The 124,748-nt window shown below is 48.8% G+C and overlaps 4 protein-coding genes and 1 long non-coding RNA gene across 13 annotated transcripts; 1 reads left to right on the top strand and 4 right to left on the bottom strand.

Moving 5' to 3' along the window:
- Nucleotides 1–6,071: 6,071 nt before the first annotated feature.
- On the bottom strand, nt 6,072–8,914 carry LSM10 (LSM10, U7 small nuclear RNA associated). 3 transcript variants are annotated; one of them, XM_010977522.3, is made up of 2 exons: nt 8,855–8,914; nt 6,072–6,820 (listed from the first exon to the last, which is right to left on the bottom strand). In XM_010977522.3, the coding sequence occupies exon 2, from the start codon at nt 6,795–6,797 to the stop codon at nt 6,426–6,428; it is 372 nt and encodes a 123-aa protein (XP_010975824.1). In that variant the 5' UTR covers nt 6,798–6,820; nt 8,855–8,914; the 3' UTR covers nt 6,072–6,425. The 3 variants fall into 3 exon arrangements, with proteins under 3 accessions (XP_010975824.1, XP_010975823.1, XP_010975822.1); XM_010977521.3 differs by lacking the exon at nt 8,855–8,914 and adding an exon at nt 8,396–8,804; XM_010977520.3 differs by lacking the exon at nt 8,855–8,914 and adding an exon at nt 8,270–8,798.
- An 8,171-nt stretch (nt 8,915–17,085) lies between these two features.
- OSCP1 (organic solute carrier partner 1) lies at nt 17,086–41,700 on the bottom strand. Of its 2 annotated transcripts, XM_010977518.3 has the most exons (10): nt 41,500–41,700; nt 32,371–32,525; nt 28,201–28,368; nt 27,473–27,553; nt 21,971–22,074; nt 21,401–21,529; nt 20,788–20,857; nt 19,071–19,210; nt 18,090–18,153; nt 17,086–17,842 (listed from the first exon to the last, which is right to left on the bottom strand). In XM_010977518.3, the coding sequence occupies exons 1-10, from the start codon at nt 41,609–41,611 to the stop codon at nt 17,726–17,728; spliced, it is 1,140 nt and encodes a 379-aa protein (XP_010975820.1). In that variant the 5' UTR covers nt 41,612–41,700; the 3' UTR covers nt 17,086–17,725. The 2 variants fall into 2 exon arrangements, with proteins under 2 accessions (XP_010975820.1, XP_031320646.1); XM_031464786.2 differs by lacking the exons at nt 17,086–17,842; nt 18,090–18,153; nt 19,071–19,210; ... (1 more) ...; nt 21,401–21,529; nt 21,971–22,074 and adding an exon at nt 25,942–26,178 and having other exon boundaries at nt 27,469–27,553; nt 41,500–41,693.
- Nucleotides 41,701–41,787: 87 nt separating this feature from the next.
- Nucleotides 41,788–118,976, top strand: LOC116156830 (uncharacterized). 4 transcript variants are annotated; one of them, XR_010383886.1, is made up of 6 exons: nt 41,788–41,890; nt 81,235–81,279; nt 81,567–81,626; nt 82,231–82,285; nt 113,298–113,410; nt 116,456–118,087. It is a non-coding gene; the product is annotated as an uncharacterized LOC116156830 (long non-coding RNA). The 4 variants fall into 4 exon arrangements; XR_010383885.1 differs by lacking the exons at nt 81,567–81,626; nt 82,231–82,285 and adding an exon at nt 118,094–118,976 and having other exon boundaries at nt 113,006–113,410; nt 116,456–116,702; XR_010383887.1 differs by lacking the exons at nt 81,567–81,626; nt 82,231–82,285; nt 116,456–118,087 and adding an exon at nt 118,094–118,976 and having other exon boundaries at nt 113,006–113,410.
- On the bottom strand, nt 47,349–53,186 carry MRPS15 (mitochondrial ribosomal protein S15). 3 transcript variants are annotated; one of them, XM_010977517.3, is made up of 8 exons: nt 52,853–53,186; nt 52,563–52,607; nt 51,528–51,603; nt 50,698–50,746; nt 50,128–50,212; nt 49,116–49,174; nt 47,710–47,901; nt 47,349–47,501 (listed from the first exon to the last, which is right to left on the bottom strand). In XM_010977517.3, exons 1-8 carry the CDS (start codon nt 53,088–53,090, stop codon nt 47,364–47,366), a joined length of 882 nt encoding a protein of 293 aa, XP_010975819.2. In that variant the 5' UTR covers nt 53,091–53,186; the 3' UTR covers nt 47,349–47,363. The 3 variants fall into 3 exon arrangements, with proteins under 3 accessions (XP_010975819.2, XP_010975818.2, XP_031320644.2); XM_010977516.3 differs by having other exon boundaries at nt 52,913–53,097; XM_031464784.2 differs by lacking the exon at nt 47,710–47,901 and having other exon boundaries at nt 52,853–53,100.
- On the bottom strand, nt 54,852–69,959 carry CSF3R (colony stimulating factor 3 receptor). The gene is made up of 17 exons (XM_010977515.3): nt 69,802–69,959; nt 68,449–68,503; nt 66,418–66,501; nt 63,016–63,312; nt 61,748–61,871; nt 61,417–61,604; nt 60,436–60,605; nt 60,173–60,326; nt 60,004–60,083; nt 59,410–59,623; nt 58,176–58,364; nt 57,695–57,796; nt 56,886–57,032; nt 56,653–56,793; nt 56,354–56,447; nt 56,027–56,105; nt 54,852–55,615 (listed from the first exon to the last, which is right to left on the bottom strand). Exons 3-17 carry the CDS (start codon nt 66,479–66,481, stop codon nt 55,136–55,138), a joined length of 2,523 nt encoding a protein of 840 aa, XP_010975817.2. The 5' UTR covers nt 66,482–66,501; nt 68,449–68,503; nt 69,802–69,959; the 3' UTR covers nt 54,852–55,135.
- Nucleotides 118,977–124,748: the final 5,772 nt, after the last annotated feature.

Raw genomic sequence — 124,748 nt, 5'->3', positions numbered from 1 at the left:
GCAGTGAGGCTGGACGGGAGGCACCGCCCCCGCCCTGACTCCACTGAACCTCGCGTGCCCTACACTCGCCCTCCCGGGTCTGGAGACGTCTCTAACAGTTGCAAGATTGGCCAGCTGTAGTATATTTATCAGAAAAGTGGTTCTTCCTTGACACCCATTTCTCGGTTTCTGGCGCTCTGTGTGGAGAAGGCTGCCGTGAGGCTCAATCAGAGACAGGAATTCCTGTCGCAGCCCTCACAATTCATTTCCCTCTGGGCCCCTCGCTTTTGTAGAAACTCCACTTCAATCTGAAGATCTCTGGAGTCTCGACCAGGGAGGTTCACAGTGAAGAGTTCTATTAACGATTCCAGTCACCTAACCTCAGCCCCTCCTGCTGCAGTTTCGGTCTCTTTCCTCCTCCTCCTCCTCCAGCAACCACGCCCTCCGTGAATCAGCTTCTTGCACCAGCAGATGAGCCCTTTAAAGGGATTGCATCAGGCTGGTGACTCACTGGGGCCCTCTGAGGGCCTGGCTTCCCTCCGCTGGCATGCAGAAGCAGCCAGAAGGGCTCCGTGGCAGCAGCATCAGCGACCATGGTCCCACTCTTTTGTCTCCGAGATGTGAGCCAGGGTACTTGATGCAGATGACTATCTAACTCCTGGGTGTCTTTCCAGCTGTCCCGTGTCATTGTGTATTCATCTGTGAGCACAAGTGTCCAAGCCTGTGTGCACTGCTGGGTTTTCCTAGGGTGTGTGGCCAGGTTCTTATATGTATGCGGGCATTTGTCATCCCTACACAGGCAGTGCCAGGACGTGAGAGTTGGTGTAAGTCTGGTTGCCTCCTCCTGTGTCCATCTCTTTCTGTCTCCCAATGCCTGGCACACACTGAGCTGATAGGGCTAACAACAGTAATGGAAACAGCTCCCACTATTATGTCACACACTGTGTTAAGCACGTGTGAGACATCAGTGTCAAGGAGTCTGTTTACAGATGGAGAAGCTAGAGCTTTTGAGAAGGGAAGTGACTTGTCCAAAAACACACAGCTAATAATGGCAGGGCTGGGATTTGAACCAAGTTTGGCAGATTCCAAAAAGGTTGGATTTGAGCCCTTGCTGTGTCCCTTATAAGCTGAGTGGCTATGCACAAGCTCCCTAACCTTCCCCATCTGTCAAAATAGGGTAATGCTTTGTGGGATCACTGGAAGGATTCAGTGAGTTTGGAAAAAGCTTCTCAAGGGACCTGGTAAAGAAGAGTGCCAGTTCTTGTCTCAGCTACCGAGCTTCAATGCAGTGGAGGACCAAATGTCAGGCACAAAGAAGCTGGGCCCAGCCCACCAGGCTCCTCTTTCTGACAAAGGGAAAAGCCTAGGGATTCCGGAAGCCCTGACTCTGACATGAATGAGTGTTGGGTTTTCCAGAGCTCTAATTATCAGCTAGATGAATCACCTGGAGCTGACACCATCATCCCCACCCCCAGGAGACTCTCAGCTGATTCAAAATATAGAATTTTAACAAAGAGGAGGAGGAGGAAAAGCAAAAGGGGAGGAGGAGAGGTAATGAATAGAAAGGAAAGGTGCCAGCCAAAGGAAATGAAAAACTGTTGCCAGGACACCAGCATGAGGAGACCACTATGCCACACACACACACACACTGACATACTCTCCTGCGGGCTCTCCAACTCTGGGCTCACTGGCAGACGGCGCTGCCACAACAAAGTGACGCCTGTCACAACAGCATGAGATGGCTTCTTGACGAGGTACAGGCAGATGTGCCTGTTACAGGAGATAAGACCTTCAACCCCAGGGAGTTTCCTCAGGCTTTTGAAACTCAGCAAACCCTTCCTACTGGCTGGCTTCTGGCTTCTCTTTGTGGCTAAGCCTTTAGGCCCAAGTTCTGAGTGCCAGGCTCACACCTGGTGGCTGGGTACCACCACTGAGGTGAGGAGAGGCACTGTCCTCAGTGTCAGGAGCGCTGGGAGGCAGAATAGTGTAGTGGAGTTGTGGCAGTCATGGAGTTTGAGGCATACAGACCTGAGTTCAAATGCCCGCCCTGCTGTTCACTGGCTCTTCAACCTTGAGCAAGTCACTTAACCTCTCTGGGCCTGTTTGCTCAACTGTAAAATGGGGCTACTAATACATACCTCCAGGGTCGTTGTAATGATGAAATGAGATGATTCTCTCATTCCATAAAGATTTATGAAGTGCCTGCTATGTGCAGAGTCTGAGCTGGATGCTGGAGATCCAGTGGGACCAAAAAGACCCCAGCTCTGCCTCCTGGAGCACGTAGAGCCCCTGACACAGGGCCTGGAATGCACTGAGGTTCAACAAGCGGTAGCTATTTATGATGACCATCTTGGCATCCTGCCATTACCTTAATCATGGGACCTGGGGAAAGCCCCTCCCCTTCCCCCTGGAAAATGGCCTCAGTTTACTCAACTGTCAAATGGCAGAGTTGAACTGGATCAGTGGTTCTCAATCTTCTCACCTTCAAGGTTTCTTTTAGTAATTTCTGTCCACATGAGCCTCACATCTGGTAGGATTTTGTCTCCTGTACAACCTGCATCGAATCATTTCCTTTTTATTGATTATAACCTTGTATTGGAGCCATTAGAGCTTGGATCAGGAAGAACAAGCCAGTGTGACCACCACGCTGTTGGTATAACTCCAGCCTGAAGCAGATACCAAGCCAGCTTGGTTAACCTTCACCACATACCATGTGCTGTTTCTCTGGGTCCTTCTGGAACACTGATAATTACTCAAGGGATGCCTGCTGCCCTCAGGGACCCTTTGGCTGGGGATGCCAGACCGGAACTCACTGAACCGGACATTCTCCTTCAGTCCCAACCAGCTGAGAGCTGGAGAGGCCACATCACTTGTGTGGCCTCCAGGGAGATCTGAACTTCAAGCCGCAGGCCCACTCAGCTCTCCTCAGAGCTCAGGTGGGCTCCTCCCCCAGATTAGAGAGACCTTTGTACTTTCCTCTCCAGGACCCTGAGGGGAGGGAGGGGGCGTGATGTACCACCTGAGCACTCAGGGTTCCTGGGGGCGGTCGGCAACTGGGACCCCACACTGGTGTGTGTGTGGGCGTGAACAGAGGCACAGCCATGAGTGGCACAAAACCCAAACTCCGATGGGATGGGGACATTGTGAAATACATTTTTCATCTTTTCCTTGGTGTCCCTTGGCCTTTCCCTCACACAGATAGTTAGGTTACTCTGCCTTCATTATGCCAGGAAACAAATGATACGACAGAATACAGAGTCCATTTTTAGCTTCTGAATTCCCAAAGCCTCGCCTTCAGGGAGGAATGGAAAGAGCATCTGATTTAGAGAGTACAGATACAGATTTAGAGAAGGGGGATCTGGGGACTGAGACTGGAGGGGTGTCCCTGTGAAGAGAGACGTGTCGCCGCAGCCTCCAAGCAGAGGGGATCAGCTGGCTCTCAGGGACGGAAAATTCCTTCTCCTGATGGAGCGCCAGCAAATAACAAAACCCTCTGAAGAAACAGCTGTGTGTTGCACTGGCACAAACAGGGCCTAACTAACTCAAGACCCTAAGAATTTCCTGGGCCTGACTGGCCTGGAAAAAGCAGAGTAAGAATCTGAACACTGATGGGGGCCGGGTTCCACTTGGAGGGGATCTCAAGAGGTCTGCTGGTGAGGGAGGAGCAACTCAGCAGCCACCCGAGTGGGCCAATGACAGAAGACCAGGACAAAACGAAGACATCTCAGTGGACGCCAGTGTGACTGGACCAGACACCACCAGATCACACTGCCCTTCCCATGCTTGGGGACCTTGAAAGAAGTGTCCTAGAATTCAACCAATTCTGAGGGAAGTGGTGGGGAACTTTGAATTGACTACAATTATGTTTCTGCCACTCTGGCTGAGTGAGGCAAAATGTGAATTCAGTTGAGTTAGAGAAAATTCAAGTTATATTTCTTACACACCAGAAATTGGAATGAGCCACACTCCTTACCCACAAGGCCTCATGTCATTGCCTCACCCCCTCCCATCTCTCCTGCCTCATCTGCTCCTCTCCCCCATCAATAGTCATAATGGTGCTGTTATTTCCCCCAAGCCCCAAGCTTTCCTGCCTCAGGACCTTTGCACCGGCAGTTTCTTCTGCCTTCCTTTGGCTCTTTAAATGGCAGGCTCTTTCTCAGTTTACTTTCACTTCTTCAGACCACATTTTCTGAAATAAAACTGCCTCTCTATTCTCTCAAAGTGCCCTGTTTATTTCCTTCACGACAACTACATTTTTACTTTTGTTCGTCTCCCCCTCTAAAATGTCGGCTCCCTAAGAGCAGGACCGCAGTCCCTCTAGATGTTCCCTCAGTAGCTAGCGCTGTGACTTCAATTACTTGTGGAATGACCTGTGGCAGTTATGGAATTCCTGGCTTGCCAAAGGCTGAGCTCCCTCAATCCCTACCCGGGACCCCGCCAACCTTTCCCAGTGATCCACGATCAGATGCCAAAATCCATAACCTTGGGGCTTGAGCACTTAGCTGTGCTCCACCCCAGGGGCTGAGCAGGAGTATGTCTCAGAGGGGCCTGCTTCCCTCCTTCCCACCTGTCCTCCCGGTGCTTTGTCTAGGAACCACGAGGGCCTGCCGGGGTCTGCACGATGCTCATGGAGCACGTCCAGAGTCTCTCATCTCAGCAGTCCACGCTAGCCCTACCACTGCCCTCCCTGGTCTGGGGGCTCTCTCTTGCTCTGCTGAGGATGTAGAAGCCCCTGGTACATTATGTAAAAGACTCACAGCTAGGTCTCTCTTCTATCCTTAGGCCAAACTTCCAAAATAAGCCCTCTTCAAGTCTGGAAGCATCTGCAGACATGTGGGAAGTCTGCAAGAGAGGCTGTGTGGGGACTTCCCTGGCCAGTTCATCACTTCAGACGGGTGACTCTCTCCCCACTGGCTGTGAGTACGGGGACATTTCCACAGTGAGGACCTCCCTTCTGTGCCTTCCCTCTGGTTTCTCTTACCAGCAGGCTTCTTACTGTGTCGCTCCCCTTAACTCTAGCTGTCAGAGGGGCCTGGGAACTCAGAAAAGTGGTTTTCTCCTGGCTCGGACCCACTGTTCTCTCCTGAAGGCAAAGGGCAGAGTCCAAGTGGCTTCTGGGACCTCTGGGCAATCAAATAAATACAATATGCAGAAGACTTATGGTGGGTGGGTAGGTGGGTGTAAATAATGCAGATTCTAGGGTTCCAGATTCTGTTTCAAATCTGGGGTGAGGGGCAGCCAGGAAGGCAGCTCTTCTAGACACATCCCTGTTGGCTTTGATGAGGTGGTCCAAGGAAAACACTCGGACAGACTGGGCTAGAACATGAATGCAATGACCTTGGGCTGCTGATGCCCAGATGAACACTCCTCTCCAATTTCCCTCAGGAAATGACTACCTCCTACACGAGATTACAAGCCCCTCTCAGGAAGGGGCCAAATTTTATTGGACAGTGTGTGCTCAGCAGGAGGCCTGGCGCACAGCAGCTGTTCTGTGGATTTTGCTTGATGAAGACAAACTCTCTGGTCCCACAGGACAGAGCCGCTTGTACTGAGGTGGTTGCTTGCCTTGGCAGGGCTGGTATGGCTGCAGAGCAGCTACAACAAAGACTTAGGTTCCAACCCTGAGAACCCCTTCTTCCCTGAGGACCCGACGACTCTCAGAAGCAGAGCCAGATTTCTTGCCGTTGGCTGAGCCCCCACATTTGAGGAGACGGCCTGGGATTACTCCATCTCTCCACCTCAGAAAGGAGCAAGGAGACTAACATCCTCTTCAACAGGAAATCTGAACAGAAAAGCCACTTTCCCCCCGACCAGACTGAAGGCCTCATCCACATTCTCAAACTTTGCTGCATATTAGTATCACTTGGGAAACTTAAGCGATTCCCACTGCCCAGGCAACACCTCATACCAATTAAATCTGTGAGAGTGGGACAGGTGATTCCAATGTGCAGGCAAACTTGGGACCCAGGACCCGGTAACACAGGACCAACAGGGAGCCCAGCACTTAGGGGAAAGCATGAGGCATGGGCTTGTTTACATCCCTGTTTCGTTTCGTGAGAAAACAAACATGATTGCAAGAGAAACAGGGATGCTCAAGGGTGGCTCAGGCCGAGCACATTTAATAATCCTCACTGGGAGAGGGCTGAAAACGATTTGACAGATTCCCTAAATCAATAGGTCAGAGATTCAGATAAATAATGATCAGAGGGGAGGATTGTCACCTACCCCAAGGCCACAGACAGTTAACTAGAATACTAGGCCCCAGGGTGAGTCCGGGAAGGGGGACTCCGTGAAAGGCAGCTGTGATGGGTGATGTCTATCAGACATCAGTTTCTGGGCTGGCCCTGCTCCCTTCCCAGGTTCTGGGCGGGGAGGGAGAGCAGGCTTTGGCTCAGTAGAACTCTGGAGGAACCTGAGTGGGCCTAGGGTGGGCTGAGGGGACAGGCTCACTTATAGTTTTTGGAAGGAAATTCCCGCCGGCCTTGACCCTTGCCGCCAAAGTTGCGCACCCGATGGATGAGCTGCAGTTGCTGCTCGATGGTCGCGGTGATGTTCACGTCGTCTGGGATGTGGACGTAACGGACATTCCGGCCTGTCACAAAGAGGTCATCCAGCTCGACCTGATGTCCCCAGCGGTCTGTGTAGGTGACCTGGGCCAGGCGGATGTTCATGAAAGCATCGACGTTGTCTATGCGTCCACGGGCCACGCTCTCATCTCGCAGGTCCACGGTGGTGACCTGGCCCTGGAGGCCCTGCAGCAGGATGATCAGGCTGTTCTCAGAGATGGTCCGCTCCTTTACTGAGTGGCTCACCGCCATTCTTTCACCCCACGGGCTGTTCGCTGTGGGAGAGGCAAACGCACAGAGCTGTAGCAGGCTAGAGGGTGTAGTTGCCAACTCACCTCCACCAGGTTTTAGCACAAGATCCCCAGCCTGGACTTACCCAAGTCTGTCCACCTCCCCAGTATTTGTGTCTATGGAGTACCCTTAGGTGTTCCATGTACACACCTCATAGAATCCTTATACCACCTTGCATGGCAAGGATTACTTAGACTCATTTTTTTATAAATGAGGAAAATATGGCCAGGAGAGAGGTTAAGTATCTTGCCCAAGGTCACACCCAAGGAGGTGCTGGGATTCAAATCCATGGCTTTCCGACTCCAAACCCCACACCAGTGATTCTGAACCCTCACTGTATGTTAGAATCACCTGTTGAGTTTTCACCTGGCCGCCACACCCCAGAGGTTCTGATTCATTTGGTCAGGGGTGGGGCCCAGGTATCCTAGTTTTCTAAAAGCTCCCCAGGTAATTCTAATGTGCATATGAGTTTGAGAACCACTGCTCTAAAATTTAGCACCATGGCTACTCAAAGTATGGTCTGTGGACTAGCAGTCCACCCAAGAACTTGTTAGAAATGCGGAATCTCCAGTCTTTCCCCAGACCTTCTGAAAGAATTGGCATTTTAACGTGACCCCTAGGTGAATCACCAGTTCTCAAACACTAGAGTGCATCAGAATCACCTGAAGGATGTGTTAACACAGATTGCTGGGCTCCACTCCCAGTTTCTAACTTAGTCAGTCTGAGGTGAGGCCCAAGAATGTGCATTTCTAACATGTTCTCCTTTAATACTGATGCTGCTGGTCTGGGGCCCACTGAGAACAACTGATCTACACGATGCTGCCGCCATATAAGTAGAAACTTAGATAACTGATTGAAAAAAAGAAATGGTAGCACGTACAGCATATAGGTTTTGAAGGCAGAGAAACCTAGGTTGGAATCCCCACTCCATTCACACTCTGTAAACCTAGGACAGTTACTTAATGTCTGTGAGTCTGTTTCACGTCTATTAAACCATGGGCTACCCGAGGCTAACAGACTCTCTTCACATTGAATGTATTTTCTTTTGCCTTTGACATGCCCTGCTACTGTATTAATGGAACTGTCTTATTTATGCCATTTTCAGACCCTGATTGGAAAGTGGTAGAACTTTTTCTTTCCTTAAGACCTCATTCAGAATCCCAACAGGGCTGTGCAGGGTGGCATTACGTGAGGCAAGCGACCCACAGAGGCTGGAGGCTGGGCCATTAGACTCTAACAACCCCACCCGAACTTGACCAGGAGTCTGTGCCCAAGCAAGGGTTTGGGGCAGCATAGCGACTTCAAAGCGGAGGCCGGGGCTCGAGGACGAGCGCGGCCACTTCCCTGGAGGGGTGACCTGGAGCAAGCCACTTGGCTTTTTCAGGCCTGTCAGCCCATCGCTGAGATGGGGAAGGTGACGACCCTTTACTCACAGAGCGTGGGAGTGAGTCTGAGAGAGGAACTACTCTCTGCAATCGGGAGGAAAACGCTTCCCTCTCTCCCGCCGCCTCCGGGGTTCCGGGCTCCCCTGCGCTCCACCCCCGGCTCTCCGCACCCACCGCGCCGGTTCCTTCCGCTGTACCGCTCCGCGTCGTCGACTAGGCTAGCGGGTGCCTAGCGGGGCTGACTCCCTCCCGCGGTGGGACTGAGAAGCCATGGCAACCGCGGGGCCGCTCGGTCCTCCCGGAGCATAGAGAGCGTGGCCGCGCGCAGGGTCCGCGCCACCGCGGAGCCCGGAACTACAATCCCCAGAGTGCCTCGCGGGCGCGCGGCTCGCGCTCCTGCAGCCCCCGGCCTACGTCATTGGATGCTCTCGTTCTTTGTAGTCATTGTTTCATTCCGCAAATCCTGTCGTCCCTCCTCCGCGCGGGGATTAGTTCCAGGCCCCCGGCGAATACCGAAACCCAAGGATGCTCAAGTCTCTTCTACAAAATGGCATCGTAGGGCAGGTTCCGCGTTCGCGGATAAGGGGGGCCGGCAGTATTCACTGAACCTTCACCGTGTGTCAGGCGCCTTACCTGGCTCCGGACATAGAACGATGACCAAGGAGACAAGCTGACCAACTGACGACCTGACCTTTAAAATCTACTTGGTGGGCGGGGCGGGGCGGGGAGGGTGAGTCATCTGTAAGAAAACAAACAAAATTATGATAACATTCCTTCGGAGAATTAAAACAGGGCGATGTTATAGTGACTGGATGGTCGGGGATGTCCCGAAAAGGTGACATTTGACATTTGAGCTGAGGTGAATGACTTGAAGCCAAGCTTGTGCAAACTAGGAGAGGATTGCTGCAATTAGAGGGAACAGTCTGTGTAAACTTGCTGGTGGAAATGAGCTGGACAATTTGGAAAAACGGAAAGGCCAGTAAGACTGGGGAGAGGTGTGACAAGAGGTGAGAGAGGAGGGCAAGAGCCAGTGTATTTAGGGTTTTGTGAACCAAGGTAAGGAATTTGGATTTCTTGTTGAGGAGTGCAGGCCCTGGGGGCTGTGCCTGGGTTTAAATCTGCTCCTCTTAACTGTATGTCTTTATATAAGTTAATATCCTCTCTGTGCCTTGGTTTCCTCATCTGTGACTAGATGTGCAATGATAGGCTATCAAAGGAGAGTGACACGATCTAATTTGTATTTTTAAAAAGCCACTCTGTATAGTCTTGGAAAAACTGCTTATCTTCTCTCAGCCTCAATTTCATTAGGAACACGCACACAACATAATGTCTAACTCAGAGAATTATTTTAAGTTTCGAGTGACCTTAATTAATGTGTGAAAGCACCCAGCACCCAGCAGCAGCTCAAAAAGAGTTAGGCTTGTTTCATTCCTTTATTCTCTCATTCATTCATCTTCATCTCCCCCAGGAACCTTCCCTTTTTACTAGTCATCACAGCTGGTCTCTTCTTATCTTGAAAGCAGAAGCCATCTTTCTCCTCCATGCAAGTTACTCTCGTTCTCCTACCTTCCACCATGGAACTCCTCAGAAGAGACCTCTGTGTCAGTGGTTCTCCAATTGTAGTCCCTTTTCCAACCTCACACTTGTGTGAGACTGGATTTTCTTCATGTACTTCAACCAAAATAACCTATCGCAATGGACTGAATGCAGAAGCAGACGTTGAGAATCCAGCTGTCTTCTATTATGGCAGACATTAAAGAGATTTGCAGAAATGTAAACATCACTCTTCTCACCAAAGTTTTTCTTTTGGAAAATAGAGTTATTTAAAAATAAATATATTATGTTAATAGGTCTGTTCTTGTTATTTTAAGAGCAAATACATATTAAAATTTCAAGTTCATCTATATGTGATTATCAAAAATATACATCCCATATAAACAAGCACTTTTGAGGGTTTTCAGTAACTTTTAAGAGTAGAAAAGAGTCCTGGGACTGAAAGTTTGAGAGCTGCTGCTCTATCCTGAGAGCTTTCACCTACGCAGGCATCTCATTGCAATCTGGTTTCTTCTCAAGACTGCTTTGAGTTTTACTCCCACTAACTTCTCTGGCAGGGGTTGCTAATCTCCTTTCTTAGTCCTCACTTCCTAGATCCTTCTCAGTGCTTGACTGCATTGACCATTCTCCTTCTCAGTGTTTTTTTTTCCCCCCACTGGGGCTTTGTATCACTTGGTTCCACCTATTTTCTGATTGTTTCTTCTCCATTGCTCTCTTTTTAAAATCCCATTTCATTCTGCTCCCTAAACATGTGTGTTTTTTCTGGGCCTGTATTCCTTGCCTCACCCTCTACATGGTCACCTCTTTGCTGTCTGCTACCACTTGCTGATGTCTCGGTCTCCAGCCCAGACTGCTCCACAGACCTCCATTTCCCAACTGTGTCGCTTATTCCCACATGTCTCACTGGTACTTGAAACTCAGCATGTCTAAAAGTTCATCAAGTCCTTCCCAAATGAATTGCTGCTCTGAATTTTTTTTTTAAACCTCTGTAGTTGCTACCACCGTTTTTCAGCTACCCAAGCTGGACCCCTTGAATCAACTTGACAACTTCTAAAAATTTCTTGATTCCCTCATGTCTGTCATAGTCACTGAGCGCTGCAAATTCTTTGGAGTTTCCCTCCCACTCTTCATTTGTCTTTTTATTCTGACTGTCACCATTCTAGATGAGACCCCCTTTTTCTCATTTAATTCAGTATAAAAGCCATCTTACTGGTCTTTGTGTCCCAGGATCCTTTGCGAAGAGATACAAAGTACAGTTATGATCTTATTTACCTGCTAAGAAAACTTTCAATTCACTAGCAGGATAAAGGTTCTGATGCTAACATTGATTTGATTCCAACCTACCTTCAGGCAGAATCTCCTTCAGGCTCTCTACCCAAACTTTGCAACCAGTGTTTCTTAAAATGTGGTGTGGGAACCAGTTGCCTTAACGTTAACTGAAATGCTTGTGAAACCCAACCCCACACCTACAGAATCAGAAGTGGAGCCCAGGCATGTGCACATCTAACAATGCACACAAATTGGAGAACCACTGTCCTCCTTTCTAGTCAGCCTCAGCCCCTCAGCAACCCCCAGACAAGCCCTGCACTCTTGTCTGTGCCTGTGCTAGCCTGCTCCATCTGCCTGGGCTCCTCTCTTGCTTATCTATAGATGTTAAGCCTAATCCCTCGTTCAAAGGCTGGCTCCACTGCTGTGTCTTTCTGAAGTCTTCACTGATTACCCTGATTGGGAGTGATGCCTACAGCATGTTGCTTGCTGTATGTTTGCTCATAGCATGCAGATTCGCCATAGTTATTTCTCGTAAATCTTAACCTCTCCTACTAGCCTCTTGGGTGTTGAGACAGGGAGAAGGCCTTCAGAGGCCAAAATGCTTCATACTGCAAACTGCAGTTGCATGAGGAACACTGGTTTATAAATGTGAGAAGGGGATGGGGATCTGAATGAAGATGATGGCAGTGGAATGGCAAAGAGATGAGTTTTTTTTAATACCTTTATTGTGGTATGATTCCTGTATAGTAAACTACACATATTTCAGATGTACAATTTGATGAATTTTGATATATGTATACACCAATGAAATCACCACCACAGTGAAGATAGCTAACATTTCCATTACTCCCCGAGAGGTGCAAATTTCAAATTCCCAATTTATCCCTTCTCACCCTCTTCACCCCCTGGGATGAGTGCTAAAGACCCTGAAAAGAGCTAATCAGACAACTCATGGACTGATTAAATCTGGAGTGTGGTTTGCAGGAGGAGGAATCAATGATTTAAATTTTTACACCAGGTATCCAGAGAGATGATGGGCTGTTGATAGGAATAAGAGGGTTGAGGGTGGGTCTGGGGGTCATGCCTGTGGAGGATCTCTCATTTTTTTCTGGCTACTTAGCCACTGAACTCCTTTCCCCCTGTTTGAGGAAATCTGACCTTCTATGACTTTCAGTGGGAGGTGAAGTTCTGCTTCCCACTACAGATGGTTTTAAGGCCAGATATTGTCTCTGATCCTTGTCAACTACGGCATGGGCTTGTGACCTAAACTCAGGCATTATCAGATTCTAAATCTGGAGCAAGTGACACAAACCAGCAGGAACCACTTAGGCTCCATCCTGGTTTCTGCATCATCCAGTGCCTCAATCCTGGGGTTGTTGCTGCTGGTCCTTCCCTATGCTGCCTACCTCTCCTTGGTTCTGGGCCATTTCCCCATGGTCCTTCAGTCTTCCTGACAACTGTGGGTTGCCTGAATTTCAATAGATTTCTATTCCACTTATGTGGCCAGAATTTTGTTTCCTTTTTTTTTTTTTTGTGCAACCCTAGACTAGTACCAGGCCCACTTGAATTGCGTTCATTTCAGGAGCCTTGAATTTCTCTGTTCCCTTTAGAGGAGCTCTGTTGTGGTTCTGTTTCCACGTATCAGAGGATCATGGAATCCTGAGTGTTAGGATGATTCCCAGGTCACCTGCTCCAACTTACCACCCAGGGTCCAAATCCCCTCTCCAGCAACCCTAGGATGCTCCCCGTAATCACTGCCTGAGACACCAGTGACCAGCAACTCACTTCTCTGCCAGGTGTTCTACTCTATTGTTAGGAAGTTTTAGGTAACTTCTACCCATCACTTCTGGCTCTTTTCTTTGGAGAACTGTCTTATTTTGTATTATATTTTATTTAAAAAGTTTCTTCATGCCTTTTGAAAGTGAATGTCCTTAAATCTGGAGAAAACTCCAATTCAGAAAGATACATGCACCCCGGTGTTCACAACAGCACTATTTACAATAGCCAAGACATGGAAGCAAAGTAAATGCCCATCAATAGATGAATGGATAAAGAAGATGTGGTATGTGCATATATATATATATATATGAGTATTACTCAGCCATAAGACAGAATGAAATAATGCCATTTACAACAACATGGATGGACCTAGAAATCATCATACTAAGTGAAATAAGTCAGAAAGACAAATATCATATGATATCACTTATCTGTGGAATCTTAAAAAAGACACAAGTGAACTTATTTACAAAACACATATAGACTCACAGACATAGAAAACAAACTTATGATTACCAAAAGGGAAAAGGGGGGAGGGAAAAATTAAGAGTTTGGGATGAACAGATATACACCGTTATGTATAAAATAGATAAACAAGGTTCTACTGTATAGCACAGGGAACTATATTCAATAGCTTGGAGTAACCTATAATGAAAAAGAATATATATATATATACACACAAGTGAATCACTATGCTGTACACTAGAAACTAACACAACATTGTAAATCAACTATATCTCAATTAAAAAAAAACCCAAAACAACAACAAAACCAACAAAGAAAGTGAATAAATGAAAATGACATCAGTGTTAGACACTAAGTGTGAGGTGATGAAATAGGGAAAGTGAGTCTGCAGCCCAAGTTAAGGTGGAGGGCAGAATACAGAGATTTGTGAATTAACAGTAATGACCTCTCTGAAAAAAAAGATGCAAAACAATTTGTGGAAGAATGCAAACTGAGCACTGCAGGGCTCATAAAACATTTGGTCAGCACTGGGGTGAGAGTAAGGGATAGGGTGAGTGTGAGAAACGGAGTGAGAGAGAAAGATGAGGTAAGAGTGAAGATGGGGCAGGGAGGGGGAAGCCTCCAGCAATGGCCCTGATATTCTGACAGACTTTTAAAAATGGCAACATCAACATCTATATCATATAGGGAGATCCTCAATCAGAAACCGCTGAGGGAGAGATGGGACGTGTGGTCAGAAATTAGTAGGACTGGAGCCCCCCAAGGCCAAAGGGTGGGAGAGTTTTAAGAAGAAAAGGGTGTTTAGCAGGACCAAGGAGAATGGGGCACAGAGAAGGCAGTTGGGTCCAGCAAAGTTGGGGGCTGGAGAAGGGACATTGTAGTGACAGGAGCTGCAGGGAACAGGAGGGAGGAGGGTGAGGTCTGGAAGCCTGGAGGGCTGCTAAGCGAGTGGAGGCAGCCCTGGAGGAGCAGAGGCCAGCCTCTGGGGGGGTGGGTCAGACAGCCTGAGCTGCTGTTGGGTGAACATCTGAGGTGTGGAAAGAGAGCCGTGTAGGGACTGAAGAGATAAATGATGTGCCAAGGGAGAGCGGAGAGACGGGGAGAGCACACGACACAGGCACTGTCTTCTCAATTGTAACTGAACTGAGAGGTCTTTGGGACATCCAGAGAGCCCGAGTCAAGCGTCCTTGGCCCTCACAGGAACTTCCCCTTGAATACCTGAAAAACGTCAGCCCTGACATTTCATAAGGAAGTTGGGGAGTTTTATAAAGAGAAAGGAGGGTGGAATGATCTGAGGCAAACATGGTCTAGGATTCAGGAATCCTGGGTCTGTCCCCAGTTCTCCTGGGACTGTGCTAGAAATGTGGCCTCAGTAGGCCTAATGCGATTGGGATTCCATGTGGTTTGGGGAACAAAAAGAGAAGGTAATACTATTTTTTGTCAGCAGAGGAACCACCAGCCAGAAACAAAAAGCATACAGAGTGTGTGTGTGTATGTGGGGTGGTGGTGGGGTTAAGGTAATCAAACACTCCAGCATAATTTCCATTGGCCCTTGGAAGGCATCTTGACATTCTCATTTGAAAAGGGGTGGGTTATGATCTGAGAATTTACTTCACCCGGAATCATGAAGCTGGGCAGGGAGATTCACTGTGAAGGGGGTTCCCTAGTCCAATCCTTGAAAACACTTCCTTTCACTTCCTCAACTGTCAGCTGTCCAAGAATTTAGTGGCTGAAGAGGAGTTTTCCAGGGCATCACTTAAAGGGAGGAAGGGTAGGTAAAGGTTGTATTAGTTTTCAGATTTTAATTTGGTTCTTTACAATTAGGTATTATGATATATATATTTTTTTTCTCTAAAATTTGTATTTCTCTCTGTGGTTTCCTGTGGCTTGAGTTGGTCTCCATGGATGTAAATCAGAGTGATAAGCCAGGTGGAAGAGGACGAGGGAATCTGACCCTGTCCAGACTCGGGGATCTCCAGGATCTGGTGCTGAGGCTCGAGTTTGGTTTTTACCTACCAGGATCTGGATCTGAGGGAAAAAAGTGAACTTATCCTTAAATATTATTACATACTTATGTGGATCACATGGGATGACTTTCCTCCTAGAACTAAGGGCTAAATACACCTGCCCCCTTTCTCCTTCCCCCTTCACTCTCAATTTTTATTACATCTTTCTTCTGGGAGCCATTAAAGCACTTTTGTTCAGAAGGCTTTTCTAGAGCTTTGCCTTGCCTGATCTACAGGGCCTTCCGACACTCATAGGAACAAGAGCAGAACAGCTTAAAGCTTAGTTCAGGAAGAGGTGAGTCACAGAATTGGTGCCAGAGAGCAGATATACCCCCGAAGCATGGAGTGGGGAGAAGCATGGGTAAAATTCCAATTCTAAGGTCTCACTTGGCAGGGACTAGAAATTTGTCAACTCAATAGCTTAGCTGGGAAAGCAGGCTTTGAGTCAATGGGCTAGTTCTTTTCCTTTCTTACAGATGAGAGAACCGAGGCTCGGTGAGGGTAACTGCCCGACGCCATGGTGAATTCAGGCAGGGATGGGGACCACAGCATGCCTTCCCTTGGAGCGCCCTGGCCACTGTTGTGTGACACTCTCAGACCCCGTGACCTGGTTTTAAATGAACAATGATGTGCTGTCAGTGCTCAGTCCACATTCCTGCCAGAGTAATCCCCATCTTCTTTTTCCTTTGCTCCCTCCCGACTCCCCTGATTTCTCTGGGTGCCCTGAACCACCATGCAAATAAACTTGTTTTTCTCAACATTTGTGCAAGTCTGGAGACATGAAACTCAAAGATTGCCTCATCACCGGGCTGCCTTACCAGAGATCTGTATCTTGTTTATTCACGGAGAGAACAGATACATTTGGAATCATCAGCATGGCTCTGGGACAGGTGGAGGTAGGAGGCTGCTTCTCAGCAGCGCATGGCCCACCTCCAAGGCCCCGGGTCACACTTGGGGCAGACAGTGAAATTTGGGTTTGTAGCAGTGTGGTGGCAGACAGGCTCAGGCTCAGGACAGAGCCTTCCCCTTCATCTGTCACCCAGTCAGGCCACCCCCAAGTGGTAGCCAGATTACTTAAAAGAGACAAAAACAGAAGGCACTTTGTAAGACTGGAAGAAGTGGCTTACAGCGCCATGTGTTTCTCTTCCCCAACGGACCTTTTGGGGGCTTTTGTGGGTCATTTTCATGGGTTAGAAGCAACTTAAATTTATTTGGTGATTTACCTTTCTGTATCCAAACCCTGTACCACGGGGAAGCTAAAGGACAGGTACCCTGGCCCTAACATTCCATAAATACATTTGCCTCAACTCTTGCCAAGGTGCAAGGGTCCAAGTGGTCCTGGTGGTTGGCTCAGTCTCAGGCAACGACCAGCTCAGCTCAGTTTCTCGCCTACCTCTGCTCTTCTGGATATTCCCTCCATCGGACTGAATGGACCTTGGCCTCTGAATGTCAGCTGGCCCCTCGCCTGCCGTTACTCAGTCCAGGATGAGCATGAGGCAAGAGCTGAGCCTCCTTCCTGAAACAATTAAGGTAGCCCTGGCCTGAGATGTTTCTCATGGATTCCAATTAGACTTGGCATCCTGCCAAGGGAAGTAACTCATCTGGTACGTGGAAGGGGCGGTGGCACACCACGCGTGCCTCCTGTGCATCCAACTTAAGGCTCTGCTTGGCCACTGATGGCGAAGCAGGAGAGGCAGATGTCCTGGCACGTCATGCTGGATGTTCTTACAAGGCAAGAACACTAAGTGGCGGAGGAAGACTCTGGGGGCAAGGAGCTCAAAAGCAAACTGATTCCTTGGTACACATTTCCATGTGGGATAAGCCCACACCACATATGGAGAGAGAAATGTGCAGAGAACTGCAGACACTCACATGCGCTGTGTGAGGCCTGTCATGGCCTTGCTTACTCTGCCTCTGAAGTTACAGTTCCCAGGGTGCCTGAGAGAGGAGGGCTGTCTACACTGGGCTCTGGCTGTTTGAGGCAACTACCTTTCCCACTTTTGTCAGACTCACAAGGCAGAACACATCCCAGAAAGCTCTGAAGTTTCATGACGATTCACGGGCAGCCGTGGTCCTCTCAGCAAAGCTGTAACTGAAAACGGCAACAGGAGTGCCCTCTGACTGACCCTGGGGCTTGAACTATGGCCCCGGATGCTTTGCACAACTGTCATAAAACCAGAAAGAAAGTGGGAACCGTCCAATTTAAAAGCTAGAATATATTTTGCTGAAAATCGGTGTATGTGTGTGCTTTCCAGAGAAGAGTGCTCCCGGAGGGGGACCCGCACAGTTCGTTCCTACCTAAACAGGAACAAGAGGTAAGGGCTTCACTCAGTAGAAAACTAGCAGCATCAGTTGGCTTCCTGGGGGCCCCCCCCAGGGTCCTCATCCAACATCCTCTGCATAGGGGGAGGGGCGTGCCCGCTCAGCACATCTACAGCTCATCCATCATGGCGAGCAAATCATCGCCCTTGCTGGTGATCCGCCTCGGCTGGTCCATGACCTCAAACTCCCCCATGATCTGAGCCAGCTCCTCGTTCCTCTGCTGGTCCTGTGAGAGAAACGAGACGTGGAAGGGAATGAGGAGGATGTGGTGTTGGCACTGCAGCCTCTTTGTGCAGCTGGTAGTTAAATTTCATCCCACCACTGTGATGAATTTCAGTCCCTCACCTGTTTGTCAGAATAGGGACTATAGTTAAGTGCTGATTAGATAGGAGAAGGGAGGGCCTTTGAAGTTCAAGATTACTACAAGAGGAGGAGGGGAATAAGATTTGCCTTGTGTAATCCCCTGCACACACCTGAGTAGCTTGGATGTTGATAACTTCATAGGATAACTCTTCTGGCCTGGTTAGTGCTGCTTGTCTGCACGAGATGATAGAGAAATGGATAAAGGTTAAGTTTTCTCCCTGCTAGCATGGCAAACTGGCCCTTGGTAATTTGGCAATCTATTTTTTCTGCCTCATCTTCTGCCCTTTCTCTTCAGCTTTCTATGCTATCCCCAACCAATGCACCCTACACTCCAGGAAGTCAAGTCCTTTTATGTCTGTGTGCCTTGGCACATACTGAACTCTGCCAAGAATGTTTTTCCCGTTCCTCTGCTTGGCAGACTCTAGGACCCAGCTTAGTTGCCAACTCCTTCAATCTGCTGGTGCAAAGTCAGTTGTTGTGTCCTCCATCATGGTTACGACATGGTGCCGGAATGACCCGCGCACACGTTCACGCTCCCAGGACACTGGGAGCACCTGAGGACAGGCTCCAGGTCTTACGCTCCTTCTCTGGATCCTGACACTTACCACAATACCTGCCAATTTGATGAGGGAAGGCAACCCCCACCCCAAATATTTGGTTGTGAGGAGGAGCATGTGAGATAATGAATGCAGAAGTGCTCTGTAAACTGTAAAGCACTTTCTAAACCTTGCGAATTACTATTGCTATTGGTTTTGGGCATACTGTCTAATCCTAAAGACATCCTGCTCCAACCTCCTTCTAATTTCTTAACAGTCTTTTCTTAATATGATTCTCTTGACTTCTCATTCTCTTGTTGAACTGTGCTTTGCTAAATAAAACATTAGAACTATTTTTTTGAATGAATCCAGAAGGTTCAGGCTATTTAATGCTGGTGGATTCTTCTTTAACTAGGTTATTGAATTTGCTGGTATTTCATTGTGATCTTCACCTCTGTGTTGAGAAGTGTCATTGGTTTATAATGGTCATTTTTGGGTTCTTATCACACTTAAGATTTTTATATATGTCTTTAAAGAAACAAGTTGTAAACATACTCCTCCTCTTCATCAGTGGTGAAGAGATTCAACCGGAATCCTGGCTCAGGGCCACTGGGTTTCTTAATCTCCATCCCTCCCATCAGCCTGGCCAAGAGATTCAGTTCTTCTTTAGCAAGAGGGTTGGGAGCAATGCTTTCCTGTAGAGACAGTTTCATGACTTTTAGCCACATGAAGGTGATTGGTTTCCAGATGAGACCCCAGAAACCCAGGGTGGTGTTACTAAACAAGGCAGAACAATAACTGGGAAGAACTGGGTCCAAATGAAGCATAGGAAACAGGCTTAACCAAAACAGAAATAATCCACGTCAGAACCAGAGGGACTCTAGCAAGGCGACACACCAGAGACAGTCACGCTTTCCGGAGGAGTGGAAGGCCCCAGGGACCCCGTTCTCCTCGCACTGCCTTCCTCCTTGAAGGAGAAGAATGTTTCTTTGTTCCTCTTCAGGCAGTCTAGTTCCCTCGGCATCTACAAGCAGCCTGGGTGAAGGATCCAGGTCCGAGGGCACTCATTCCGCAGGCACTCCCACACTGCCCTCAGGTGGTGACCCGAGTACACACCCCCGAATCCCTTCCCTCCTATGGCTCCCGCTCTCCTGGCCTGGCCCCACCGCAGCCTTCACCCCTCCTCCTGACCGGCTCTCTCAAGACCAGCCTTCTCCCGCTTCGCCTCTTCCGTCACTCTGCTGCCAGTTACCCAAAATGTGGTCCTCATCTCACTTCTCCCTTGCTTGAGACAAACCCCGCTGCCTCCTGCCTAAAGGACAGAATCCACATTGTTTCAGCCCCTTCTGAATCTGGCCCTGGTGTCCCTGTCCAGCCAAATCTCTGGCCGCTGCCTCTACTGCATTATGATCTAGCCACGTGGGAGAGACGCAGGCTCCCTGCTTCCCCTGAACACTGTGCCTCTGGGTGCCTCTGCTCGTACTCTGACCTTGGTTTGCATGCCTATTTCTCCTTCTCGGCTGTTTTGTATCTTCCCGACTCTGGACCCTGCTTGAACGTCACCTCCTCTGAAAAGCCTTCTTGATCCCTGTCCCCTGCTTGCACACTCTGGACAGGACATGTGTTCTGGGCACAGCACTTTGCTCAGGATGCCCAGAGAGTCTTTTTCTGCCATGTTATGGTTCTGTGTTCCTACCACTGTCTTTCCAGTGTATTACAAGCCCCTTCAGGATGGGACCACATCTAAGCCAGCTCTGTGTCCTGAGTACCCAGACCATAGAATTTTGCCGAGTAACTGAATATTCTGTCATTTGTCCTCCAGCTAGCTGGTAGCTAGTTCAGTGAAAATTTGTAAAACAGAATTTAGAGAACCCCAACCCCCATTTTGAAGTTAGCTTCCACATCATTACACAGGGAAGCACTGAAAAGGGATGTTTTAATGGTCAGAATACACCCAACTGCTGAACTCAGCAACCACGGGCCTAGGAGCACTGGTACAAATGCTATTTCACATGTCCTGGTGTGTGGTTCCTGCTTAATTACGGTGGTGGAACCAAGCCTAAAATTACCTAATTAGTCAGATCGCTGGAAGTCTCCATGAGAAACTATAATTAAAAACCTGTGTACTGGTGAGGTGGAACTGAGAAGACTACAAACAACGAGGGTAAAGTTGGCCAGCTTTGAAATCTAGAGTTCCCACTCTTCTCCGCGTCCAGACTCTTGTATCTTGAAATAAGCTCTAAGAAGATAAGTAAGGGAGGCAGAAGCTCACCTGTGTCTGTGAAGCTAAGTTCTTGGATGCTCCAGACATGTGGGTTTCCACGGGCCGGTTCACACTGTACCTGGTGTCAACAGAGAACCGTGATAACTTTGTCCAGCCCTTTGACCCTGACGTCCCTCTAACTTGTGAATATAGCGCAGAGCTTTTAGTTCGAGGTGTGACAAAGCATCCAGAAAGGTGCTGGGAATACAGAATACAACTAAGTGGGTGTCAACCACTCACGTTTCATTTCTTCCCAAAACAAAATACCTGGGAAGCTGTGTGGAAATGCCTCCTCTTGCAAAGTAATGTGTATTGCTGAAAGTAATGTGAATGGTACATGAAAGCCAAGCCCTCTGGGATCGCCATCGCAACCAAGGTTTTGGCGGGTTCTCTCACGTGGCTCTTTAAAATTATTTATCTTTTCAATCTGTTGAGTTTACTTTATGTTGGGAGATCTGAGGTGCCCTTTGGATACGTCAGGGCTCTGCATGCCATGTGTAACTAAGGGGGAATTCCTCCAACTGTCAGCAGGGATTTTTTTCATAGCAGAAGTCAAGCTGGTTTTTTAAATGAAGGGACTGCCCTTGGACTTGGATCCATTCGGGGAGGGAGATTTGCTTACATGTTAGTTCCCAGTTTCAGGACTCGGTCTCCATAGAGTTCAAAGGACCCTTCTTTGGGGGCCGCGACATAGTTCCCGCCATGCTTGAATTCTGCCTTCCTCACTTCTTCGCCTTTGCGGTTGAACATTCTACAATACAGAGCAGGACATGCTGCAGTGTTCTCCAAGCTTGGAATGTCCCGGATACTTCTTTATTTCCTGTACTATGGGACAAAAGGGAATTCATGCACTGCTTCAAGATTAAGATGCTGGTGGAGGTCATGACAGTAACATAGTAATAATGATATTTACGGAGTACATGTTATGTGCTGGGTAGCCCTTTAGAGCATTATTGTCTTATTCATCCTCACAGTAACGATTCGGTAGGTGAGGAAATGAATCCTGGAGAACTGGGTGGTTTGCTTCAAGTGTCTGCTCAGTGACAGACTGGATTAGAACCTGACCTCCTCACTGCTGTGCTTCGCTGAAGAAAGGGAGGGGCCTCAGAAGGGCTGCTTTCTATGGGGTGGCCCAGGTATTGGCTTCCCGAAACTCCAAACATTGGTCTGACAGTGACTGTTGAGAATTCACCTGATGAGTCCAGGAACTTCAGTTCCCCAGGGAACAGGCCCAGACACGGGCAATACAAAGCGGCCATTAGAATTCTGAACTCTGTCCTTTAGAAATATGGACACCTGGGAAAAAAATACACTTATTGTCATTTCTCTTGGCATATGTTCATAGACATCAGCATTCTGAAGATGGAGCGTGTGTAATGGCGTGGGAATGCTACCTAGTGACCTGATGACAGTGAGAGAAAAGTCACCAGAACTAGCCCCTGACAAGTTAGAGTGTTTTTACAAACAGAACTTCTTTGGAGCCACATAGCAAATCTTCCAGGTGAGTGATGCTATCCCTGCTTTTAAAGATGAGGAGGCTCAGGTTCACAGAGTGGAGTGACTTGCCCAAAGAGAACAATAAGAGACAGGACTAGACTCAAACCCCAGGATGACTCCAAATCTCACACCCACTTGCTTCCTTGCTAACCTTCCATACAGCTGTGAGGCTTCAGCTATAAGATCCTTATTACCCTCATTTTACAGATGAGGAATCAGCAGCTCAGAGGTTAAAACAGTTCCTCAAGGCCAGCCAGTTCATAAGCGGCAGAGCTGAGGATTCAGACCTTGTGTTTCTGACTCCAAGCTCTCAGTCACATGCTGGGCTGGTGGGAAGGGGCCGGACTGGCGGATCCAGTGGCATTAGAGTTGGAAGGTCTTCGCCGTGACTGAAAACCCCACATTCTGCCTACTTCTACTCCTTGCTTCATGTGTTGAGGTCTTGGTCAGATTAAATTCCATTAGGATTGTAGCAGTTAATCAGTTTGATTGGCTCTTAGCTTCCTCATCTGTAAAGTGAGATAAACTTGAAGGTCCCTTCAGACTCTAAAACTTGACAAGATTATATTTGTAACATCATCGGGAGGAAACATCTGGTGCACACAAGGCAGTGAAAATGCAAAGTGGTGAGGATTTGTATGCTGGCAGTTTGGCTGCTGATGTTAGACTGTCCGGGCTCACATCGCAGCTGGGCCCCTCCTGGGCTCTGGGTTTTTCGTTAAGTTGCACCACCTTTCTCTCTGGTAAACGGGGGATAACAGTACCTATTCAGTGGGTTAGTGGGACCCCTAAACCGGATAATGAACGGAAAGCACTTGTCACAGGGCCTGACACATGAGTGCTCAGTAAGTGATAGCTAACATTCTCTGTATTGCTGTCTGATTGGACACAGGAAACAGCATAAAACGGAAAAACAATGACACTATGAGGCAGGACATGCTGAACAGCATTTGCACGTTAGTCGGCTGAGGAGAATGACTGCAGGCAGACGGGGTGGGTAGGGGTGACTGTGGGTTTGGAGCTGGGCCTGGAGGGAGAAGGTGGGTGTGAAGACACTTCAGAAACAGAGACGGGCTGGCACAAGTCATCTTTTTTAGGGGGGATGTGTACACTGGTTTGGCTGGAGGGTTTGGCTTGATGATTTTTAAGGAATTTTTAACCTTGAGATTCTGTGACCAAGGGATATGAATACAAGCATGGAGAAAGGAAGTTTGGAGAGACAAGTGAGACTATGTATGTGTGGGACCCTCTGTTAGCTGATTCTAATAGAGCTGACTATCCGTAGATCTGAAATGTACAAATTTAATCCAAGTGTGGGTCTATGTTTGACCTGAGAATCTGCTTTTTGCTGGATGGGACTGTTGGGTCTGCCTGCTTGCCAAGCTCCTCTGCTGGCCCTTAGCTGTAGGTGTGACTCTCCCATGCCCTGTTCTCACTCCACCCTTTTTTTTCCTGAGGTGATCTCATCTACTCCCATGTGCCAGCATTCACTTCCACCCTGATGGCTCCCAGATCTGGAACTTCTACTTAGCCTTCTTCCCTGGGCATCAGACCCACCTATCCTGTTGCCTATTAAATGTGTCCACCTATAGGTTTCTCGGCTGCACCTCCAATTCACTCTGCTTGGAACAGGGCTTATTATTGTCCTCCCTAACCTGATCCCAGTGAATGACACCACCAGGTCACCAAGTTGGCAACCTGAGTTCCCCCACCCACCACCTTCCTAAGGCTACTTAGTCGCCAAGCCCTGCCCACCCAGAGATCACTTCTGTGTCTGGCCCCTCCTCTCTACCCTGTTCCCTAGCTCAGACCTCCATCACCTCTAGACTGGCCACTGCAGAGCCTCTGCACTGGTCTCCCTGCCTCTTCTCATCTGTTTTTGTTCCACCTTCATTCTGCTACTAAAGAGAATCTTCTAAACTCTTATCAGACTGTGTCCTTCTCCTGCTTCACTGGCTGCTGTCTGCCAGGTAACGTCCAGTTAGCCCTTTGCTCCTCTCTGTAGCCATGTTCCTCCTTGAACCTTATATTCTAGCCATACTCGATTGCTCGCAACCTTCTGGCTCCCTGTGCCACCAATTCTGCCAGGTGGTTACATGTGTTGTGCCTTTACTGAGATGGTGTCTTCTTAACCCCTCCCTTTTTTTCCCATGGTCCTGGTGAAAACCTATTTCTTCTAGAAGATATCAGATCCTCTACGAAGACTTCCCTGATTCTGTTAGGTGGAACTGACCACCCCCTGCTTTGTGTCCTCTCTCTTCACACTCTTCTGTGTCAGAACTGAACACCTGTTAAGGCCCTCAGTGCACCTTCCCTTCTCTGATGAGTTCCTGAGGGCAGGACCCAGGTTTCCCATGGAAAGAGGGAATGCAGGTCATGGAGCTGTGGGGCTGGAGTGCTGGATGAGACATCTCCTAAGCACCAGCACTCCCCAGGATGATGGTGGGATTCTAGTGGCTGGGAGGAGAATGAGCCGGGGATTTAAAAGCTCAGTGAATGTGGATGAGTGACTTGGCAGCCAGGTTCAGCAGTGAGGGATGAGTCCTGGGCTTTGGATGGTTTTGTGGTTGCCGGTCTGGCCTTCCAGGAGGAGGGCAGAAAAATCATGATCTAAAAATGAGGCGGAAGCTGACAGAATGCTGACTCTGCTTCTCACATCCTGCCTGTGGATGAGAGAGAAGGGCCAGCATCCATCCAGTGGCCAGAAGACTGATACTGTCTCTCTGCTGTATGCTGACGAACCCCACGTTTCTCTCTCCAGCTTGGCTCTCTCCTCTGAGCTCCAGGTTTAGATATTTACCTGCTGACTTGACTTTGCCACTTGGAGGTCTAATAGGCAAATTAAACCTAAATAGAATTAATTCCTTTTTCTACTCAAATATACTTCCCTTCAGTCCTTTCTCTACTCAGAAAATGGCACCAAGAACTTAGCAGTTGTTCTTAATTCTTCTTTCGCTCAATCCCCACATCCAGTCTCAGGCTATTTTGTGAAATCACAGAAAGCTCTGGACATTAGGATGAGGAGTCTTGTACTTGCTTTGGTTAAACAATGAGCAAGGAATTGTTAGGTCAGAGCTGTGTACTCTTGATTTAGTTAGCTGGTTTTGCTAACAAATCTCAAAACTATCAAGACTGTTTTGAACACAGAGAAAATCTGTAGAGGCAATCACAAATTGCAGCTGAGCAAAAATAACATTAGAGAGCAGATTTGGAAAACCAGCCAGATGTTACAGATCAGTGGCTGAATGTCAGGATATGTGATTCCTGTTTCTCTTGATGAACTTTCTATTGTTTCATTGCCTGCCCATTTAGCTGGTAAAGCTTAATATATTTTGCGGTTTAATATATTTGAATGATTTTGTTATAGATTTATTATTAGGAACGTCTTTTCATTATAATGAATTTTATCTTGTCAGAATTGAGAAATCAATATAGCTGTTTATATTACTACAATCCATAAAACAATGTCCAAATGTGCACAGTCTTGACAATAATATGATGCAGAGTTTTCAATATTTTATAGCAACGCAAAAGTTAATCTTATTTGTACTTTCATATTTTTAATTTTAATCTTAATTTATATTGATGTTATCATTGCTCCGTCCATAGCAAATGAAATTATTCATGAGGGTTCAAAATAAAATTGGCACCAGTATTGAAATCTATTTGTCTTTCTTTGTTCATGGAAGGGAACTAACAATCAGGTTCTAAGCATGCTCTATTTCTTCTTTTTAAAAAAATTTTATTTTATAACTATTTTATACACACACGTACAAAATTCAAAACGTTCAAAGGGTATGCAAGGGAATGTAAGTCTCTCTTGTACCCCTGTCATCCATGTAGCTCCCACTCCCAGTAGGCAACCACTGTGACAGGTTTCCTGCCCTTCCTTCCAGAAGCACTCTATTGTGTGTTACATACAGAGAGAGTATATGTGTGTGTCTATATATAGGACAAGCAAATACATGTGTATTACATGTGCTGCTTCACTTAATCTTCCTGACAAACTCTAAATTAGGTATTATTGTTTCCATTTTTCAGATGGCAAAATTAAGACTCTAGAGAAGTAATTTGCTCAAGGTCATGGAGCTGTGCTGGAGCTGGGATTCAAACACAAGGGTGCCTGATTCTGGAGCCTGGGCTCATTTTGCCATATCAACCATCCTTCCCATATCAGTGTGTTAAATTATGGAAGGGAACAAAGTCCTGTCTAAGACAGACAGGCCCCAAATTCAGAAGCTCAGAATGTGTTTTCCAAGTCAGGGTATAGAACTGTCTGGAGCAGGCATGAAAGGAGGAGGTGGGGTCATTTGGAAGGCAAGAGCCAACATGAAGCATGAAGGCCTGGGCAGGGCTAGTGGTGACAGGAATGGAAAGGAGGGCATGGAGATTGAAAAGGCCAACTCGGTTGGCCTTATTAGCAATTAGATGAATATCAGAGAAGGGAAATCAAAGGTGACACTTTGGTTCTGAGCTGAATGAATGAGGGAATGGCGGAGTCTTCAGAAGGAATCAGGAAGTTGAGCTGGACTTGATTCTGGAGACTAGTTGAGCTGTAGACACTCGGTTGTGGGCACTGGTAGAGTGTCTCAGCAAGCGGGGGCGATGTGGGGCTGGATGGCAGAGCTGGGGCAAGGGTGGGTAGAAGTTAGATGCAGGAGTCTTATGTGGAGGAGTTGGTAGTCAAAGTAGGGAGGAAAGAGCAGGGGGTGGGTAGAGGCAGAAGAGGGGAGAGTTGGAGACAGGAAGACGGGGAGGAAGGAGTGAAAGGCAGAGAGATGGGAGAGATGAGTGAAGGCCAGGATGGTACGATGCCATGAAAGCCCAGGAGAGGCGAGCTTTTCATGGAGCAGGAAGGCAGCGTCCTGACAGCTCAGATCCTGGAGAAGTCAAGATGATAAAGGCTCAAGAAAAGGTTTTAGAATTAAGATCAGGCTGCTGGCCTGGAGAAGCCAGGGAAGAAACCGTATTTTAAAGAAACACATAAGATAACTGGGAAGGAATGGTGTCATCACTGTCTCCCTTGGTCTATTTAAAAACAGCTGAGATTGGTCATCAGAAAGGTTATTGTCATGCAGCAAAACACTGAGGATGTTGCTAATTGGGCAGAATCCCAGCCCTGTCTGCCCTGAAGACTTGCACCCTATCTCCCTTGACAGCAGTGGCAGGGTTCTCCCGGGGCTGCCCACTCACTCACCCGAATGTGCAGGTCCTGGAAGAAGCTGAGGAGTGTCTGCCGGATCATCTGGAACTCCCCCGCAGAGAGTCCCCCGTACGTCTGCCAGAGGCAAGGCAGAAAGAAGCATTCCAATTTCAGAAGTGCCATGGGAAGTGCAGACAGGCAGGGGTAGGGGGTGCTCAGGGATGGGAGCCAGAAAGTAAGGAGAGGACTCAGCTGCTGGGGCAGGAGGGGCAGGAGGGCTGGCACTGCTCCCTCACCAGAGCCACCAACCTCACCACGGCACACTGAGCGGGGTGCACGTCACCTCTCCCAGTCCCCAAGATTTCACAGAACATCCACCACCAACTCCCTTTTGGAAAAGTTAGGAGAAAACAGCTATGCTCTTTATCATTGCTTTCCCAGTTATGAAGGCAACAGTGAGAGGGTGGAAGGTGGTAACATCTACTGTCTTACCAAAATGGACACCTGTAGATTTTTAGAATTTTCTGGGACAGTGGCAGGCTTTGTCATTCCTCACCCTGTTCTCTTTGTCTTGGACTCTGCCTGTTCTTTTTTTTGGGGTGGAGAGGAAATTAAGCTTATTTATTTATTGAATAGAGGTACTAAGGACTGAACCCAGGACTTTGTGCTAAGCATGTGCTCTACCCCTGATCTATACCCTCCCTGCTGACTCTGCCTGTTCTTAACAGAGGAGTGAGAACAGGTACTGGGGCTGAGAGGTGATAAACTGGTTACATGCTTACTTCAGTCAGCTGCCGGAAAGTCTCATCCACTTGATGCAGGATGGTTGGGGAGTCTTGGATGAATCCCTTGATGGCATCTAAATGATTGAAAGTGACCAGCAACACATCCCTGGGACGAGGACACAGCAGTACTTGATATTTGAAAGCCATCGTCATCAGGTCATAGAGCTGCCAACCCAGAGATGAACAAAAGAAAAAGGACCATAAAGGCAGAAATCAGAACCTCTCAACAATGACTCAGTCAGGCACTTACTAGAAACCAATTCTGGGCTTACCTTACAGCTCAGTGACCATATCTAGTTATCACGCAAACCAAGACACTTTTGAGAGTAAAAGGGGGTGACATTAACAATTAAGCCAGGACTACAGGAGTAAGCCAGGACATTTCTGAGCAAACCAGGATTTCCGGTCAGCTTATGTGTGTTGCTGATGCAACACGTATGAAACAACATGGGCAGCTGTGGGGCCCTGGAACTGGTGCTGGACTTGGAGAATGAAAACTCGAGTTCAAGCCCTCCGCTGCTGCTGACTTGATGGCCCAAGCCAAGTCTCTTCACCTCTCTGAGCCTGAGTTTTCTCATGTGTAAAAACTACTCCCTAATTTTCCAACGTTGCAGAATCACCGAGAGGAGTAAATGAGATGACATGTGTGAAAATGACAAGAATAAAGTTCTATGACTGCATGAGAACAATTTAAAATGATGAATAATACTTAATAAGATATCAACAAGTCCCACGTGTGTTATGACCACCTCTGATGGTCAGAGGTGGGAAACTGGTGAGGATCAAAGTGGTCAAGATAGGCTTTGTGGAAGAAGTGGGCCTGATGTGAACTCAGGCAGGTTCGAACAGGCTGAGGGAGGGGAAAGGCATTCTAGTTGAGGGGAATAGCATGTGCAAGAGTCCGGAGGCAGCCATGGATAATGCTCTTTTCCTGGGAGAAGGAGCACAGCAGCCTGACTACAGGGGATGGTTTGTGTTGGGGACGTTGGGAAATAAAGGTGGGTAATTATGGCAAGATTAGAATATTAAAGGTTTTAGAAAGGCAGACAGAATAATTTAGATTAGATGTGGTAGGAATTAGGGGCTACTGAAACTTCCTGAGCTGATGTGGTAAAAGTGGTAATTAAGCGAGATTAGTGGGTCTGGGGATGATGAGATGTGAGAGCAGGGGGGAGGAAGGTTAGCTGGTGCTGGGCTCCTAAGAGGTTTGCAATATCTCCTGATTGTATGAATGAAAGACATTCTGTTGGAGTGAGGCGGGAAGTCCCATAAAAAAACCGGCAGGGCCCCCAAGCAGGGCCACTACTCTCCTGCTGGCACCATCTGGTTCCCTGGCCCAGAGGCTCTATCTCACTTTTTGCCTCTGAAATGGCTTACCCCTAAAATTCTATTGGTTCCCTGAGCTCACTTCTGATTGGTTATTTCCTTCACTCCTGATTGGTTATTATTCTCACTTCTGATTGGTCCACTTCCCTAACTTCTGATTGGTCCATTTGTAGTACTTCATTTGCATGGAGCTCACTCCTGATTGGTTATTTCTCTCACTCCTGATTGGTCTAGTCCTACAAAGCTTGTTCCTGGTTGGCCAACTTCTGTTATACTTTATTTGCATAAGATGTTGCAAAGTGTAAAATTGGCAGCCTATAAAGGCCCGTATAAACCTACAGACGGGGTCCAGAGCTTGGAGTGTTAACTTTTCTGGGCCCGCAGGCCTAATAAACCTGAGTTCTCCAACTCTCTGAGTGCTGCGGGGATCCAGGTTGCTGTCACAACTGAGCTTTAACACTGAGCTATATAACACGGAGCTGTAATGCATTTTTCTGCAACAGGCGTAACCCAGACAGAAGGCCTGGAGTAAAGACAGTGGGAATGGACAAGGCCGGGGAAAGAAGAGTACGTGATACTCAGGAGGAAAGCTGTCAGTACACGGTGAGTGCCTGACTGGATCTGGGGGATGAAGATGAGGGCTGTTTAAAATGACCACAGCACTTTCAGCTTAGTGCCTGGGAGACACACATGATGCTACTGACTGAGACAGGGAAGTCTGGCAGGGGCGGTGGGGGGAGCCAGTTTGGGAGATGAGTTATGGACACGTCTGAGATAGGATTGGAAATTAAACTACAGCCATCTCAGTGCTGCGCCAAGCACATACATAAGCATTACCTCATTTGACCCCATTTAATTTTCACAAGAACTCTGTGAGATAGCTTATTACCCCAAGATTAAAAATGATGAAACTTGCCTAATTTCACATAGCTGGTAGTGAGTAACAGGATGAGATTTGAACTAAAGATGGTCAAATCCTGATACCCTTGCTAGAACCCTCTACACGATCCCATTTCTCCAACATGCAGCTAAACATTTCACTTTGAAAGTGGCATACAACAGGAGCAGCCTGGGGTGTGTGTCAGGGGTGTGGTCACAGGGGTATATAATCCAGAGCTATAGATTTGAGACTCTCCACCATCATTATCAAATATTAAGTTCCTGTTGCATACAGGACACTGTGCTAGGAATAAAGGATAAAAACAGGAATAAGATGAAGAAATGAAAGCTCAGGGTTATTCAGCAAATTGGGTCTCACAGCTACTGGGAGAGCTAAGACTTGAACCTAGGTTTTTTGACTCCAAGTTCTATTTTTGGGGTGTTGGTAATTAGGTTTATTTATTTTTAAAGGAGGTACTGGGGATTGAGTCCAGGACCTTGTGCATGCTAAGCATACACTGTACCACTGAACTAAACCCTTCCCCCGATTCCAAATTCTGTGTCCTTTCGCTCTGCAAACCTAAACCTTCTTAAAGGCAGAGGGAGAGGAACAAGCAGAGAAGAGAAGATAATGAACATTTATTCAACATCTACTATGTGCCAGGTCTAGGTGTGTCATTATATAGGTTTCTCACTTAATCCTCCTAGTAATGGATGAAGCAGCTATTATTATCCCCATTTTACAGAAGGGAAAATGGAGGCTCAAGGAGATTAAAGTCACTTTCTAAAGGTAAGTGGCAGGAGCAAGAGGGCATAGCTAAAGCCAGTCTGTCTAAGGTTTCCAGGTACTAGCAATAAGACAGTGTTGATTTTTGCACAACTAGCACCATCAGTCCTCATGATTTTTAAAAATTAACATAATGAAGGGAATTGAAAAGGAATTATTATTATTGTAATTATTTAAAAAAATTAACTCAAGTCCATATTTTACTTGGATCTTTTTAGTTTTCCCCTAATGTCCTATTTCTGTTCCAGGACCCCACATTTCATTTGGTTATCATATCTCTTTAGGCTCCTCCTGGCTGTGGCAGTTTCTCTGGAGTTCCTTGTTTCTGGCGGCCTTGACAGTTCTGACTACTGGTCAGGTATTATTTTGTAACATGACCTCTGAATGGTATTTGTCTGACGGTTTTTTTCCATGATTAGCCTGGGGTTGTGGGTGTTTGGGAGGACGATCATGGAGGTGGAGCGCTATCCTCATCACATCAAATCAGGGTACCACCACGTGGCTTATCACTGTTGATGTCATCCCCTGGTTGAGGTCATGTTTGTCATGTTCCTCCACTGTGAAGCTGGCTGTTTCCCTCCTCCTTTCCATACTGTCCTCTTTGGAAGGAAGTCACCAAGTGCAGCTCACATCCAAGGAGTGGGGAGTTATGCTCTCTCTCCTTGAGGGCAGAGACCTATATAAGTGTTTGGAATTCTTCTGAACAAGAGATTTATTAATTCTCTGCCACTGCTTATTGGAATTCTTACTTCTAAAATCAGAGTACCCTAAAAATTTGTTTCACAATGAAACAGATATGTTTACATTATAAGTAAAGTTGAGCAGTTTTGAAATTTGCTTTTGAAAAAATTCCTGGTTTGCAGAGCTGAGATTTGTTAAGAAGGAAGCAGAATTAAAGCTTTTAATTAGGGTTGGATGCTTGTATTGGGTTGAGGTGGTCATAAATACAGGCATGCAGACCAGCACTGTCTTTGGGCAGATGGAATGACATAAACAACAAAGGGGTCAGTGCGGATGACTTCTGAGGTCCTCCCAACTCGGAAGCTCAAGAACAACTCTTTGACAAGTGCCTGTTCTTTTGCCAGGCACCACTGCCTACATCACCTCATTTGATTCCAGTCTAGGCTCATCTACAAGAAATGCAGGCCAGAGGACAGAGGCAGCTGTCTGCTCACCTTATCCATGCTGGCCTGGTTCAGTCTCATAATGGAGGCATGAGCCAGGCGGTCGTAGACAGTCCTCAGGGCCTTCTTGCTGTAGAGCTCTTGGGGTTTGAACAATTCCTCCATAAACTTTCTATTGAACATGGTTGAGATGATGTCATTCAGAACTGGAGAGACAAGAGAGAATGCAGCTAAGTGAGGTATCAGAGGAAGCTTTATTCAGGAGATGGTCTCTATACGAATGGAATGGAGTATCTGGGCCTGTGTAGAGGGGGGATGTGGATATCGTTGGTAAGATCTGCTCCCCGGGGAGAAACCACACAGATGCCCCAGGAGAAAGCAGGGTCCAGAGTGTTTTATGAGACCATCTCAGGGCAAACATAAATGAGACAAAGTACAAGTGTGCTGTGCTTCAGGGGTTACAAACTTTCAAACACATTATCTCACTTGATGAGAGGGGAAATCTTTCTTCTTTCTCTAAAGAAAGAAGAGAAAGAAGAAATGCTGAGTAATTTCTCTAGGGTCTCTAAAGACAAAGAAAATAGAAAGAGAAAGGTCCTAAGGTGTGTGCAAACGAAGGATCTATAATTCTAGTTCTAGACAAAGAAGATAGAAGGAGAAGAAGAAAGTATCTTTTTTCTCTAAAAAAGATTCCTATAAGCATTTTAGATTAGAGTTTATTTTAAAATGAAAAACAGCATCACTATTGTTTTGTCTGTTTGTTTAGCAAGTCTATAACATTTTTACTTAAAAACAAATTTTATAAAAATGGGACCTATAATGGTAATTGACTTTTTTTTTTAGCAAAATGGTTTAAAAAATAGACAAGGCTACCCACTGGTTAGAGTTGAAAACATTTCTAATGTTTCTACAAGTGTACTTCAGATTAACACCATTTTAGGAAGCCTAAAAATTTACTTTCTGTATTTGATCTGTAATATTGATATTATACTGTAGTCATATGTCTTACACTGTTTTTCAGATGGAAAATTTACACGTGGTGAGAATAAAAGGTCCTAAGATGTGTGCAGACCAAAGGATTTATAATGCTAGTTCTTCATCCACTGATTCATTTAGATATTTTGTGCTACTCAAATAACGTTACTTGAGGGCTAGGAAAACCCTTTGGTACAAGGAACAACAACAGGTATGGTTGAACACAGATTATTCTTAATTAAGCTAGATATTTTCTGGCCTAATGGTGATCGTATATGGATGCTGAGACCATGCATTCGTAGTAATTAAAAACTGAAAGAAAATTGGTTACTTAAAATAATTATACAAAATCAACCGTTAAACATGACTGATTATTACTGGAAGATACAGACGCCTTTCTCTTGCCACATGAAGGACCCACCAGGTGACTGGCTGTGGCCTTGTATCTTAGCAAGTGAAGGCAAGGTCAAGATTTCAGGCACCCTCTCCACCTTTAAGTAACTGCTAAAAGTACCCTGAGGGCTCAGGCCAGTATTTTAAAGCATCTTGAAGAGCAGTTTTGGGGAGAAGCGAGGAGCTGAGGGCTAGTTGTATGTAAATCTTAAATGGAAGGGCTAGAGAGGAGGAATGGGGGAACGAAACACCCCCTCCCCACGCCCACCCTGACACAAAAGAACTGACTGTGACTCCTTCCAGAAGTGTTGAACTCACACTTGACTTCTAGATTTTACTGTGGACGCCATCCCGTTAGTAAGGGAGAACCAGACCCATCACCAACACGGGGTATCCCTCCCATCGGACAACTCACAACCCCAACCCACGGCAGCCTGCCTCCACGTGCACTAACCCCTCCCCAGCGGGGACAGCCTGGAGACAGACCAACTCTTCCCGCTTTGCCCCAAGCACAGCCTTTCGCCTTCGACCTAAACAAGTAAGGACCTGTAGTAAACTGGGCTTCCTCACATTTTTCTTACCACGGCCTATATAAAATGCAGAATTTGCAAGGAAATAGGTACAACTGGAAAGTCACATATAAGGCCTCAAATGAGAGACTTTGAAGAATTCTCCACAGATTTATGTAGGCCAGGGAGGAGTGCCAAAAAGGAAGAATTCAAGTTAAAGGACCACATCAGCTCTGATCAAGTGCACGCTTACATTCTCCCAGAGGCCGAGTCATTTCTCTAGGGTCTCTGAGCCTTTAGCAGGAGCTAGAAAAATAGCTGAGACCCAAGTAAATCAGTTCTAAAAGAAAGAAAATCCCAAGGCGATTGTTAGGCACTCTGGCATAGTAAAAAGCAAAGTGAAGCCTTTCCCCCTGGGAAGTGAATAAGCTATATAGCACCATAGCTCCTTCCACGAGAACTTCCAGAAAGTTCACAAGCTGGAAAGACAGCGCAGCAGGCCCTGTCCCTGTGGGCAGAGCAGTGAACACAAATGCCCCCAAGAGGAAGTGGCAGTCTTATGGCTGGGCTCTGGCACCCAGGGCTCCAACTCTCATTTAATTCTTTGGAAAGAGCGTGGGGACACGAATTAACATGCTTATTTCTCACAGCGTGCTTCACCTGGCACTTGGCTGATGCGGACCTACTATACACCAGACGCTGAGATAAACACCAGGCCCAAAGACAAAATTAATGTCCTCGCCCTAGAGTAGGCCCCCACGTCGCATTTAACTCAAACCTGAGAAATAGTTTTAACCAGACCTCTCGGTCGGTCTTGGTGTTAGTTTTTGGCACTCACATGACCTCTGCATAATTTCATGAGGCAGGAATGTACTAGTAGCCAGGTTTCATCAGGAGATGAAGGCCAGGTATTGGGGTGATTTTTCATAGGTGCATCGAAGGGTCAGTAACTGAGTTCTTAACACACCAGGCTTATAATCCGGGGTTCAGTGCGTGAAGTCAGTTTCCCCTCATTATTTTTGAATGCTTAAGATAAACTCCAGTGGTTTAATTGCATTTACAAAAAGCCTTCAAAATCTACACTTCTCGCTGGGAAATTCTGCCATGCATCAAGAGGTGAGTCAAAAATTGCTCAGGGGAAGTGCTGTGAAGTATTATTATAAAAGTGTATCAGGCACTTTGGGCTTTTCTTCAAGCCTGGCGTGATGAAATGATTCTCTTGATGAAAGGTATTGAATTTTTAGCAACTACCTCTGCCATAAATATTATTGTTTATGGGAACACACATTTACAACCAAGGGTAAAACAGAGAAGCTACGACTTCTAGATGGTTACCATGTTTTGAAGCCTTATTATGTTCTAGGCACTGGGCTTAGAACTTTCCACGCATTATCTCATTTAAACCCCAAGGCAACTCTGAATTATTATCCTATTCTATCAGGGAGGAAAACAGCCTTAGAGAGGCAGATGGTGACACTGAAATTAGGATGGGGTTGTTTGATGCTACTGCCTGTGCTCTTAAATGTTATATATATTATCTGCTCAGCATACTTGGTGTGGTGAGAGACATGCATAAACTACACCCGAATGTCAAATGATGGAAGGTACCTGTCACATTTAAAGTTGAGAAAGTCTGTAAGGTTTTATTCTGAGGAATTGGTAACTTTTTCAGGTTTGCTGCTAGTTGGGGGTGAAGGGGAAACTGAAGACCTAGCACGATAAGGCCACAGTGGGTGTGTATCATGCCTTCTGCCTGCCATCCTGGTGGCCATGCAGACATGGGCTTCCATTTAAACAAATTTATTATTATTTTTTAATGGAGGTACTGGGGATTGAACCCAGGACCTCATGCATGCTAAGCACGTGCTGTACCACTGAGCTATATACCCCAACCTCCTACCCTAAACAGGCTTCCATTTTTCTCAGTTGCTCAACAGACACCTCTGTGCTAAGGAAAACAGCTCTTCAGCTACACGATACAGTCACAGAATTGTTTTAAGGACTACTAAATAGGACAGCCTACCCAGAAATGTAGCTGCTGCCCCAGCTGTCCTTGCAAAGCTTGGAACTGATGAAAAGAGACCAATACCTCAGGTGCAATATGGTCTTTTGGCCAACGTTTGCTTGGGTTTCATCCTTATATACTGCACTTATATAAGTAAAAGATTCAAATGTATAACCAGTGTCTCTGCTAGAGAGAAACTCACGCCTGTTCTTTTATTTGGAAATACTTAGAGTGGTCCCACTTTAAGCCCCATTGATGAAGGACTGAGTGAACCTGTGGATGCAGACTGAATACATGCAGCTCAGAGATAGCATACCTCGTTTTCTGTCCACCTCTGTCCATTCATCTACATGAAGCATATAAAAAGAAAACACCAGTTCATGAAGTAAGAACATTATTTTCAACGAGGCTTTAAAAACACCAATTCCAATGATCTGGTTTATGAAACTTTATTTTTCACGTTTGCATTAGTGTTTAATGCAAATACTCTGCCTTCCATTTGAAACTTTTAAAAGGATGACGGATAAATAACAAGTTCCAAAAAAGCCCTAGGGAAGCTGTATCTTATAGAGGGTGGCCTAGGAGGAGAGGAAGCTCAGGTGAACTAGCTACCCTGTGGTTTACCTCACAAGGCTCAAGAAGTCATCCTCTCTAACGCTATGAGAATACACGTCATTGAAAATAAGGCTTTTAAAAACACTAACTTCCACAAGGAAGAATAATCCCAAGAACAGGTAGAGAAAGGATTTTCTTTCTTTACAACCTGATTTTTAAAATTAATGTAAGATTTCCCTTTTTAGAGTACAGATGGAACTATTAAAATTAGAAAACATGAAAACATGAATTAAAAGGAAAAAAGTCTTGTTTCTGATTTACTTTTTATTTAGAGAGGCATGACTTCCATGTAAAAAGAGGGAACTAATGATGGCACCACTGTAAAGAAAGCTCCTGAGGCCAAAGGTCATCAGGGAGATGCCAAGAGGAGACCAAATAAGGAAAGATGTACTTGGCCAGAGAAATCTGTGAGAACCAAGACCCTTTATGGGTTGAGACCTGGCTGTACCACTTACCAGCTATAAAACTTCAAACAACTTGTTTAACCTCAGTTTCCTTATCTGTAAAGTGGGGATCATAATTGCACCTACCTCGTAGGGTTGCTGTAGGGATGAAACAGACACATCAAGCACTTGGCTGGCTTCCCTCCTAGTTCTGCTTTCTCTACTGCACAATTTTGGACACCACCCATAAAGGATGCAAGATGATTTTTTTCCTTTCCTTAATTTTTTGGGGGAGAGATTTTAATCTAGAAAAACCACCCATAGATTAAACAGAGTTCTACACACATCCACATTTTGAAAACATTTTGTCATGAATGGTCCCTTCATGGAAATATTTGTACTTGATTGTTTCAGAGGTGAAGTTATAATCAAAGCATATATGAGTCTTCAATACTCAATACCAATAGCTCCTGAGACCGGTCTGAAAGCACAGTCCTAACTGGCTGCAAAGGGTTCCCAGTACAAGGTCAGACTCCTCTGGGAAAATTCACCATCTTTCTGCCGCAAGAGTCACAGGGTTTTGGAGAGAAAATACTGGGGAAGAAGCCCCAAGAGTCTGGCCTTAAAGCAGGTGCTGGCTTCTTTAGCATAATGTCCCCATCTTCTATCATTTTTGTGGCATTTATTTTACAGGTGGTCTTGTCTGTTAGGCTCATGGGAATTAGCAGAGGCTGAGATGCAACTCTCTTGAAGGTGTGTTTGGAACAGTAGGGGCTACCAGGGGCTCATCTACACTAAGGGACAGTGACTGCCTGCTTCTGACAAAAAGGAGCTGTTGAACCCATGGCCAGGGCTCCGAGGAGCTCCCGCAGCAGTGGCGCTAAGCTCCAGCAGAGGTCTCTGTCGTGCTGTGTGCTCCCAGCCCCCTTCCTCCTGAAGACGGGGGAAGGAAAAGGATGCCCTGTTTTTCTATTATTTCTCCAGATGACTTGTTTGTGACGATTCCACTTTAGTTATATTTTGAGTGGGAGGCAAGCCCAAGGCTATCCAGAGCTGCCTGTTCAATTGGAACTAGAAAAATAAAAATAGAACCTCACAGCCTTTGGTTGCTCAGTCCTACACTGGGATCTGGGCATCTTGGAAAAATAAGTCACTTAATGGCCCCATGCCTTAGGTTCCCCTTCTGTCAAATGAGGAATGTAAATAAAATGTAAGAGGGTCTTACTTATGAGTATCTTAAAGAGGACGGGAGTGAGGCAAAGGCAGCTTTTCTTATTTTGCTATTGCTTAAAACCTGGGACCACACTCAGTATGCAACACTCAAAAGTTGCCCCACAGAGAGAGGACTTCCTTTCTGTTGAATGCTGAACTAGGGGCTGCGCTGTGGGGAAAAAAACTGCAATATCTGCACTGGCCTTGTGGGAGTGGGACGGCCTCCAGGAGACCAATTAGCTGTGCAAGGTAGTGAAAACATCCAGCAGAAATATGATTTCCATTCAAAGCTGCAATGAGGACTAGTTTACTGCACCTGGTGCTTTACAGGCCTCTGTGCACAGGCTTTTGTCACAGAGGCTCCTGCTCCCGCAGCGACACCAGATCTAAATGGTGGAAGAGATGAGTGTTTCTCCGCGTTTGGAATCCCACACTCTCTGCTCTGGTTTCTCGCTCTGTTTTCTACAGGTCCCTGTCAACCAACTACTTTCTGCCATTTCTTTTATTTATTTTTCCTGCCATTTCTTTTTTAAAATCAGTGGGTATATTGGATTTTTCCCCCAAACCACTCCCTCTCCTCCCAACCTTCCATCCTTCATCCACACAAAGATTCTGATACAGTCCCCTTGGGTATGGCAGTAGAGTGCAGCAGTTAAGGATTTGGGTTAAGGATCTGAGACCTGGAGCCTGATGACATGATTTCAAATCCTTTACTCTTCCTCTTACCAGCTATGTAACCCTGGGAAAATTAGCCTTACTTTCCTTACTCTGAGCACCTGTAAAATGGGACAGCAGTATTAATACATGACAGGTTAGTTATGGGGATTAAGGTGTTCAGAGAAGTCCAAGGTACATAGTAAGTGTTTAATAAATGTTTGTTGTTGTATTAGGAAGATAGGTCCCCCAATTTTAAAATCAGTTAGCAGACAGACTGATCAAAAGCCCCACCTCCAGTGAAGGCGCAGAATGGCTACATCAGGCTCCACCCGACATCTCACATCTGACACTCACCCCGACTGTGACAGGAATGAGTGTGTGAATGTGAATTACTAACGATGTCTGAAACTCTCTAAAGCTGCATCTAGCAAACCCAGAAGGACAACAGTTCCTGAACCCAAAGGAAGTCAGTCCCCTAATATTCATAGGGTCTTGCACAGACCTTCTCTTGGAAGACCATGCCTGCTATTCACTGTGTTAAATGTGTTAAGTACATGATCTCATTCAATCCTTACAACTTCACTGTCAGGTATATATTATTATTCCCATTCTATGGGGAAAAATAACAGGCTTACAGAGGTTACACTGCAAGGTCATACAACTAGTTAAACGGCAAAGCTGGTATTGGGACCCATTTCCGTATGACTACAGAGAGCATGCTTTTAATTGCTAATATACACTGCCTCCAAGATGCAGACTACTAGCCCAAAAACTACCTGTCAGCTCACAGGTGCCATCAGCCCAAATGAAATCACATAACACAATGCCAAGAAAAACAGAACCTTCCTGAGGAAGAAATGGCAATGTCATGTAAAACAGCAGCTCAACAAACATTTACTGAGTACCAATTTATTCTGTAGGCATTATGCTAGGTGCTGGAATACAAAGATGAATAAGACAACACGTGGGGGAGACAGACACATATACAGACCATTTCAGTATAATGTGGCCAGCAATGAGGTGGAGAGGGGCACACATGGGATGCTATGGGAGTACGTGCAGGCCCTTTCCCCATGTGCAGAGGCTTCCTGAAGGAGATGATTCTTAAGCTGAATAATGCAGGTTGGAAGGTGAATGACTAGCACAGACACAGGAGGTTTGGGTAGAATGGGAATTACGAGCGTGGAAACACGAATGAACATGCTTTAAATGGAGACCTACAAGCAGTTTGGTATTATTAAGATACACAGTAGGAGGCAGGCAGTGGTAGAAGGTGGGACTGCAGAGGTGGACAGAGGTCAGATCAGGAAGGGCCCTGAAATGTCTTGCCAAGGACTTGGCAGCCATCCAGACAGCAGTGGAAAGCTGACCAAGGGTGTTAAGTAGCAAGCATTATGGACAGATTTGCATTTTGGAAAGCTCACCGGCAGCAGTCTACAGAATGAATGGAGAGGGTATGCCAAAGGGAGTTTTTTAAATCTCTTTATGCATGGACTTGGACTCAACTGCACAGATACAATAGTGACTATCTGAATATGTATGCTTAACATCTGAATACATATGTTTAACATCAATTGAGCATACAGAGACTGTTGGAGAGCATAAATGTTTTAATCTGCAATCATGTCAGGCACCTTTATACCAAATTTTCTTCCTTTACCTTGAAATATAATATTGCCTTCATATTTAATCCCAGGAAACTTGGTGAAAGCAGTTGTTGGTTGAGAAGTGGGGGAAAGAGGGAGAGAAAAAGGGTGGCAGAGAGTTCAGAGTGGCCATTTCTCTGGGGATTAGATGTGGTGTGTATAGGAGACAGATCTTGCATTTTAGAAACTCTCATAAAATTATTTCCACAATTGCATTCTCTTCCAACAATTGTTAAGGGAAAGACATAACTTTCTCATGTTTTCTTATTTATCAACGTTATTTCAGAACCCCATCTTTCTAGAAATAGCTTCTGAAATTAGCAAGACTGGCCTCCAGTTCATGAAGGGGAATACGGCACAGAGGAATGGAGACTCAGAAGGTTCACTCGGGGAAAGAGGATGCTTGGATTAGCAGTGTGTCGCCAAGTGGTGGGCTGCTGGGACTCCCACATTTGGGAGGGGCCGGTTGTCACGAGAGATTGGGAAATCATTTGAAGGGATGAGTTAATGGTGGGGGGAGGTCAGGTACCCTAACAATATCAAGTAGGGGTATTAAATCCCTCTGCGGTGAGACGATCTTTTAGGGACTTTGCTCCCGAGGGGCTCTGACTGGATAGGGCTGTGGGTGGTGAGAGAAGTCCCTGAATGCGAGAGCGCAGAGTGCATGGGTGTCGGTGAGTCTGTAAAGGGGACTACTATGGAGGTCTGGCTGCGGGGGCTGGGGCAGCGGTGAGGGGCCGGGCTGTGGGGCGTGGGGCTGGCTTTGCGCGCTGGGCGCCTCTCACCTTTGCGGGCCTTGTCTCCCGGGATGTTCTGGGCCCGCAGCCGCTGGTCCAGGATGTAGAGCATCTCCCCTCCCAAGTTCAAGAAGAGCAGCGGTAGCGTCCGCACCGACATGGTGCAGGAAGCGAGCGCAGCAGTTAAAGAGCCCCGAGGTTCCGTAGCCAGAGGCCTGGAGGCCCAGCAGCTGCGTCCCCGAAGCCTGGTTGCTAGGCAACGCGGCGGGTGGCAAAAGAGGCCAATCAGAAGGCTGCTTGTTGGAAGGCGCCCAGGGGCGGCCGCGATTGGGCGGGCCAGGAGACCTAGAGGGTGAGATTGGTTCGAGCCGGAGGCGGGAGCGCCAAGCGCCGTGGGCCCAGAGCGCCGATTTTGAGTTTCTTGAGCCCTTGTTGATGGGTGAGTACCCGGGAGGGTTGGCGGCCTCTCTCCGCTCACGCCGCCACCCTCACCGCGCCGGTCGCGTACCTTCGTGTCCTTGCATTGGGAAAACCCAAGCGAAACTCCTTTAGAGCAGACTCCGGGCAGACAGACCTCGGTTTGAATCATGACTCTGCAATTTTCTCGCTGTGTGACTTTGGGTAGGGCCCCCCACCCGAATCCTGTATTATTTTTAGTTTTTAAACAACTTAAGATAATTTGCATACTGTAAAATTCACTTGCTGTGACCATACAATTCAATAAATGTTAGTGAATTTATAGTTGTGCAACCATACCACATTACAATTTAAGAACATTTCCACTGCTCTCAAAAGATCCTTCCCTCAACCGTAGGCAACCACTGTTCAGCCTTCTATGCTTGCTCCGGATACATCATATAAAAGGAAGAGTACAACAAATATTTTTGAATTTGGCTTAAAAAGCGTAATGTTCTTGAGGTTAATTCATTTTGTAGTTATGTATCAGTACTTCATCATTTTATTGCTGAATAGTCTTCCATTTTATGGACACACCACATTTTTCCTTATCCATTTACCAGTTGTGGACATTTGGCTATTATGAATAATGCTCCTATGAACATCAACATACATGTCTTTGTATGGAAATATGCTTTCACTTTTCTCAGGTACCTTCCTAGGAGTGGAACTGCTGAGTTACATGCTATATTTATGTTTAACTTTATAAGAATCTGACAATTATTTTTCAAAGAGGCTGTAACATTTTGTATTCCTCAGCCATATATGAGCGTTCCAGTTTCTACATGCTCTTGCCAGCACTTGGTATGCCTGCCTTTTTGATTATAGCCATTCTATTGGATGTATAGTGGTATCTTTTGGGGGTTTTAATTTGTATCTCCTTAATGTTGAGTATCTTTATATATGCTTATTAGCCATTCATATATCTTCTTTGGTGAAATGTCTTTTCGAGTATTTGGGGGCAGGTGTTTTGAGCATGGGCTTCCTTCTACGGAAAATGGAAGGGACACCCTCCTCCCAGGGTTGCAGAGAGGAATCAACGAGATCACGCAAAATGCTATGAAAGCACTCAATAAAATGGTAACAGACTTTTAGGTGGGGCAAGAACCGGAAGTCCTCAAATCTTTTGCATATCCTCCATAAAAAATACTTGGAGTGAAGCCCCACGTGGTTTCATACCCTGTGAAGCAAACCAGGCCTGTTGGCGTCTGTGCGGCTCCAGGAGGATGCCAGCTGAGTGCTCTCCCAAAGCTCTGACCATGCTGTTAAGCAGGCCTGCTATCTGCATCTCTGCTTTGAGGGCAGTGACCACATGCTTCATACACACCTTGAGCTCCAGGATCACCTTCTCATCTGCTGTACCTTTTTACTTTGATGAGCAACCATTTCTGAAAATTTCAGTACTTCAAAGACCTACTCATCATCTCCCTCCTCCAGCCACTCAGACTTGAAATCTGAGTCTTGGCTTCCAACTCCCTCCCCCTGGGTCCTATTATCAGTCACTAATACTGCTTTTTCTACCAAAATCTTTCTCACACGTATCTCTTCATTTCTTTCTGCATGACTGTTTGTCCGTATTAACAGCTTTTTTGTCTCCTCTACCTGCCTTGCTGCTAGGCTAAATTTCAAGACACCACTTTCAATATGACACATCCTGTCAGTGTCTCCCTACTATTTGGTGGATCACAGGCGAAATGCCTTGGAGTGGCATTCAAGGCTGTCTGCTCTGGCTCTAACTACCTTTCTAGAGACACTTCCTGCACTCCCCAGTCCAGCTGAACTCAGCTCATCAGCGTGGCCCCTGTATGGAGCACCACCTCCTCTTCCTCATAACCACACCCAGCACTGGAAAGTCTTGCCTTATACCAAGCTCAGGTCCTTCCCACACCTTGAGCCCATTTTTGTTCCTTTCAGAGCCAAGTTTTAAAAAGCGTAGTCTAATTAAACTTACAAGCTTTTGCACAGCAAAGGAAACCACAAACAAAATGAAAAGACAACCTATGGACTGCGAGAAAATATTTGCAAACGATAAGACCGACAAGGGATTAATATCCAAAATATACAAACAGCTCATATAGCTTAATATTTTAAAAAACCCAATAAAAAAATCGGCAGAAGACCTAAATAGACATTTCTTCAAAGAAGACATACAGATGGCCAACAGGCACATGAAAAGATGCTCCACATTGCTAACTATTAGAGAAATGCAAATCAAAACTACAATGAGGTTATCACCTCACACCAGTGAGAATGGCCATCATTAAAAAGTATATAAATAATAAATGCTGGAGAGGGTGTGGAGAAAAGGGAGCCTTCCTACACTGTTGGTGGCAATGTAAATTGGTGCAGCTACTATGGAAAACAGTAAGGAGATTCTTTAAAAAACTAAAAATAGAGTTACCATATGATCCACCAATCCCACTTTTGGGCATATATCCAGGTAAAACTAACTCAAAAAGATACATGCACCCCAGTGTTCACAGCAGCACTATTTACAATAGCCAAGACATGGAACCAACTTAAATGTCCATCATTTGATTAATGGATAAAGAAGATGTGGTGTGTGTGTGTGTGTGTGTGTGTGTACATACACACACACACACACACACACACACACACACACACACACACACACAATGAAATACTACTCAGCCATAAAAAATGAAATAATGCCACGTGCAGGAACGTGGATGGACCTAGAAATTATATTAGATGAAGTAAGTCAGATAAAGACAAATATCATATAATATCTCATATGTGGAATCTAAAAAAAATGACACAAATGAACTTATTTAAAAACCAGAAATAGACTTATAGACATAGAAAACTATGGTTACCAAAGGGGAAAGGGGTGGGGTGGGAGGGATAAATTAGGAGTTTGGGATTAACATTTACACACTACTATGTATAAAATAAACAAGGACCTACTGTATAGCACAGGGAACTATATTAAATGTCTTGTAATAATCTATAATGGAAAAGAATCTGGAAAAGAATATATATGTATAATTGAATCACTTTGTTGTATACCTTTAACACAACATTGTAAATCAACTATACTTCAATAAAAAAAAAATTAAGAGTAGTGTACACTCACAACCTGAATTTCCATAACATCCTCATTCCCCACCTCACTGTAACTGGGTTCAGCTCTCTCCACTCCACTGAAACTGCTCCACAGAGACTTTTTGGTCTTTAACTGACATCTCAGCATTGGATACTACACAGTAGTTGAAAGCTGGCAGCCGAAGGCTTGAACTGATTTTGCCTGGTCTATGCACTGTCTTAAAAGGGAATAGAACTAGGATGGGAATGTTAACAAGCAGCTTGGTGTCATTATCCTACACCTGGCTGTCCTGCATTATATTACCTGCCTGGTTGCTAATGGCATGAGTTCACTATAGTGTAGATTCCTCCCAGAGCTGCTCAGACCACTTTTTGCCCTAGGCAGTGTGTTATAATGAACAGAACATGAGCTTTGGAGTCAAGACAGATGTGGATTTGAATCTTTGCCTGTCTCTAACCAGCTTTGTGAATTTGTACTAGTTGCCTAACCTCTCTGAGCCTCGGTTCTCTCATGGTAAAATGAGGATAATTAAGCCAATATGGGGGCAGGTTGGTAAGGTGGTTTTAAAGATGAGATGAGATAATGCACCTAAGGCAGCACTTAAAACAGTGCCTTTCCTGTAGGGCCTGTTTCATGACTGTGTGAATATGCGTTCCTCCTCTCTCCTCCCCACCTGTTGGCACCTCTTACCTGTTGGCACCTGGCCCTCCAGCAAAGTATCTCTAAATAGCTGTGTGCATTCTGACTCCTGCCCCCATAAAAGGCCTTCCCTCCTGTTCCAGGAGGTGGTGTCTGACCCTCATCTCACCTTTGATTCTGCAGGACCCCAGGCTCTCTGCTCCACCATGACCCCACCCTGACCTGACCCCTGACTCAGGCTATGCCTCAGAGATCATCCTTCCCATCTAGACATGGTCCTTTTTTCTGCCTTTACATTCCATTCCTGGGCAATTTCACTCCCTCCAGTGGCTTCAGTCACCTTAAACATTAACTCCCAAACCTGTCTCTAATTTCCATCTGCTCTTTGGACATCACTTTCCCACATCTTCCTTCTGACTTTCCTCAGTGGCTTCCCTTCTTACTCAGAATGAAATCTGAAGTCTCCCACAGTGCTATGGACTGAATATTTGTCCTTCCCACATTCAAAGGCTGAGGCCCTAACCCCCAAAGTGATGGCAGTTGGAGATGGAGTCTTTAGGAGATAAATGTGAGTTAGATTAGGTCATGAGGGTAGGACCCTCAGGATGGGATTAATGCCCTTACAAGAGGAAGAGCTCTCCCTCCCTCCCCATGAGGACATATTCAGGAGGCAGCTGTCTGCCAGCCAGGAGGATTCTCCACCAGAAACCAAGTCGGCCAGCACCTTGATCTTGGATTTCCTAGTCTCCAGAACTGTGAGAAAATTCATTTCTGTTGTTTAAGCCACTCAGTTTACGGTGTTTTTAAAATGGCAGCTTGAAGAGACTAATACACCCCCAAAGCTCCGTGTTATTTGGTGTCTACTTACCCCTTCAACCTTTTATTTTCCTACTTATTTCTCACTCAGTTTTGGACACACTGTCTTTGGGTTCTTCAAACATGCTAAGCATACTCAGGTTTCAAGGCCTTGGCACTCAACTTGGTGAGTGGTTGGGCTTTGTGAGAAAGAGGTTATCCATAACTCCCCGGAATTTATAAGCAATGTTTTGTATGTGTGCTGTGTCTAAGGGACAGGACTTGGAGCTTCTGTCAGATTCTCAATTTGAACACCAATACCTCTCTCCCCCAAACAATAATCGCTCTGCTCTCTCCCCCTCCCCCACAACGCAGCCGCCTATCTGAAACAGACTTGCTGCTAGCTATCACCCCTCCTTTAGTTTCAAAACCATACCTGTCTCCCCACTCCCCAGAGGACCGTGCATAGTCTCCTCAGCCAGCACGTGAGGCCTCTCATACCTCAGCTTCAGCCCACCTGTCCAACTCTACTGCTCTCTGAATATAGCACGCACCGGTCCACTCTGCCTTTGGACTTGCAGTTCCTCCTGCCCAGAATGCGCTCCCACCCCATTTCTGCCCGGTGAACTTCCACTCACCCTCCAGGGCCCTGTCTACAAGGCCGCTCCTACGCTGGCCTCCTCACCCGGCAGCCAGCCCACCACACTTCCTCTGTGCTGCTGTGCACTCAGGCTCGCCGCCACCGAATGTCACCTGGACTACAGGGAGCTGTTTACACGAGTGTGTCTGAGGTGTGTTAGGGAAGAACGTGCCCTGTGGTGTGTGAGGGCAGGGACTCTGCCTCACACCCCTGGGATCCCAGAGCTGCGTGGAAGAATGAATTCCTCCTCAGGAAAAGCGCCCCGCCTTCTCTACTGCTATTCTTCAAGGTAGCAAGACATAACTTTAACAACCTTTATTGGTTTTCTTTGGTTGCCTCTGGTCTGGCTTTGAAAGGGCTCTTTGGGCTCTTCTGGCCTTGTTCCCGGGCTGCTGCAGCTGCAGCTTTTAAGGCCCTTTTTTGCTTCTTTAGCTTCTGAACTTCCTGGAAAACCTGGGGATGAAGAGGGGCAGGAGAAGACTTGTAATGCTATGCAAAACCTCAGACTCGGAGCTGCTGGGATGGGGACTCCCCTAGATGGTCACCTAGCCTTTCTCCATGGGGTTGGTGGCCTGCGAGCCCCCACAAGGCCAGCTCCCTTCTGCTCCTTCCACCCGAGTCCTGGAATGGGATCAACCAAAGCAGCAATTCTGACTCGTACCCGAATGCACAGAGCCTTCTTGGTCGCCAAGCGGCGGTGGGCCCTTCGGTGGTGCAGAGGGGGAGGGGTGTACTCAAGCCCCAGCTCCCTGCATGTCTTCTCAAAGACAGCATAGTTGGTGTTTCTGAGGTTTTTGAGCATCTTTTTCCTCTGGTCAATGCTCATCTGCAGATAGCGCTTGTGGGCTTTGTCCTGTGTGAAGAGTCGGTCCTTAAATAAGTGGTGTGTCACTTCACAGTAACAGAGGAAGGTCATCTTATCACAGAGTTGAAACTTCCCAACAATCTCAGCAAGTATTATTGCAACTCTGAGGTAGGTATTGTTATTCATATTCTACAGATGAGAAAATAAAGGCTCAAAGATATTAACTGACTGACAAAAAGTCCCAGAACTATAGTAGGTCAGGACCTGGTGTGAGGTCAGGTCTTGAATCCGGGTCTGAGGGTCTGACCTCAGATCTCATGCTCCTTCCCCTGTACCACCCACACAGCCTCTCCGCAGCTCAGCAAACTGTCAGCTGGGGTGGAGAAGAGGGAAGGCCTAGGAAGACCCCTGCCAGGCACTGCTCCCTCAGTGGGGCTGGTGTTCCAAACTCCGAATGAACAAAACTGATCTCCAAGGAGCAGGCTTAACTGGTTCCAGGGGACAACGAGGTGCCAGGCATGGAGTCAGACCAGTCTGTGTTCACGACTATGTGTTAAAAATACCAGCAGTTGCCTAGTGACAGCAGCTCTGTGCCTGACATGGTGCTGAGATCTGGCAGAATGGTTAGGGATGTGGGTCCTGGAGCAAAACCCCCAAGTTTTAAGTCCTAGCATGTCCTTTCCTAGTGGTGAGCCTTGAGGGAGAACTTCATCACCCCATGCCCAGATTCTTCTTCTGTAAAATGGAATACAAAGATGAATCTAAGGGCTAAATGAGCTGATGCATGTGTTTAGCAGGAGGCCTAAATATATGTGTCATGTTGGCTGCCATTATGACTTCACACAGACCTTCAGCAGGGACTCTTATGACCCCCATTTGACAGACAGGAGAACTGAGGCTGGGACACGTAAAGTCACTTTCCCAAAGTCACATAGCTGGAGAGGTGGCAGTGGCAGAGCTGGGATTTGAACCCAGGGCACTCTGAAACCCATTCATGCATCCAGCAAACGTTTACTGAGCACCCACTATGTGCCACACACTGTGACCGAGCTCTAGAGCTTGTGATCCTGACCATCAGTGATGCTCAGCACTGCCCTGTATGGCTCCCGCTCCCCCCGGAGGCAGGAGGGAAGTGAGGGGCAGGTGCTCAGGTGCTGGAGCCACCTGGCTTCTCCATCTGCTTCTCTGGACCCAGACACTTCAGTGCTCAGACTCCTCCCCCCAGGTGCTGGTGTTTGCTGTGAGCCGGGCCCAAGTTTTACCTTCCGATGTTTCTGCATGTGGTCTTCATAACTGTGGATCTTGACAGTCAAGGCAACAACTGAAACCACAAACCACAGAGGATGAGAGCCGGGCACAGAGGAAGGAAGGGCCCAGACCTCAGTTATGTTTTAAGACCTCAACGAATAACAATCACCAAAGCTCTTGCACGGCTCTCTACCACCCACAACGCACTCTGAATTTCATGAGCTCAAAAGGCTTTGGATTACCTTTCCTTTAGAAAGCAAAGCCCAGGGAAGGGAAGTTCCCTAATCTTACGAAGGCCTCATCCCTAAACCTGAGCAAATAGCATTTTTAACGGTAAAACTTTAGTCTTCCTATTAAATTCAGGAATTAGCATGGGATGCATGCTATCATGGTTAATGATCCAACCCTGCCCCGGAGGTCCCAGCCACTGCAATAAGTAAGATTCCCAAACTGTCAAGGACTACTCCTTTCGCTCCCCTTCCAGCTGCCAACCTTATCTCTGTGTTTTCATAATGAGTTATCAGAAATATCAGCTCCCACTCATCTAAAGCCCCAGGATATCCTTCCTTCAGATGTCTTCTTATTTGACTCAGATAGGGGAAAGATAGGGGAAAAGGCAAAAGCAGAAGGTGGCCCCAAGGAGAGGCCATCACTACAGCAGGCCCCTTCAGTACACACGCTGGGTTCTGGGAACACCATAAGAAGTGTGGTGGGAATGCTGGCCCTGACCACATGTCCCTTCACTCCACCTTAGCTGCAGGGTAGAGAGAGACAGAAAGACAAGCTCTGGTTCCTGAGGAATCTTGCCTGAGAGCACACAGAGGGATGAGGCAGGACCCAGGCACTGACAACAGCATCACAGGACTCAGGACACAGAGTCCAGCTTTCATTGCCCTTGGTCCTTCCTGTCTCTCCCTTTATCAAGCTGCATCTAATAATTAGTGTATTTGTAGATGAGGGGCCTGGATCAAGTACCAGCTAGCAGACTCCCCCATCCCCCCACTCCCCAAGGGCCCCCTGACCAACTTCGAGCCTCCAGGGATCTGGTGTCCTCAGGATTTTCCGCCACTTTGTTCATCAACAGAGCTTTCTTGATTTTTAGCTTCTCCTTCTGTTGAAGATAGAGACAGAGAATCTGTGAAGTCTGCCACCCCCTAAGAATAAGCCCTCAGACCTCCAAGGCCAGGGCTGCAGTCACAGCAACTAGGCCATAAGGCTCAGGGCCTGACTTCACTCTGCTTATCAGGTATGGCCTCTGGGCCAACCACAGGGCTATCCACATCTAGGTGAGCCCAAGGCCAGTGCCACTGACAGGAGAAATGGCTTGTTGGATGAATGCCCCCAGACCTTGCCCATTCGTTTGGGCATTAGATCTTTATTGAGTACCTATTGTTTGTCAGGTGCTGAGGATACATGGGGGAAAAAGACTGTCCCTGCCCTGGAGATGCCCAGCCTGGGGGTATTGACTAGTGGACCCAGAATGACATTGGGATAAGTGCTGTTACTTGAGAAGCATGGATAGGAGGTGTTCCCAGAGTAGGAGGAGTCCCAGACTAGAGGACTGAGAGAGGCTGAGGTTTGGCAAAGGCTACTCACTTGGTTGGCCATTTCCAAAGATAAGAGTCTTTTCACAACATCATCAACCCTGTGGAGAAACCACAGCAACAAGGGATGAGTGTGGGAGGAGAGGGGGAAGGGGAAGCAATGCCATTTTAATTTCAATTTGAAAAGCAAGGATGATTGAAAAATTTCTTTTATAACATATGAGTCTCTGGATGGGGGCACCACTTTTCAGGGATTAAAAGTCCACATAGATCTGATTTGCTGGGCTGAGAACATGGAACAAGGTGATAACTACAGAAAACGGGCTGTCAGCTCGAGTGTTCCAGGCTCATCACAGGGAGGGCACGCAGACGATTTCCATTTTAGCTGGAATATGGTTCAGTCTGTCTCGAGGCACTTCAATTCTACAGTCACTGCTTCTTTCTCATGTCACACTGCACAGTGGGAGGGACTGGACAGGAGCTGAGCAAACGATCCTGGTTCTGGTGTCTTTCAGCACTGGATTCAAACTCTAGCTCTGCCCCTTAGGAGCTGTATGGCATTGGGCAGCTAGATAATCTATAAAATGGGGACACTATTTCTTCCCTCACAGGATCAAGAGAGGAGAGATTCCTATAAAGACCTGTAAGGCATGGTGCTTCCTAGTATCTCATGGTAGAGGGTCTTTACCCAGAGCACAAAGACAGCAAGCAGCTGAGCTCCATCTGCGCCTGCTGCCCACTCACCCTCACCATGCCTGGGCTTCCACAGTTCTCTGCCTCTTTCCATAATCAACTTCAGATTCAGCAGGCCTCTACCTCGAAGCCCTCTCCTTGCCAGTCTTCCCAGGGCCCCCTGCCTCATCAAGATTTCTTCCTGCTTACTTCTCAATTCCAGGGATGTCCTGGTAGTCCTTGAGCAGCATAGAAGGGGCCAGGTCATCTTCTTGGCTGGGCTGGACTGTCAAGTGTAAGGATGGAAAACACCCAGAGTCAACTCTCACTGCCCATCCTCCCAGACTTGGCTCTTCTCACCAACTCTTTCAGAGACATCCAGGGTCTCAAGCAAGGGAGAGGATATCTCTGGGCTCAGTTTCTCCTCTGCAAACCCTGTGGGCACCTGCCTTGGTATTTCATGCTGGGAGTAGATGGCCTTTCCCAAGACTCTGTACTGTGCCTTCACTTCTCACACACCTGTCTGGCTCTACAGTTACCAGATCTCCCACTAGGATGGGTCTCCTGTGGATGGACTGAGTTTGACTCCCTTTGAATCCCCCATAGTCTGGTCCGTGGCCCAGCACAGAATAGGCACTCAATAAATACTCACTGGCTGATTGCATGAATGGGATGAGGGGTTGTGGAGGAACCCCTAACTTTAGGACGCCTGAAATGTAAGCACCAAACAGAAAGCACAGGAAACCCTCAGCCTTGGTGTGTACCTCCCTGTCGTCCCTCGGAGGTGCAGGAGAGGCACAGGGGAGATCAACTTGTCCTTTCCGGTCAGACCCGGCTTTGCTGCTATGCGAATAATATTAAGATCTAGTAAAATAAATCTGAATAGCTGTGCAGACTGCCTAGGAATGGGAAACCAGGTTCTCCACCTAGAAAGGGCAGACACAAAGTGATATGTTCTAGCTAAACCTGGGTAGTGCCAGCCATATATTCCCTCTAGCTAGCTCATTTCCACTCACACCAGTCTAAAGGCTCCCCTCCCACCCTCCACCTGCCATTCCTCAGGCTTTAGGCCTACAGCTTTGTGACGGGTGGTCGGAAGGTGGGGTGTCTTCTTCGCAGGACCTCTGGCCCATCCCTCTGCGCACCTCACCTAGTGGCTCTAATTAGCCACCTCTGTCCCCTTGGCCACTCCAAGCCGTCCAGGCAATTTCTTTCCCGCCCCAAGTCCCACCCAAGACCTCCTACCTGGTTTCTGGGTGGCATATCCGCGGGCAGCCTGGAGGATGAGACCTATGCAGAAGAAAGAGTGCTGAGGCCCGTTTCCTCAAATAGTCCAGCCTCGATTCTGGTCTATGGCTCTCGCATTACCCTTTCTCCATGGTCTTGGAGCCTGTGCGCCGAACTGCCGCCCGATTTCTTCCGCACCCCGATGCCCCATGTCTCTCCCACCTCACTTATTTCTTCCCCACTCACCACGCCTCCTTTCTCCCGCTGCTACACTCCCCCCACCGCTTCGCCATTCTTGTCCCGCGTACCCTGTATCTTCGCCGAACTGCATTTTCCTACTCCCAATGCCGAGCTTCTCGTCTCCTCACCTCCAGGAGGTGAGGGAAGGCCCCGCGGGACGGAGGAAAGCCTGGCACACGTTCCGCCCGGCAGCCCGAGGACTGGCACCTGGGTCACTACTTGGGTCCGAATCGAACTAAGCGCCCTCCACGCCGCCCTCAGCATGGTGACTTTCGACCCGTGCGTGGCTCGCCCTAAGGCCGCCATCGCCTTCGCGGCAGGGACTCTGTTACATGGGCGCCGCCATGTTGGCTCAGGCTCGACCAATCGAGCGCAGTTGCGAGACCGGAGCAGATGAGGACCGAGATGATGGATTGGAAGGCAGGATGCCTTGATGAGGCGGAATTCGGAGTTGGATCAAGGGAGAGAGGTCTGTTGCGCGAGAGTGGGAGGTTTGGTCGTTGCCTGGCCTCCTTAGTGGTGTGTGGTCCTGTGTAAACTCTAAGATGCCACTTTTTCTTCAGCATGCATCCCACCCATAGTCCCACTCTGCTTTCCTGACCTCAGGCCCTAGTTATCTTGGAGGCTTTCGTGGGGCCTCTTGTGGTCTTCTTCCCCCAACCAAGTGTTTCCACCCCCTGTCTCCCCAGAATCCAGGCTGGGGCCCTGTAAGAACTAGGTTTCAACCTCTTTTTTGGCAGCCTTGCATCCTGGTGACTAAGGTCGCTGAGTTTGGACTGCCCTGGGCTGGAATCCTAACTCGGCCATTTACTGGCTGTGTGATTCTGTGGGCAAGTTGCTCACACTTCCTGAGCCGCAGTGTAGTTACTCATCCATGAAATGGGGGTGGTAATAACATTACCTATCTTTTAGGTTGTTAGAGGATTAACTGGGACAGCTGTGTGCAGAGCGCCCGGAATATAGTAAGCATTCAAGAAATAATAGCTGTGATATTTGTGAAAGGAGGGGCATAAGGACAAATGCATATTAAAAGTAGGAAAAGTAAATCTTAATTTTCCTTGGTGCAAAAAAGGGAAAGATCTTCTCCCTCTTGCTTTTCTTAGAGCATTTACTTTAGAATATATGTAACTGTGAATTCTTTCTCTGCCCTTTTGAGAGGTATGTAAATCTTTTTAAAAGCTAAATAAGCCTCTTGCCAGTTTTACAACTCAGGAATATCTTTCTCTAGGACCTGGGAACCCTCTGTTTGAAATGTAATCATTTAAAAAGATAGTGCCCCTGTCTCCCAGTTTCTGCAGGAGGGTAGGAAACTAACTTCAGCTGGTGTCCAGCTCCAAGTTGCAAACCTCCTTCCTCTTATAAAGCCATGAAAAATTTATTTTTCCTTTGGATAAATGCAATTAGCAAACCCAGGTGGCTACCCCATTTCCTAGCTATATTTAGGATGACCCCTTTGTGACCAATAGTGCTATCAAGTCCTCTTGCTTGAGGACTAGGTATTGTTTATCTTGAGAAAATGTGTGCAGTAAGTTGTGTAAAGCTTGGCTGTGTAAAAGGGTGTTTGCAAGCTCTTGAGTAGGTTGCCTGTGACTCGCATCACATTCTGGTTTAATTCTCATCCAATCATAAAACTGTTTCTTCCTCTTCTTCTCTTGTGGAGCGGTTTTCTAGACTGGTGGGAGATTTTGTTTTGAATTATACTTCTGCAACAGGGGTTATTCTTTTCCAAGGTCTGTTCCCAATGTCACATAGTTCTCTGACTCCCTTGGTAACCCTGGCCACTGTGGCCTAGTAGTCATTTTTCAAGTCACCACTAGGATGGCAGCTCTTTGAGGATGGATTGAGCCTAGTCATTTTTGAACCCCTGCTGCCAGCACAGCACCTAGATACTAGGTGAGGGCTGGTTGAATGAAGTAATTAAGGAAGGAAGAAACAAACAAACGATTCTGAGGAGTATCACTGCCCGCCCCCCCCCCCCCCCCGCCCCCGACTGCTAGGGCTTTGAAAAGAAAAAGAATAGAGATTCAGGCACACTTAAGAGTTTCTCAAAATCAAACCAAACCAAACCACACCATAAACCAGTTTAAGAGACTAAAATTATAGGAAACTAGTACAAAAGGCTAGTGGGCGGGGCTGGACAAAGCATTCGCTGGCCTTTAAAGTGGGAGACCCAGCCCACAGAGATTGAGGGGATGGGGGAGTGGTGCTGGGGGCCCGAGATAGGGGAGACTGGGAGCCTTTCTGCCTTTCCTGGGACTGGCTGGTTTTTCCGTGATGAGTGCACTGACCTTCTCCTCTGGATGACCCAGGCTTATCAAGAAGTAGGCCCAGGTGGGGAGTCCCAGGAAGCCTTAGAAGCCCCCGATCCCCTCCACCCCACTAACTTGGAGCCCTTGCAGGAGAGGGAAGTCAAGCAGTGGCCCAAAGATACAATCGTCCTCTGGGTTTGGAACTAGGGGCTCTGGGGTCCCCAGGGGGCTGGTCTGGAACCAGAGGTTCTCATAGGACTTGGGGCTGGGGGTGAGGCCCCCCAAGAGGGGCTGAGTGGAGTCACAGCGGAGGTAGTGCCCTGGCCCTGGGTCTGTGGGGCTGCCCAGCACCTGTACATAAAGGACTTGGTCACTGGTGCCAGACTGGGACTGGGGCTGGGTGGAAGGTACTCTTGGGTCCCCCTGGAGCACATAGGCCTGGACCAGAGTGGGGAGACTGCAGGTCCCTGAGCTGTCATTGGACTCCCAGGGCCCTGGCTTCTTCTCTTCCTCCTCCAGCACTGTGATCTTGGTGATGGGTGGCATGCCGGGGTCCCGTAGGCTGGGCAGCTGGAAGGTATCCTGCATATAAAGATGTGGGGTGAGGGTCCGGTTCATTTCAGATGCCTGCCCTAGCTACTGTCCCTTCCTGAGTTGGGGCAGTTGTGGGGCATTCTTGCTGCTCTTTGCTGGAACTCAAAGGGTTACTCAAAGGATGCAAAGCATCTCGTTTGTTCTGACATGCTAAGTACTGTTCAGACTTAGTCTGGTGAATCTCCCCAACGATTCTGGGTGGGATTAGTCCCATTTCACAGTGAGGTCATGAAGGCTTTGAAATGAGTAGAGCTGGGATTCAAACTCAGGTCTGCTTTGCTCCAAAGGGAGGTGAGGTGATGGGAAGACCTGAGTTCTCATCCTGAGAAGGGTATCCCTTCACTTTGAGCCTAGGCCAATACCCTCAGACCCATCTCCCTCTCCCTCCAGTGTTCTCACCTCTGCCATGATGGTAGGCACCCAGGAGCCTAGGCTGCTGTGGGCTGGATCTGGGACACTTGGCCAGAGGGCATTCTTCCTGTTGGAGAAGGGGGCAGGTGAAGGCTGGGTCAGGCATGCCCTCCTGTCTTTCCATCCTTTCTCCCACCTACTCCCAGCAGCTGAAGGGATGGCCCCTTGCAGTGAGGAGAAGATGAAGGGCCTGACTCCCAGACCTGGGCCCTGAGGCCTGGCAAGGCTGGGAGGAGCTCAGACTGGCTCACTCAGGCCTGCAGTTCCCTGCAGGCAGGAGTAGCTAGGTGTCAGGTCTCTCCAAAAAAAACTCACCTGGGTCTGCAGCAGAGCTGGGCAGCCCCACAGAGGCAGATGAACAAGACCAGGAGACCTAACAGGCCCAGGAGGATGTGCAGCTCGGACTCCTCTGGGGTGAGGGAGAAGTCAGAAGAGGTTAGAGTGCATGCAGGTAGGGCTGGGCCTCCTGCCTCAGACTGGGATCCAAGGGTAGAGCTGGGTTTCCTTCCTCAAACCAGGAGATCCAGGCAAGGCCTGTCTACTTTCAAATGAAGATCCTCTGGGTGAAGCACCCTCCCAACAGCCTTGTCTGGCCAGCCCCCTTCTCCTCTTACCTAGGGCCAATGTCATCAGGGTGAGGCTTGTACTGTTGATGGTCCACGCCTGGCTGGCAGCCATGAGGTAGACATGATACAGGCTGGCAGGCTCCAGGCCACGGAGGACAAAGCTATGGGAGGAGGCATTCAGGACAGTGGCTGGGAGTAGAGGAGAATGGTCAGCCTGGACCTGGATGCTGAGGATCCCCTCCGGGCCTTCTGGGGCTGTGGGTCACTGAGGATAGACTTACAGAAGGACTGGTCCTGAGCGTTGGTCCAGAAGATGGTGTAGTGGGTCAGGGGGCTCTTCCCCAGCTCAGGGGCCTCAGGCATCCACTCCAGCTGGGCCCAAGTCTTGCCAATGTGCCTGAGATGCAACTCTGGGCCATGGGAGGGGGCTGCCGGAAGAGAGAGGTACAGGGGCTGACAGGGAGCGGGGTGGGTGGAGCCCCAGGTGGACTTCTTGTGGCTCCCCAGACCCAAGAATTGGGGCATATTGCAGGGGTGGGCGATTTAAGAGAGCCTGGGGGACTCCTGTCCAAGCCTTATCTTCCCAGGAACTTACACTGAATCCCATCAACTGTGAGTAAGGGACTGAGCTGGGATTTGAACCTGCTTCTCTTTGGCTCCAAAGCCTCGCTACCTGATTTCTGCCAGGCCTGATTTTATTTCGTTTACTGTTTGATTTCTGCCAGGCCTGATTTTATTTCGTTTACTGTTTGATTTCTGCCACTCACTCTCTGCATATGCCAGGCCCTCTGTCTAATTTCTATCACATGGGATGCCTGATTGCTGTCAGGACAATTGATCAATTTTTGCCAGACTTGCTTCCTGAATTTCTGAGCTCACTGCCCAATTTCTATTACCCTACCACCTGATTTCTTTCCAGCTGCAGGGGGCCAGCATAAACCAGGGGTAATCTTAGGATTGGGAGAGACCCTCTTCTGGGTTAGAGGCAGGGGAGGAAGGGAGTGTTCCCTCACATTCCTGATTTTGGGGGCCTAGACAGGCCTTGAGAGACAGGAGGGGATTCTGAGAAGGGGCCTGGTGGCTGACGAACCCATCTCTTGGGAGTAGGCATAGATGTGCTGGGAGGGTCCCTTGGTGTCCTGGTACAGGGGGGTCACAGTGATCTCGTAGAGCTGAAAGGGCCTGATGTTCTCTGTAGAGAGAAAATGGGGTTGGCACCCTAGTTCAGGGCTAGCCTCTGATGAGGATCAGGGGCTAACCTCAGACCAGGGATAACCTGGGCCTCATACTGCAGGGTGAGCCATTTGGCAGGGGTAAGGGGCAAAAAGTGAAAGAGAGAGCTAGAAAGGTGGCAGAGTCAGGGCCGTAGAAAGAGAGGATCCAGTTAGACTGTAGGAAGATTTTCCTGATTCTGAGGATGTGAGATGAGGACAGTGTAGGATCAGGAAAAACTAGGGGATCTGCTTCTTTGGGGTGGATCAGCTCACCCCTTGCCTACTGTCAGTCGGGTAAAGTGCCTCCCCCTGACCCCCAGGCCCTGCCCACTTGCCCAGCCCCCAGGCCTGCCTCACCCTGCAGCAGGGTCCCTGCAATGCTTCCATTGTGCTCCATCCTCCAGGCCTTCTGGCTGCTGCTGGGGCTGGGCGGAGCGAGGCCCCACTCAATCACATAGCCCCGAGGCTGAGGGCTGGGGGGCTCCCAGCCCACCCAGATGCTGTGAGGGTCTCGGGCCACGGTATGGAGTCTTGCCAGGGGTGGGCCTGGAAAGAGTAAGAGATGAACGCATGAAAATGAAAATAATGCAGGCCTGGAAGCCAGAAGCCTGGGTTCAAGTCCGCCAGTGGCTACTTACAAGCTGGGTGATCTTGGGTAAGTCAACATCTGAGCCTCAATTTCCTTATCTGTAAGGTGGAAATGGTGATAAAAGTTTCTACCTCATAGGGTCGTGGTGCAGATTAAATGAGTTGGTGCATGGTGGGAGGGTATAGCTCCAGCAGTAGAGTGCATGCTTAGCATGCATGAGGTCCTGGGTTCAATCCCCGGTACCTCCTCTAAAAATAAATAAATAAACCTAATTACCTCCCCCCACCAAAGAAAAAAAAATTAAATGAGTGGTGTATGAAACAGGCCTGGCGTCGAGTAGTGCTTGGTCATGCTGAAAGCTACCACTGTGTGGGGCTTGGTATGTGTTAATTCACTGAGTCGGCTGGCAGTCCCACTGCATGGCACTACTACTGTCCCCCATTTATCAATGAGAAAACGGAGACACAGAGAGGTTAAGTGACTTGCCTAAGGTCACGTGGCTGGTAAGTGGGAATATTAGCTATTGTTACTGTTAGTCTCTTTGTGATCCATGATCAGGGGCGCCTGACTCCCTGAGAATGAGCCAATTAACTCAGGGACTGTGTTCTAGCTGGAAAAACTTAAGGGTTTCTCGCATTTCCTTGGCATAATGGACGTGTGTGTGTGTGTGTGTGTGTGTGTGTGTGTGTGTGTGTGTGTGTACAGGCACCACTACCAGCTTAACCTGGTTCTGGCTAATGATAATAATAATAGCTAACATATAGGGAGTTGTTACTTCGCACCAGGCACACATCTTCACTCATACAATCTTAATAGCGATGCTTTGAGGTAGGCACTGTATCATCCCCATTTGCTAGATGAGTAAACTGAGGCCAGAGAGGTTAAGTAACTTGCCCAGGGTCACAGTTAGCACATGACAGGACTAGATTTGAACACAGGCAGTCTAGCCTCTGAATTTACATGCTTAACCACCACAATCTTCTAGCTGCCTGCCCCCTTTACCTCTGCTTTCCAAGAAGACCACTGGGGTGGGACGAGAGGTCCCGGCTGTGTTATAGGCTTCAAGGACCACCTCCTGGGCTTCTGAAGGCAATTGGAAGGTGCAGTTTAGCTCTGTGGTGTTGCAGAGGGGTGGGTCTGCCCCAGTCTGGTCTGAGTGTCTCCAGGAGACCAGGTACCCTTGAATCTGCCCACTGTCTTTCTCCAGGGGCATTGGCTGTAGTGGGCAGAGGAGGAAAAGGTAAGGGGATGTACAGCCATGAGTCAGGGAGAACTTCTAGATGGAGTGGACATGTCCCAGGAACAGACCCCTGGGCTGGGAGCCAGCCCTCCTCCCTCCCTCCTTTCTCCCCTCTGTTCCCCTGGGCTGGGTCCTAGGAGGGAGGGAAGGGAGAAGCAAGTGGGTGTATGCAGCAGGCATGTAACTGAGTCCTGCATTGTAGTCTGTCCAGAAGGACACTCCCAGCTTCCTAGACACACGCAAAGTACGTACAAATCACATACAAATGCATCCAAGCCTCCCAGCCCTGTTGGAGTCCTGAGCCCCAGCTCGCAGGGTCTGTCAGGGGTGGAGGGATGGCGTTCAGAGGGCATCACCTTCCAGAACAGCTGCATGTCCACTGTCCTGGGGCCCAGCTGCCTCTGCCGCCACCATGTGTCCAGTCTGACAATAGGGGCTGTGGATGGTGTAAGAAGAGGGTCAGGGAGGGCCCTGGAGGCCAGACTGAGTCCTGATGGCTGCTCCCAATCCCTCACATCCTCTTACCCCGTTGTGTGGTGATCAGCTCCAGGCTGGGGCTCCAGTCACTCCAGTGGCCGGGCAGGCGCCAGCGGGTGCAGCGCATCTGCAGGGTGTAGGCTGTGGATGGGAGGAGCCCGCAGAGCTCATACCGGAGAGTCCTGGAGGGTAGGGCACCCACCTGGTGGGAGGTGGAGCGTGGCTCTGAGCCTGGATCCCTCTGCCCTTCAAGGCCAGCTCAACTTACCCTTCCCTCCACCCCAGGCTCCTGAGGATGCCCTCCACCTCACCAGGTCCCAGCTGGCTTCTCCAAGCTGTGGCTGGTGGCGCAGCTCACACTTCTGTTCAATGTGCAGGCTTGGCTTCCATGTCTCCCAGCGCAGCCTCAGGCAGCCTGGCTGGAGCGGGGGCACCTCGGGGCTGGGCTCCAGGGCCCACAGTGTGGGAGGCTCCAGTTTCACTGTGAGGAGAGGGGTTGTCAGGCACTGTCTCTGCTCCATCCCATTAGGGCTCTGCCCTAGCTCCCGCTTGTCTCCCTGTCTGTGGTTCCATTTTCCTCCCTGGGTCTCCATTCATGGGATCTCTGTGCCTTTCTCTCTCTGTGTCTCTTCTCTATGTCCTCATGTTTCTGATCTGTCTCTGTATATGTGTCTGTTTCTCTCTCCTTTTTGTACTCTTGCCCCAGGGCCTTTGCATTGGTTGTTCCCTCTGCCTGGAGCACTTACCCTCCAGATATCCAGTGGCTTGCTCCCTCATTTCCTTCAAAGATCTCTTCAAATGTCCTGTTCTCAGTGAGGCCTTCCCTGACCACCTTCCTGAAATAGCAACCACCCCCAACCCCGCACCCTCCCTCCCCACAGCTCTCCCTGTCCAGTCCCTGCTTAATTTCCTCACTGGGCTTATTATGTGACGTTCTATTGTATTTATCTTTCCCCCTGGAATATAACATTCTAGGGGCAAGAGTTTTGCTGTTCACTGCTGTGTCCCCAGCATCCAGGACAGTACCTAGCGCGTAGTGGGCACGTCAGGAAATTTGCTGAAAGAGCAAATGAGTGTGTCTCCTTGCCTCTGTGCGTTTCTTCTTGACCCTGTCTGTCTCCGTAGCTCTACCTGCAGCTGCATCCCACTTTGTTTTTCCCTCTTCTCTTCCTCTACTCTAGGTCTTCTGGCATCTGCTTGTCTGTCGCTGGGTCTGTGTTTTGCTCCCTGGGATTCTCTGGGTCTGCCCATTGTGGGGGCCCCTCCGCTCCCCCACTCACAGCGTCACCCACCAACATCCATGGGGACAAGGCACAGCTTCTGGGACATGCTGGTCCCCAGTGCATTCTTGGCCTCCACCCAGATGCCCAGATTCTGGTACAGCTGCAGGTGTTTGCGTGGGATGGAGCAGTGGCTCTGCCCGTCCTCTGGCACGCAGTCAGGGATGGAGTCCTCCTGGGTCTGGCAGTTACCCCGGCTCCTGCCAAAAGGCCAAGCTTGGGTGTCCAGTGGGGAAAGAAACTTTCTCCTATCTTTGCCTCTGGCTCCCCCACCCCCACAGTCCTACCCACACTCCGCCCCAGGACCCAAAGGAATGGAGCTGGAGTAGAGACCCCTACTTACTTGAAGCTCTTTAGGGTGAAGTTGGTGGGCAGGTGGGTGTCAGGTCCTGGCTCCCACTGGCAGATGAGGCTGTTGGTGGTGAGGTTCATGAGGCAGGACACGTTGTGGGGCGTGGCAGGAGGGTCTGTATAGGGTGGGGAGAGTGAGGGCTTCAGGTAGGACCCCATGGAAAGCTCCCACTAGGACAAGTTGGCCTTCTTTCCTTGCTCTGGGTCATTCTCTTTGGGGTCACCTTGTCCCCATGCAGGGTGACCCCGGAGGGGCAGCTCTGGGGGAAACCAAGCTACAGGCCCGAACCAGGACAAACATCACAAAGCCTCCAACCCTCTCAACTCTGCCCGCTTTGACAATGATGCTGTAGTATATCTGGGTTTTCATCCTGGTTCTATCATGCATTAGTTGTGTGATCTTGAAGTCACTTAACTGCTCTGTGCCTCAGTTTCCTCATCTGTAGAATGGAGGTCTTGGTAATAGCCCTACTCTTTGGGTTATTGTGAGGGTTGAATGACTTACTATGTATGCAGTGCTCAGAGCAGTGCCTGGCACATAGTAAATGCTCTGTGTTAGCTTTTACTATTATTGATTCTTTTTTTTTTCTTTGTTTCTCTTTTTTTTTTCTGTCTCTTTTTTCTTTTCTTTTTATTCATTTTATGTTACTATTATTGATTCTTAAACAAGAAACTTGGTCTTTCATTTTTGTGTGTGTGGAGGGGGGAGGGAGGTAATTAGGTTTATTTGTTTATTTTTCAGAGGAGGTACTGGGGATTAAACCCCTCATGCATGCTAAGCATGCACTCTAGCAATTGAGCTATACCCTCCCCCGGTCTTTCTTTGTTTTTAATTATGCATTGGCTTGGCACAAATCCATCCTCTTGATTTGAGCAAAAGGCTAAGACTGGGGTAGGGGAGAAGCTGGGTGCAAGTTCAGCTTGTAGAGAATGTTCTCCCTGGATATCCCCTCCTATGGTTGGGGAGTTGGGCTTACTCAGTAGCCAAACAGAATATTTCTGGTTTTGGAGTCACATTGCCTGATATCAGTCTTGGCTCCATCCTTATTAGTTTGTGACCTTTAGCATGTCACTTACCCTCCCTAGCCTCAGTTTCCTCACCTGCAAAATGGGGCTAAATAACACTACCCACTAGCAGGTAAGGTTATGTGATATCTTGCTTATAAAGTGCTTATTGAGCAAGAGTTCAAGAAAGAATAGCTCTTATTCTTATTGGCAGGAGGGAAGAGGCAGAGTGGGTGGATGGCTGCAGGAACTTACAGCCTGCCTGCAGCTTGGCCTGGTCCAGGATCTGCAGGCTGTTTCCCCAGCGCAGGCAGCAGGAGAGAAGGGCCTGAGAATAGTTGAGGTGGGGCAAGGAGATGGTGGACAGCTGGGTCCCATTCGGCAGGTGCTGCTGCCTCCCCCCAGGCTGAAGCTCTGCTTCCAGTTTCCATAGAATCTGTGGCTCGGGGCCCAGGTGGCTGCAGTTCTGGCTGATGACGCAGGAGGCCGTGATGGGATCCCCCAAGCGGACGATGGGGGCTGAGAGGCTGATGTGCCCGCACTCCTCCAGGCCTGGGTGGGAGAGGATGGGCTGTAAGTGACACCTCTGCCTGGTAGAGCTGGGCTCCTAGACTCAGTACTCCTAGACTCAGTGCCTTTACCTTCTTGCTTTACCCCAAGACATGGGGCTGGAACGGGGTGAGTGTGTCTGGGGACCGTGAGAGGCTTTCAGGGGTGATGGAGATAGATTGCGGGTAAATGTTTATCCACTGGCTATACAGAGAGAAACAGATCCTGGTGTGTAGCATGGGCTGCTTTCCCTGGTAAATATTCCCCACCATGGCTGATTTTCAGCTAACAGTGTGACATCACTGAATGTGAACTTGGGAAGAGATGTACGCAATCAGCTCTTACGAGCCATCTCCAGCACACCATCAGATAGACTAGTCCCCTCCACCTTACCCGGTGATGGCGAAACAATGGTTAGAATGATAAGAACCCCACAGTCACAGCAATCTTTTCAGAACTCAGATCTGATTGTCACCCTGTCCTGATCACGGCACTTCAACGGCACATTACTGCTCTGAAAGGCAGTACCGTGTGATGGATGAGAGTCTGGTTGTTGTAGAAGGGAGGGGCAAGACAGGGATGGGGGATTAAGAGGTACAAACTACTATGTATAAAATAAATTAGCTACGAGGATATATGGTACAACTCAGGGAATATAGCAAATATTTTATAATAACTGTAAGTGGAATATAACCTTTAAAAATTGTAAATCACTATGTTGTACCCTGAAACACATAATACTGTACATCAGCTACACCTCAATAAAAAATTATAATAACAGACAAAAAAAAAAAGAGCATGGATGTTGGAACTGCCTAGATTTAGAGCCTGGTTCTAGGGCTTATTAATTATGTGACTTTGGTATGTGACTGAGACTTTCTGAGTCTCAGTTTTCTTACCTGTAAAATGGGGATAAAAAAGCCCCTACCTTAGTGTTGCTGGAAGGAGTAGATGTGAGAACACAGTTAAGGCACTTAGAACAGTGCCTGGCATAAGTATTTGCTGGGATAAAGACCCAGATCCTTCTCACAGTCCTTGTGGCTTGGCCCCTGCCTAACCCTCCCGGTTCTAGCTCAGACCGTGCTCTCTCAGCTGCACTCTCTCTGGCCTTCTTCCTATTTCTTTTTCTTTTTTTTTAAATTGGCAGTACTGGGGATTGAACCCAGGACCTCGTGCATGTTAAACATGCACTCTACCACTGAGCTATAACCACCCACCCCTTCTTGCTATTTCTTAACAATGCCTCACTCCCTCCAACTGCTGGACCTTTGTCCCTGCTGTTCCTCCTGGAGGTGCCCCTTTTCCTCTCTCCTACCCTTCTTTCACCTGGTTAACATTTAGGTATCTTGTGGGGGAACCAGACCAGGTCCTGACCGACCAGACTGGGCCATGCCCTCTGAACTTTCCTGAAGTTCTTATTCTCCTTCATAACTATAGAGTCATGTGATTATGTGCTTGTCTGCCCTCCCTCCCCAGCTAGACCACAGGTTGTGTGAGGTCAGAGACCTCGGCTGTTTCACTCATGACTGTGTTCCCAGCACCTAGCACAGAGAGGCCCTTGGTGAATGTGTATGGGCTTAAGTATGAAGTAAGCACTGTACCTTGCCCCTATGCCTCCTCTCCTCTCACACATGTTTTTCAGCCCATTTTCCTGATGGAGCTGCTGAGGCCTTAAGAGAAGGAGCAATTTGCTCAGGGCCACAGAGCCAGTTCATAGGGCTCCTACGGCTTCATAGACTCAGGATTTCTGACTGGCATGAAACTTGCCAACTGTTTACTTCTAAACTCTACCTGATACTGAGCCCTCTACAGCAGGGCTAGGGCTGCCTATTTTTGTATGGCCTGCCAGCTAAGAACAATTTTTTATATTTGTAAAGAGTTAAAAGCAAACAAAACAAATAAGAACACGCAACAAATGGTAAGAATGTAGTTTGGTGCAGACATTATGGAAAACAGTATGAAGATTCCTTAAAAAACTAAAAATAGACTTACCATATGATCCAGCAATCCCACTCCTGAGCATATATCTGGAGAGAACTCTAATTTGAAAAGATATATGCACCCCAATGTTCATAGCAGCACTATTTACAATAGTCAAGACGTGGAAGCAACCTGAATGTCCATCAACAGGTGACTGGATAAAGAAGTTGTGTTATATATATACAATAGAATACTACTCAACCATAAAAAAATAAAATAATGCCATTTGCTGCAACATGGATGGACCTGGAGATCATCATTCTAAGTGAAAAGGCAGAAGGAGAAAGAAAAATACCACATGATATCATTTATATGTGGAACATAAAAAAAAAAAAGACACAAATGAACTTATTTACAAAACAGAAACAGACTCACAGACATAGAAAATAAACTTACAGTTACGGGGTGTGGGGAAGAGGGTGGGAAGGGATAAATTAGGAGTTCAAGATTTGCAGACACTAACTACTATATATAAAATAGATAAACAACAAGTTTATACTGTATAGCACAGAGAACTATATTCAATGTCTTATAGTAACCTATAATGAAAAAGAATATGAAAAGGAACATATGTATGTATATGTATGACTGAAACATTGTGCTGTACACAAGAAACTGACACATTGTAAACTGACTATATTTCAACTAAAAAAAAGAACATGCAACAGAGACTGTATGTGGCCTACACAGCTGAGCATTACTGTGAGATGAAGTTTGTCGACCCCTGCTGTGCAGCATCCCTGTCAATCCTGGCCTTGGCTTGCATATCCCTGGAGATGGGAGGCTCTCCACCTCTCAAGGTAGAGTTTCCATAATTGGAGAGCTCTACCTGAGATTCTTTATTTCAGGATTAAACCTGCCTCATTCTGACTTCCACCCTGATCCCTTTGCTATCCATGAAGGCTGCACAGGGCTCAGAGGTGTCTTCTGACACCCCAGCAGAGACTTTCAGACAAGACCTGAGTACTCCTGGCCTTCTCTGGGCTGGCCACCACATCTGTAGCCCTGTCGGTTCTTTTGGCATGCTCTGGGAATTCCAGGAGCACTGTGGCCGTGCAGGGAAGTAACTCCGTCCTTCACCCACAGTTTCTTTCCCTGTAATTCCCCCTCACCCCTGGACACACTCACTTCTGGGGAGCAGCAGGATGATCAGAGCAGCTTCTGCCAGGCTGCAGGTTCTCAGCCCCACCATAGTGCCAGCTTGGTGCTCACCTGGAGGCAGAGAGGACAGTTCTTGGGCTTTGGAATCAGAGTTGAGTTTAGTCCTTGCTTTCCCACACTGTGGCTTCAGCCAGGTTACTTGGCCTCTCTGAGCCTAGTTTCTTTGCAAAATAGAGGTAACAGCAGCCTATACTGCATAGGGTTTTGAGAAGAAGACGCAAAATTATGCAAGTCAAGGGCTTCACACAGTGCCTGGCACAGAGGAAACGACTCTATAAGTGATAGCCACTGATTGTTATATATGCCTTCTGGGAGAGAGGAGGGAAAGGAGCAGCAGGGAACAGCATTCTTCCCCCTTCCCTTCTGTCTTAGTTGGATTCCCCCCCATGAGGCAGAGCCTGAGATGAAGGCTTGCATGCAGGTAGTTTATTTTGGGATGATCCCAGAAACAGAGTGAGGGAGTGGGGAGAATGAAACCGGTAAGGAGAGAAAGCCAACACAAGGGTGTGTCATCAAGTCTGTCACTTATATGGACAACTGGGTCTCAGTCCTAGTAGTACCTTCCAAGGAGTCATGTGAACACACCTCAGAACTGTCCACCCAAGGGACAATTCATCCCTTGGCTGGCAGAGAGGATGGGAACATTTATCTACCAACTCCTGTACCTCATTGGTCAAGGGCCATTGCTTGGGGTGGTAACTCCCTGACACATCCCAGGTTGCACACACGTGCATAATAGGCAGGCTCTCCTGGGTGAGCCATGCTCAAAGGGTCAGAGACACTCCCTCGGGCAGAAAGGGACAACTCCACGGAGCAGCTGAGGCAAGGGGCTGTCAGGTTACAGCTGTGGGAAGCTGGCTTCTGCAGTGATGGCTGGACGGAAAGGTGGGCTGAGAGGATACCCCCAATTCCGGGCACAGACCTCTGGAGGCCTTCTAGGGCCAGGCATCCTGTGGTGAGGGTGACAGTGCCCAGCTGGAGGGAGCATTAGTTCTCGCTAATTAGTTCATTAGTCTCAGGAAGTATGCAAAGGTCTCTCTGCTGGGGTGGGCTTCCAGTCTAGTCCTCCACTCTGCTCCCACTGGGGTCTTGGGGCCAGACACCTGGTCTTCCAGCACTAACTGATGCTCTTGGTGACAGCTCAGTGGGGATCGCTGACCAGGCTGCATGTACATACATGAACTCGTGTGTGTAGGTGATGTCACAGCAGATCCCCTGTGCTCAGAAGGGATTAAACTTCTCTCCCTCCAAGACAGAAGTGTGAATAAGAACTGCCCGGATACCAAGGCTGTTCCTGCCTGCAGGGGTCTTACTTTAAGACCCTGGTCCATCAATATATGTTGCTGTATCAGGGTACCAGGTGAATGCTAGCCCATAAGTCACCTTTTGGCAAATCAGGAAAAAAGCACCCTTTCCTCTGGACAAATGCAGTCCCACACTAGGACCTGGCAACTACAGAAGAGGCTGGATTTCAGTCTCTACTTGCTCCTCAGCTGGGCAGCTTTGTGTAGTAAGAAATCTGCACAGCTGTTCAGAGCACCCCCGTCTACCACTCAGTGGTTGACAACCTTCCTACAGCATGCCAGTTTGATTATCCACCACACACACTCATTGGGGAAGATTTAGCCTCCTTGGCCCAGATTTTGGGGCTTTGATGCCCATCTTGATGCAGTTTTGATCATATCCCAGCCCTGCTGCCCTAACAGGGGTCAGCTTCTGGCCCAGCCTGTATCCAGCAAGGTTCTACTTCATCCCTCTCTGTTGGCTCCTGTCCAGAGTGGACAACTCAACCCCAAACCCTGAGAGGCCCAGGCATCCTCTCCCTGGGTTGTTGGTGGTTGGCACGTTTGGCCTCAATGCCTGGTCCCCAACGGCAGCCCTGGGCGCCCCCCCACCCCGGGTGAGTGGGATCTGGAACCTGGTGGAGCACCGTCTCACCCTCTAGGGGCGCAGCTCTGAGGCAGACCACCTGGTCTGAACCCTAGGTCTGCCACTTACCAGCTTGGTGACCTTGGGCAAGTTACTTCATCTTTCTGGGCCTCGATTTCTCCATCTGTGAAAGAGGGATAACAGCAGTGCCCACCTCTCAGGGGTGTGGTGAGGGTGAAATGAGATGGTCCATGATAGGAGCCCTTAGCCTGGAGCCTGTGCAGAGGAAGTGCTCACTAACCGAGTTATTTTCATGTGACAGAAGACGGGACACAGCCTCTTGGGATCAGCATGGTTTAGTGCCTCCCTTCCCCGCTTGCAGGCTGCGTGGCCACAGCCTCCTAGGACTGCCACTTTGCTTTGTCTGTGTCCCACTGCACAATTCAAACCCCTGTTTCTAGGTCCCCTTCTCCTTGGCCCCCAGTCTCCCCTTTTGCTCCAGCCATTGTGGCTTGTTCCCTGGACTCTTTCTGAGTCCCGGCATACAGCGCTGTCCCCTGGGGTCGTTGCAACGTACCCGCTCCCCCCCCCCCCCGCCTTTTTCTTTCCCCTCCTTTCCCTCCCATCACACTCAGCCTTCTCCCCTCCACCTTCTCCAGCTCACACCCTTCTCTCCCCTCTTCTTTCTACTCTCCTTCACGTGGAGATTCTTTCTATGTGAAGAGGGTTGAGGGGAGAAGCGGCTGGGAATGAACAAAGGGAGAGGACTTCCCAGATGTGGTTCAGAGAGAGAGACACAGGTGGAAAGAGTAAGAAAGTGAGAAACACAGACCAAAACGATGGAGAGAGACTCATGGAGATAAAGACTAAGGCAGGAGAGATGTCGATAGACTGAGGCAGAGCGAGAAAACAGCCCGAGAGACAAGGATGCTGATACACAGGCCGAGGCATGAGGAGGCCGAGAAGCAAAAGATATTCAAGTGACAAAGGGAACCGTGAGAGACAAAGAGTGAGGAACAGCGAGACTCCGAGACAGACAGAGGGGAGCTCAGAGCCAAGGCAAGCCAGAGAGGGGCTGAGGAGGAAAGAGAGACGGAGAGTGAGTGAGAGATGGAGACAAGGAGCGATTGAGACACAGGTTCTGAAGGACAGAGATGCGGAGAGGAATGATGATTATGCCCTTCCCTGAGTCCAGCCCTTTCTTTGAGTCCAGCTCAGTGTCCCCAAAGAGATGTTTATCTGTTTGTGACTTCCCCATGCATCCCCCACCCAAAAAAGTAGAAGCACCCTGGGAAAAGAGACTCCAGCGTCCAGGGCTCCTGGTTCCCAGGAACAAATCCCAAAGGCAGGAGCTCTGGCCCCAGGCGTAGGCCCCCGGCATGCACGCACTTGGCAGAACTGGGGCTGTGGGTGGTGCGGACCTGGGATTCCAGGGCCCCATCAAGCCCCAGGCCCAGCCCTCCCCGGGGCTCCCCTACTCACGCTGGAGCCTGTGGGTGGGCGCCCGTCCGGCCTCCCTGGTCTCTGCTCTCCTCTTCAGGGCAAGTTCCTGAAAACAGCCGCAGCCCAGCTTCTCTCCCCAGCCCTGTCGTTAATGGCTTGGCCTCTGACAGGCGCAGGGGCTGTGGATTGCAACACCTGACCAGCCTCCTTCCCTCCTTTGCATTGTCGACCAAAGCTGGCACAGGCAGCCCCTTCCTCCCAGGAAGGAGCCTGGGAGGGAAGCTGGTGAGGCCTGGGCAGCCTTCCTGCCTCGGGGGTCTTAAAGGGGCTGAGGGATGTGGCAACGTTGTCCCCCTCCTCTGCCTCCGGATTTCCTGACCTTGAAGGTTTGATGCTGGCAGGGCCCAGGCTCCAACCCGGTTGGGTGCTATTCCCATGCCCTGGGGGGAGCATCACTGGGAGGCAGACCCTGGCTTGAAGGCTTGCTCAGTCCTAAGCCTCTTTTCAGCACTAGCCTTGGGGTGCTTCCCGGTATTCAGAGGGCTACAGGGAATTCTGTAACATGGTACCTTCTTCCCCGCTGCCCTCTTCACTGCATGTTCCCCACCACGGCCCAAAGGCCAGGCAGAAAGAGAAATGGGGACTCTGGGAACAAGGCAGGGGGTCACCTGTGAGGCTTGGTTCTTCATAGGCTTACTAGAAATTGGCAACGTTCACTCACAGTGGTTCTGCTTAACTGAATGTTTTTTCATTGAGTGAAGTAGACTATATTTTATATCCTCCACTTTCTGTATCCACAATTCTCCTGTAATTGTTTACTAGTAATTTTCTGTACATTTTTCTGAAGAGGTTTCAGTCTGTTCATAGTTTATTGGAGTTATGACCCAATAAAGGTTAGGTACCAACAGACTGGCAGAGTGGTGTAGCTTACGATCCTTTTTAGGGAAAGTGGGCTCCTGAGTCTGTTGTCATGGGGCAGACCTGGGCTCCACTTCTGGTTCCAGTTTGGAATATACAACCGTCTGCAGTAACCTCCCTGAGGTATCCCAGAGGCCCCATGTGCTCAGCAAATCCCATTAACGCTTCTTTGAAAATATAAGCAGAATCCTGAGTAGACAGGGATTCATTGTAAAGTACAGCTTGGCCATACGTTGAATATATTCCTGATGAAAAATTGGAAATCTAAATATCACTTAAGCCAATACCAGCCAGCTCTAAGCCAGCCTTTCTCTTACCAGGATCATTGCGGTAGCCCCCTCCCTACTCCCCCACTGCTGTTCATCCTTGTCCCTCCACCTGTCTAGTGTTTCTTCAGTGGCCAATGTGGTACTGATCAAACGGAAGTCAGGTCATGTTATCCTCTGCCTCAAACCCTCAATGGCTCTCATCTCACTCAAAGTCCAAGCCCTTTCAGTGACCTACAAAGCCCTACTCCCTCCTTGGCCCCTCTCCTATTATTATTTTCCGCGTTGCTGCTTTGCTGTCCAGCTCCAGCCACTCTCCTTTCCTTGTTATTTCTTGGACTTGATAGGCTCCCTCCTGCCTCAGGTCCTTTGCACTTGCTGTTTCCTTTTCCTGGACTCTTTTCCCTCAAATAACTACATAGGTCACTCTTGCCCCTTTTTTAGGTCTTTGCTCAAATGTCACCTTTTCATTGAGGCCTTCTCTGACCACCCTTAAAAAAAATTTCAACTCCACCACCCTAGCCCTCTTTCCCCCATTATACTTTTCATCATCTGACACTGGCTGACCCTGCCCCAGCTCCCACTAGAACTAAAACTCCATTAGGGCAAAGGTTTTAGCCTGTTTCATTTAAAACTTTATCTAGTATCTTCAACACTGTCCATCACATAGTGAGCCCTCACTAAATATTTGTTGAATATTTAATGTGAATGATTGAATAGTTGAATCTTCCCCCTTCACGTCACCCAACTGTCCCCAGCTCCCATAGACCTCAGCTTGGTAAATTATACCACCATCCCCACTCCCCAAGTCACCCAATCCAGGAGTCATTCATCAGACCCTTTTCCCACACTTGCACATCCAATCAGTTCCTAATGGAGAATGGGCCTTTCGTTTATCATTCAGAAAACATGTTTTTCGAGCAGATGCTGGAGTACAAAGGTGAGAAAAAGCAGCCTTAGTTCCTGCCTAGAGGGAGCTCTCAGTCTTGTCAACAACTCTGAAATTCCCTGCCTTTGCCAGGTCTCTGCACCCCTCAGATGGAGGCACTGCAGACTTCCGCCTGGTCTGATCCCCTGTCACCTCCCGCTGGCCGAGTCCTGCCTCTGCCAGGGCTCAGACATCTCACCTGCCCTAAGCATCTCTCTGGCTGGGTCAGGCGCCCTCCCTCTTTGGTGATCCTGTGATGCTGTGGTAGTTGTTAGTTGTCTGTCTCCTCCATTAGACTGTGGACAACCTGAGGGCAGAAACCATGTTCTCATCTCTGCCTCCAGCCTCAGCATAGGGCACACAGGGAATTCTCAATGCATGTCTACTGGGCTGTGGAATCTTGGAGAAGCTGTTTACCCTCTCCAAGCCTCAGTTTCCTTATCTGCCACAGGGATAATAATTCCTCCCAGGGGTTTTGTGATGATTAAATGAGCTATGGGAGGTATGGAGCCTAGCACGATAACAAGCACATAGTAGGTGTTCATGAAAATTCCTTTATTTTTTTCCCCTCCTCATAGTTCAATATGTCAGAGCAAGATTTTACTGATCTCGTCTGTACTCCATTCTCCACCAAGGACCTGCACTAGGAAATGGAGCTGCAGCAGCTGCAATGAAAGTTAGATTTAAGGAAGAACTTTCCTCAGGGAAGAGGGATTAGCATATAGACAGATTAAGAGCAGAGGCTGAGGAGTTAGACTGCTTAGGTTCCCACTTACTAGCTATGTGACCCTGGGCAAGTTGTTTAACCTCTCTGAGCCTTGGTTTCATCATCTTTAAAATGGGGATAATATTAATATTTGCTTTGTGGGATTATTGGGAGAAATAATGTGGTTGAGGCTCATGGAATGGAGCTAGGCACACAGTAAATGCTCAATAAATGTTTACTCTGGTGAGCTGGAAAGCACAAGGCAGATGTGGAGTCATCCCCTCACTCACACGTAGCGTCTGCCTTGTGGGTACTTCCTCCTCCAGCCCTCCTGCCCTGCCCCCTCCTCCATCAGGTCTGTTGGCCTCTGTGGCCTGGAAACCCCAGTCAGGGAGCCCTGGGGAGGGGACCTCATTCTCAGCAGCCCTACTGAGGGTTGGATGGTTTCTGTTTCTGTTACTGCCTGTGATGTATGGGCTGCTGGGTGGGTCAAGGAGCAGCCTGTTCCTGAAGGACCCTGGGCAGAGACCAGGTGGGCCAGCTGGGGTGAGTGTCCGGAAGTGAAGGCTCAGCTACTCCACCAGCAGCCAGTTTGGCTGGAATACAGCAGTCGGCTGAGATTGTGCAAACAGGTCATTGTGCAAGCATGCCCCTGTGTGTGACCTCGATTGTGCAAACAGGTGTTTACTGGAGGCTGCCCGGCCTGGGCTGCCCGCTTACAAAAAGCGCCTGAACTGTTGACTCAGAAGGAACCAGAACCGGGACACTCATTCTTCCCTGAACACACCCTAAACTTTCCGCCTCCCAGCCTTTGCTCAGGCCGTGCTCTCTGCCTGGTGGGCCCTCTTCTGCCTCCATCTCTACTACGTGAAATTTTACCTGTTCTTCAAGGTTCAGAGAAAATGCCCCTAAATGTTTCTCCATAAACTTTCCCCTCATTTGCATACTCAAGGCATTTGATACACCTCGAAAGTCACAGGTCCTTTTTTTACCTTATGGTCCTTTCTAGACTGTGAGCTCCCTGAGGATAAGGACCTTTCCTTATTCTCCTCTGAAAAGGCAGGAAACTGAGGCCCAGAGAGGGAAAGTTATGTGCCCCAAGTCACACAGCTCACTTTCAGCAGAGCTGTGCTCTCAATCAGGTCTCTACACTTTCTGCCACACTCACCACCTCTCTTTTGACCCCCACCCACCTCTGACCCTGGATCTCTGCTTCAGGCCCCTGGTTGAGGTAGGACTCCAGCTAGAACTTGAGGGATGGGTGTGGTTTGTACAGAGGAGGGAAGGGTATTCTGGGCAGGGGAACAGCAAGAGCAAAGGCATGGAGGCTGGAATGGAAAGAGTATGCATGGAGGCTATTAAGGAGGCAGGAAGAGGCAGCACAGGCCTGGGATTAGTGGGGGACTGGGGCGGGGGCAGGGCTGCATTCCAGACCCAGAGATAACGTTGACTCTGCATGACCTTGGGCAGCATCTCTCAGACCCCCATCTCCCCACTGATAATACACAGATCCCCCAACTACACATGCCCCCGCCTGAGCTCCTCCAGCTTTTCTCTTGAAAACCTGGTACCTGGAACTCCTTCCCTACACTGGAGCCTCATCTCTCCATAGTCCCTTCCCAATCTCCTCTTCCCCTTCAAGGGCCTGAGATCCCAGCCATTTCATTTACCATCACTGTCCAATCAGGTGCTGCTTTTTCGTGGCTCCAGGACTTTCCCACACCCTTCCCTCTGCTTAGAAGGCCCATCCCCCTTATTTTTGTGTCTGAAGAAATCACTTTCATCCTTCAAAACCCAGCTGAAATGTCATCTCCTCTGTGAAGCCTCCCTGGATTCCCCAGGCTGGGTCAGGTACTGCTCATCCAGGCTCCCAGGTGCTCCATGAAGGCCAGGACTGGATCTGTGACCCCAGGATCCAGCAAGGGCCTGGCTTGGGGGAGGTGTCTATGATAGGGTGCTGAGCAATTTGGATGTTGGATCTGGGTCTTCAGGCCTGAAGGATTCCCAGTGGCCATCAGTTTATCTGTTAAGAGATCTGGAAAAATCTTTTTTACTGTAATGCACTCTTCTGCTTCCCTGATTCTCAGATTGGCTGGATTTTCTGCCTTTGATTAGTGCCCAAAATGAGAGATAAATCAATTAGGATGTAATCATTGCTGAATACTAGAGAGTGAAAAGCAGGGCCCCCACCTGAGAAGAGGCTGGGATGGCTGCCCAGATACTCTCTGGAGGCCCGCTTCTAAGGAAGGAAGCAGAATTCTAGCTTTGAGTGGGCAAAAGGGAAGATCCCCGCCTCCATCTCCTGCTTGCGGTCTGCTGGCCAGGAGGACCTTATCTCTGCTCTCCGGGCTTGGCCTGCCGTGGTGTGTCTGGGGAGCGGGTATGGTCCTAGTGGTGGTGGGGGATCAGAGGCTGAGGTGAGATAAAGCTCAGATGCTTATCTTGGCTTGGAGGAAATCTATCTCCTTGGCAACCCTGTGGCTGGAAGAGAGCCCCCAGGCCAGGCCAGCTTCTGCCCTGATCATGGGTTTCCTTCAGTGAGGTAACTGGATCCAGGCAGCTGCTTCATGTCCCCATGCACTGGGGTGGGCAGGCAGAAGGGAGAAGACAGGGGCATTTTTCCTGAAAGTCTTGTCAGGAAGAGTAGCCAGGAAAAGTCGTATAATCTGTTAAAGGCATGACAGAGGCGAAGCCAGGTCCATAAACTTCTGTGATGAGAACCTGGGGTCTGCATTCTTCTCCTGCTTCCTAGGGTGCTTGGCCTTGATCCTGAGAGGGAAGGGGGTCACCAGACCAAGCCAGTCTGTTCCCTTAGTCCTATGTCCTCTATGCTTCCAGTCTAGACCCAGGGGCCACGGGTGGGGGCTTTGGGCCACGGGTGGGGGCTTTTGCCCACAGGTGAGCCTTTGCGCTGGGGGCCCTCAGGGAGCAGTGATAATGGTTTTTGCAACCTCCTTGTGGGTGTAGCTTTTCTAATGAGTAGTCGAGGCTGCTGGGGAAAGGCCTGGCCTGTGACCTCTGTCACCTCTCTGACCTTCCAGGCTGTTGTCCTGTTTCCTGGAATGTTCAGTTTTTTCAATTCATTCACTTCACTTATTTATTCACCCACCTCCACACATGTCCCACCATCTCACTCTTCTTTCCATTCATCCTCTCACTCACCCATCCATCCATGCATCCATCTCTCCATCTACTTACTCAACTATCTGCCCTCTCATCCATCCATCCATGTATCTATCCATCACCCCCATCCACTCACTCATCCATCTGCCACCCACTTGCCCATCTGCTCACCCACTCATCAATCCAGCAAATATTTTCGAGCACCTACTGCCAACCCGGCCCTGCACTTGGGCCTGGGGATAGTGTGTGAGCCAAAAGCCAGGTTGTCATGGTCTTTGCCAAGTAAACCTTCCACACCCTCAGGCTTTTCACAGAACCTCTGCCTCCTATCCCTAAGGACAACACACTTCCTCCCTGCGGCCCTTGTGAATGGAGGCAGCTCTTTTCGCCAAACTCCAGGTATGATAGGAGCCAGGAGTATGGTTGGATTTTTCCTCTTGATCCCAGGGGTGTGTCCAGATGTGGATCTTGCCCTTGGAGCTGCGTCACCCTCTACCCTTCCCCATCACCCTGTTCTATACTCACTCAGCCGCATTCTGTTGACCTGGGTGCCTGCTTCAGAGTCTTCCCCTCAGCTGCCATCCTGCCCCATCTGGGGGTGCCTTATCAGCCTCATGGATGATGCACCCACACTCTGGTTCTTTCCGTTCCTTGACCAGTCGCCTCTAATGGCTTTTCCACTTTATCCACCAATACTATGGTCACATCATGGACCCCAGTGTCACCTGGAACTGCTCAACCTCTAAAACCTTACGCTCTAACACCCGTCTCTTTGACCACCATTCTCTGTCCATCTAGTTGTCACCCCCGAGCCCTCAGCTCTTGCTCCCTGAGCTCAGAGAGGCCTCCAGGCCCCAATTCCTCGATTTCCTTGTCTGTTAACCCCCTTCTCACCTTTCTTCCTTTCCTTCTCCCTCAGGAGCCCAGCGTTCACTCACTGATGACTCTGACCTGTACCTTCAGTACCTTTGCAGCCCTGTCCTCCCACCTCCCTGGCCACAAGAGCCTTCTAGGTCAGGCTGTCATTGGCTGTCTCCCCCTCCTCACCTCACCTCACCCTGTCCTGGCATGGGGTCTGTGAAAACCCTCATGGAAGATCAGACAAGTGCCTGGTCCTGACTTCTCCTGGGCCCTCAAACCACCCCTCAAACTCTGTTCTTGTCCTCTGTCCCCAAACTCTCCCTTCAGCTTTTGAGACACTCAAGGCCCCTTCTCAAAAGTTCCCCCCATCGATCAACTCTCAATTGGCCAGTAAAGAGTCTAATTTTGATTTTCTGACTCTCAAACATACCTATCCTGGCCTTTTCCAAGATGAAGAATCCCTCCCATGGTCCAGAACCAATTTCTCCCTCCACCCCTCTTCCAAGTTCCTCCCATTTCCCTAGCGATCTTCATCACCCTTTCCACCCCCAACGCCCCGCTTTTGTACTAATAATAACTACCACATATTCCTCTACTGAGTGCTTCCTGGGTGCTGTGCTCTGCTTTAAACACTTTGCATTTATTAACTTATTAACCTTTCTGGCTACTCTGTGGGATAGGGTCTGTTATCACCACCCCCACTCCAGAGACCAAAGACAGGAAAACTGAGAGAGCTGGCAAATGGCAGAGACAAGATCTGGTTCCAAGTCCTGGCAGCTTGACTCCAGGTTCTGTGCGCATGACCACTGTGTCTATACCGTGCTGCTTCTGGGCTTCCCTTGCTCCGTGGCTCTGCCAGCAGCATTGCACCATGATCCATTTTCTTCCATTCCTTCAGCAGAATTTCCTTTTTGGTACTACCCTCTCTTCTCCCATTCACAGCCAAATGATTGTAAAGGGTTGTCAGCATTTGCTATTTCCACTTCCTTACCTTCCACTTCAGTCTAGCTTCCTCCACCTCCCTCCATAGGAACGTCTCTCTCCAGATCACACACAGCCTTCTGATCACCAGATTCTTCCCAGTCCTCTCCTTCCTCTGGGCTGCTGGATTTGCCAGCATCAACCTCTCATCTTTTTTGACTTAATTTTTTTAAGTAAAATTTTTATTGAAGAATAACATTATACACCATTGTAAAATTGTAGTTGTAATTTTTAGCCTTATTATAAGTGTTTATAATTACATATATGTGTATTTAAGTTCTTAATTTTGAGATCATTTCAGGTTTGTAGAAAAGTTGCAGGAATAGTCCAGAAAACTTCTGTCTCACCTTTACCTGAATTCTTAACATTTTACCAAATTTGTTATCTATCTCTATCTATCTATCTATCTATCTATCTATCTATCTATCTATCTATCTACCTACCTACCTACCTACCTACCTACCTACCTACCTATCTATCTACCTACCTACCTACCTTTTATGGGCTCAGTTGTGTCTCCCCCAAAATTAAAATGTTGAGGTTCCAACTCCTAGAAGAAAGTGACTGTATTTGGAGGTAGTGTCTTTAAAGAGGTGACTAAGTTAATATGAAGCCATGAACGTAGGGGCCTGATCCAGTATGACTGGTGTCCTTACAAGAAGAGGAAGAGACACCAGGGATGCTCATGTACGGTGAAGACCATGTGAGGGCACTGGGAGAAGGTGGCTATCTGCAAGCCAAGCAGAGAGGGCTCAGAAGAAACCAACCCTGCTGATACCTTGATCTTAGACTTCTAGTGTCCAGTAAACTATTGCTTAAGCCACCCAATCTGTGGTGTTTTGATATATACATGCATAGATACACGAATTTTTTTCTGAACCGTTGGACAGTAAATTGCCCTTGTGACCCTCCATTACCCATAGTATTTCCTAAAAACAACGACATTATCTTGCATGATCACAGTCCAATGGTAAAATCAGGAAATTAATATTGTTACAATAGTATTATCTCATCTACAGCTCTTATTCAGATTTTTTCAATTGTCTCTAGATATATATTTTAAAATGTATAGTGTAATATTTGATCTGTAAGAATGCTTGAAAATTATGACAGATGATAAAATAATCATCTGCCAACCGATCACCCAACTTAAGATCTATAACAGAGGTCGGCAAACTGGCTGGCAGGCCAGCTCCGGTGCCCTGCCTGTTTTGGTAAATAAGGATTTATTGGAACCCAGTCACATCCATTCATTTACATGTTGTCTGTGGCTGCCCTGGAGGTACAACATCAGAATAGAGTTGTGACAGAGATTTTATGTTCCTCAAAGCCAGAATGCTTACCATCTGGCCCTTTACAAAAAAATTTACCAAACTCTGGTCTAGCACACAGCTGTCCAGTAGAACCTTCTGTGATGATGGAAATGTTCTATAAATCTTTGCCGTCCAGTTGAGTAGCCACCAGCCACATGTGGCTACTTAGCACTTGAAATTTGGCTAGCACGACTTGAAGAGCAGAATTTTAAATTTTATTTAATTTTAATTAATTTACATACAAATCAAAATAGCCACATGGGGTTCATGGTTACTATATTGGAAAGCAAAGATCTAGGACATCACCCATGTCTTCTCATCCACTTGTAAATCCCTTCCTAGTCTACCTCACTGTCTCCTCAGCCCCCAGAGGTAACCACTATCTTGAGTTTCGTATTTATTATTTCTTTTCTATTTAAAAATATAGTTATCACATAGATATGTTTCTTTAAAACAAATTTCGTTTTTTGGAGGGAAGATAATTAATTAGGTTTATTTATATATTTATTTATTTTTAATGGAGGTACTAGGGACTGAACCCAGGACCTCGTGCACGCTAATCATGCACTCAAGCACTGAGCTACACCCTTCCCCACATATGTATGTTTCTGTAAACAATGTATTGTTTGATTTGATCGTTTTTGAACTTTATCACAATGCTATCATACTGAATGCGGTCTTCTGCAACTTGTTTTTCTCTCTCAACATTGTATTTCTGCCATGTTGCTATGGGTGAGGGAAGCTTTTCCATTTTCGTCTCTGTAGAGTTCATTGTGTAGCCATACCAAAAATCAGCTTTATCCATTTCTTATTCATAGGTGTGGAGGTAGTTTCCATTTTTTTCCCTGCTAGGGATATTCTTGTACCTCTTTCCTGCTGCATAAGTCCATGAGTTTCTTTCCAATAAGAATTGCTGGACAAGTAGAATATGCAAATGTTCAAACTTAACAATTGGCACCATCTTATTTTCCCAGGTGCTTGTGCTAATTCCCACCAGCCGGGTGTAAATGTTCCCATTGACCAACCCTTGGTGGTGTCAGACTTCGGCATTTTTGCCGGCATGGTGTAAAACTGTAGCTCATGTTGTCGTAATTTGCTTTTTAATGATTACTAATGAGGTTGATTTTCTTTTCCCACATTGATCAGTCTTCCAAATTCCACTTCTGAGAAATGGCTGTTCATGTCTTTTGCTCATGTTTTCAGCTGGGCTGTCAGTTGTGTATGCCGCAAATAATTTATCCCTGTTGGTGGCTTGTCTTTATTTCCTTTGTGATGTTTTGATGGATGAAAGTTCTTAATTTTAATGTAACTGAATTTATGAATATTTTCTTTTTTGGATGATGCTTTTTACCTTGTTGAGGAAAACCTTTCCTGTTCTGAGGCCACATACTCTTGTATTTTCTTCTTTGAGTTTAAAAGTTTTACCTTTCAGATTTAAGGCATTAATCCTCTTAGTACTGGTATCATATATGGTTGGAGAAAAGGACCCAATTTCATTTTTTTTTCCTTTGTGGCTATCCAGTTACTCACATATTTAATAGCTCTTCCTTTCCCCAGTGATCTGCAGTGCTACTTCTATCTATGTCATGTATCACGTTTCTGTATGCTTTTGGTTTGAGGCCCTCCATTCTGTCCCATTGATCTATTTGACCATCCCTATGTCAATGCCATATCATTACAATTGCTTTAACTGTGATATTTGGTAAAGCACATTCCCTTGCCTTATTTTTCTTCGCCAGCAGTATCTATTCTTGGGGTTTTGCTCTTCTAAGGTATTTTATTTTTAACTTTTCCTATTTTTAATCGACGTATAGTCAGCTTACAATGTTGTGTCAAATTCTGGTGTACAGCATAATGTTTCAGTCATACATATACATACATATATTCGTTTTCACATTCTTTTTCATTGTAGGTTACTACAAGATATCGACTGTAGTTCCCTGTGCTATACAGTATAAACTTGTTTATCTATTTTATATGTAGTAGTGTGTATCTGCAAATCTCGAACTCCCAATTTATCCCTTCTCACCCCTTTTCCCTTCTGGTAACCATAAGTTGTTTTCTATGTCTGTGAGTCTGTTTTTGTTTTGTAAATAAATTCATCTGTGTCTTTTTTTTTTTAGATTCCACATATAAGTGCTATCATATGGTATTTTTCTTTCTCTTTCTGCATTACTTCACTTAGAATGACGATCTCCAGATCCATCTATGTTGCTGCAAATGTTATTATTTTATTCTTTTTTTTTTGGCTGAGTACTATTCCGTTATATATATGTACCACATCTTCTTTATCCAGGCATCTGTCTAGGGATATTTAGGTTGTTTCCATGTCTTGTATTGTAAATACTGAGATGCATGTATCTTTTTGAATTACAGTTGCCTCCAGGAATATGCCCAGGAGTGGGATTGCTGGATCATATGGTAAGTCTATTTTTAGTTTTTTAATCTCTTTTATTATTGATCAATCTTGCCAGAGGTTTGTCTTTTTATGAATCTTTTCAAGAAACCAATTTTTGATTGCTGATTTTGGTTTTATTTTACTTTGCATTAATTTGATTTTATTTGCTTGATTTAATTAATTTCTCTTCTGCACTTATTCCTTTTTTGTGATTTTGTTTTCTTTGGGTTTATTCTATGGTTCTTTTTATAACTTCTTAAAGTTGGGCTTTAGTTCATTAATTTTTTTGTCTTTTCATCTTTTCTAACAGAAATTTTCAAGGCTCTTCATTTTACTAGAAATATTACTTTGGCTCTGTCCCACAATTTTGGTAGGCATTATTTTCCCTATTATTCTGTTCTAAGTGTTTTAAAATTTCCAATATGATTTCTTCTGTGAATTATGAATTACTTAGAAGAAAACTTAAAAAAAAATTTCCAAATCTATGGGAATTAAAAATGCATGTTTCTTATTGAATTCTAATTTAAAGGCGTTGTGTTTAGAAAACATGATCTGTACATGATGATTCTTTGGATTGAGACTTGCTTTATAACCTCGTACATGACTAATTAAAATAATTTAAAAGAAATGTGTACTTGAGAAGTGTAGTTGAATACAGAGTTCCATAGATTTCCATTAAACTCAACTTGTTATATTGTTCAAACCCTCTGACTTGCCAACACAATGTGTTTGACCCGCCAGTAATGGAGAAGTGCGGATTCAAATCTATCCCCGTGGTAGTGGGTTTTTCTATTTCCTCCTGTAGTTCTATCACGTTTTGCTTTCTATTTTTTGATGCTATTTTATTAAGTACATGCAGATTTAGAATTGCTCTGTCTTCCAGGAAAAGTAAAATTCTGATCTTTATATATTGACCTTTTCTATCTTTAATAATGTTTTTCATCCTAAGTTTGTTTTTTTCCTTCTAATTTTAGCGCAGCTGTCCTGGCTTGTCCTAGTCACTATGGAGAGTCCTGGGTTAATGCCAAGGTGACGGCCCCCGTTTTGCATCTATCCCAGTCTTGGTCTCCTAACAGTAGCATTTGCTCTCACTCTCTTGTTTTCTTAAAGTTCCCTTCCCATCCAAATGGGGAAAACTCAGTTTTTTCTATTTCTCTGCTGATGGTGCCAGAGCACTTGAAGCAGTCCCTTATTCCTGCATGCCTAGTAGTGCTCTAAAAGGCACTTTCTTTCAAGTTGCTGGTTGATTTGCAGTGTAAGGGCCCAATATCTACAGTGGTGCTGAAAGAGATTTTCTCCTTTTCATGCAACTCCCTACTTTCTCTCTCGTAACTTACATGTTCTTCCTTTCTCCAGGTTATAAAACCATCTTCCACACTGATGCTTGGGAGAAGCTCCCAGAGCACAACTGTGATCAAGTTACTTCCCTGGTTAAAACCTTCTAACAATCCCTACTATCCTCAGGATAAAGTCCAAGCTCCTCGAGACTTGGCCCCTGCTAGTCTGTCTAATCTCATCCTCATGGCTTCTAGCCTTGAATACTATGCTCTGTTAATTATTAACTTTTTCCCCCTACCCTCTCCCCCTGAGTCTCTCTCCATGTTATTTACCTTGCTCAAGCTCTTTCTACTGCCTGAAATTCCCTTTCAACTATCTCCCCTACCACTATTTTTCCTTCCACCTGGATAAATCTTATTCATCCTGTAAGACTCACCTTATGTGCTGCCACCTCCAGGAAGCCTTCCCCAGTCCTCCTTCAGGTTGGAGGACTCTTCTGCCCTCCAGGGAAGACTCATCTGTCTTTTCAAAGCCCCTGGGCTTACCTTATTTTTAGCAGCCATCAAATCATGTTGAAAGTTACCATTTATGTATTTCATGCTCCACTCAACTAGGGGTGCTTCTTGAAGTCAGAGATGGCTTCTTACTCTTTTGGGTATCCACACTGCCTGGCACAAATCCAGGCTTGGAGAAGTTTTCCATAAACATTTGTTGCATTGAACAGAGGCTTTTTTCCCTCTTAAAATTTCTCTTGCCTGAAATTATTTGTTGATTAGGAGCATTTTCATATATGAGGACATCATTTGATGTTGTTGACTTGGGGTTCCCCACCAGAGCTTGGAACAAGGAAGTTCCTACAACCAGATGAGGTATTTTGGACATGGAGAAGCTGATGGGTCTTTGGCCTCCTTGTTGGGCATGTGCTGTTGTGTGAGGCCCGGTACTATGGGGTTCAGTTTCTGTCTGGTCCTGTGCTGCGGTTGGCAATAATAATACTTATTGTATAGGTTTGTTAGAAATATTAAATGAGATGCCATATGCAAAGCTCCCATCTTAGTGCTTGACACATATTAGGTGCTCAAGAAAAAAAAAATCTAGGTTCTTTATCCTGAGTTCCTTGAGGTTAGGAATCCTGTGTTATTTCATTCACTCCATCTAGTGCAAAAGCTAGCACTAAAAGGACACAATGTGGGGGAAGGTATAGCTCAGTGGCAGAGTGCATGCCTAGGATGCAGGAGGTCCCGGGTTCAACCCCCAGTACCTCCATTAAAAATAAATAAACAAACAAGTAAGCCTAATTACCTCCCCCCCAAAACAAACAAGATAAATTGATTAAATAAAAAATAATTAAATAACAAAAGAAAAAAAAGGATACAATAAATACCTGATAAATGAGTGTGTGCATGAAACCTCAAATTTCAGAATAGAACTACCCTTTTTGGGGCATCTCTGGTGTCCATAGCCTGTGGCTTTGTCCCATTCCCACTCCATAGTGCTTTGGGATGTATCAGACAACCAAATACAGCTTTTTGTTTTCAAAAGACAAAACCCAGCAAGAGCTTAGACACATGGGGGGAAATTCTAGTTTTTCTGAGCTCTAGCCTACAGGCATTCCACATGCTGGGGACCCTGAGTCTGCTGTTTCCAAGACTGCATGATGCCCTCTCTGTTTATACTGAAAGTCCTCCATCTGCTCTTGCCATCAAATCGTTCAGAAGATTGCTTTTTTATTATGTCACACCATGTCCCCGACATGAGGCCCCACATGAGAAGCCTCTTTCAGAACTGGTTCCTGGAAATATTTGTCCCTCTGGAGGAACTGATCTGCTTCCTCCTTTCTGATAATAAGAATGTCGGAACTTAGTGTTTCATTTTTTTGCCATGGCTGCCAGGAAGCTCAAAGCCAAGTTTCAGGATCAATCACAGCACCCACAGCAACCCTTAAGAGTGCTTTTTTTTTCCCTTGAGCAGTATGAATCTGTTGAGTGAATTAATCTTTCCTATTGTAAAGCCATCTCATGTCCTTTTGGGAAAAAACGAAGCATATGTGGATTTTAAAACATTGACAGCAGCAGCAGCATCAATAACAAGAGGATGTGGGGGAGCAGGGGAAGAATTAGCCATTAACTGAGGATGATGTAGGATGCTGGTGGAGACCGAGGGCTCTGCGGCCAGACTGCCTCTATATCTTAGCTCTGCTTATCATTTGCTCAGGAACCTGGTGCAAATTATACAATTTTTCTGAGTTTCTTTAGCTGTAAATAGGGATCTTCATTGTATCTACTTTCAAACGTTGCCATGAGGATTAATGAACATAATTCCTGGAAACTACTTAGCATGGGGTCTGCCACAGAGTAGATGTTTGACACACGTGAACTCTTGATGATAGCATTGAACCTGGGCAGCTGGACAATCACACAAGAGCCTCACTGGAAGAAGGATTCGGTTTTAAGGGAATCAACGATGTTGGCGGTGACTGGGCACAAGCACTTTGTCTAGAGTCTCCCTCAAGGCCTCACCAGCCTGGGAAAGGTATCAGTGGGGTCACTTTAAGAGTCACGACCTGTCCTTGGCTGGCTTCTATACCCATCTGTTCACCAGGATTTCCAGAAGCCTGCAGTTCTCGTCCAGTTATTTCTGGAAGCCTCCAGGGGGTTTTGCATGGTGTTCGTGAAAGAGCCGACCAGCTTGAATTACCTCGTGGCATCCGCCGTGTTCTCAGCTCCTGCTCCTGCCTCCTACTCCCTTGACGTCCACCATCTGTGAGGTTGCCTGAGGCTTCCTTGCCACATCACAGCTGCCAGGGCCCTCTCTGGGGCACCCATACCTGCCATGACTTTGGTACTTCCCCTTGAGACTCCCAAAAGCCAGAGTGGCATCAGCATTCCTGCAGACTTCAAGGCATCCCAGTTATACTGAGTTCCTTGAAGAAGTGAGCAGCCTGGCCCTCGCCCACCCTGCGTCTGGGTCACCTTTTGTTGTGTGGGTACTGAAGCTAGGCTGCTTCTGTCCCCATGTATCACAGAAATCGTGGGGAAAGTTGCTCTGTTAGTAGCCCTTGTGGCTACTCACAGCTCTGATGTGAGTTCTAGGGACAGACCCGAGGACTGGCAGACTCAGCACAGCCCTCGAAAGGTCCTCTCTCTCCTCCTGCCCAGGCTCTTTCTGCTCCACGCACATTTCTCATGGTGGCTTGCCCCCTTCCTCCCCACTTAGGAACCCTCAGATGCCCCTGAGCTCCAGGGGAGGACTGAGCTCAGACACAAGCCGTGGTTGGTTCCACTGACAACCCCAATGTCAGGAAGAGATGACCTTGGGAAGGACCCAAGGTCAGCAAGAGGAAAGGACTAGAAGCAGGCTTTGGAGACCTTTTGCCCAGAGGAATGGGCTAAAGGGAAGAAAGCGGATGAAATTGATGAGAGAGGGAGGAGGGGAGGGTGGATCCATGATCCTTGGGCGAGACCTGTGGAAAAGTCCTGAAGAAGACAGAGCAGGAGTAGCTGGGAAGATGGGGGACAGCGAGGAAACGCTGACCGGCAGCGAGGAAGGGAGGAGGAACATGATGTGGTCACATTGTCTCACTGGATGGACAGAGCATTTGGCTGGGGTTGTGCATGTGTCCAAGGGACCCCAGCTCTTCACCTAAGAAGCCAGGGGACCTACAATTAGTTGTAGCCCTTTCTGGGCCTCAGCTATTATGTCTGTAAAATAAGTGCAGAGAATTCTCAAGACAAGCATAGGAAGGAATCCCAGGTCAGGGGGCCGACGTCTGGGGTTGGGGAGGAAGGGGAGAGGTGAGGATAAGAGAGCCCTTGCTGGGTGGGGCAGAAGGGAGGGCGGGCCCTGGGGGTAAGCTGTCTCCCCTGGCTGGGCCTCTCTCTCTCTCTGTCTGCGGGAGGGAGAGTCCTATTGATGGAGGCCCCACCGAGTTGCGCCTCTGGTGTTGTCCTGGGTCTGGTCTTTGGTTCTCCTGTGGCCACACTAATGGCTTGTTCAGCCATGATTCTAAGATACGAGATACGTGGAGGTGGGGGTGGAGGGGATGGATCTGGGGGAGAAGGTGTGTAGAAAGTAGAAGACGGTCATCACCCTTGAGGGCAACCGCTGGGTGATCTCACTGGGCCAGACACAGTCACAGGAGGAACAAACATCGGGTGTCATAGGCTGAGTCTCTAAGTGTCCAGGGGATCTGGGGAAGAGGATGCAGCCAAGCAGAGATGGCCTTCTCCAGGAAGACTCCCAGGGGAAGTGATTGTGGAGGTGGGAAAGGACAAGGGGGAACTGAACCAAGGTGTGTGGTCCATGCCAGGCTCAGAGGGGACAGAGAAACTGGGAGATGGGGACCACTGACTTGTTTCAAGGGCGGTTTGGGATGTGGCCCCAGTACAGCGCTCCCCCTCCCCATCGTGTGTGGCCCAGAGCAGGCCCCCTGCAAACCTGGCTGAGATGGAGGATGGGGACCCCCAGGAGCTGTTTTATTTAGAAAGATTACCGGCAGTGGGGCCTGGCTGGAGGGAGCAGGACCCTCTCCAAAGGCTCCTCCGTGTTATGGGGACTGGGGTAGACAGACTCACCGGTTAGAAACTGCCAAGGGCAATGGGAACAATCAGGAAAGACCCAGTTGCCCCCAAGTACTGCCCTTCCGAGCCCCAGAGGATGGCTTTGACCACCTGAAGAGGGACAGAACTCTAGCTGGTTGGGCTCAGTTTTTCTGGCCCAAGATGGCAGATGATGTCAAGGACAAACAGGAAACCTGACTTCTGATGGAAGAGGCCCGCATGAGAAGCTCATCCAGGAACCCTTCCAGGCGCCGAGCCTCAGAAGTTAACATACTTAAACTTCTTATCCGTAAGAGTCAAGACCTCTAGGTTAGGGTTGACCAGTTGCCTACAACACCCAGGCTTGTCCTTCTGGGTGGGAATAAGAAGGCGCCCCGAGTGGGTTTTAGTGATGTGAGCAAGGCCTCCATCAGAATGTGGGTTCCCTCCTGGAAGTGACTTGACCTGGGAGATTTTTGAAGGCTGCTACCTGTGAGAAATGCTTCCCCAACTGGAATGCCCAAGTCCAGGGCCCCCGTTTCCAACTTTGTGGCAACAGGGAAAGTGTATTTTTTTTGTCTGGGGGCTTAAACAAGAGAGAAGTTTCTTCTGTCATGTAGAGGCCCGGGGCTGGTGAGGGGGCTCGGGGTGTCCATGGGCACAGGCTTCTTGCATCTCATTGCTCCCCATCCCCAGGGAGCAGCTCTTGTCCTCCTGGTGTAAGATGACAGACCTGTGTTTTAGGAAACAAGTTGGAGGGTGGGGTGACGGGCTGCAAAACGTAAGCTCCGGCTTTCTTCTAAGTCAAGTCCTAGAAGCTGCCACACCACACTTCAGAGGCCAGGCATAGTGACGTACCAGACCTGCCTGCAAGGGAGGCTGGCCATGTGGGTTTTATTTGAGGAGAGGCAACATGTACCCATTGGGGGCAGGTGGTTAATGGAACCTGGGTTCTTATGTGGACACACCCTGACTTGAACACCAGGACAGTGGAACCAACTGATAGCACTTTTGATTCATGTCGTGTTCGTATATGGCTTGCTGTGTTCCAGTCACTATTCTAACTAAACATTTTCCATGTACTAACTCATTCAGTCTTTATGAGAATTGATGAAGCAGCTACTGGCAGCATCCCTATTTTGTAGATGAACAAGAGAGGTTAAGTAACCAACTTGAGGTGACCCAGAAAGTGGCCGAACCCAGAGGAGAACACAGGCGGCCCAGCTTTAAAGCCTGTGCTCTCAGCTCCCAGGCTATTGTCTGTCACCGCTGTGAAGCTGCTGCCCTGGGATTCCCCTTCTGCTGTCCTTCACTTGGGGGTGAGTGGCTTAGCAGTGCCACCAACCTCAGGGCTAGTTTAAGGCATTGAGCAGCCTGGCTGCGGGTACCCTTGGCTGCAAACTAAAGAGGACAAGGCCTGTGGGATGCTGGGTCCTCCTTGGTACCCAGAGCTGGGGCTGCCCAGGAAGCAGAAAGCAGCCCAGCACCGAAGCTGCCCCTTATCTCACGGTGGTGGGGAGACTTGGAATTTTGCCAGCATTCAAGGGGCAGTTTGGGGCAAGCCACAGAAAAAGCGACACACTGCCCCGAAGATGAGAAAGTGCCCCTGTGTAGCTCGGGGGGGTGGGGACCATCATGGCAGACAATAGGGGCACCTCTGGGTAGAACCCGAGGACTGTGACCCCCAACTCTCTAGGGAGTGAGAGATGAGGACGGGCCAGCGAGAGTCAGGCTGTGCTGTGAGGGCGGTGACTTCTGAGGCCGGGCACCTGATTCTGCTGCTCTTTGGGAGGTACTCACTGAGGGGCTTGGGAGAATGAGGGATCTTGGGTCTTCCCATGCAGTGGGGGAGCTGGGAGCGTGCAGAGGCTGGTGTTACCAGTGGCCCAGGCCGTGGGGGTGAGAGAAAAGCATGCAGATTTCAAGGAGGGAGAATGAAGAGGACTTGGACACTGATTGGATGTGACCAGGGACATGCGACACGGCATGCATTTGCTCTCCACGGGGAGGAGGGAATGACGATGATCCCAAGTGTGATGTGGGAGGCCACACCCTGGGGGGCTTTCTGATGGCAAGTCCCCACATTATAAACCATGCCCTGATTCAGAGAAGGCTTCCGCGGAGAGGCAGGGAATGAGCAGGCTCTGCAGGAGGTCGGTGGGCCCTGGAGGCAGGGAGCATGTAGGGGTGTCCAGAGGAGCCCCACACCAGTGGGAAGGCTGTCGGGGAGTCCCTGGAGCTCTGCAGCCTCAGTCTAAGGGCAAGGCCTCCCACTCAAGCCTGAGCCTCAGGACAAAGGCCTCAGCCGTCCTTCAGGCTGCTCCTGGGAAGTCTCCAGTGTCCCAGGACACCCTGACCTGGGCTCCTTGGTCACAGAGACCAGACCTGCTGGTCTGTTGGCTAAGAGCCTTTGCGTCCTGGCCTCAAGATGTGCTGGTTATTCCTCCCGCCCCTGTTCAAACCCTGGTCTAATGGACATCAGTGTCCCCCTTCCTGTCCTGGTTCTAACTTCACCACTGGGCTCGCCAGCCATTCCTGAGAAAGAGGAATTACCAGCAGGTCTCAAAACAGCATGGTTCCTCCTGGACATGAGAAAGCAGAAATCAGAAGTGGCACTGTTAGGCTGTGAGCCCAAAGCTCAGGATACAGACCTGAGTGCCGCCGCCTCATCCCATTTCACAGATAGGGAAGCACGAGGCCTAGACTGGGGATGACCGTTACAGTCACTGGATGGGCTGGGAAGAAACCTGCCCATCAGCCTGGCCCTTGGAGGAACTGAGGTCTCACTGAGTTAATAATGGTCATGATGGGGTTCCCCTCACTTCCAGAAGCCCCAACTGTACCCCACGTTCCCTGAGCTCTTTCTCACTGCAGACCTTCTCTCGTATGTCCCTGTCCAGCATCTCTCACAGCCCCCTCTCCCTGCCGGCAGGTTCTGCTTTCAGCCCCTTCACAGTAACCGGACTGTGGCTCCTCTTAGTCGGGAACTGGATTCCCTCTTCTCTGAGACCCCAGTCCACAGCAAAGGCTTGCAGACTTAAATTGAAGAAGATGCTTCTTTCCCAGTGCTGGGCTCTGAGCCCGGGGCTTGGAGGGAAATGTGCCATTTAGACAATGGAGCTGCCTCTGCTGTAACTTCCAACTTGGAGAACTGTGCCCTGGTCACTACCTCCTTCTGGGTCTGCCCAGGAGGTCTGGGTGGGCCCTGAGCCAGGGAACAGAACCTAGGGACCCAGTCTGGGTCAGGCCCCCAAAGTTGGTGCCCCTGCAGTCTGGAGAAGCCCGTTTCCTCTTTCCTGTGAGTCTCTTGTGTCTTTCCCAAAATGACCAGTAGGTGGCGGTGTGCCCCCAGCTTTACGCAATTGCTCTACAATTCTGCTCTACCCATGCTGGGATCCCGGCTGCAGCCTGAGAGGGCCCCATGAATCCCATCAAGACCCTCTTTGTGGCTCTCTTCTTGCCTCTGCTGGTGGTTTCTGGTGGAACAGGATGTCTCCCAGGGCTGGCAGAGCCAGGCCTTGAGAAGTCCGAACACAGCTCATAGCATGCCCCTTGCTCCAGCTCCTTGCTGCCTTGAGAGCCCTCTTGGCTGCCCAGGCCATCTGTTTTCTGTGTTTCACCTATTTCCATGTGTCATGCACTGCGTGTGTGTGGCACACACATCAGCTCATGTATTCATCATGCAACTGTGTGAAGTAGGTACCCATTGTACAGACCAGAACATCAAGATCAGGAAAGGCCATTCAGCTTGCAATTGGCAGAGCTGGGCCTGTAGCCTGGCATCTGTCTGACTCACATCTGTGTTCTTAACCCCTGCCCTGGGCTATAGCCATTTTCTGGAGGAATGACTGATCTTAGGCAAAGGGCCCCAAATCCGGGACCATCCTTTTATCCTCCTCCACCCCAACCCTGGGGCACTTTGTCCATCCACATGAGGCCCTAAGCCGAGCAAGAAGGGACGGCCCAAGAGAGCAGCCCAAACTTGCCTAGTTGGGGGGGTGTCTGATCCTGACCACCCCACCACTGCTGTGGGTGCGGGTGGTGGGGCACAGCTGTGGGAACCACAGGGCAGGTGAGGGGGCGGCCAGGGGAGGAGGGTGCTCTCCCAGTCTGCCGCCCCCTTACCTGCTCCTCCCTGCTGCCCCTCTCCCTCTTCTGACCGACCACTGCATTCCCGTTCTCAGATCTCTAGATGCCTCTCCCTGCTGACTTGCTGTCCCTTAGTTCTCCCTTTCACTCTGTCTCTGCCGCTCTGTCAGCTTGTCTCCCTTTTCACGTCTCTGTCTCTCTGCAACAGAATCGGAGTTAAGTGACAAGAGAAGAATGATCTGTTCCTGCCAGGGTTATTAAAATCATGTTCTACAACTGAGCCGCCAGAAGAGCCCGGTTAATGACGGATGATGAGGCTACAGCTTCCCCGCAGCTGGGAGTGAGGCGATAGGCCGGCTGCGGGATTACCACCAATTACTCTGGGCGGAGAGGGAGCAGCTCCACTCCTCTCTTTCAGATCACCTCCCTCCTGCTCTGGAGAGATAAAGTCTCGCCCTTGGCAGGGAGGCTGAAGCTCAGGCGTTGGGGTGGGGGTGGGTGGGGGGGTGTTGCCAGGATTGGAGAGGGGCCAGTTTCCTGGGATCCAGCATCCCTCACCTCTTGAGGGATTATTTCATTTCCCCTGAGGGACTTCGGCATCTCCTCTCAGTGGCCTTGGAGGCAGGCAAGTCATGATCCTGAGCCCTGTGGAGAACAGGGCTAAGAGAAGTTATGTAACTTGTCCAAGGTCACACAGCCAGTAAGTAGCAGAGCTGGGACCTGAACTCCCAACTCCAATGTCTTTTTTTATTCATTAGTCAGCCTCATCACCAGGAATGGAATTCGGAAAAGAAGGATTTTGTTTGGCAGAAAATGATAGACCTTGGTCAACCAGGCTTTGATCCTACTGACAACACAGTAAGAGTAAGCAAGTATATTGCAGCAAAATGGATTTGAATTAGACACTGGGAAGGACTTCCCAAAGGAGTGGGCACTAACGTACACTCTCAGGTTTATGGTTTGGCCTTCTTTGATTGTCTTTCAGAACAAGAGGGACCATCTTGGCAGTCTTTCTAAGCTAGACAAGGTGCTGGAGTTATGGAAATACATCCGGTGGAGCTTGAGGGTCCCAGGGGGTGGGTTGTGCCAGAGTCTGGGAGACTTGACAGGGTCAGTTGCAGAAGACATAAGGAAGTCCATTCGTTAGACCCAGCCCTGAGGCCCAGAGCTCTAAGAGTGTGTCCTTCAGGATACAGATGCTCCCCTGTGTGGGTGGGGGGTGACATCTCACAGAACATTTCCCATGGGCAGCTGATTTAAATTTCCTGTCGTCTCTTTGGGGAGACAAGTAAGGAATTATCATCCCCATTTTGCAGATGAGGAAAATGAGTCTCTAAGAGGTGACAGTTAGTTAAGGTCACACCCTAGCCCTTTCATGCCACCAGGCTGTCTGGAGGCCATTGGGGACTGCAGTGTCCCAGGGGCTGCCAGCTGCCTCCGCCAGATCCCCCATCCCGCTCCGGCCTGACCACATGTTCCCCAGTGGCCCCTGGTTGGTGGGGGACCTGGTGTCCACACTGCAATCTGTGCAGGACAAATGACTATCTCTTTCCTATCTGGATTCTATTATTTTTCAGTTTATCCTGGTCAAAAAGCACAAGATGAACGTCTGGAGGAAAAAAATATAATCTTTGAGAAAATTGAAAATATATATCATTGTTTGGGGCCAGGGGCTCAGCAGCCCAGAGGCTGGTCCTCCCTGGCTGATGGCTTGGGCCTGGCTCAGCCCATCTCAGCACATGTGGATGCTGTGCCTGATCGTGGCCCCACGGGACCCCCAGGGGCTCTCCCTTCTGCCTCTGCGGTTCTGTCCAGGACCTGGTCTCCAGGGTGTGTGTGGGGCCCTCCCAGAGTGCGGAGGAGAGGTGGAGCCACGAGCCCTCCGCTGCATTCCCTGGGGACATGGACCTGTTCTGGGTATTTCTGGGGCCCCCAGATGGTTACCTGTAGGAGAAAAACCCACTTCAGCGATAATCGCTAGGGTGCACTGAGCCTTTACTATCTACCAGGTACTCTTCCGAGCACTTTTCACGTCTTCGAGGGACTTTTCCTCTTCTTTATTCCTCACACCAGCACATCTGATAGGTGAGGAAGAGTTGGCCAGAGAGCTTAAGAAACGTGTCCAAGTTCACACACCTAGAAAATGGCAGAACCACTCAAGTCCACTTCTCAACCACTAAGCCATAAAGCCTCCTTTCATTGGAAGGAGAAAGGGAAGAGGGAAAGAGAATGCACACACAGTAGGTAGTTATAAAGTGATTGTAAAGTATGTCCCCCTGTAGGACCATGTAGAGTGCATAGCTGTGTGTGTTCCTTGTGTACCTGATTGTATATAACTGTATTTGTTCATTCATCCATCTCTCCACCACCCAGCTACCCACTCATGTCTCTCTCCCTCCTCCTTCCCCCTCCCCTCCACCGGTATCCATCTATTATCTATTTATCCATCCATCCACCCATCCATTATCCATCCACCCATCCATTTATCCGTCCACCCACCCATTTATCCATCCACCCATCCATCTATCCATGCATCCACGCATCCATCCATCCGTCTATTGTCTATCTATTCATCTACTTTCTATCTTGCCATCTAACCATTCATTATCTACCTATCTATCTATCTATCTATCTATCATCATCATCATCATCATCTGTTTTTAAGTTTGGGGTTCACTTGTTGGTCGGGATGCTTCCATGTATATACGTGCACATCTGGATGTGTAAGGTAGATGTCAGTCTATATTCAGGTGTCCAGACATGTGGCCCCCTCCACTCCCTCACTGGAGACCCTTCCCCCACACCTGAAAAGCCACATGAAGTGGGGGAGAGAGAGACGTAGCCTCAGCAAGCCTGCCCTGGGCCCTGGCTCCCCTTCGAGCCCCAGCAGAGAGTTAATTAAATCCCTTTCCCAACAAGTGTGGTAATTAGTGCTAATGGTTGAGCTTCAACTCGGCAGCTGAAGAGGTTCCTGCTGTGTGTGTGTGTGTGTGTGTGTGTGTGTGTGTGTGTGTTGGGGTGTGTGTGGTGGTGGTGGCGGGGCAGGGTCTGTGTGTGTAGCAGGGACTTTTCAGCTCTAGGAACTTATGGGGTGAGGATGGGGGCTTTGGGGAGCTCCCCGCTCTTCTCCTGCTGCGTATCTCCTGATTTAGGGGCTCCAGAAAGCTGGGATAGGAAGTGTCTGCTGTCTGCCTGCCTAGGACTGGTCTGGTTGTGGTGCCTGTGGCCTGAGGACTCTGGCTCTCCGGGTGTCTGTGTGACTGCAGGTGTGTTCTGTGTGTGTATGTGTGTGTGTGTGCGTGAGCACGGGACTGTATACATCATGGACACTAACCTGTGTGCCTGTAAATGACCGTCTATGAGAGCATCCAAGACAGAAACGGTGTGTCCTGGGGTTGGGCAACCTGGGGGCCCTGATTCACTGACCCCACGTTTGTGTGTCCATGACGTGGGCATGATGTTGTATTTCTGGGTGTGTTCCATGTGTCTCCAGGTGTACCTAAACATGAGTTTGTGCTTGGGAAGCGAGTGCCTCCGTGTGTGTGTGTCACAAAGAGCACGGAGCGGCAGGGCAGCCGACTTCCGGGGCCTGACTGACACCCCTTGTAAATAAATGTGACAATGAAATATAGTCCTGGAATTGCTTTGGATGCTCCGTCAAGCAGGCGACGCGGAATAGGTGAAGTTGTAAAATGTTCCCCGGGGAGCTGCAGCAGCTGAGTGACAGCCAGTTCCCGCTGGCGGCCGCCCCCCCCCCCCCCCCCCCGCGCCTGGCTTTCCCTCCGCAGGGCCCTGGGGCTCCTGCCGTTCGTCCAACCACAGGCTGGGAGGACCTGGAGCCCCATCTCCACGGCGGGTTTGAAGGGCCAAGGGCAGAGCTGATCTGCCAGGGCTCCTTGGCTTCATGCTTGTCTTGTCACTCTCTTCAGAGTGGAGAACCCCAGGAAGGGCTCCAGGTCCCTGTTGCCTAGGTCCAGGCCCCCATGCTGGGCTGGGCGCTCTGAGGACAGGGTGGCGTCTGCCCCACCCGCCCCAGACTGGGCTGCATCAACCTGCTTGGCTCTGGAGACCTGGGCAAATCCTACATCTGGGAACTTACCAGCTGTGACCCCAGCGAGGTCCCCTCCTACCTATCCCTCAGAGGGAGAGTAGAGGGGTACCAGCTTCCACAAAGCCAGGGTGCTGCTTGAGGCTCTGGCCCATTCACTGAATGCGACACATTTTAAAAAGCACAGTGATGTTACTGGGGGTGGAGGGTAGAGCTCAGTGGTAGACCATGTGCTTGGCGTGCACAAGGTCCTGGGTTCAATCCCCAGTGCCCCCATTAAGGGGGGAAAAACAAAAGACCCCTCAACTAAACGTTAGAAGAATTGATGCCTCCTGCTCATTAAACCCTGTCCCCTCCCAGGCAGCGCCTTTGTTCTAATCCCCTAGCCCAAGGGGGCAGCTTGTTAAAATTCAACCCCCAACACCAGCGTGGGCCGGGCTGCAGTGGCCGTGGGTCCATGCCTATGGGGAGGACAAAGAAGGCAGGTGTGTGAAGCGCCTGCTCAGTGCCTGGCCCTGAGCACCCTTGGGGGCCAACGCCACCTTGATGTTGTCAGTGAGGGTCAGGGGTGTCTCTGGGCCTGAAAGCTGCAGAGGGGACACTGGTTTCTTTGTTTCACCTTTTTATTTTGGAGGTGACCATCTGTCCTTAGAGCCAGAGGTCTCGTGTGTGTGTGTGTGTGTGTGTGTGTGTGTGTGTGTGTGTGTCGGGGGAAGTGCTGGAAAAAGAAGATGGGGCAGGGTCAGGAGGGGGCAGGATGGGAGACTCTTCCTTTTCCCTCCAGCTGGGTCCTCTCCATCCTCTGCAGGGACATCCCTGGGGTTTCCATGGTCCTTCCTGGGAAGATTCCTGCATCTCTCTCTGTGCACAAGGAATTCCAGGCCATGTGTCAAGGCCGCACACTGGGGGAGGCTCTTGCCCTCGGACCTGCCTCTCCCACAGCAAGCCCCAGGCGAAGCCCTCTCTGCTCCAGGCCTGTCCCTTGCTCAGAGGCAAGACCGCGAACCCCATGAGGGCCTGGACCATGGCTTCTTCCCAGGGACGTCCTCAGCTCCTGGCATGCAATAGCTGCTCAATAAATATTCGTGCTTTGATACCAGGACCCACCCTCCCATAGCTGTGGCTTCAGCTCTGCATGCGGCGTGACAAAAGTTAGGGTGGAGACTGCTCGGCTGGCAGAATGTTCTGGAGGTTTTATCGACAGGTAGTGGATTCCACAGGATGAGGGTCAGCATCTTGGGTTCTGCCTGACTCAGAGGGAAAGGTTTTCGACAGGCTTTACGAGCCCTGAAGGGAAACTAACTTCCATATGTCCTTCTATCAAATCTATCTTCATCTCCACCAGGCATCCTGGCCCCGGCAGGAGAGACGATTTGCAGCCATGACTTTTGCTGTTTGTTCTGGAGGCTCTTAGCCCGAACTTTCATCTTCCAAATGGATCATCAGTTGAACCCTTGGTGCTCTCAGCCAAACTTCAAAACTCCCAAATTCTAGACTGCGCAGACCAGACAGAGAGAAAGGGACGTCCCCACCTCTCCAGCCACGCCCTTGTTTACGGGTGGCTCGAACTGGACCCCAGTCTGTCAGGCAATGGGTCAGTCTGTCGGTCTGTCAGTTGGGTAGGTCTCTGGGTTTAGCAAAGGATTCTGGCCAATTCAGTCAGGAAGAAAAAGGAAGCCATTATACAGATGTAGGATTGTTTACCACTGCTCTCTGGCTCTCCCTGGGAGGAGAAGGTTGGGGGGAGGAGCCAAGTTTGAGGTGTCTGCCTAGGTCGCTGCTAATTTCATTTTAGTGTCAGGCCACTGTATGGTGAATAATTATATCCTTCTGCAGAGCGAGTGAGAGGTGGGAGGTGCGCACAGGGAGGCGGAGCGCAGAGGGTCGAAAGCAAACTGATTTGGCTCTTCTGTTTAACCTGAGGTGACGTTGGACAAGTTCCTTAGCCACCCTGTGCTTCTGTTTCCTCGTCTGAAAGATAGAATGGCACTTACTCTACAGGGTTTCTGTGAGTCTGAATTGGGATTATGCATACAAAGTGCTAAGTCTCTTGCAAAATATTAGCGATTATTATATTGTTACAGTCAGGTGTCTGCATGCCTGCGTGTGTGTGTGTGTGAGACCAACACCTGTGTATGTGTATGAATGTGATAGACACCTGTGTGTGTATGTGTGATGGACAATATGTGTGTGTGTGATGGACACTCTGTGCGTGTGTGTGTGTATGTGATGGACATCTGTGCATGGGGGTGTGTGTGATGAGCGCCCATGTGTCTGTCTTTGTGTGGTGGCCCTCATGTGTATTGAGGTCTGTGTATGAAAGAGCAGATTGTAGGGAAAAAGCACCTGGCTGGGAGCTGGGGTTCTGTGAGTTTGGTTGCTGTTTCTACCATGTACTAATTATGGGTGACCTTGAGTGGACCATTTTACCTGCTTCCTCATCTGTAAAATTGTGCTAAGAACGACAGTGGTCATCAGAGGAAACGTTTAATGAGTGCTCACTGGGTGCATGATAATAAACCGGGACCCAGCCACTGCACAGGGCCGGCAGCAGACTCTGAAGGTGGTGCACAAGTGCTTTCCCGGCCAGGGCGTCCTGGGCGCTCAGGAGGGGAGGTCATTGGGGAGGTACGGGTGTGCGTGAGTGTATGTGCACAGCAAAGTCTTTCTCTGAATCTGTTGCCAGATTCAGATAAATGAACACACCTATGTTCAGATGTCTCCACCCACCCGAGTGTACACATATCCCACCCACATGGCCACACCTGTGGTTTCACACATGTACATCCAAGTCAGTGCACACTCACCTCCATACCCCATGCAGATGTAAATGCACTCCCTGCCCTGACCCTGTTCCACACACACACTCACTCACACCTTTGCACTAGCCCAGGGCTCCCCTGCCCCCGACTCTCACCTCCTTACAGCTGAGAGAGACCACATGCTATTCCCAGCTGTCCACCCACAACTCACCAGAGTATCTGTTTGCTAGGGCTGCTGTCATAACAAAGTACCACATGCTGGGTGGTTTACACAATAGAAATGCATTTTCTCACAGTTCTGGAGGCTGGAAGTCTGAGATCAAGGCATTGAGTTCTTCTGCGGCCCCTCTCCTTGGCTTGTAGGTGGCCATCTTCTCCCTGTGTCCTCACAGGTCCTGCTTCTGTCGCTGTCTGCGTCCTCATCGTCTTTTCTTATAAGGACACCAGTCATGCTGGATGAGGGCCCACCCTAAAGGCCTCATTTTATTTTCATTGCCTCTTTAAAGACCCTCTTTCCAAATACAGTCACATTCTAAGGCACTGGGAGTTAGGACTTCAACACAGAAATTTTGGGTGGGCGACACCATTTTCTCTCTCTTTCTGGAGGAAGGAAACCTCCAGCACAGCGTTCTCTCTAGAAAACACCTTGAACCAGCCCTGCTTCAGTGTCCTCATCTGTAAAATGGGGCCAGTAACTTTACCTACCTCACAGAGTTGTTCTGAAAATTAATCAGTTAATCTACAGAAGTGCTTAGAGTAGGGCCTGGCACACTGTCAGTGCTCGATAAATATTAGCAGTTTTTATGATCATTTATTGGTAGATACTACTAAGTTTTATATTTGCTGCATTATAAGTGATGCTGTACCTGTAATGAACAGTAGGTCCAGGCTGCCAGGGGCTGTGACCAAGGCCCAAACCTCTGAGGTGGGCCTCCTGCTTAGCACAGATGGCTTAGAAGACTGTACCTCCACAGGACAGATTTTGTTTGCATACCTCCAGTGGTGGGGAGCTCATTTCCTCCCAGAGCAGCCTTGATAGGAGGTTCTCTCTGGCTGCTGCCCTGAGTAGCAGTGTGTCATTCTGCCCATGCCTCTGCCTTCTGCCCTCTGTGGCCAGACAGCCAAGCCTGCTTGCATTTCTAAATGTTTTCCCCAGGAACAGCAAGCCTCCAATACTTCCTTTGTCACATGAGTGGTGGCCCAGTCAGGTCCTCAGCCTATACAAGGTAGGCAGATTTAAAGAAAACGTTAATAGCTCTATTATTTTTCTTGATTTAAAAAATGTAATACATGGTCATTAGAAAAATTCAGACAATACAGGGAAATATGAAGAAGAAAGTAAAACCACCCATCACCCCAGCAACCAGAGATAACCAGTGTTAACATTCTTTAATTTAATTTTTGAATAGGCAATACATTCACAGGGTTCAAAATTAAAGTTATTCAAGGAAGAATTTCCCTCCCGCACCACTGTCCTCTAGCCTTCCTTCTCCTCCCCTCGGACTAAAGAAAAGTTATTAATTTCTTATGTATGTTTCCAGAGATCTTTTAAGATATATAAAGCTATTTTAAGATCTTTTAAGCTATTATTGAACTATTTAAAAGGATATTTTAAGCTCTATAAGAACACACACACACACTCGTTTTCCTCCCCACCCCCGTTTCTGTTTGCTGCTTTGTCTGCTAAGCAGCATACAGCGGAACTTTTTTTTTCCTTTTGGAACTCTTTCTAAGAGCAGATCTGTTTTACCTTTCCCCATTACACTTCGTCTTCTTGGCCTGAAGGCACTGTTTTGGACTTGAGTCACTCGGCATTCTTCTGTTGGCCCTTCCAGCTTTATGACATCTTGTCATCTTCAGATGTACTTGCAATGACCCTCTCCAATGACATGGCCCCTGAAGCATTTAATCAACACTCAGCACAGCTTCAATCAACATATGACAGTATTTTAGCCAGCCCGCCTTCTACAGAAATCAACGTGGCTCTCCCAGGAGAGCATCACATTCGTTTCTAAAATATCTTTAGCGTTCTTCCAGTCTTTGTCCCAGAACTGCTATTTGATGTGGAGGTTGGCAGGACATAACTTTTTTTTTTAAAGAGAATCGTTGTCTCCTGGTGACTTTTCTTCCTGAAATGTTCACAAGAGATCATGACTATAAACCACAGTGAGCACCAGCCACCTGCCAGGTGAGGTTATAGACTCTTTATAGACATCATGCCATTTATTCCCCCAAATAACCTTACAAGGAAGGTACTAGCATCACCTCCAACTTACAGGTAAGGAAGCGGTCTCAGAGAGGTGACGTAACTTGCTTGCGGCCACACAGCTTGTAGGAGGCGGAGTCCTGCTTGGAGCCCAGGTCTGCTGGCTTCCGGGGCCCACTCTCTTGGCTTCCCTGCTCCACTGCCAGTCTTACCACGTCCGCTGCATGATGTGCTGAGGGGCTTTTGCCAGCGATCAGCATGAAGCATCCACTCCTGTGTCGCTGCCATCCTGTTTGGTCCGCTTGGCAGTGGTCCGTGCTTCTTTGTGGGGGTCTCTTCTTCACCAGCTCCAGAGGGTATTTCACTCAATGGATAACCCACACTTCCCTGCCCCTGTGAATTTCCTTCACGTGCAGTTTCGTGGAGTGTTAAATCACAGCAACTGCAGCAGCCGGTGTGAAGCGCCATCCCACAGGACCACTGGGGTTTATGAGGACTTGAGTGCTGTGTAGTAAAGGGTGGTGGTTAAGAGCAGAGGCTCAGAGGTGAGGTCACTCGAATTTCAGCCAGGTTTCACCCCTTCCTGCTGTGTTACCTTGGATGAGTTACTTAACCTGTCTGGACCTCAGTCTTCACATCTGTAAAGTGAGAAGAATAACTGAGATGATGTGTGGAATGCTCGGTGTCTGGGAGGCGCTCAGTAAATTTACCATCATCGTGATTGTGGCCATTCCAACCTTATTTGTCAGACTTCGGTTCCCTGGGCCCTCCTCCCTCTCCTCAGTTTCCTCCATGAGTCCTCCAATGATGGAGTTCAGGCCTGGGCTGGGCAGAGTGGGGCTGGGGCTGGAGAGATCAACAGTCTGGTACCCACCCCTGAGGCTCCCAGCATGGGGTGTGATGGGGCAGCCAGGCTGGGAGGGAGGGAGCCTGGGACTGGTTCTCTGTCCTCTCCCCGACTCTACCCACCCTTTCCATCAGTGTCAGAGGAAATACTGATTCCCTGGTCCCTCCTGGGGGAGGGTGGGTTCAGATGCACCCCTCCCCCACCCTTGTAACTGCTCAGTCTCTCTGCGTTCCTGGGTCTCTCCTATGGAGACACTGGCCTTGTGCCCTGTCTCCCTGCGTGGGTCAGGGGCTCTCCTGGGAAGAGGCCACGTGTCCTCCCTTAGACAAGGCTCCTCAGATGATGGCTGTGTATCTTTCCCCTGTGCTGAGGCCCCCCAGGACAGGAGCGAGGCTGCCCCACTCTGACTGCTGCCTCGTCCTCTCAGAATAGGGGAACCCAAAGAGACAGGGTGTGCCTCTCCAGACCAGGGCGCTCTGGGGACGTGAGCTGAGTTTTCCCCCTTGGGAAGCTCCTGAGAGGGTGGTGGTCAGAAATGTACCCCTCCCTGCTCACTTGGAGATGCTCAAAGGTAGAGGCTGTCTCTTCGCTCTCAGTCTGGGGCTCTCTGGGGACAAGGATTGTGATTTCCTGTTCAGATTGGGGCTCCCCTGGGGTCCAGTTGTGTCTCCTCCCTCATGCTGGGGCTCTTCTAGGACAGGCCTGTGTCCTCCCTCAGACTGGAGTGCTTAGGCTGGGCAACGCAGCCCCTGCCACTGCCCACCCCCTCCTGGCCAGGACTTCAGTGCCAGGCAAGTAATTGAATTCCTGCACGTTAACAAGTCAATCATGGAATCTTAATGAGTCCTGAGTAATCTCAGACATGCGTGTTAATTAAATAGCTGTCCTGGTTCTAATCTGCTGGAAGTTAATCATTGGGGAATTAGGAGGTGTCAGCCAGGGAACTTCATTAAGGCGGTGAGGGTGAGGCGTGGCCAGGGGATAGGGGGAGCCAGGGATGCAGTCGTGGGGGTGCCCTGTCCTGAGTCCTAGGACCAGGGGGCCCATCAGAGGGATGAGGGAGCACATGGCTGCAGGATCCCACCTCCTCCTCCAGGCATCAGTGTCAGGAGCCTCCTCACCCTCAATCCTTGCTGCCCCCTTCAGCTTGAGCAGACCCTACACTCCTTTACCCTTCAGCCCCCAGCCTGGCCCAGCCCAGGCCTGCCCCCCCCTGCCCTGACACACTCTTCCATCCAGGAAAGATCAGGAAGAGGCAGCAATGTAGGGAAAGTGCACAGAGCAGGGTGAGCATAGGGGACTCCGTAAACAGAGGCTCTCTTGATCCTGCTGGTGTTTGCCCACTCCCCATCCTGCCCCACCCCCCTCCACCCTCCCCAGTCCTCTGGAAGGCAGACCCCTCTATGGAGGGCATCACTTGCCCACCCCCCCCGACTTACACTTGGGTCTGACCAATGGGAGAATTCTGCTGGGTAGCAGCCTGCTGTCCCTTTAACCCTGCACACACCCCTGCAGACAGTCCAGTCAGTAAACCTTCTCTTCGGGTCCTTTGATCAGTCTGTTTCCTGCCAGAGCCCGGACTGAGGTTTAACCACTCGGCTTATTTTTAGAAAATGGTCCCATCAAGTGTCTCGGTCTCCACGGCAGTTAAAGATGGCCACACCACACGTTCTTTGCCTCTCCTCCCACTGAGAGTTGCAGTATGTTTTCTCTCCATTTGAATTTAAGCTGGCCCCAGACAGCGTCTGCTAACATCAGACCCGAGACTGTCTCACTCCCAAGGCCAAATCTTACAGCGATCCGCAACTTCCACTTTGGTTGCCTTTCATACTCCCTCTTGGAAGCAGGCTGCTACGTTGAAGTCTGACTACGCTGAGACCCCACCGTACAGTGAGGAAGCCCAGGCCAGCCACACGGAGGGTCGGGTAGGGGGAGAGGCCAGGCAGAGCAGGGCTGGGGCACCAGACATGTGAGTGAGTGAAATCTTGGAGTTTCCAGCCTGATCCACCTGCCAGCTGAATGCAGTCAGTAAGCGACCCCAGAAAAAACACCCATCTGACTCCTGTCTGAATTCCCGGCCCACAGATTTACAGAAATGGTAAATTGTTGTTGTTTTAAACCACTAGGTTTGGGGGGAGTTTGTTATGCAACAGTGGATAACTGGAACAGTCACCAAATGTGTTCGTTTCTTAGGTCTGTTATCCTTTTCTGAGGATGCTTGTCATTGGATTCAGGGCCCACTAATCCAGGATGATCTCATCTTGAGATCTTTACCTTAATTATATCTGCAAAGATCCTTATTTCAACTAAGGTCACATCTTGAGGCTCTAGGTGGATATATCTTTTGGGGGCCACAATTCAACCCACGACACTGGATGACATGGCCCACTGGGACTTCTGTGAGTCCTACGCCGGCGGTCCCACCTGGGACGCAGCCATCACAGCCAACTGGGATTCTCAGATCACTGCCAGTCTACATCCTTGTTCTCTGCATCTTTTTTCTCTCCACTGGAGATAGAATCAGAGTACCTTCTCTGGCTGTATCCAAGCCCCGGCCACCAATGCTGACCCACACAGCCTGACCCAAGCTCCCAGCACTTCCCTAGACAGTCACCAACGGTCCCTTTCCCCACCACCTCTGCTTTGTGTATCCAGTTCCCATGGGAGAGCATGAAGCTTCATGTAAAAAACTCTCTGCAGTGCATATACCTGGAGATTGTGGCCTTCCCTGATGGCTGGGTCTCTCTGAAATAGCGAATGGGGTCACGGATTGAGATGTGATCACAACTTCTCTGAGTCCTCACAGTCTAGCTCTTTGATAATCCACCCTGGAGTCTGCAAGGGCTTTGCAGGATTAACTTCTCTCTCTTCCAGGCCCCCACAGGGCTCTGTGGGAACATCTATTACTGCTTATTTTATTCTCTGCTCTTTTCCCCTCAACTCTGAAGCCCCATCTTTGGCCTGGGGCTGGGAGGACCAGATGATGGCTGGCTCGCTTCAGTCCGGACTCTTTAGCTGAGTTCTGGTACCTGCGTGTTGGGAGGGATCCTTCCCTACTTGCTGCCGGATAGCAGAGGTGGACATTTCACCGGACCAGCTCCCTATCTCAAAGGTTTCTGAAGGCGAGCCCTCCTTCTGTAGTTCCCCCTCTGGGGCCTGATCTGCAGCTTTGGCTCTATCCCTGTTCGGAGCTGGTTTGTCTTTGTTGACAGCCTCTGTCAGCACTGCCTCCAGGTCCCAATCACACCCGTGGGCTCTCCTCTCCCGAAGCCCCCACCACCCTCTACGGGTCTGCGCCAGGTCTGGGTCCGTGCCCGGTGGCAGATGTGCAAGAGGGTCTGGTGATGCTGATGGGGCTGAGGACTGCGAGCCCCTGGCCTGTGGTTTTGAGAATCTGTGTACCTTTGGGAGAAGTGGAGCTGCACTTGCTGCCACACACGGGGATGCCCCTGCCCGCTCCAGGCCTCCCGTTGCTGACAGTGCGTGCGCGCACGCACGCACACACACACACAAGCCTGCACACACCCTGGGGCTGCACTCCTCTGGCTCCGGGGACAGTAGCTCATCTCCAGCCTCACCTCCTGCCTACGATCCCACCTCTCCTACCTCCTGGCCACGTTTGTTCTGCCCCGACTGCCCACTTGTAGATCTGACAGCTGTGAACCAGACAGAGGCAGAGTGACTTTTACTCAGTGGTGGAGAAGGGACAGACCAGCGCAGAGCACAGCTGCCTTCCCGGGCCTGGGGGGAGGCTGGAGCCTCCACCTCTGTGGTCAGGCCCCTCATTCATCCGTGCGTCCCTCTGGGAGACCAGCTCAGCCCAGAGTGGCTCCCTGGTGAACTGACCTGCTGCCCAAGGGGTGGGGGGATCTCAACTCTCTAACTTTTTAAAAGAAATCTGCTTTTTCCAGATGCAGTCAAGAGTGATGACAAAAGCCCAGGCTCCTGCCAGTTTTCCTGTTTGACTCCTGTCTCTGTCTCTCCCTGGCTGTGATTTCAAACCAGGCAGCCTCTCTGTGCCTCAGTTTCCTCTAGCACCGACTTCACAGAACTGGCAGCTGGAACAGTGCCTGCAGGTCGGTTCTCAATAAGCATCAGTTATCACTCCTGAGGCTCAGGCACAGATCTGACCATTTCCAGAACGGTCTTCTTTCCATCTGTTTCCTCCTTCTTCTCTTCCTCATACAAATGTTTAATAATGGCGAGCCTGGATCTTTTCTCTGCTGCCCCCTGGATGTCCCGGGATGAAGGGAACCAGGTCCCTGTGCTCGCAGCATCACAGACCCATGACAGCCAGTGGGCTGAGGAGGGTGTAAGAGGTGTCCCTGGGTAGGTGGAGCCCAGAGGCAGGTGCCCGAGGGATGGAGAATCTGGTGTCTTCTGACTTCAGTGTTTACAGAAAGTTCCACAGACTAAGCAGGCTTTGACCCAGACCATAAGGGATCAGTTAGGTCAAGGCAGGAGGAGACACAACAGGTGACTCCAGGCAGGCAGAACAGGAGGTGGGAGACAGTGGTGGGCACTGGTTCCACTGGCCATGACGATGCGTACCAAGACATAGATGCAGATGCTGGTGAGGCAGGTTGGGATCAGATCTGAAGGGCCTTCAATACCAGGTGAAAGATTTTGGCTTGTAGGCCCCACTCTCTGGGGAGCCTCGGGAGGCTTTTGAGCGGACAGGTGACAGGGTTGCAGTGGGGATGTGAGAAGCCAAGTCTGGTGCTGTGGGAAGGAGGGAGGTGGACTGCAGGAGAGTTTGATCAAGAGTCTCAAGGCTGGAATAGAAGCCCCAGGGCTTGGCTGAGAGGAACCCCACCCTTGCTGCTTTGCCTTCGTGTTGGGGCTGGGCTGGAGCCATTCTGCCAGTGGGAAGGAAGCCAGGTGGGCAGGCCCTGGGGTGGGGGTCGGGGATTTGAGCAATGGTGCTGGTGGAGGGGCGGTGGGAGAGTTTGCCCTGTGGGCTGTGTCTCCCCAGGCTGACAGAGGAGAACTGCTGCTGAGCCCAAGAGGAATGCCTCTCTCGGCCTTCTGGATTTGGGGGTGTGCAGGTGCACTGGGTCTGTGTGTCATGTGCACGTCTGCAGACCTGTGGGAGTGAAGGGGTGAGCTTTTTGCTCCCCCTCCGCTAGCCTGTGTAAATATGTGTGACAGTAGCCCCTCACACTTCTTACTACGTGCTGGGAATAGTTCTAGGCGCTGCTCTACAGATGAACTCATTTAATCCCCACAACAACTGATGACGGGGAAACTGAGGCTCAGAGAGGAGAAGTCACTAGCCCAAGACCACACAGCAGTGAGAGGCAGAGCTGGGATTTGAACACACGCAGTCTGGCTTCTGAAGCTTTGCTTTTCACTGGCAGACTCTATTGTCTCTCAGTAGAGAGCGTGTCTGTGTGGGTCTCGTGTGTGCGTGTGTGTGTGTGTCTGTGTGTGTTCATGCTTGGACATTCAGCTCAGACAGCTGGGGGCAGCAACACTTATTAGGGAACAAACACCCCCACTCCATCCCAGCCCCCCAGGTCTGCTCTCTATTTAGGTGTTGGGGAGGAGCAGACATAAGGAAATGTCCCTCCTCCGCCCTTGCCCAAAACATATCTATAGCTGGGGGAGGGGGTGCGAGGAGACTGCTCAGATCACTGGGATGACCTTGGACAAGGTCACACAGCCTTGGCCCCTGTTGGGCCTGGGTGCTCTCCAAGTGACTGGAGAACGCCAGTCTCCTGGACCCTTGGACTCCCTCCACCAGAACACTGCTCACTCCTGCCCTCCCCCTCTGTCTCTTCAGCATCCCAATCCTCATCTTCCTCCTCTCTTTTGTCTCCCATCTCAAATGGGCAGGAGGAAACTGGCATCTGGATTTGCCAGCAACTTCCATCTTGCCTGATGTCCGGGTTGACTGAGGCTGCCTCCACTCTCCACACTGTTTGTAAATAGCTTTTAGTGCCTGGAAGATAATTTATTTTCCTTCCATCCTGAGGCTTACTTTAGGGGAGTGAGGTTAGGAGGGAGGACAGTATGGGGGTAGGGGTAGAATAGGAAGGAGAGAGATTGACTGATTTCATGGAAACACTTATATTTTTGTATTTTCCCAGATTCCTGGCTCCATCTCTATGGTACACATAGATTCAGCACCTACCCTTAATCCCACCCTCCCTTGGTCATCATCATTATCATCCTCATGTTCATCACCGTGACCACTGGCATCATGGGAAACATTTATTGAGCACTTGCCTACCAGGCGTTTGGTGTTGCATAGCTGTGTGGTTTTAAACACCATACAAAACTTTAGGTGGCCTCCCTTTTCACCCACTGTGAAATCTGAAGTCCTCATGGCCGTGGGCACCTCTCTGGTTAAATTTCCTGGCTTCTTGCTCACTTGCTCCAGCCATATGCACTGGCATGCTCCTGCCTCAGGGCCATTGCACCTACGTTTTCTGCTGTCTGAACACTTCTCTCCTGATAACTACCTGGCTCCCTTTCTTACTCCATTTGGATCTCAGCTCAGATGTCACTTGAGGTATCTACTCTGGGTAAAACAGCACTCCCCACCGCGGTCTTTCCCCCTTACCCTGCTTAATTTTTCTTCATAGCACTTATTGCCACCTGAAAAATGATGTTATATGTTGTCGGTTTATTTGTTGCCTGTATCCCTAAGAGAATATGAACTCCTTGAAGGAAATGCTTTGTTTTGGTCACCTCTGTAATCCCAGTGTCCATAAGGGTGTCTGTTGTGTGCTCGCTAAATGAAGGAATATTGACTTATTTAAGCCTCGAAACAGACCTAGGAGGTAGCTACTCTTAATTGTCCCTGTTTAGAGTGATGGAAACAGAGGCACAGAGAAGTTAAGTAACTTGCTTAAGGTCACAGAAATGGTAAGTGGCTCAGCTGGTTCACAAACCCAGGCAATCTCATTCCAGAAACCTCATTTTTACTGTTTTTGTCCCCTGATTTCCTGTTTGCATCTGACTTACGGGGGTGGGCTGACCCCACGGTGCTCGGGGGCTGGCTGAGTGGGCTACAAAAGGCAGGATTTCCCGTGGGCCTCACTCCTGTGCCTCCCATAGCCTTGGCAGGAAGAGGCGACCCGGCCCCAGCCTTCTTGGGGCCCACGTGGGTCTGGGTGAGGAGCCCAGGACACGCTGGCGGTGGACTGCCTTGCAGGTCTGAGGGGGCTTGTCGCCAGCCCACTGTCCGACTCACTACCCTGGCCCTCCCCCAGGTCTTCATTACCTTGGAACCAAGCAATTCTCTCTTAAGAAAAGCCACAACAGAGTTGGAAACAAGAGGAGTCAATTCAGATGTCTCTTGCCGGAGGAAACCTTCCGCGGCTTTCACCCGTCATTATTTGTAACAGATGCTGCTGGTGTGTAGCAGATCAGGTTGGCCTCCCTTTCCCGGACACGTGGAAACCACCTCTTCCACCCCAGTTAGACAGGCTGCGTGGCAGCTCTAGCCAAGGAAGTATGAGTGGAGGTGACGTGTGTCACTTCTGAGCCAAGGCATTTAAGAACCTGGCTGCTCACTGCTCCAATTCTGGGGCAACTGCGGAGGTCTTGTGTTCCAAATGGTGTAGCTACAAGATGGTGGTGGCGAGGGGGCTCCCATCTCCATCAGCTTGTGTCCCTAAATGTCACTGTGCAAGGCAGAGACTCTCCTTCTGCTGATCCAGATTGAGCCTGCAGTGGCAGGGGTGGGGACACAAATAAATCTTTGTTGTGTTATGCCACTGCGATTTGGGGTTAATTTGTTACTGCAACTTGGCCTGCCCTTTTCTGACAAATGCACCATTTTGATCTGTTTTGTATAGCCCCAGTATTAGTGGCCCGTATCTCATTTACCACCAATGGGAGCATAAATTAATACAACTTTTCTGGGAGACGATTTGGCAGTGTATATATATGAAAAGCCCTAAATAAGTGTGTTGTCTTTGACTCAGAAATTTCACTTCTAGGAATTTATCCTAAGGAAATAATTGGACAAGTTCAGAAAGTTGTATGGATAAAGAGGATATTCATCACATAAAATGGTGAGAAATTGGATCAGCCTAAATATCCCACAATAGCAAATTGGTTAAATAAATTGTGGTTCGGCTCTACAATAGAGTACTGGCTGCAGCTGGTGGCAAGGATTTATTAACATGGAAAGAGAGCTGCGTTCTGTTGTAGTGCAGGGTATGCATAATGTGGGCCCAGCTTTGTTAAAAAATGTATGTATATCTATTTGCATGAAGAAAGTCTTCAAGATAGTCTGCAAACACTTACAATGGAAATTTCTGGGTGTGGAATCTCAAGTGGTTTTAATCTTTATTGTTTTTATTTTGCCTCAATTTTTTTTCTTCGGTGATTTTGTATCATGTATAAACAAAAATTAAAGGGGAGGAAGAAATAACTGTGTGATCTTGGACACGTTAACCTCTAAGAGTCATGTTTTCTTTATCTTTGAAACAGGCATAAGGGCCCCCACTTCCTTGGGTTGCTGTGAGGATTCAGTTAGATCACGTGTTATGAAGCACCTGGCACCTGCTAGGCACTCAAAACTCATAGCCGTTGTTATCAGTTATCTGTGAACCAAGGACCCTTAGAGGTTGGTCGGCTCATTAATGAATCCGTCCATCTGTCCATTTGTTCAATAAGCATGCACTGAAATCTACTGTGTGCGAGGCTACGTGCTGGATACAGATAATGGTGATGATAAGGATAGTAAGTACTTACGCGGCGCTTAGTGGGACCAGGCACCATTGTAAGCACTTCACATTCATCTACGAATTGATTTAACCAACACAGTAACTGTTTGAGGGGCTACCATTTTTAGCCCTGTTTTATAGATTAGGGAACTAAAGCACAGAGAGGTCACATGACCTCCTTAAAATCACAGAGCTGGGAAGTAGACCAAGCACTGGGGCTCCCGCCCGAGTCCACGCTCAGCCCCTGGACTACACCGCCTGAGGGAGACAGATGGAGTGTGTTCTTCTGCTGGGTCCTGCCTTGCCCTGGGCACAGCAGGGCCGAGGTGGGAGGGTCCCCAGTGGGAGAGAAGCGGCGGCTGGGCTGGAGATCTCAGAGCTAATACACACACTGGATTGGTGATTACCAGGTTTCAGGGATTTCGATTATTATGAAGCCCCTGAATGAGCTGAGGGACGGGGGATGTGACTATGTTGGGGGAGGGAGCCTGTGCCTCTCTGGGTCTCTGAACCCAGGCTCTCAGGAGACCCAGACTGCCTGTGAGTGGGGGACACGAGCCTCCTGGCAAGCTGGGTGGGGACAAATATCTGCAACAACGGCTGTGGGTTCTGTGCTCACCATGAGCCAGGCACTGGGTGAAGCACGTTCACCCATAATCTCATTTAATCCTCACGACAGCTCTGAAGTGGGCACTATTTCACAGAACAGGAAACTGAGGCTCGAGGAGGTGAAGTGACCTGCCCAGGGCCTCACGGCTAGTAAGTGAGGAGCTAGATTCAAATGAAGGTCCTAAGGCAGAGCCTTAACTACATTCCTTCTGCATCTCAGCATCTCCCACCCGCCCTCACAGGGCGCTGGAGACACTGGGGAGCTGGGAGACCTCCTCTGTCAGGCACGGCCTTGGCGGGGTTAATGTTTGAGTTTGCTGCACCCAACCATGGAACGTTGTCACATCAGGGCAGCAGCAGATACTGGTTTGTAGTTTTCTTTTCTTGTAATGTCTTTGTCTAGCTTTGTTTTTAGAGTAATGGTGGCCTCATCGAATGAGTTGGAAAGTGTTTTTCCCTCTTTAATTTTCTGGAAGAGTTTTTGTTGAATTGGTATTACAGCATCCTTAAATGTTTGCTGGAGTTTGCCACTGAAATCATCTGGTCCTGTAGCTTTTTTGTTGGAAGGTTTTTAACTGTAAATTCAATTTATTTAATAGATATAGGGCTCTTCAAGTTATCTGGTTTTTCTTTTGAGTCAGCTTTGGTAGTTTGTGTTTCAAGGAATTTGTCCATTTCATCTAAGCTGTCAAATTTATTTGCAGAAAGCTGTTCATAATATTCCTTCTAATATTTGTAGAATCCGTAGTGATATCATTTCTCTCATTCCTGATATTGGTAATTTATGTCTTTTTTTCCTTATCAATCTACCTAGAGATTTATCAACTTTCTTACTTTCTTTAAAGAACCATCTTTTGGCTTTATTGATTTTCTCTCTTTTCTTTGTCGATTTCTATTCTTTATTATTTATTATAAATAATCTTTATTATTTCCTTTCTCTGCTTACTTTGGGTTTAATTTACTTTCCCCACTAGTTAAAAAAATTTTTGTTTTAAATTGAGGTACCATTGACATACAATATTATATTAGTTTCAGGTGTACAACATAATGATTAGATATTTGTATATATTGCAAAATGATCACCACTGTAAGTCTAGTTAACATGTCACCATACATAGTTACAAATTGTTTTCCTTGTGATGAGAACTTTTAAGATTTATTCTCTTAGCAATGTTCAATATGCAATATGATGTTATTAACTATAGTCACCATGCTGCAAGGTACACCCCCAGGACGTATTTATTTTATAGCTGGCAGTTTGTTCCTCTTGATCCTCTTCACTTATTTCCCTCCCTTCCCCTCAGTTTCTTAGGGTGGAGGCTGAAGTCAATGATTTGAGACCTAACATTGGCATTTAGTGCTATAAATTTCCTCCTAAGTCCTGTCACAGTGGCAAGCCACTAATTTTGTGTCATTCTTTTGTGTTGTGTTTTCATTTTCATTCAGTTCAAAGTAGTTTATAATTTCCCTTTCGATTTCTTATTTGATTCATGGGTTATTAAAAGTGTGTTCTTTAGTTTCCAAGGATCTGGTGATTTTCCTCATGTTCTCTGTTATCAATTTCTACTTGAATCCCTTGTGGTCAGAGAACATTCTTTGTCTGGCTTGAGTCCTCTTAAATTTATTCAGACTTGTTTCATGACTCTACCTTTTAAATTTTCCATACGAACTTGAAAATAATGTGCAATCTGATGGTGCTGAGTGGAGTGCTCTGTAAATATCGATTAGGTCAAGTTGTTTATAGTGTTGTTCAAGTCTTGGAAATCTTTGATTAGATGCCAGACATTGTGATTTTTACCTTTTTGGGTACTTTTGCATCCTTTTGGATACTCCAATTATGCATGCATGAGGTGTTTTTGTATTCCTGGTTATTTTTGTATAAATGTTCTGAACTCTGTTCTGGAATGCATTTTATTGGCAGGAAGAGTCTGGTCCTTTTGGGTTTTGCTTTTAAGATTTGTTAGGTGGGCAGGGGGAGGGTATGGCTCAGTGGTAGAGTGAGAGCATACACGAGGTCCTGGGTTCAATCCCCACTGCTTCCATTATAAATAAATAAATAACTAAAAACCTAATTACCTCTCCTCCAAAAATAAACTTAAAGAAATGAAAGATTTATTAGATGGGTCCAGAGTAGCATTTAGTTTAGGAATAATGATTCCTCACTATTGAGGCAAGATTCTTCTGAGTACTCTACCCAATGCTGCATGAATTATGAGGTTTTCTGGTCTTGGTGAGGACAGGTGTTATTCCAGGCCTTGTATGAGTGCTGGAGACTGTTCTCTCTAATCCCTTTGGATTGCCATTGACCCAGCCTGGAGGACTGTCCTTCCACACCCAGGCCGATCAGTACTCTGATGAATACTTGAGGGGGACCCTCTCCAGAGCTCCAGGGTTCTCTATGTAAGTCTCTCCTCTCGAGTACTCTGTCCTGCAAATTCTGGTTGTCTCCGTCTCCCTGGACTCTCAGCTCTATCTCCTCAACTCACAGGGCTTCCCAGGCTCCACCTCCATTCCCATTTTTTTCTTCCGCAGCCTGGAAACTTCCTCAAGGCATTAAGCTAAGTTGATTTTAGGGTTCACCTTGTTTGCTTCCTGTCTCTCAGGGATACTGTCCTTTGTTGTCTGATGCCCAGTGTCCTGAAAACCCTTGTCTCATATATTTTGTATGGTTTCTCTTTGTTGTTTCAGGTGGGAGGGTACATTTACTCTCTGTTCTTCACCTTGGATGGAAGCAGGATTCTCAACATGCCTTTCAGCGCCATCTGTATGCTAATGACCCGCACATTCACTCCGACCTTCAAAGTCTTATATCCAACTTGGAATAATCATGGCTAAGACCTCAAACTCACCGGATCCAAAATGGAACTCCTGATTCTCCTCTCACCAGATCTCTCCTTCCTGTCTTCCTCATCCCAGGAAATATTCATCCAGATGTTAATTTTATCCTCTTTTCTTCTGTTTCCCTCATATCCTATGCCAGCATCTCAGAAACTCCTTTTGGCTTGACCTGCAAGATGTATCTTAAATCTGAGACACTTTCATTACCTCCACTACTGATTAAAGTCACCATCATCACTCATCTGGAATCTTGCAGTAAGTAGCCTCCTAACTCCAAACGAGCTGCTTTCATTCCTCATCCTCTTATAGTCTATTTTTCCTTCAGTAGCGGGGAGCCCTTAAAGATGCTGGCTCCATCATAGTTGTTCAAAACCCTCCCATATCTTCCCATCACAACTTAGGATAAAGCCCAAAGTCCTTATCGTGGTGCACAGGACCCTGTATGACATGGCCTCCGCCACCTGTCTCACCTCATCTTCTCCCCTCTCTTCCTTGCTCACTCCACTCTGGCCACCCAGGCCTTGCTGTTACTGGGACATGCCAAGGACCTCCTCCTTTAAGGAATACTTCTTCCCTTTGCCTGGAGTGCTTTCCCCTAGATATTTCCCTGTCGATACCTTCATGAGTCTCAGCTCAAATACCCGCCCCCCCTTCATAGGGGGCCCTTCCATGACTGTGTGATTAAGACAGCATCCCTGCTGCCTCTCCCCTTACTCTGATTTATAGAACTATTCCCACCGACACCCTGCACACATATTTGTCCACGTGCTTATCATCCCTTTCCCTGGGTAGAAAGCAGGCTTCACGAGGACAGGGACTTTGTCTTGTTCACTCTTGGTCATTATCTATGCCTAGAATAATGCCTGGCATATGGCAGAAGCTCAGTGAGTCAGACTGAATGAATGAATGCTCCTGTTGGCCACTGGGTACAATCTACTCGCTATGTGGCTGTGGACAAGTCCTGTACCATCTCAGGGCATGTCCTTTTCTAGTGGGCACTGGCTGAAAGTCACCCCCAACATCCCCACCTTGCACTGTGCCAGGCGAAGCCCTGGGCTTTGCTCTTCAATTCCCCACCCTGCTGGAGGGGGCTGAGCCAGGCGTTCTGCATCCGTACTTGATGGCGCCCGGCTTTGTAGTGTCATGATAACCACCAGGGGGCGCTCGGTGCTTAGATTCTGGACCCAGGGCTCTGCATCTCCCCTTTGGATTGGTAGAAGTCGCTGTGATTGACGGTCATTTAGGACCCCTGTTTGTAGGTGGTGTAAATGTGCATGGGGAATGGGAAGGCATTTTCAAGAGCCCTCACTCCAGGGCTCAGGGTGTGGATTCAACTCTTGTTGCTTACCCTCCCATGGCTCCCCACCTAGAGACAGACCCCAAGAAATGATTCACCTGTGTCTTCCTGGGGAGGGAGGGAATGAATTGGGCCCACTAGACTGGAAACTGTGTTGGGGTGCTCAGTGGCTTCTCACATGTCTTGGACCCCAAAATCACCTTGGGGCTTTGGACAAGTAAACCCTTTGGCATCACTGAGCAGGGTAACCCTATTATTCTTGAGTCCCTCTAAGGAGCCAGAACCCTGGCAAACCTGTCCCAGCCCTTTGGCCTTCTCCAGGACTGAGCCCGTCCTCAGGTCAGGGAAGGCCCCCACCCTGGACTGCAGATTGTCCCTCAGACCCCCGAGGCTCTAGGTGGGCCATCCCAGGAGGCCTGGGGAGATGCCTTCTGAGTGGGGAGGCTCCGACATACTCGGGTTCATTTTATTCTCTCAATAAGTTAGAATTTTTTTGCTGTGGACCCATAGGCAGATGGGAAAACTGAGGCCCAGAGAGTAGGAAGGATACTATGAAGTCCCATATCATCATGTGGTGTGCATTTGGGTGTAGCCTCTGTTTTGGGTGAGCCTAATGACCCCGCGGGCCATTCCCGTTCCAGAGAGTTATCTCCTCCAGCTCAAACACGGCCTCTGAGCCTTTGCACTTGCTGTTCCCTCTGCCTGGCCTGTCTTTCCCTCATATCTTCACGGGGCTGGTTCCTTCCTGTCCTTCGGGTGATAGGCCAGATGTCACCTCCTCAGAGAGGCCTTCTCTGACTACACCTGGTCCCTTTCTATCTCACCAGCTTGTTTTATTTCTTCTAGAGCACTTATCACCATCTGAAATCAGCCAATTTCCCGGTTTATGTTTTGTATTCTGTCTCCCCTGTCAGAATGGAAATGTAACTACAGCAGGGACTTTGCGGGACTTGTTCCTTGTGGACCACGTCTCTCATGTGGCCCACGGTAGGCAGTATCCCATGGGCATTACTGGGGGCGTGAACAAGGAGGATGGAGAGGGGCCCATCACCCATGCAAGTCTGCAGACAATAGTGCAGAGTCTCACTGACCCCTCCTGGGAGACCCCAAGCTCTGGGGTGCTCCGGGGCTGATGAGCCCATTCCTCTCTGGGCTTCTTATTCCCTCACCCACGCCCCCATGAGTGGGCATGCACCTCACACGGGAAGCCATGGAATGTTGGCTTTAAGAACCAAAGCCAAAAAAATGGGAGGAGGCAGGAGGGGGACAGTGCAGCCTGGGGGTGGGGTCCAGCCGCTAGTGTTCCAGGGATGGGAGCCCAGGATTGCCAAGGTGCCGGATCCCTTTGTTTTTCCAAACTCAGGCTGAGTGAGTGGATGGTTTCTGACCATGCTGACTGCCCTGTGACTGTGTGAGTTCCTGTCAGGAGGGTACAGAGGGCACCCCTTCCCTGTGTGTGAGTGTGAAGTGTCCCTGAGCTCCCTCCCAGGGCCAGGAGGGCCGTCTTACAGGACAGCTTGGTGACTGGGTGGAGAGCAGACAAGGCAGTAGGAGACGGAGTCATGCTTCGGGCCAGGAAAATCTAAATTAGAATTCTGGCTCAGCCACTTCAGTGCTGTGTGACCTTGGGCTAGTAACTTCCTCTCTCTGAGCTAAGAAGAAATAAAATCTGCTTCACTGGCTCTGGAACTCTGCCCTCCAGGCCCAGTTTGTGTTTGGGGTTCCTGGCCTTCTTTCAATTCTCAGCATAAAGGGAAGCCACCCCTACCCCTACCTGGGGACTCAGGTTCTTCTTGCCCTGGAGTCACCCTGTTCTGACTATTTCTTTAGCAGAATGGCATTATCTGTTTAGATTTCTGCCCCTCCTCCCCCACTAGACCAGATCTACCCTTGCAGGCAGGCCTGGGGCTTTGTTCATTTCTGCATCCCTCATGCCCAGCGTGGGTACAGGCACACCACATATTTGGTGGCCACATTATAAAACTGTTTTATACTCATTTTAGGTATGAATAAACTGAGGCTCAGAGAGAGGTCAAGTGAATTGAAGTCACACAGCACACAAGTGGCAAAGCCGGTGGTGGGCTGGTCAGCGTTTAACAATCAGCTCTCCAAACAGACAAACAAAAGCCTCAATTTGTGGTGTTTGCCAATTTCTGTGGTGTAAATACTCCTGCCGAATTTCAAGCTACCAACACGCTTCACTGAACTTGAAGCTGGGAAGGGATGCTCACAATCGACCCTTGTCAGCAGGTATGAGCCAACTTCAGAACATCATGAGGCAAAGTTGAGATTCAAACCCCGCCCTGTTCGATGCGGACCAACTGGCATTCTATTTTAGATTCCTGAAACCTGGTATTAAGCGGAAAAAAAGCAGGGTACATAGGGCATGTATCAAGGGGGAAAAAGAATACGGAAACATACAAAAGAATATACGCTTATGAATGTATATCTTGGCTTGTTTGTGTGAATCTTGAATGATTTGCCAGACTGATAACACTGAGTTTTTCCTAGAAGGGGAGCTAAGTGTCTGGATGACAGGGAGGGAGAGAGATTACTTAGGGTATTCTTTATACTCTTTGAATTTTGAACCATGTGAGTATATTAACCATTCAAAAAAAAAAAAAGAATCAACAAAAAATAAAACCAGACAAGCAACCAATCGCAAACAGACGCTGGGCCTGCGGCTCTGTGCCAGGCTGGTCTGTGGGCCTGGGGCCGGGCAGGGTGTGCTGGGTGGACTGCTCTGTCTTTTGGCAGCCCTTGGACTGTGCTGCTGGGCAGGTGGGGCAAGTCGAGAGACTATCGTCTTCTCAGAGTGTGAGGGATGGTTGCACTTGCTTTAATTCTCGTCTGTGCATCTTGGTCACTGAGACCACGGCACTGCGCTCTAAACTCAATTAGAAATTTAACAAACCTTATAAATCCTCCCCAGCCTGGGCCTTGTAAATCTCCAGAGCGAGGCTGGCTTAACACTTCTCTATCTCTGGCTTAATGACCTCCCTGGCCCGGCCTGGGAATGATTCAGGGCCAGCGAAAGGTCTAATTAGTGAACACAAGCTGCATCCCAGGCGAGGGGAGGAGGAAGAGCGACTGGGTCCCCGCCCTGGGGACACTAGGGAGGTGAGTCCCAGCCCTGGACAAGGAGGGTGAAGCAGGTGCCTGATTGACCTTCACTGTTAACACAGCCCTGTTGTGTCTCCCGCACTGCACTTCGTTGTTCAGGGAGGGCTGTTGTGTGATGTGCCACTTATAACACTGTTGCATCGAGAGCCCTGTGGGGCCCATGGAGTCTCCCGGCAAGACAGCACATTTGTGGGCAGGTTTTGAGGCTGTGTTGACAGCCTGTGGTGGGCGTGGGAGGTTTTGACGGTGGGTTCTCATCTCCCGTGCCTGAGGGAATTGTGTTCCAGAGCAATGTATGTGAAATAACAGGGAGTCCAGAGAGCCTCATTTTTAAGGGTGTACATCTCAGCTTTAGTGAGAAGATGGATCTTTCCAGCCAAGCTGACCTATCCTTGTGAGTTAATGAGCTCCCCGTCAGTAGAAAGACAGCCCAGGATCCTCCACCATTAACGGAGCCCAAGCTGTGTGCCGGGCTCCTTACACATCATCTGATGCTGTCTTCCGGCCCCATCTTACAGATGAAGAAATTGATGTTCAGAGAGATAACGTGTCCCAGGTCATTCAGAACCAGGATTTGAACGCTGGCCTGCTTGGCTTCAGGACTTGTGGCTCCTCTGCCATGCCTCCCGCTCTGCTGAAGATGCGCCCTTCAAGCTGCTGCTCATCTAAGAGGACTCATGATGATTCTGGGCACAAAGTGATTAAAGGCCCCAGAGCCACAGTCTCCTTGGCAACACGGGCTGCCTTTGCCAGGGTGTCCCACCACGTTCCATGCTGGGGTGGGAAGATGTGGGTCCTCTCTGCCCTCTCTCCTACCTTTGTTCATTTACTGGTTTCATTTTTCTGTCCTCCCAGCCTCCTCTGCCCTCTGTCTCTGGACCTGATTCCCAGAACCCACTGAGTAATTTGCCGGGAGGTTGGGGGTGGGGTGGGCCGAGCCCTCCACTTTTACCCATCACCCTGCTGCTCAGGTGCAGGAGGCAGAGCTGACACTGTTACCTGGGGTGACGGGTGCCAGCTCTCACCCCACCAGCCCTTCTGAACCCCTCCCTGGCCCTGATCACCAGGAGGAGGCCTGGGTAATTGGTTCCATCTAAGGCTCATCCTCAGTGGCGCGAAAGAGAAAGTTATAAATATTTTTATCTATAACTCACGAGGAATAAAAATTTAATTACACTGAAAAATTTAAATTTCATAAGAAATAAATATTAATCCTGGAGAGTGACTTTTGTGGGAAGTTAACTTTCAAATGTTGCCAATCTGGAGGTTCCTGGGGTCTGGGAGGGAAGGGGAAGCCCCCAGTTTGGGTTCCTGGTCTTGGGTGGGGGTCTCCACCTCTGAGACCCAGGGCGCTCAGACTCAGATCTCCATCCAGGGAAGAGGCTGCCTTCAGCCCTTTGCTCTCTTCAGTAATTAATTACCTACCACGTCCAGACATTCTTCTAGGTGCTGGGGTGTTGCAGGAAAACTGAGGCACGTGGAACATAAAGCAATGTGGAGGCAGATATTAAATGAATAACCACTAATGCCACTGCCCAGTTAGAACCCCGCTACTGGGCACAAACCTACCTGCTCCTGCTTGGTATTATTATTATTATTATTATTATTATTATTATTATTATTATTATTATTATTATTATTATTATTTTTTTTTATTTTTTTTTTTTTTTACTTAAAGAAATGCAAGTCTAACACACATGGAGAAAGATGCCTGAAGCATAAGCCGGCAGCCCAATGAATGCTGACAGTGTCTAGGAAGGTACGCTGCCCAGATCCGGGAATCTGACATTGGTTCACGTGCTGGGCATTTGGGGGAGGGGCAGGCCCTGCCTGGAGGACCTTGGCAGACTGCTTGATGGATGACTCTTGCTGCCTGACCAGGGAGAGAATGATTTGGGAGTAGGGTGGCCTATTATTAGTAACAACATCTCAATACATATGGAACGTTTATCACGTGCCAGGCCTGATTCTAACGGCTTTATGGGTATTAATTCATTTAACCCTGACAAAACCTGACCAAGTAAGTGCTCTTATCACCTCATTTTATTGACGAAAAAACCAGAAACACAGAGAGGTTAAGTAACGAGTCCGAAGTCACACAGCTGGTGGGAGGCATAGCCAGGTTAGATCTGAGTCCCCTGGCTTGGAGCCCTCGGGCTCCTCTGAGATGGGAGAGCCCAGTCTTGGTGTCAGGAGGCCTGGGGTCTAGTGTCCTCTGGAACCTCTGCAAACCTTTTGATGTATCATACCAGCTGTGTGGCCTCAGGCAAGTCTCTCAACCTCTCTGAACTTCAGGTTCCTCTTTTGAGAAGTGGGGATAAAAATCCCCACTTTGTGCCACTGTGGGCTTGTATGGGGCTGAGAGGAGGTGGCAGAGGTGAATGTTGTAACCCCGATGGCTGCAACAAAGTTCATCCTAACTTTGAGCCTCTCTGGCCATGTGCTGATGGGGGTACACCGAGTGCACTATGCATCTCACGCTCTCCCTGCTGCAAGTCTCCTCCCTGTGAGGCAGGTTGCGTTGTTATTCCCACCTGATGGGTGAGGAGCCTGAGGAGGGTGGGGTGGTCAGAGATGCTGCCTGAGGGCGTGGTGGGGGCAGCAGGGTGCTGCTCTGGGCAGGGAAGTGAGGGCAGGATTTGGGACCTGCATTCCGGGAGGGGGTCCCATGTGAGCAGAGGCATGGAAGTCAATGTGTCCATGTTGTGTAGGGGGCTGGGAGGGCAGGCTGGCTTCTGAGTGGCCCACTTCAACTGCTTTCCCATTCCACAGATGCTAAAACTGAGGCCATACTGGGCTGGGACTGTAGACCCTGGGTCTGGGGCTGCACCACATCTGAGTGGAGGTGGGGGCAGTGGGGGCAGGAACTTGGAGTTGAGTCTGGCAAGCAAAGTCCTTGGCTCTTGATCCTGGGACCAAGGCTGAGGGGGGCGGCTGGGCCTAAGTGCCAGCTTGGGGCCATGGGGTTGTGCCCAGAGGGCCTCGTTCTGCAGCTGGCAGCCATGTGGCTGGCTGGGACAGCCATGGCCCATGTACGGCAGTATGGCAAGGAGAACCCAGAGGAGGTGGAGCCCTACAGTCTTAATTTCCCGCTTTGTGACCTCCATGGAGGTGAGTGACAGAGACCTACAGCTCTCCAGGGACCAGATGGCCCAGCTGCCCCCCGCCCTTTGTATTAAAAAATACCCTGAATTCTTATTTGGCTGTCCCAGACCCTGGAATAGGGTACTGTGGGCAGTAGCTGGGAAATCCACCTTTTGTAGCAAAAATGCTTCATCCTCCCCTCCAGACCCTCCCTGCCATATACACATTCTCACATGTTCAGGTGCAGACGTGTGTGCTGACACAGACACGTGTGCCCACACACAACCACAGATACACTCCTGGTTGGTTGTGGATCCCCGGAAGCCACCCTCCCGGCCGCGTTCTGCTGATGGAATGCTGTAATATTTTTCTATTAAATGTTGCATTTGTTGTGCCTTTTAGTAGCTCCCCTCATTAAAAATGATATTATCCCCATAAATAAGCCGGCGTCTGAGAAGAGTGCCGGACTCCATTTCTCTTCCTAATTGAGACACTTAGCTTTGATTTGCACATCGGCACGTACTGAGCGGATTAATTTTCAATTAATGCTCCTGGGCGGGCGGCTGCAGGCGTTGTGTGCTGGCAGCCCAGTGGCCCGGGAGCCGGGGTGGGTGGGGACCTGGAGGAACCAGAGAGAGTGTCTCTGTGTTTCCTGGCTTCCAGACAGAGAGCCCTGGGGACTGTCTGGGGCATCATGGTCTTGTTCTTTGTGGGAAAGTGGACCCTGGGGTCCTCTCTTATGGATAGTATCCTTTTCCATACTAGGTGCTGTGGACTGAATGTGTTCTCCTGCCACCAAATTCATATGTTGAAGCCCTCAGCCCCTATGTGATGGTGTTGGGGATGGGGCCTTTGGGAGGTAATTAGGTCATGAGGATGGAGCCCTCATGATGGGATTAGTGTCCTTAGAAGAAGAGACATGAGAGAGCTTGCTCTGTGCTCTCCAGGTGAGGATACAGGCAGCCATCTGCAAACCAGAGAGCAGGCCCTCACCAGACAGTGGTTCTGCTGGCATCTTGACCTCAGATGTCCCAGCCTCCAGAACTGTGAGACATAGTGCTTGTTTAAGCCACTGAGTCTATGGTAAGTAGTTACAGTGGCCTGAGCTAAGACACCAGCAAAGGGCCCCCAAACTCTGGTTAGAACCCGAGTCCTGCAACCAGACAGGCCTGGAATGACAGCCCAGCTGGGCCACTTCCTAGCAGGGTGCCCTTGGACCATCCATGTTTATCTTCTCAAGACTTAGTTTCCTAGTGGGATGAAGGGTCTTGAATGGCTGTTGTGGGGGTTAAATGAGGTGATGCTAGCAGTGCCTGGTGTTCAGCGACGGCAGCTCTCCTCCCCGCTCTCCTCCTCCGTGTCTACCCATTGTCTGGTTTCCCATCTGTACCCTGTCCCTCTGTCTGTCCAGACCTTTTACCTTAGACCTGCCCCTGTGAACAGGACCCACCTGGGGGTGGCTGCCCTGGGGTGTTTCCAGCGGCTGCTTGTGTTCTGTAGCTATGGCCTCTCTCCGCTTGGTGCCTGTGGGTATATAGTGCTCAGGAGACAGGATGTCCTTGTTGGCACCTGAGAAACCCTCCACTCCAAGTGGAATGGGCAGGACGTGGTCTCATGTGCTCAGCCCAGGAGGTCTACTCAGTACATCAGGCAGCTGCTTCCTGGTCCCACCCCCAGCACCCCCACCCCCACCCCCTGCGGGTGCTTCCCCCAGGCCTCTGCCTCCTGTGGGCTTGGCCTTCCTTGGGGGACCTGCATAAAACCACGAAGCTGTGTGGCTCAGTCTCCACTGAGACTGTTGTCACAGCCAAAGACACACCAGTCTGGGAGCCCCCAAATGGAAAAACCACTTGAATGTTCATGAAAGTCTTTTGGAGAACGCTAAGGAAGATTCTATTCACCACACATAGCATTGCGTCTTAAAATCCTACTTTCTGCTCTTTTGCTCACTCTCCCTCTCATCATGATTTACCTAACAGGCATGGCTGCTGTCTCTCGACCTTCTCATGGGAACCCCCCCAACTCTTCCCTAAAGCCCAGTCTGTGCCGGCTCTAGTCCCAAGCCTGCAAAACGGTGGCCCAAGGGCACATCTTGCTCCCGGACTTAATAGCTCTGCACAGTGTTACATATGTATCTTTTGCTGTAGTGGGTAACATTAAAAAAGTAGGGGTTTCACTTAAAGATCTGCATTTCCAGCTTTACTTGAAAAATCAGCTCTAGTGACCCTGGGCCCTGATGGAGCTTTGGGCTTTCCAACTCCCACCTGGCCTGCCCCTCCCTCCTGTTGTCCACCTGGTCCCTGTGGGCATTTGAGTGCATGACCATTACTCTAGTCTTCCCCTCCTCCTCCTGCTTTTGGGGCCTCCTGATTGCTCTTTGACAGCCGGAGAGAGGCCAAGGGCCACTAGGCGTGGTGTTGTCACCTTTTATGGTCTCAGTAGCTTCACACGCCTACAGGTGGGATCAATCCAACTGCCCTGGGGAAGGGGCTGGGATTCCCAGGGACTGAGCCACCACCCATTCTTTGGCCTTTTGTGGTTAGCCTTAGTCATGGCGCCTGCGGGCATGTTATTTGATCATGCTGTTACAATGAGCATATAATGAAGCTCGAGGTCTATTAGAAGTCAAACGTCTTAATCCTCAAGGCTAACTAGGAGGTGAATCTTCCACCACTTTGGTTGCTGTCACTCCTTGAGTGGCTGTGCCCTACCCCCTTCCCTCCTGTCTCAATGCCAGCTCCTTCCTGACACCGCCTGATGTCATATCATCAGGGCTGTCCTACGCATCCTCAGAGGCTTGCCCTTGGTGTGGCTCATACAATTCCAGGTCATTGACTTTTCAGGCCAATGCCAGGGAGATGGGAGAGCCTGGGGCTAAGTAGGCAGACTCAGGCCAGGAGACCTGGACTCTGATTCTGGTTTTCCTGCTTAGCTCTGTGACGTGATCAAATTATCCAATCTCCTCAAGCCTCAGTTTCCTCTGTAAAATAAGGATGGTATTAATAGTGATGCAGGAAAAACGAATGTGGGGCATGAAGAAGACCATGTTCCAGGATTTGGTTGAGCCCCTGACGTGCTCCGCCAAGTGTGGGTCCTTGGCTTTGCACAGGAAAGAATTCAAGAGTGAGCCACAGTTGAGTGAAGGTAGATTTATTTAGAGAGATACATCGAAAGGCAAGAGAAAGGCCACGAGGTGTGAGGGTTGGGTGCTCAGATTAGAGTAAAAGTAAGTATACACTCCATAGACAGATGGTCTCTCCTAAGAGGGAGAGAGAGGGGCAGCCATGAGGTGCCGTGTTGCCAGTTTTTATGGGCTCAGTGGCTTCTTATGCTAATAAGTGGAAGGACCAGTCCAACTAGCCTGGGAAAAGGGCTGGGATTCCCAGGAAGTTGGCCATTTCCCACTCTTTGACCTTTTGGATTGTCATGGCGCCTGTGGGCGTGCTGTTTACCATGCTAGTGTGTTACAATGGGCGTATAATGAAGCTCAAGATCTGCTAGAAGTCAAATCTCCCACCATCTTGAGCCTCAAGGCCTCCTGGGGGTTGAATCCTCAGCCTCCCTGATGTTAATTGTTGTACTGTTCCTTGAATGGCTGTGCCCTGCCCCCTTTCTGTCTCAATAGCACACATTTCCTAAGGGTGTTGTGCCAATTAAATGAGAAAACGCATTTCGCAACTTGATACTCAAAGTATGATGTTTGGACCCTTGGTATCTCCTGGGTGCTTGTTAGGAATGCAGAGTTCCAGGCCCCACCCCAGACCTGCAAATCTGAAGCAGCATTTCAACAAGATGCCAAGGGGTTCCTTGTACGCCGTCAAGTTTGAGAAGCTCTGATTTAGCACAACTCTTGGCCCAAGGTCAGCACTCACAGGACGGTGGTAGCCGGCATGATTATTATTAGTCTGAGAAGAATCCCTGTACTAAGGCAGATTCTGGTGCTGGAGAGAAGACTGGGGCTCAGTCCTGGCTCTGAGAACGTGTATCGTGTGCCCACGTCAGCCTTGATCCCCGCCTCACGGCTCCACTTGGGAAAATGCAGATCGTGAAGCTGTCTCCTGGAGCTGATTGGAGAGTTAATATGAGCAA

The sequence above is a fragment of the Camelus dromedarius genome, chromosome 14, assembly GCF_036321535.1.
Source record: "Camelus dromedarius isolate mCamDro1 chromosome 14, mCamDro1.pat, whole genome shotgun sequence".
Lineage (NCBI taxonomy): Eukaryota > Metazoa > Chordata > Mammalia > Artiodactyla > Camelidae > Camelus > Camelus dromedarius.
Note: the sequence above shows the minus strand (reverse complement) of the source record. Positions and strands in the feature narration are given on the sequence as shown.

Excerpts from the sequence above, each read along its gene's own strand:
- LSM10 (XM_010977522.3), bottom strand. The coding sequence starts at position 6,797 with ATGGCGGTGAGCCACTCAGTAAAGGAGCGGACCATCTCTGAGAACAGC.
- OSCP1 (XM_010977518.3), bottom strand. The coding sequence starts at position 41,611 with ATGTCGGTGCGGACGCTACCGCTGCTCTTCTTGAACTTGGGAGGGGAG. Across the intron at positions 32,526-41,499 it reads GGGAGACAAGGCCCGCAAAG|TTCTGAATGACATCATCTCA; the intron begins GTGAGAGGCGCC and ends TTGTCTCTCCAG. Across the intron at positions 28,369-32,370 it reads ACCAGGCCAGCATGGATAAG|CTCTATGACCTGATGACGAT; the intron begins GTGAGCAGACAG and ends CTGGGTTGGCAG.
- MRPS15 (XM_010977517.3), bottom strand. The coding sequence starts at position 53,090 with ATGGCGGCCTTAGGGCGAGCCACGCACGGGTCGAAAGTCACCATGCTG. Across the intron at positions 50,747-51,527 it reads GACATCCCTGGAATTGAGAA|GGTTGATGATGTTGTGAAAA; the intron begins GTAAGCAGGAAG and ends GTTTCTCCACAG. Across the intron at positions 49,175-50,127 it reads CAGATCCCTGGAGGCTCGAA|TTGTTGCCTTGACTGTCAAG; the intron begins GTTGGTCAGGGG and ends TTGTGGTTTCAG.
- CSF3R (XM_010977515.3), bottom strand. The coding sequence starts at position 66,481 with ATGGTGGGGCTGAGAACCTGCAGCCTGGCAGAAGCTGCTCTGATCATC. Across the intron at positions 60,606-61,416 it reads CCTTGTCCCCATGGATGTTG|TGAAACTGGAGCCTCCCACA; the intron begins GTGGGTGACGCT and ends CTCTCCTCACAG. Across the intron at positions 58,365-59,409 it reads GGTCTTCTTGGAAAGCAGAG|GCCCACCCCTGGCAAGACTC; the intron begins GTAAAGGGGGCA and ends TACTCTTTCCAG.